Source organism: Balaenoptera ricei, chromosome 13, assembly GCF_028023285.1.
Source record: "Balaenoptera ricei isolate mBalRic1 chromosome 13, mBalRic1.hap2, whole genome shotgun sequence".
NCBI classification, from domain to species: Eukaryota; Metazoa; Chordata; class Mammalia; order Artiodactyla; family Balaenopteridae; genus Balaenoptera; species Balaenoptera ricei.
In genome coordinates, this window is record NC_082651.1 from 63,201,281 (window position 1) to 63,323,176 (window position 121,896).

The 121,896-nt window shown below is 48.8% G+C and overlaps 1 protein-coding gene across 1 annotated transcript; it reads left to right on the forward strand.

Moving 5' to 3' along the window:
* Window positions 1-50,350: 50,350 nt before the first annotated feature.
* On the forward strand, window positions 50,351-105,081 carry KCNK12 (potassium two pore domain channel subfamily K member 12). The gene is made up of 2 exons (XM_059943390.1): window positions 50,351-50,741; window positions 104,071-105,081. Exons 1-2 carry the CDS (start codon window positions 50,351-50,353, stop codon window positions 104,970-104,972), a joined length of 1,293 nt encoding a protein of 430 aa, XP_059799373.1. The 3' UTR covers window positions 104,973-105,081.
* Window positions 105,082-121,896: the final 16,815 nt, after the last annotated feature.

The following is a 121,896-nucleotide window of genomic DNA, read 5'->3' on the forward strand; positions in this document are numbered from 1 at the left end:
AAAAAAATATTTACTTTATTTTATTATTTATTTTCTTTCTTTCTTTCTTTCTTTTTTTTGGCTGCGTAGGGTCTTAGTCGTGGCACGTGGGATCTTCGTTGCGGCATGCGGGATCTTTCACGGTGGTACTCTTCGTTGTGGCATGCGGACTTCTCTCTAGTTGTGGCGCACTGGCTCTCGAGCGCACGGGCTCAGTAGTTGTGGCGCGGGCTTAGCTGTCCTGTGGTAATGTGGGATCTTAGTTCCCCAACCAGGGATCGAACCTGCGTCCCCTGCATTGGAAGGCGGATTCTTAACCACTGGACCACCAGGGAAGTCCCTGTTTTGTTTTGTTTTAATTTTTTCTTCTTCTTTTCTTTTTTTTATTTTTTGGCTGCACCATGCAGCATGTGGGATCATAGTTCCCTGACCAGAGATTGAACCCGCAACCCCTGCATTGGGAGCACAGAGTCTTAATAAACTGGACCGCCAAGGAAGTTCCTGGACATTGTTTTAAGAAGTAGATTATCCTACCTTGTTTCTGAGGAAAACTGAGGCTTACCAGAAACTTGACTGAGCATCACTGACCCCTCTTAGGGTCCCCAACTGCCTCCCACTGATTTCCTTTTCTGGCCATGCACCCCATTCTCAGGGGGCCCCAGAAGGGCCCCCTTGTCTGTACCATGTAACTGTCCTCTGGCCTTAGCTGATTGATTGACCAGGAATGTGATACTGAAACCAAACTGGGTCAAACAGAATCTTGAGAGACATGAGACTTGAAATTAAAGAATAAGAGACACAAAGATAAGGAATCACTGAGGTCGAGACAGGTTAGTAGCTGCACTCTGGAGAAAGGCCACTGACTTCTACAGTTGAGTTGTGGTTGTCAGCCCTGCCATGTGATCCTTCCAACAAATTCCCCTTTTGGCTTAAGCTAGCCACAATCCGTTTCTATTGCTGCAACCAAAAGAGCCTTAATTAATAAGCAAGAATCAGAGGTGGGATTTGAATTTTAGACTCCAAAGTCCTGCTCTTTTCTACTATATGACACCATGACTCCTGGGAACCATTTAGTCACACTAACAAATATACATATCCACCACTCTCTATTCTACAAAGGCTTTTAGTGGGATCATTCCAGGCCCAAATTACTCTGGCCATTCCCCTGGAAAGACCATGTGGAGAGGGCAAACCCCTGGGATGATACAGAGAGGCCCAGCCATCCCAGTGTGCCCGCTGAGATGTTCCTGCCAAGGTGCCAGACATGTGAATGAAACCATGTTGAATGTTTCAGCCCCAGCTGCCGTGTGACTGTGGCCACTTTAAAAAAAAAAAAACAAAAAAACAGTCTTTTCCCACTTAGCCTTATTCTGAATTAACATATGTGAACAACCTAGAGTGTGTCATCTGTATTTTTCTCCACTTACACGTAATCATATACCAGCATGTATAAATGCATCTATATGTATATATGCGGACACATTGGCACATAAATGTGTTATGACTTTACCAAAAAAAAAAAAAAAAGAGATTGCATCATGCAAAAAAAAAAAAGAGAGAGAGAGAGAGAGAGCCCCAAGCAAGACCAGCACAGGGGCCACCCCACTAAGCCTGAGACACCTCACCACACAGTGAGAAATAAGAAGATGGTTGTTTCAAGCTACTAGGTTTGAGGATGATTTGTTACACAGCGATGGATAACTAAAATAGATGGCTTCTTTGGAAAGGTGGTGTGTAAGATGAGAACTAAAAGATTGAGGGGAGTGGAGCGGGGGACCCTGGGGGAAGGCCAGCCAAAGCAGAGGGATCAGGAAAGAGCCTGGTGCATTTGAGGAGCTATAAGAGGTCAGCGTGGCTCAAGTGCCTGGTGATGGAGAGGGTGGTACCAGATGAGGTGAGACGGGGAGGTGGGCCCTGATCACGCAGGGCCCTGCAGGTCTTAGAAGGAGCCTGGGCTTTATTCTAACTGCCTCGGACGCCACTGAAGTGTTTTAAGCTGGGGGACGACATGATCTGATGTGGAGTTTTCAGATGTCTCCCTGGGTGTTGTGTGGGAGGGTGGATTGATTAGAGGCAGGCAATGGGAAAGCAGGAAAGACCAGTTGGAATGCCTGTAGCAGTCCCTATGAGAGGCAGTGGAGGCCTGACTGAGGGTGGTAGAAATGAAGGTGGGAGAAGTAGAGGAGCTCAGTGCACATTTTGGAGGGAGAATAAACAGAACTCAGTGATGGATTGGATGTGGCGTATGAATGAGAAGGAAGTGCCAAAAATGACTCCCAGATCCCTGACTTGACAACTAGGCGGAGGCTGGTGCCATTTACCGAGATGGGGAAAACTGTGGGAGGACGAGATTTGGGTTAGGGGTGCCGATCAAGAGTTCGCTTTTGCACACTTTACGTTGGAAATGTCAGGGAGATATCAAGTGGAGATGTGTGTCAGCAGTTGAATATATAAGTTTACATTTTCGAAAAGTGATCTGGGCCAGGGATATACTTTTGGGAGTCATCAGCCTACAGATGACATTTAAAGCTCTAAGAAGAAGTGAGATTTCCTAGAGAGGGAGGGGGAGAGAGAGAAAAGCTCCAAGGGACAGGAAAACCCAGCAAAGAGCCTGACTGACAACTTAGGACTTCCCTTTGGAGTGCAGGAAGCAAGATCAAGATGTTTCTGCCTTGTAGCTGCTTGGATATTTGAAGACGGGGTGGTGTCCCCCGAGGACCCTCCTCTAGATGACATCCTCCAAGTTCCCTGTGTCTTTCCTGGGAAGGCATGCATGTAAGTCCATCACCAACTGTGCCATCCTCCTCTCAAAGTTCCTTTAACTGAGTGTAAATGTCCAGGTGAGACTGAGCAGCCCAGAGGGGAAAGAGACCAGCTGATCAAATGTGAGAGACACTAAACAAAGAGCGACTAGGGGACAGCTGAGGACAGATGGGCCACTCAGGGTTGTTGCTGAGGGATTTTCCATTGATTTTCCCATCTGTGGGAAAGGGCTGGAGATTCAGAGAAAGCCCCATAAACAACGGAGTGAGCTCAGGCACTCTTACTGCCTGACAGCCTCAGTGGCAGAGAACTAGGTTGTTTCCCTGGGCAAAAAATAAATAGTGGAAAACTTCTATCAAGACCATCAGCGGGCTGCTTGCCTGCTTGATAGCAAGACCTCAAGATGGATTGTTTGGGAAAAGCCAAAACCTATAAACACAGAGCAGAAAAGTTCTCCATCTTTTCCTCATTTACTCCACAAACTTTTTCATTGCTGAGATGCCAAGGCCCAAATAAATACACAAGCAGAGCAATTGTTCCAAGTCCTGGCTGGAACAGGAGGCCTGTATTCTCCACCAATGCTGTTCAGATTCACCATGTGAGTTTTCTGCTATGCTTACGACAATTTATAGATAAGGAACAATAAACATGTGTGTGCACACGTGTGTACACACATGCATGCGTGCACGCACACACACACAAACACACACCACACACCATACCACACACCCCCCAGACTCCTGGATGTGGTGTTTGGAAACCTGTGCTCAGTATAACTTTGGCAAGAAAGTGTTCTTCATTCCTCATTCCCTTTCCTTTCTTCACAGCTACCCCATGTGGATGGAGTCTCTGCAGGGACAGAGACCTGGTCTAATAACACTGCAAAGATTCCCCGGGAGAGGCCATCAGCGCTATTGAGACCAGGGTTGATTTGTCTTTTAGATACTCCAATCTGAAGATGGAGGGAGACCAGAGAAAGACCAGACCATATGATGATCTTAGTGTTTTAAAGAAAGGCTTGGCCTTTCCTTGGGCTCAAGGGAGGGAGTATAAGGATAGTCTTTCTAGAGCGGCGCTTCTCATAGTGTGGTTCCACCACCCAGCAGCAGTATCACCTGGAAACTTGTTAGCAATGCAAATTCTTGGGCACCACCCCAGACCTCCTGAATCAGAGCCTCTGGGGGCAGGGACTGGCGATGGGTTTAACAAGCCCCGCAGGGATTCTGGAGCACGCTCATGCTAGAAAAACTGCTCTAGCGGTGTGACTTTCTTACCAGTAATGAACTATATCTTCATGCTCTGTTAGGTGTTATGTGCATATAATTTTGTGTTTGGGAAGCAAGGGGGAAACCTTATTTTTATAACACAAACTACAGGATATTTTGGAGGGACAAGAAGAGGGGACACAATGGCACATTAGAATCCCAGAGGTAGAGTTTTATGTTCACCAAAGTGGGGCAGGGCTAAGGTCATGAAACCCTGATTTAGAGAAAAGGAAGAAGGTCTCTCCACGGCAGGTTCTGAAGGCTCAGTTCCTGGGGGGTCCATGCAGTAGGGCCTGTGAGAGAAGGCCCAGAACTCCTTCCTGCCTCACAGGAAGGGCCTGGAACAGGATTTTCTTAAGGTCTGTTAGTTACCCAGCAGACCTTATGGGCGAGTAGTGTGCATGTGCATGTGCATACTCACCTGTGTGTGTGCACCTGTGTGTGTGCATGGGGGATGGGCAGGGGGAGAAACAAGAGGGCGTGGGAAACATCGGTCATCCCACTACCACCAGCAGCTCCCAACATCCAGCTTTCAGCCCCCGGGGTGGTGTGGTCTGCAATATACCAGAAACCCCAGAATACAACGGGGGTTGATTTCTAGTTTCCAGGGACTCCAAGGATGGTTCCTGAGCTACTTCCTCACTGGCAGTGGTTCCCAGATTTAGTACCAACGCCCCCTCCCTGCAGAGATCCTGATTCCATTGGCTTGGTGCAGGGCCAAGAAATCTGCATTTTAAACAAGCCCCTCCCACCAAGTAATTCTAATACAGGGGTTTGGCAGGCTGTACCTAGGATATTAACAGACATTTTTATTTGGGGAGACGGTAACGCTTGGGGGAAGGGAGGGGTGACACCGAGGAGCCAGGAAGGTAATATCCTGGGACATGGGATTATCTGATGGGTTTCATCATCCATTCAGTTACTAACTAGCAGTGAGACAGAAGGACAGCCTAGTGAGAACTGTCACTGCCAGACACAGAGTGGTATTCGTTTGGGCAGTACATGTCAGGTCGTTAGTTGATCCTGGGAATGCCTGGGGGTTGCCTAGCCAGCCTGTATCAGAGGCATGCTACCTGTTCTTTCTAGAAGGGAGGCCTCACAAGGCCAGGACAGCCAGATCTCTGGGTTGAGAAAGAAGCTTGGGGGAGTCAACAGTGGGAATGAAGCCTCTGAATGTCCACCAAAAGGTCAAAGAAGCATGTATGCAACATCGATGGAATGGACAGGTCCATGTAAAGGGGATTTGATCAATTGTGTCAAGCGTCTCTCCCAGACACCTGCGGGGCTCTCCAAGAGAGCCTTCTGTGATGACGGAAATGTTCTGTATCCGTGCTGTGCAATGAGGTGGCCACTAGCTACGTGTGGCTATGGAGAACTTGAAATGTGGCTAGTGCAACAGGAACTGATTTTTAAACTTTAATTTATGTAAATGTAGGTTTAAATACCTTCATATGACTGCCATATTGCATAGCGAGAATCTCCAACCAACCCTAGTAAAAATCTCAAATTATCATCTCAAGGCTGGGATGGAGGCAGCTCACCAAGGGGCCCCCCCTCAGTGAAACGGCGGCTTTTTCCTAACCCAGGGGAGATCTGGGTGTTTAGTACGCCAGGAGCTGTGGATGTGAAGCATCCTGTCTCCTTCCAGCTCTTCTCTGCTCTGAGAAGGAGGGCGGTCCCTGCTCTGAGATGTCTCCGTGTTATTTCACAGTGGCCACACCTGTTCCAGGGCTGTCAGCCTTGCCTGGCTCAAGGTATTCCATCTGCGGCTGGAATACGAGCTCTGCTCTGGAGCTGTGGAAGGAACGTGCAGGGGCAAACTGGGGGAAGGGATCTCGTGTCCCTTGCTTGGAGCAAGGCTCTCAATTGCTCCCTCACATGCTCTCCATTTCCCACTTAAAAGATAAAAAGGAAGACCGGACATAAAATAAAATAAAACTCGTCTAGATGATGACATTTTTAAAAGGCAAGTACATAGACACTGTGAACATCCAGTTGTGAAAAAAAAGATGAACTTTCAGCTTGCCTAACAAGGCCGCCCTAGTGGTCCATCAGGATCCCTGGGAATAAAAATCCCTCACACGGGCAGAATACTGGCCTTCAGCTACTTCAGATTCAGCCCTTCTCTGCCGAGGTTGCCAAAAGACTCCCAACTTCAGCTCCCACCCAGGCTGCCCACAGCAAGGCTAAAGCCTGTGACACTGGCCCTAAGCTCCAGACCCACCTGAGGCCAGGCATATAGCAGAGGGTGGGCACAGACCTAAGTGAGGGAGAGGGGGCTGGGCTGGGCGGGGGTGAGGTTGTGACCTAGGAGGCCGCAGAACACAGAGTGGAGATAAAAAGGGGCACTAACTCTAGTACTCAGTACCAGGAAGATGGGGAAGGGCAGGAGGAGACTCTGATTCTGGCCTCCGGCTCCTTGAAAGTGGGTCCCGGAGGGAATTGTCTGTCCTCAGCTGGAGCGGTCCTGGCCCTTCTTGCAGGACATGGTGTCTGGAAATCCCACTCAGGAACGAGTAGCTTTTCAGGTGCTACCTTTCCAGGGTGAGGGCCTGGATGTTCTTCTCAGAACATTAGAAGAGACCACCGCTCTGGCCAGAAGACCTCCGGTGTGGGCTAAGGGTCACACAGGGGAAGGGACTGAGAGCAAACTGAAACCTTGGGGAAGAGCCGGCTGCTGTGAAGACAGTGACACAAGTCACTCCTCCCTCCCATCTTCACAGACCAGCCCCCACCGTCGCAAAGAGAGAACAGTCCCAAGGGGCCGCTCCAAAGGTACGAATGCTCCGGTTATGACCAGAACAATGGCTGGCTGGCTCTAGCTCTTCCGGTCAGAAGTAGAGCCTCTGATGGTTTAAGGATAAAGAGCGGCAGAAGAACTGTGAACAGGGGCCAGTCAGTCACGTAGCTTTGCAAAGGTTGCTGATGAGGGATGACAAAGATCTCAAGCCCAAGGCCACAGCAAGAGGGCAAGCCTGGCATTTGGAATCACCAGCGTCTGCTCCCCCCTTCTTCTCCTAGAGAGGCCGGGTGCTGGCAGGTCAGCCTCTCAGGGTGTGACTCATGTCTCCCTGCCTGGGATGCTGGCAGTCACCCTCAACCAACAGCCCGCCCTTGCAGGCCTGTTGGAGACAAGACTGCTCACCGCTTTTATTTATCCCCTCTTCCTCGACCACCTCTCCTCACCCCAACCCGTGACTAATGTGCTCCCACCACCCCAGCAGGGCATGCTGGGAGGGCATCACCACCACTGCAATTATCTGGATCATTCAATCCCAAAAGAGTCTCCCCACTCTCCAGCATCAGTTTTGTTTTGAAACTGTGATTGTTTTGAACCCCAGTGATTCAGATGTGTGGTCTACGCAGTGAGAATGAATCTTCAGTCACTGGTTTCCTCTGGTTGTGAAGGTTAGCTCCGACTGGCCAGGAATTCCTGCATGTTACCTATTTCACCATGGGGAGTAACTCAGAACCCCAGAATTGGTATAAAGATTATTTTCAGCTGTAGACAGTTGAGATTCAACAGATGCAGAAAGAAGCCTTCTCAGAGCTTCCCCTATCTGACTAAAAGCAGAAATTTTGAGAAATCAGGACTGCCATAAATTCCCTCTTTGGGATGGGTCTGCTTCTAAGAGAGACACCAAGAGCAAATATACCATAATTTAACAATCTATTAACTCTCTCTGGGGGAGTTCTGGCCCTGAAGAAGAGGTAAAGTCTACTCGTACCTGTATTGACAAACATTATCACAGATTCTCTTATCTCCCCTTTATTCTCCTAAAAAGCCCATTTGTCTTTCCTAAAGAAGCCCATTTGTTCTCCCCATAAGAGCCTTTTCTCTCCCTTCCATTCTTCTACTAAATTAGGTATATAAACCCCCAATTCTAACCACCCTTTTGAGTTACTCAACACTGAGCACTTCCACACATATGCATGATGCACGTAAATAAAACATTTTCTTCCTGTTAATGTCTGTTGTCATTTTAATTAACAGGCTCTGGAAACTGAACCTATAAGGGTAGAGGAAAAGTTTTTCCTTCACTACATCACCATCCTCTCCTACCTCAGAAACATGGTTATTTTACAGCTAATGGGATTTCAGAAATGAGTTCATCCAGTGATACACATAAGAAGCATCAACATCTTTTAAAACTCAGACGGGTCCAGGCCGCAGAGATACCCACCAGGAAGACTAGTACTAGATGTAAGTGCCCACTCACGTGCCTCACTTCCTCTCCTGCACACAGAAGGGCCTAACTCCCTGGACAGACATTCAAGGCTCTCTGAGTCTGTCCAACACCCTCCAGACCTGCCACCTATGTCCCTGAGCTCTCCTTTCAGCTTTTTGGTCAGACTGTTACTCCAGCCTGACATGCCCTCACCACTCCTCATGTCTCCTCCTCTTGGAAGCATCTCCATTTCCCACCCTGGTTCCCAGACTAGTTTACAGTGAGCCCTTCCTCCACCAAACCTTCTCTGCCTGCACCCAGGGCCAGTCGTGCCTGCCCGAGAGCTCGCACGGCACTGTGACGTTGACTTTGGGATTTAACAGGCTGTGGATTTGTCTATTTATTTTGGAATCTCCAGGAGGGCAGGGGCTCTTGCCCACAGAGGTTGCTGAATAAATGTGAGGCTGTGAGTTGACACTGCACCAGCTCCTCCCTGTGGACCACCCTCACGGGAAACACACTGCACCTTCGGATGTTTGCTTTGGGAACTTTCCCACCTGAGCTCCTTTACAGATTAAACTGACATTTTCCATTTGTGTAAACATTCACAACAAGACAGAAAGGCCAGCCTGCTCTCCAAACAGACCAGAGAGGAACAGGGACTGGGTAAGTGCTGGGGGTCAGGGGAGGGGACCGTCCTGCACCCGGGATGACCAAGAGTATGTAGGAAGCATAGAAGAGGTAGTAAAAAAGGACTACTGGTGTCAGCCAACAGCACAGGAAACATCAAAGTTGTGATTTAAAAAAAACTCAGGGAGCCAATTCGGAGCCCAGCTTCTTCCTTCTGCCAGTTTCATCTGCAAGGACACAGCTGGCTGGAGACAGGTGGGGTTGCCACGTGTGGACACCGGGAGGGCGGACACTGGCCTGCCGGCCCCTGCCATCTCCTGCACACTAGAAAGGGCACTGCCCACCCAGCGAGGCTGCCCAGCTGGGAGGGCAGTCCTTGCCATCTGCCCACTCCCTAGGGGCACACGTACCTCCTTGCTGGTGGAGGGTTCAGCCCAGAGACCAGTCCTGCTGAGGTCTCTCTCACCAGGAGAGTAGGTGAGGCGGTGGCTGGGATCTGTAGCAGCTGCTGGCAACCCGGGGGTATGGGACAGGCAGTTCCCTGTAGGGACCTACAATCCAAAGTAAAGCAGCCATGACCAGGAGTTCAGGCAGCCCCAGGTGAACGATGGGGAGCAGCTGCGTGTTCACAACTACCTGTCTTCCACTCTCCTCACTGCTACAGTCAGCACAACTTACCTCTCTTTAAAACCCTGCCCTTTGCCTCAGGGCAGGCCCCTTTCCTTCTCCCCTGCTCCATCTCCCCACCTCCCCTGACATACTTGTTTCCCCCTCACCCCTTGCACTGAATTTCTTTCAGTCCCCTATACAATCATTTCTGGGGCTCAGTGACTTTGCCCTTATTATTCCCTCTATTAGCAGTACCCTTTCCCTGATGTCTGGCAAACTCCTATGCATGCCTCAAGACTCAGCTTAAATGTTACCTCTTTGGTGAAGCACTTCCCGACTCCACTATGCACTGTCTTGTCACTATTATGGTACTTATTGCATTGTTTGGTAACTGTTTACATCTGTCTTGTTCCCTCTCACATCTAAATAATGAGGTCCTTGAAGCTAGGGGTTATTTCTTTAAATCCACTATGTACCACAGTGTCTAGTACATAGAGGTTGTCAAGAAATACTTGTTGAATGAATGAATAAATGTAAATTCTGCTTTCATCCTTCTATTCCCTGCTTCATGACCTTCAACGATGCCCTCTTATCTGGAGACTAAATTCCTAGCGATTGAACTCACACACTTTCCATACACATCATGAAGTAATTACTCCCATGTTTGGCATTGTACAGAAACACAAAAATGCAAAAGTGTCTCCACCCTGAGTTCCAAGGAGTAAGAAAAGAGCCCAGATGAAACAATGAGGAAGGCAGTGGATGCCACTGGGACATTCCAGATGAAGTGAGCATTGCATCCAGCAGGGATGGATCCAAGACGGTCTCCTGGGGCATCAGGACACATGCGAGTAAGCCTCAAAGGGTAGGTAGATTTTATTTTATTTTAAAAATATTTATTTATTTTTGTCATACCTGGTCTTAGTTGTGGCATGAAGACTCTTAGTTGCAGCATGCAGACTCTTAGTTGCAGCATGCAAACTTAGTTGTGGCATGCATGCAGGATCTAGTTCCCTGACCAGGGATCAAACCCGGGCCCCCTGCACTGGGAGCACGGAGTCTTACCCACTGGACCACCAGGGAAGTCCTGGGTAGGTAGAGTTTAACAGTTAGACATGGGCTGGGGGGCATGAGGGCCTGGGAAAAGGGCATTCCTTGTCCCACAGGCAAAAGTATTTAGGATACATTTGGGGGCTGTCTGGCTGAAGCAAAGGCCACGTGGAGGGAACAGGGCTTGTTCAGGGCATGGCTCTCATCAGCCCATCACGTGGGCTCCAGAAGGACTCATTCAGGGCTAGCTGCCCTCAGGGCTCCTGGGGGGCAGGTATTATCAGCACTCCAGCTGTCGCAGCCCCAGCAGGGGGCGAGGGAAAGGAGCAAGGTGGGAATGTTTTAGAGTTTCCTCACCTCTCCAACATTTCCTAAAGTCCATACCTAGTAGGAGCTTGGACCAAAGGGGCATCTCAATCCACCAGCCTCCAGCAAGGTAACCCACAGAACCTCTCCCACCCTCTCTCTCCTCAGTAGATGGGGACCTCTCTACCACAACACGCACAGATATTTCTTAGGCACTGTCTACTCGAAATGTAGCACGTGAAACACGGTGGGAAATAACCAAGGATAGTAGACACAGACCTCTAGTAATTAACCACATACAGGAGAAAGCACCAACAGAGCCAGGCCAAGCCAGGGAGTGGTGAGTATCAGGTGAAGACAGGAAGCAACCAATCTCAACTTTTCAGGGAGACCATATAAATTATTGTCCAGACCAGGCAAGCAAAAGGGGGAGCTATTAATAAATACGCTACAACATAGGCATGAGCAGGGACCATCCCAGGCCAACCATGATGGTGGTCATCCTACCCATTTGATTCTTAGGATTCCAAAATTTCCATCTCCAGACCTGTCCTTGGTCCTGAGCTCAAGACCTATAGTCAGTTGCCTGCTGGGCAATTCCATCTGGATATCCCACAGGCTACTCAACCACAATGTACCCAAACGGAAGTCAGCAGTTCCCCTCCTCCCCTACCCCTTACCACTGGCTTTTCCCCCTTCTGCGCTCCCCACCTAGAGAAGCAGCACTGATCTCTACTCACATGTTCCAAACCAGACCCTGGAGTTGTCCTGGATTGCTCCCTGCCTCACCAAACCCAGGCAGTCACCTCAAGAGCTATTGGTTCTCCTTCTGCCTGTACCTCTCAAGTCCATGTTCCTCATGGCAGCAGAGAGATCTTTTCTTTCTTTCTTTTTTTTTTTTTTGGCCGCACTGCGCAGCACGCGGGATCTTAATTTCCTGACCAGGGATCGAACCCGTGCGCCTGCAGTGGAAGCACAGAGTCTTAACCACTGGACCACCAGAGAAGTTCCCAGAGAGATCTTTAAAATACACAAAACCTCAGTGGCTGCCCTTACACTTTGATACTTTTGGGTGGTAGGTGAGACCTTTTGGGTCCGTCCCCCCCGCCAGTGCTCATGTGTTCAGCTTTACCTCCACTTGCCATCCCACTCCCTGTCGGTCAGCTCTGTAGAAGCTCCATGCTGCCGCCCTCCAAGCCTTTGTTCATGCTGCTCTCTGCCTGGGGGGCCATTCTGCCTCTGGTTCTCCTCTGCCACCAGCTGGACTTCAGGTAGCACCAGCTGCACAAGCCACCTTGCTCATTAAGGACTGACCTTCCTGCTACTGCAGCCATTCATTCATTCACAGAAAACAGTGTCAGATGTTGGGGCGTTAGAAATGCATATAACAACATACAGAGATAAAGCAAATGTGGCGAAAATGCAATCAATCAATCCATCTAGGTGAAGGACTTGGGGTGCTGATTGTACCATTCTTGCAACTTTTCTGTGGGCTTTAAGTTTTTCAAAATAGAAAACTAGGTAAAAAAATGAATAGAATATGGGCCTGAATAGAAATTCATTCAAACCTAAGTTTACTGTGACCTGATTTGAGAGGGACCAGTATCCACTGAAATTCAGGCACAAGGTTTGCTGTTAAAGTTCTACATATATCAGTAAATTTGTTGTGTTTACATTTAAACATATACATGTTTAACTGGGGTGGGGGGAGATTAGAAGAAAAAACAGATAAGTGGACAAAAGAAAAGAAAATTATCCATAATCTCAGCACCCAGAAATAACAATTATAACTATTTCAGAATATGCCTTCCTGGTAATTTTTGGGTGTAGATATATTTTTAGATACAAAATGGGTTATGCTACACACAGTTTTGTAACTCCTTCTTTTTACTCTGCAATATATTACAAATGACTTTTCATATTGATAAATACATTGGTATTTTAATAGCTACACTGCTTTCCATGGAATAGGTGCCATATAATTTATGTAACCCCATGATCTTTCCCCTACACACATGAGCACGAGCCCCAGCTTCCTGATCCTGACACCTCCCATGACTCTAACCCAAAGAGGGGGTCAAAGTCAATGCTGGCCCTTTGTTTAGGGAGGTGATACGTTGCTATTTGGGCTTCAAAGGAAAAAATGAGTACTGACAGATTAGAATTAACTGGGAAAAGCTCCTCGTCTCAAATGCCACGAGCATTTTAATAAGTAGAGTTCAATCTTCCTGGCAGCCCTGCTCAGGGCGGCCGATAGAACTTCAGGCCACGCCTGGCAAGGGTGAAAGGAGCTAAAAACAGACCCAGAACTAAGCGTTGAGACTTTTCTGGATTCATAGGCATAAAGGCTGCCCCAGAAGGACTTGCTGCACCAACATTTTCCAACTGCTGCGTGTCATGGTGCCTGAAATTCCTAAGGGTTATGGTTTTCTAAAAGGCTCCTGTTGGAAAGTAGGCAGCTGTTCTGTGAGGAGGGTGGAGTGAGTCCCCATCAGGACCCAGTGGAGAAAGTCAGGGCTTTGGAGTCAAACAGAGTGGGGGTCAAGTTCCAGTTTTGCCCATCACCAGCTGTGTGACCTTGGGTCAAGTCCTCAACCTCTCTGAGTCTCTGTGTCCTCATCTACAACAAGGGGATAAAAGGCCACATCTGCCTGTTGTGAAGGTAGAATGGGATGGTACCTGGAACAGAGTTTAGGAGGCAAACAAATGCAGCTTATTGTTATTACTGAAGACTTGAATTTTTTCTCAGATTGGCCAGGTGCCATTTTAGGAGAGCTGAGTTTTCTCAGAGTGAGTGGTGAGCGTGAGAGAAGCGCATTAGAGTTCCCACGCATGATACACGGCCCAGGAGACAGGGCTGCACACCCAGGGCCACTGGGCACCCTTCAAGCAGGCTGGACGCATGCTGGAATGGCACAGGGACCCCTCACTCTTTGCCACACCTACAGCACTCACAAATTTAACATTCAGGACATCGAGTATCCTCCAGTTGATTCTGAAGATTCGTGACCTGTGATAATTTCTGTTTGGCTGAGGCATTCATTTGGACCACATGGACTCAGAGAGCAAACGTGTCTTGTAGATTTCCCAGGAGTGGCCCCTAATGAGGCTTTGCAGCAGACATGACCCCAGCCCCTGACCCCAGGCCTGACCTCTGCCGAGATCCCAGTGGGGCTTGTCACGCAGGACCCACTCACCCTGATTGTGATCGCACCACATCTAGGGACTCTGGGAGTGGAGCAATGAGTGGGACAGACTTGGGGAGGATGACTGATGGATGGGTCATACTGGCACCATTGACTGGCAGGGCACAGACAATGTCACTGCTCTTTAAATGGGTGCTCTGGACTGAGGTGGCTTTCACCTCTGTCTTTGTTTCCTAGGGCTGCTGCAACAAAGCACCACAAACTGGGTGGCAGAAAACAACCAAGATGCACTGTCTCACAGCTGTGGAGGCCAGAAGTCTGAAACCAAGGTATTGACTGGGTCCTGCTCTCTCGGAAACCTGTCGGGGAGAATCCTTCCTTCTTCTTCTAGCTCCTGGCGTTTGCGGGCAGCCCTCGGCATTCCTTGGCTTGCAGATGCATCACTCCAGTCTCTGCCTCCATTGTCACATGAGGGTCTTCTGCCCGAGTGGCTCTGTCCTCTTCTTATAAGGACACAGGTCATATTGGATCAGGGGCCCACCCTACTCCAGTCTGACCTCATCTGAACTCATCACATCAGCAACAACCCTGTTTCCAAATAAGGTCACGTTCTGAGGTACTGGGGGTTAGGCCTTCAACATATCATTTTGGGGGGACACAAGTGAACCCATAATAACCTGTAAACCCATCTTGAGATGAGCATTCTCTCTTCAGTGCCTGAGCCCAGCTCAGAGCAATGTCAAACATCCTGTCCGCAGCCAGGAGGAGAGTGCTCAGGACAGGCCCTGGTGAACTCTGGCCCGTGCCCTGCACCTGTGTCAGAGGCACATCGGAGGCGGGGGATGGAAAACAGACCCACTGAGATGGTGTAGACGGACGCGTCGCCTTCCCTTCTCAGTGATCGTCGTGACTCAAGTCCTCCTTGTGTCCTGTAGTGCACCCAGGGTGCCAGGGGGCCCCAAAGTCCCGGGCTCTGCCTTCTGGACACTTAACAGCCCCTGTAAAACAGGGAGTGAAGAAACAGAACAGAGAGAAGTGTCCCCCCGTCCCCTCCTGCTGGCTCAGATCATTACAGCCCAGGCAGGATATGTGGCCAGAGGAATGGCTTGAAGGGGTCTAAGACCCCACTTCCTGCCCCTGGGACACCCAGCTACCCCTGGGGGCCTGCCAGGGCAAGAGGCAGGCAGGGACTTCCTGATCCAGTCGCTCAGATAAATTTGAAAGGGGAAAGTGATGACAAAGCTCTTTGCACATTTCTTAATACATTTTAAAATCCTTAACAAAACAAACCTCAGGGCCTGAATAAATTTGCTCCCAGACGCTGGCCAAGGAACAAGCTGCTTGGAAAGAGTGGGGAGTTGGAGAGGGGATGGGTCAGTGAAAAGGGTGAACAAATAGCCTGTCCCCGTACCCAGCGCCAGGCAGCTTCCTAATGAGGTGCCTCTGTGGACAGTCTGGGAACCCAGAGCTCCCAGATCCCCCAGGCAGGCAGCGGGGGGCCTCCCTCCTCACCGCTCTGGTCCCCTTCTCCAGAAGCAGCACCGGGACAAAGGCTATCAGCAAATCCCCCCTGACGCCCCCTGAGAGGGAGCAGGACAACGGCTCAAGCCTGGCCTCCCACCTCACCTGCCTAGGAAGAGGCCGGCCTTGAAATCCCCCCAGGGAGGTGGGTCATCTCAGAGGCCACAGGGCAGCCGCTGGCACAGCCTGTTGGGAGCAGAGCTGGAGGAGGCCCTTGCCAAACCTCTCCAGGCTACAGTCTACCCTGTGGCGAATGACACCGGAGGGGTCAGGTCGGAATCTCCCTCCTGGTGGCAACGACCTCTCAAGGCTTTTTCCTCTCACTGATCTTCCCAACTCAGCAATGTCTTCTCTAACAGGCTTGGGGTGAGGGTGAGTCTTCTTTCTCTGAGGGCACCGTCCTCTGTGACTGACCCCAGCAGCGGTCAGACTAGTCTGGCTTTGTGTCTCCTGCTTCAGCCCCTGGTCTGCCCACTGGACACCAGGTGGGGACGCTTGATATGGACCCTGCAGCTCGGGGAGAAGGCAGGGCTGAAGATAGAAATGCCAGAGTTTGGGGGGGTAGGATTTACAGACCAAGAAGTTCCTATCTAAGGTTTGGCCTCAGATAGGAACAGGGACGGGTCTTCCGTTGTGACAGGAGGGAGGGGCAGGTGGGCAATGGAGTGACTGGGAAGAGGTCAGTGAAGGAGTTTCCCCCTAATGGTTTGTTTTCTCCAGGAAGGATGAGGTGGAGAGGGAACATGGGTGTGAGGGCAAGCAGGACAGGGCTCCCCTAGGAAGCCGTGTGACGATGGCTTGCTGGTGTCCAGTGCACACGTGAGGTTTGGCGTCATAAAGAGAAAGAGGCCACGCAGCCCAGATACAAGCTCTTCTACAGCAGCTCTCAGCTTCTCCAGCACAGCGGGGAGGAGCTGGGGTTTAACAGAGGGGGAGGGAGGCAAGGAAGTTGAGGGTAATTGCAACAAAGGCTTGATAAGATGGACCAGGGACTCTAAGCTGGGTAAGGGAGGGTGTGGAGAATGGCAGGGTCAGCATAATGCCACCCTGGGCTCCAGGCCTATTGACAAGACTTCTTGGGACCACTGAGGACAGCGTGCCCCATCCAGGTGCAATAAACCAGTTCCTGGGGCTTCCCTGGTGGTGCAGTGGTTGAGAATCTGCCTGCCAATGCAGGGGATACGGGTTCGAGCCCTGGTCTGGGAAGATCCCACATGCCGCGGAGCAACTAGGCCCGTGAGCCACAACTACTGAGCCTGCGCATCTGGAGCCCGTGCTCCGCAACAAGAGAGGCCGCGATGGTGAGAGGCCCGCGCACCGCGATGAAGAGTGGTCCCCACTTGCCACAACTGGAGAAGGCCCTCGTACAGAGGTGAAGACCCAACACAGCCAAAAATAAATTAATTAATTAATTTTTTTAAAAAATAAATAAATAAACCAGTTCCTCATCTGAGCACAGTCAAGCCCGTCCTCCGTGTTCCCCATCCTGGGATGAGGAGGGGACAGGTGAAAGCAGGCAATCACGTGTGTCATGATCAAAAGGAAGGTATTTTACAAGTTATCTGTGGCTAATAATGACAAAGTGAAGCTTGGGAATGATTTTCTTTTTATTGAGCCTATTGAAGGTTATCTCTATCAGGTCACTTTATCTCACTTACACCAGGTTAACTTTTTCAGAGAAATGCCTAGAGTTACACCAGCATTGTATATAGTGGGCAAAATCAACAGTGTAGCTTTTTATGCTGACCCGTGGTGAGCAGCATCTCAAGCAGCCACAGGGGCTTTCGTCCTTGTGAATGGCAATGCTTTATGGATCTCTGTGCCCAGTAAACGGCTCACGTTTGCTATTCCAGCTGCAGACCTTTGTGGCACATGGAGTTGGGGCCACGCAAATTCATATTCAGAGGTTGCCATGGAGACCCCTGGACGTCCACCATCATCTCTTTTCCTCTTCTTCCAGAGTAGGAGCTACAGCCTGGAGCGGCTGGCCAGCTCACGCTGCTTGCCAGCCTCCCTGCGGGAGTGCACAGCCACGTGACTGAGTTGGAGAAACTTGTGTGCGTGATGTGTGCCACATCCCTGCCAGTGTCATTGGCAAACTGGGCCTCCTCTACATTCTCTTTCCAATTTCCACAAACTGGAGCACAGAGGAACCTGCAGCCTGGCTTCAGCCAAGGGCAAAGCCGAAGGGATGGCAAAGAAATGAGATGAAGAGAACCTGGGCCTCTGAGCACGGCCAAGCCACCCACCAACCAGGAAAGCTCTCTTCAGACTGTGTCTTAGGTCAGCTCACTTGGAACAGACGGTCCCGGAGGTGTACTAGGCTACACCACTCAGGAACGGCACCAGCCAGGTGCAAGAGCAGAAGTTGAATTGCAGTGAAGTTGGACGAGTGTCCTCAGCTGGTCCAGCGGGGAGCTCTGGATCTACGATGGCCCTTCAGAGTTGTCCCAGGTGGAGACAAAGGGGTGGGACCTTCGTTCTCCATATCTACCAGTCTTTTTGGGATGCAGACTGCCTGCGCAAGGGCCATAACTTGGGTGAGGCAGCTCCTTTCGCCAAGGGCAATTCTCAGAGATGGACTCAGCTATGAGCCCTCAACAACTCCCCACCCCAGCCCCCCAGCACTGGGGAGGTGGTACCTCAGTCTTAAAGGCGGGATCTGGGTGCTGCCCTACAATATCCACTGCAGATTGTCACTAAGGGAGAAACTTCTATGTTCCTTAAGCCATGGCTTTATTGTTGGGTCTCTATTACAGCAGTCTCTCCTCACCCCCATCTAATAAAGCTCTCTGCTTGTTTACAAGTGCACATCCTGCCCTCAGCCAGAGAGGGACTCCCTGAGACACACACTAGGTCAGTGGTTTGCAAGGTGTGGTTCCCAGACCAGCATCACCCAGAAATTGTTTTAGCTGCAGATGTCATGTTTCATTCCAGACCTACTGAGTCAGGAACTCTGGGGATGGGGCCCAGCCATCTGTGTTTCAACAAGCTCCCTAATGCACATTGCAGATTTGAGAACCACTGCTCTAGGATTTCTTCCTTTAGACTCAGAGCACTAACCACCATGTAGAGCACACGGTGGCCTGGAATAGTCATTCCTTGAAGTCCTGGGGCTGTGCATTAAGGTGTCTGGGTCCCCACCCTTCCCCTCTGAGCTGGGGAAGGAGTGGGGGGCAGAGAGATCCTCACAGCTTTGGGGCCAGACTGATCTGGTTTCCAGTCCCAGCTGTGTCGGCTACTGGCTGACTGACCTTAGACAAATGGCTTGCTGGGCCTCAATTTCCTCATCTATACAATGGGGATAAGACCCATCCTGCCTAATTATTGTGAGACCAACAAGAGAGAACAACCTTAGTGTCTAACAGTGCCTGGCTTCTGGCACTCAGTCCATAACTGTTAGCTCCGGGCCTTCAGTATCCTCCAGGGCCCACCTGCTTTGTTCCAATAAAGATTTCCAAGAGTAGGTCTAGAGCTCATTCACAGGGGAAGGTAAATTACCAGTGACTAAAGTACTGTGACCCTCCCAGGGGAATTTGCATTTTAGCTGCAGTCCAAGGATCAAATTACAACTTTATTTTTATTTTTATTTTTTTTAATAATGGGTGGTGAGGAGGGGAGGCTTCCTTCCCAGCTCCTGAAATCACACTCCCTCGGGGCTCTCCTGGTATCCCTGGACTCATCCCTGATATGTCTGGACTCCTGGTATCCCTCCCTCAAAGGCCTTTGACCTTGAGGAGGCTCCATTCTAAGAAAAGTGCCTGTTTTTACAGACAGCTGAGCAAAACAGCTGGGCTTCAAGTGGTGACGCTTGGAGTTGTCAAAGGAGCCCCAAGCGTCCCATTTGGATCAGAGTGCAGATCCTCTCCAGACCTGCTTCTTTCATTTGAAAGTTGAAAATCATCCCCAAGACATCTCATGGCCCAGATCTCAGGGTTCTCCAAGTTCAGCCTGACCCAAAGAGAAAGTAAGGAATTTCAGGGACACCAGGGAGATCTCCTGCCCCTAAAAACCCTCTCCAACCTGCTAGTCAGGAGCTGATAGCCCTTAACCCAGGGCCAAAACCGCCCACTCTGCAGTAGGAGAGCAGACACCTGAAGAAGGGCCAAGCAGCTGCCATTTGTATCAAAGATGAAGTGACTGACAGCAAGCCTCTCCTGAGAGCTCGTCATGGTAGGTGGAAGCTCTGGGCAGCTGAAGAGGGATTGTGGTCAGCTCAAACCAGCCACAGATTCCAGTTCACTGATCACACTCAACTCAGCATGAGGCTGGCATTTCATCCCAACTCTTGCTTTTCCCTGAGGTCTTCATTAATTCTGCAAGCTAACTTTCTGCATTCTGTGTCAGTGGCCAGTTACAGGAGGAATCCATTCCTGTCACTGTATCCACCATCCGTCCCCCTCCACAGCCCTGCTCTGAGAAGCTGCATGTTTGAGAGGTTCAAAGGGTGCATCGGGGGAGTCAGGCCTTGCAACGTCTGTCTCCAGGGCAACCCAGTGGTCAGGAGGGATCACTCAACTCTATTGTGTCTTCCAGGTCCTGCAGAGATCTTGTGCCACGTCCCGAAACAGGGAACCTTGTGCTGAGTCAGTACCAGTTATGACCGTTGATATTAGGACAGAGAGTTCTGGAACTCCCCAAGCTCTTTCCCACACATCTCATCTGTCCTCCACCTCACCCCTGTGAGGAAGGGAAGGCAGGCTTAGGCAGGAAGCAGGCTCAGAGAGGCTAAGGGATTTGCTCCAGGTACACAGCTAGTGAAGGGTGAGTTGGGGCTAGTTTCTAAGTCCCCAATCTCCAAATCTGGGGCATTTCCCATTGCTGAAGGAAAAGTCCCAGCAGCAAAGCCTAGAGCAGGTCTGCTCATTCCCATGCCATCCACCAAAGAGGAAGAGGAAAGAGGGAGGTCTGGGCAGAACACCACCCTGGAATCCATGGGAAGAGCCTGCTGTATTTATTTCCCCAGAGCTGGTAATTATCCTTCTCCTTCAGTGCTGCCCAGACATGTGTTCTGAGATCTTATAATGGCTTTCTCTTGTGGTTGGGGATAGCACCTTACTTTTCCAAGGAGACAGAGGCCTGGGATTAGATGAGTGAAGACACTTTGTGTATTAAAACTTTCCTCCATTAAAGACTCCAAGATGGATCAGGATGAGAGAGTCTTGATTTAGAAGAGCAAAGTAGACAGAATCTAGCCTCGGAGGTCACAGCCACAGGCCTGGGACCTTAGAGAGCTGGGAACTCATGGTCTCTAGAGATACGACTGAATGTTTACATGAGGTCATGTGCGTGCCACCGCCCTGCTACAGTCCTTCTGGAAGGGAGTGCGGGCATGGCTCGCCTGGTGGACTGCCCAGTGCAAGTGCAGCCGATCCCTAAATGTTCCTGCCAAAATTGGTGTCTCTTCAGACCAGTCTAGTCAGTTGCCTTGAGGCAACGGAGGTAGCTTGGCAGGCTCTTCTCCCCGCAATGTCAGAACTGGAGCCAGGCAGACTCCTTCAGAGACTGCTTTACGGAGCAAAGGATGTCTGCTCTGTCTGGAAATGGGATCTCACATGCCCCATGCTTCCCTGAGACCCCTGGGACCCTCAGTGAACCTTCCTCCTTTACTCTGAGCGTTCTCAGAGATACACTGTGGTGGTGAGAGGGGTCTAAGCACCTGTGATGTTTTGACAGTAAGAGAAAAACTAGGTTTGATGTAACACAAAAAAACCCCTCTTATCTTAGAGAGGAAAAGGCTACTCCGTGACACAGTCCCAACAAATACATTAAACGGTTTTCCTGGCATTAGCAGATGACAAGTATGTCCTGTAGCTATTTCATGCCCACTTCCCATGAACATGTTTGCTCATCCTTAGAGCAAAGATCTTTCTTGTTGTTTTCTCAGAGAAGCTACTTCACCATACCCAAAACACTACAGTCTTAGCGGCCTGATAAAGATCTTTAAATATATTTTGGTAATGAAAAGATGCTCAACATCGCTAACCATTAGAGAAATGCAAATCAAAACTACAGTGAGGTACCACCTCACTCTGGTCAGAATGGCCATCACCAAAAAGTCCACAAATAACAAATGTTAGAGAGGGTGTGGAGAAAAGGGAACCCTCCTACACTGTTGGTGGGAATGTAAATTGGTGCAGCCACTATGGAAAACAGTATGGAGGTTCCCTGAAAAAACTAAAAATAGAGTTACCATATGATCCAGCAATCCCACTCCTGGGCATATTTCTGGACAAAACTATAATTCGAAAAGACACATGTACCCCTATGTTCACAGCAGCACTATTCACAATAGCCAAGACATGGAAGCAACCTAAACGTCCATTGACAGATGAATGGATAAAGAAGATGTGGTATACATACACAATGGAATATTACTCAGCCATAAAAATGATTGAAATAATGCCATTTGCAGCAACATGGATAGACCTAGAGATTATCATACCAAGTGAAGTAAGTCAGAAAGAGAAAGACAAATACCATATGATATCACTTGTATGTGGAATCTAAAATATGACACAAAAGAACTTATTTATGAAAAGAAACAGACAGACATAGAAAACAAACTTATGGTTACCAAACGGGAAAGGGGGTGGGGCAGGGATAAATTAGGAGATTGAGATTAGCAAATACAAATTACTATGTATAAAATAGATAAAACAAGGTCCTGCTGTATAGCACAGGGAACTATATTCAATATTCTGTAATAAATCATAATGGAAAAGAATATGAAAAAGAATATGTACATATACATAAAACTGAATCACTTTGCTGTACACCAGACACTAACACAACATTGTAAAACAACTATACTTCAATAAAATAAAAAACAAACAAACATAAATATATTTTGGTAGCTATTATCCAAACCTTATTTAAGAACATGTTCAGTGGATAAGGGCTTCTTCATTTTGCACGCATACAGGACCATGTGTAAAAGCAAAATGGTTAATTTCCAGTCTCCGTTGGATTGAAACAAGTCATGGATGAATAACAGTGTGATTTAAGGAAGGGCCACTGGTCCATCCCTTGAGTGGTCAGAGACCAAAAGGATTTGAGACATGGACATGCCAGGTCAGGCCAACTCTTGGTTATAAATGAGCCTCTAGCTGATCTTGGCTTCACATTTTTTTTTGTCACCTAATGTTTCCTGAAAAACTGAGATGCCTGTGACTGCATGAGACAAGGAATAGGAATATAATTCACCCTGACTTCTGAGTTATCAGTATTTTATTTTCCTGGAACAGACACTGTTGATATGCTTCCCAGAGCTCCTAGACCTCCCCTTGATCGTTTCTGTGCACCACCTCCCCAACTTCCATGGGCCTACACCAGTGGCTACCTTAGAAGACAGCCCTTTGTTCACTATTATTCCCAGCTGAAAGCACCTGGGAGCTTGTATGCCCTGGGATAGCCCGTAGCCAAGGACAGACTCCTGCAGAAATAGGGCAGACTGTAGTTTCCCAAAATGGCCACAGCAACATCTCTGGTCCTACATGTTCTTCCAGAACCTTACTGCTGCCCCACCAAGAGCTGGAGACTACCCCCCCTCCCTTTGAAATCGGGTGGGCCTTTGTGACTACCTCAACACAGAATGTGGTGAAAGTGACGCTGTATGATTCATGAGGCTAGGCTATGAAAGGCAATATTGCTTCCATCTGCCTCTCCCTCTCTAGACACGTGGCCTTGGAACTCAGCCACCATGCTGTGAGGAGCCCAGGCCACGTGGGGAAGGTATGGATGGATTTGTTGGTCTCAGCCTAACTGCAGCTGGGATGGATCGCCAGACATTTGGGTGAGTAAGCCTCCAGAAGATGCCAGGCCCCAGCCTTCCAGCTGCTTCAGCTGAACGGAATGAAAAAGAGATGAGCTATTCCCACCAAGTCCTGCCCCAAATTGAAGATTCATGAGAAAAATGAGTGTTGTCATTATTTTAAGGTACCACATTTGGGGATGGTTTCCTGTGCAGCAATAGATACCTGATACAGATTGAGGGACCTGGAAGTAGGATGCTACCATAATACAGCCCCCAAATGGGCCATTGGGACTGGGTGCCAGGTGGAGGCTAAAGGGACCTTGAGGAAACGACCACTGAAAACCTAAAGGGCTTCAAAGGGACTGTCCAGACAAGCTGGGTAGCTGTGGAGATCCACAGCAATATTTCTGTTCCCACAGGCCCTTCCAGAATCACACCACTCCCCACGAAGAAGTGGGGCTTTATCTCTCTTCCCTTTGAAATTGGGCAGGCCCCAATTTTGCCTGACTGAAGAGAGCAAAATTATGACTGTCATTGTTTTAATCCACTGTGTGGGAGGGGCAGGGAAAGATGGACTCAAGGGGCTAATCTATCAGTTACTCTAGACAAACACTTTAAAAACCAAATATACATAGATTATTCCTAAATTTAATAATAAAAAAAGTAACAATACCAGGATTTTTATTTACTTTTTCATGTTCATACTTAATTCTAAGCCTTCTCTGGGTGAAAAACTCTAACTTGCTAAGGGAACAATAATTTTATCATTTCAAGGGAATCAGGGTTACCATTCTAAGCAAATTGGGGTGACTTTCTTGCTAGGCCAGAGTTACCCATCCACACACTACATTTTCGGTTGGGGCATGAGATCTGGAGCAATAGACACATAAGGACATTTTTCTCATGACAACAGGGATAATTTGAGCCCAATTATATTGTAGCTCTGCTTAAACTTGGCGATTCCCAGTCCACTCCCTCCAAATGGGGTGGTCTCACAGCCTGCGCCCTGGATGACACCTTCCCTAATTATCAAGGTTGGTCTGAGTTTGCAAACCTCACCTCGCCCTCCTCCCACCCCCATTCCTTCTGCACTCCATTGGAACTTGTCTCTTGACTGCTTAATGCTATTCTGAATTCTTTTCATGCTCTTCCAGTCTGGCAGGGCCACGCCTCTTTTTTTTTTTTTTTTTTTAATATATTTATTTATTTATTTATTTTTAGCTGTGTTGGGTCTTCGTTTCTGTGCGAGGGCTTTCTCTAGTTGAGGCGAGCGGGGGCCACTCTTCATTGCTGTGCGCGGGCCTCTCACTATCGCGGCCTCTCTTGCTGCAGAGCACAGGCTCAGTAGTTGTGGCTCATGGGCCCAGTTGCTCCACGGCATGTGGGACCTTCCCAGACCAGGGCTCGAACCCGTGTCCCCTGCATTGGCAGGCAGATTCTCAACCACTGCGCCACCAGGGAAGCCCAGGGCCACGCCTCTTGAATGTATTTAAGTCCAGCTGGATTCTGAGCATCCCTCCTATCTTTGTCGGTCTCCCTTTGAGGCCATTTCAACGACAGACACAAAGATGATCCTTGGAGCATCATTTCTAACAGCCTAACGACTGGAAACAAATGAAATGCCCAGTAAAGAAACTGTTGAATCTCAGTTAGGTCACACTCGGGGTAAGACAGCAAGAGGGGAAATACACTAGCAGCCCGGCCAGGCCTAGGAAAACCTTTACAACAGGCTGGGGCACGGGAGACCTCAGCCACATACAGCACTTGGGATCCATAACCCACGCACCACCTTAAACCAACACCAGTGCTGACTGCATGAAGCAAAGTTTTACAGCTCCCCAAGAGAGGGGAAAAGCAGTGTGTCTGTTCACTGCATACCTGCTTCCAGGTACACAGAGGCACGTGGGACGTAGGAGAAGAACTTACCTCATACCCGCACCCAGAGCCGGAGATGCAGAAACCCAGCAACTAGAACAGGCCTGCGATCTCTGTCTCCCTCCCAGGGAAAGGCCGAATAAACTCATTCATACCGAGGGTTGGAGGTGGCTCTGGAATGTCTATGTAGGAAGGGCTTAGGGAGGGCAATCTGGTTGAAGAGGAAGCTGGCAGACTTGGGTGGAAGCTGTGTCAGCCTATCAAGTGCGATGTTTTTATTTGTAAATGGAGATTACATCTCGCCACTCTCGCAGCCAGCCGGGGGCAGGCACCGCCTCTATCAGAGACCAGCAGCAGTAAAGACCAGGAGCAGTAAAAAGAGTCTCTGTTAGAGACTCTACTCCATCCCAAAGACCCTCTACTGTGGGATTCAGGTGCCAGAGGTAGGGACAGGAAACTGGACTTGATGAGGGAGGTCCCTTGAGAGCAGAAAATCCCTTGTAACAAAATGTCATCTGGCTTAGTGAGCAGATATATTGGTAAGAGTGGCTGGGAATTGTTTTCCAGGTAGGAAAGCTGAAAGAGAAGATCATGCCTGGGCAGGCAGAGCTCTCCAGAAGGCCCCAGCGTTTATCACCTGCTCCTCCAAGTGCTGAGTCAGCAGAAGACCTCGGCGGTCATTTACTTGTGTATCTAGCCATGTCTGTACCAGCGCCAGCCCCAGACTTGGAATTAATCAGTCTTCGCCTCTGTCGTTGGTGCTTGTCGTGTGCGTGTTGAGGAATCACAAGCGAGGAGGAGGAAAATCCAAGCTGCTGGCGAGTGCTGCTTTCAGCTGCACACACAGGGCACACCCCAGTCCAGGGCTGACAACCTCGGAGAGGGTACAAGGACAGGGCATGGGGGAAGGTACTCACGCTTAATGCTGATGGCTTGACCTCAGAAGACTGAGCAGAGACCATGACTGGGGTCGTGGAGGCAGTCCCTGGCCGCGCCTGCTGGGCCCTTTGTGCCAGACGAGGTCAGACGCTCTGCTAGCTGCAGGCAGCTCAGCTAGCGCTGGGTGTCTCAGGCAGCCCAGCTCTGTGGCAGGTGCTGTGTGTTTGCGGTGGGAGTGGGGTCTGGGAGAAAAGCAAGAAGGCGGGGCTTCCTGAATTAGAGGAAGTGAGAGGCTGTGGGTCAGACTCAAAGCACTAGGGCAGGCAGGGGTGTGCATCTTCCTGGCCACTCGGGATCAGAAAACCTGGGCTCCAGGCTGTGTACCACCAGTCAGGGCTCATACCATTTTGATACAACTGTTCGACACATGATTTTAAACTACAACACAGATAATATGTCTCAAATGGCAGCATTTAAAGGAAAGGGCCCAGCAACAGGAAGCTAGGTGTGAAAGGCTGCAAATCATATGATTCCACTTTTATATAATGTTCAAAATAGACAGAAAGCAGATTAGCAGTTACGAAGGGCTGGGGGCAGGAGGTAAGAGAGAGTAACTGTTCAACAGGTACGGGATTTCCTTCAGGGTGATGAAATGTGTTGGAACTAAAGGGTGATGTGGGCTGCACAACTTTGGAAGTGTACTCAATGCCACTGAATTACCCACTGTCAAATGGTTAAAATAGTAAATTTTATGTTATGTGTACTTCATCACAATTTTTTAAAATATGGAAGGCCCCACTGATTTCCTACATGGCTTGAAGGGAAAAAACTCTTGGCCTTCAATCCCCTTCCTCTGTAACATGAGGCTCTCAGACCTGCCAGTCCTCCAGGGCTATAGGAGTCTGTGCGCAAGAGTAGAAAGGACACAGGCCGGGGCTCCAATCTCACCCACAACCCTCACTTGCTGTGGAACTTGGGCAAGTTACTTAGGCTCTCTCAATCTCCATGTCACCATCTGTAACTAGGGTTGTTGGGAGTCCAGACTTCTGATGTGTGAGTTTGAAAAAAAAAATTTGTTTTTTAAATCTATTTATTTATTTTTGGCTGCGTTGGGTTTTTGCTGCTATGCTCGGGCTTTCTCTAGCTGCGGCGAGCGGGGGCTACTCTGCGTTGCAGTGCGCAGGCTTCTCAACGCGGTGGCTTCTCTTGTTGCAGAGCACAGGCTCTAGGCACGCGGGCTTCAGTAGTTGTGGCACACGGGCTCTAGAGCACAGGCTCAGTAGTTGTGGCACACGAGCTTAGTTGCTCCGCGGCATGTGGGATCTTCCCAGACCAGGGTTCGAACCTGTGTCACCTGCATTGGCAGGCAGATTCTTAACCACTGCGCCACCAGGGAAGCCAGAAAAAATTTTTATAAGAAAACAAACATTTATAAACCAAGCAAAAAATGTAAAAAAGTGTGTGTGGTGTCTGGCATAGATACCAGGGCTCTCATTAAATGGAAGCTCTTATTATTATTAGTTAATAATTAAGTATTTTAAATAAAACTACTCAAAGTGAAAGCAAGTTGTAAAATAAAACCCCTAATTAAACCTGGAATTGTTAGTAACATTTCATAGAAAAATGGGATTTGAATCAATCCACTTGAGATTTGGACAGGTAAGTGGGGAGGGGAAGGACAGGGCATAAATAAGCAAAGGCTTATAGATGGGAGCATCTGAGGCCAGTGAGAAGACTAGTGTGACTGGAACAAAGTATTTGGGGCATGTGGAGAAAGACCAGATGTTGGGCTTCCTTGAATACTAGGCCAGGAAGTTTGGACCTTATTCTGAAGGCACTGAGGAGTCATGGATAGTTCTTGAGCATCTGAGCAGTATGATGCTCAAGCAGTATGATGACTACAGTGACATAAGAGGATACATCTATCCCACCCCACGCAGAAATAATTTGGAGATGAGCAAGGAGACCAGCCTGGCTTTAACTTAGTACGAGGTTAAATGGATGGGGCATGAGCGAGGGAACTGACCAATCTTAGAAACGCCCAGTGGAAGAATCCACAGAAGTTCTTCTGGGCTCCAGACTCACCTGACACCACTACTTCTTGGCTTCTGGCATCAATAGCACCAACCTGCCTATTTCTCATCTGTGGGTGTTCTCCTTGAAAAACTTAGACAGTAGTAGTGTCCAAGAAAATGATTCAAGGGACATATGCAGATCCGAGATGATGAGCCCAAGTCAGGAAGGATACACACAAAGCTGAGGGTGAGGAAGGAGCTGGCTTTCTTCAAGAGAGGCTCAATCCTGCTTCTGTGGGTTTGGGTGCCAGGTTTGGGTTGGGCATGAAGCTCCAAGGCACTTGGGTTGGTCTTGCAGTTCTGCAAGATGGTAGCCAGAAAGGCTTGTCAATCCCCAAGTGGCAGCCATATGGCACTCCCTGGCAGGGAAAGTGGGCAGTTGCCGATACCATATGTTCATAACCACCTCCATATTCCCAGCAAGTGGCCCCAGGTCTATTGCTACAGACCTGGAGCTCACCTAGTAGGTGACCAATCCATTTTAAGATATGTGGGAACACAGTTAAACAGTTACCCTGCAGAAACCTGGACACTGAATACTACAAAACATTGTTGACAGCAATCAAAGATATGAACAAATGTGCTCACAGCTCATAAGACTTAGTATTGTTAAGATGTCAATTCTCCCCAAATTGTTCCCTAAAGTCAATGAAATCCCAATCAAAATCCTAAAAGGCTCTTCTGTAGAATCAACAACCTGGTTCTAAAATTTACATGGAATAACCAAAACCACTTTGAAAAAGAAGAATAAAGCTGGAGGAACATAAAGATAGACAAATAGATCCATGGCACAGAATAGAAAGTCCAGAAATAGACCCAGGTATAAAGGACAAGTGTTTTTTCAGCAAAGGTGCAAAGGTAATACAGAGGAGAAAGAAAAGTCTTTTCAACAAATTGTGCTGGAACAACTGGAGAGCCAAATGCAAAGGAATGAACTTCATACCTCTCACCATATACAAAGACTAATTCAAAATGAATCATAGACTTAAAGGTAAAGCCTCCAATTATAAAACTTGTAAAAGAAAATGGGAGAAAACCTTTGTGGCCTTGGGTTAGGCAAAGTTTTCTTGATGTAACACTAAAAGTATGAACCAAAAAAGAAAGAAACTGATGCATTGGACTTCACCAAAATTAAGAATTTCTGGGCTTCCCTGGTGGCGCAGTGGTTAAAAATCTGCCTGCCAATGCAGGGAACACGGGTTCGAGCCCTGGTCAGGGAAGATCCCACGTGCCGCGGAGCAACTAAGCCCGTGTGCCCCAACTACTGAGCCTGTGCTCTAGAGCCCGCGAGCCACAACTACTGAAGACCATGGGCCTAGAGCCCGTGCTCAGCAACAAGAGAAGCTACCATAATGAGAAGCCCGTGCACCACAACAAAGAGTAGCCCCCACTCGCCACAACTAGAGAAAGACTACACGCAGCAATGAAGACCCAAAGCAGCCAAAAATAAATAAATTTATTTTAAAAAAAAATTAAGAATTTCTGCTATTTGAAAGATACTGCTAAGAGAATGAAAAGATAAGCTACAGGTTGGGAGAAAATATTTGCGAATCGTATATCTGATAAAGACTTGTATCCAGTATAGATAATGAACTCTCAAAATTCAATAATAAGAGTATAAGCAACCCATTTTTTAAAATTTGGCAAAAAATCTGAACAGACACTTCTCCAAAGAGGATACAGATGGCAAATACATGAAAAGATGCTCAACAACACTAGTCATTTTGAAATGCAAGTCAAAATCACAATGAGATACCAGCACACACCTATTGGAATGGCTAAAATTAAAAAGACTGACCCTACCAAATGTTTGAAAAGATGTGGAGCAACTGGAACTCTCATACACTGCTGGTGGGAATGTAAAATGCTATAATCAACTTAGAAAATGGTTTGCTAGTTTCTTGTAAGTTAAATATTCCACTCGTAGATATTTACTCTGGAGAAACCAAAGCATATGCCCATTCAAAGATTTGTACACAAATGTTCATAGCAGCTTACTTGTAATAGCTCCAAACTGGAAACACCCCAAATGTCCATTAACTGGGGAATGGAGAAACAAATTGTTTTATATTCATATAATGGACTACTACTCAGCAATAAAAAGGAATGAACTACTAATATAAGCAACGATATAGATAAACCTCAAAATAATTGTGCCAAGTGAAAGAAGTCACACTAAAAGAGCACAAGCTGTTTCATTCTAGAAAATGCAGCTAATTTGTAGTTTGATCAGTGGTAGCCTGGGAGTAGGTGGGGAGAGAGGGGCAGGAGGGAGAAATTATAAAGGGGCACAAGGTAACTTTGGGGGATAATGTTCAGTCTTGTGTTGATAGTTTCATGGACATATACACATGTTAGACCTCATGAAATTGTACACTTCATATGTGTGCAGTTTAGTGTTTGTAAATTATACTTCAATAAACCTTTTGGGGGAAAAAACAAACCTTTAAGTTCTTTGCATTCTATTTAAAATAAAAGCCAAAGTCCTTACAGCAGTAAAGCTACATAGCTGGCTGACCTCTATTCATACTGCTGTTTCCCCAACTTTCAGAAGAGTGCTTGGAATATGGAAAGAGCTAAATAAGTATTTGTTGAATGATTGCCTAGGGCCCCAACTAATCAATTAATTGCTTTACAATTGTTGTTAAGAACGAGGTGGGTTTCCTCAAATGATTAAACACAGAGGTACCACATGATCTAACAATTCCACTTCTAGGTATATTCTCAAGAGAAATGAAAACATATATCCACACACAAAAAATGTACTTAGTAGCCAAAAGGTAGAAACAACCCAAATGTCCAACAACTGATGAATTAATAAACAAAAGATAATATATCCATACAATGAAATATTATTTGGCCATAAAAAGGAACCACATACCACAACATGGATGAACCTTGAAAACATTATGCTAGGTAAAAGAAGCCAGTTACAAAATACCACCTATTATATGACTCCATTTATATGAAATGTCCAGGTTAGGCAAATCTATAGAGATAGGAAGGAGAGTTGCTGCTTGGGGTGTTGACAGGGTGATGGGGGGCGATAGTTAAGGGGTACAGGGTTTCTTTTTGGGGTGATGAATATGTTCTAAAATTGTGGTGATGGCTTATCTATCTGTGAATAAACTAAAATCACTGAATTATACACTTAAATGGGTGAGTTGTATGGTGTGTAGATTATATCTCAATAAAACTGCTTAAAAATAAAGAGCAGGGGGGCTTCCCTGGTGGCACAGTGGTTAAGAATCCGCCTGCCAATGCAGGGGACACGGGTTCGAGCCCTGGCCCAGGAACACCCCACGTGCCACGGAGCAACTAAGCCCGTGTGACACAACTACTGAGCCTGTGCTCTAGAACCCGCAAGCCACAACTACTGAAGCCTGTGCACCTAGAACCTGTGCTCCGCAACGAAGAGTAGCCCCTGCTCGCCGCAGCTAGGGAAAGCCCAGCAATGAAGACCCAACGCAGCCAAAAATAAAATTAATTAATTAAAAAAAAAAGAGCACGGGAATTCCCTGGCTGTCCAATGGTTAGGACTCCGCGCTTCTGCTGCAGTGGGTGCTGGTTGGTTCCCTGGCTGGGGAAATAAGATCCCATGTGCCGCGCAGTGCGGCCAAAAATATAAAAATTTAAAAATTAAATAAAATAGAGAGAATCCTGAGGATTAAAAAAAATAAGAGAAATAAAGAGCACGGTGATGTGTGGGGAAAGGCACGACGCTTGCTCAGAGTTTGAGTGGAGAGTGATAATCCCTTGTTATCGTCCGTTCATGGGCATGGTTAGGACCCCATCAAATGCCCCCTGAGAATGGAGGTGGCTCAATGTGCCCAGCAGAGAAGGGGCAAAGGGCTCAGAGAGGGCTCTGGATTTGCTGAGGTCACCCTGAGGGTGAGCTCCGAATGGAGGAAGGGCCCTTTCTCTATGGACAAGCAAATGAGAGCAGGTGGCTGGCAGCCCTGCAGCCCACAGCGGGGGTTCTCACAGCTGCCTTGAGCTGCACTGAGCGACGTGACATCCCCCAGTTGCCTCACAATGATAATACCTTCTATTTATACCAAACACCTCTCCTCCCAGGAGAGCGCTGTGTTTTCCCAACATTGATTCAGTAAGCCAGCCAGACTGAGTTGAATTGAAATTCAATTCAACAGCCACTCACATCAAGCCTCCCCCTTGCCCCTGCCTGTCCGCTCCTTCGGACACTGCTGTGACACTCACAGTAAAATAGGGAAGTTAAGACCATTGGTCTTCTACACACCCACCTGACTTGAGGATCCTCCACCCCCAGCCTGCTCCAGACCTGGTGGGGGAGTGGGATTTGTGTCACCCCAGGGCCCTTCTCTCACAGGAGAAATACAATGCAGAAGAGAGGGGTCTTCAAGTATAACATTCTCCCCTTTCCATAAATAGTTAAACCATTAAAACTCAAAGGTGAGAACTGCTAATGATAGGAGATCAGGCACAAAAGAGAAATGTATTTCAGGCGGCACTGGAGGCTTTTCCACGTCTTAATTCATACCACATAGGAAGCTGTCTATTTCACCCAGGCAAAATGGCGACACAGACTCCTGGTTGGCATGATTGGAGGGCTCTCCAGTGGGCAGAGACCCCTGGCTCGCTGGAGAAATGAGAAGAAAGGGGCTGATGGGCTCTGCCAGCCCTTTCCCCTTAGTACAGATGCAACTGGCCCTGCCAGTCTGTATTATCCATGGCCTGAGGGACAGAGAGCAGGGAGGGGCCCAGGGAAGAGCCTGAACTGATCTGACTGGATTGACGGATGGACGGACGTCCCCAAACATCCCCCCACCATCACCACACACACACAGCCTCACCCTCTCGTGCCTCTATCCCGCTCTGATGTGTGGCAGAGGGCCATGGACCAGAGGGCTAAGGATAAGGGGTCTGCAGCTCACATGTCCACTCCTGGCACTGCTACCCACAGTCAATGAATCAATCAAGAGCGAGTCCATTTTTAAACAGTGTGTGCCTGTCCTGGGCTGCCTGCTGTGGGGAAGAGTACATCGCCTGCCCTGCCTGGGGAGATGCAGATGGCTTGAGAGACAGGAGCCTGAGAGCACCTCCCAGAGCAGGAGGAAGCCACGTGGCACAAAATCCTCAAGGGCTGCAGTTCTAGAGAGCTTTTCTCACAGAGCCTGGGATCTCAGGGTGGGGAACAGCCTAAGGGTCATTTAGTCACCCCCCACCCCCCGGCCAACCCCAGCCTTCACCCATCACCTGCATCCCATTGCCAACATCCGCAGCATTGAGCAGAAGCCCCAGTGCTGGCCATCTCTACCAAGGCCTTGCCCACCTTCCCCCTCCCTTCATTACCAAGGCCCCTTGCTGCTGCCTGTGGTCAAGGACCCTTACCCCATCTACAGCCTCTGTAACCTCTACTCCTTGAGAGGACATCAAGGGATGGGGCAATGAAGCCTCGGGAATCACACGAAACCCATCCTTCAAGCAAACAACTTATTGGCTCTTGAAAAATCAGGGGTTCATGATATGAACAGAACATTCCTCAGACCACACTCCGGCCCCCTTCCCATAGAGAGAGAGGGTGCCCAAGCACTGGCTTCTATCTTGTCATATTTAAAAGACCAGTTTAAGAGCATTAGATTTCCTGTACGGAAACTCAAAAATATTTAGGCATGTAGTTTTCAACATGTAGTTGAAAAGTCTTGCAACTACAGTTAGGAAGCTGTCATTCATATCTATTGGATTTATAAGATTTAGGCAATAATAATAATATTACTATTATTATAGCAATAGAAACAAACAGTTAAGTCTATTATAGCTTTTTTTTTTTTTTTTTTTTTGGTGTGCCAAGTACACTTATCCATGCTGTAAAACAGAGTGAACATTTAACTAGAATAATATTAGAGAGAGGCATTTTCAAGTGGAGACTTGGTATGTGCAGGGCAGGGTCCGTGACAGCTGTTTGTCTATGTGTGGAAGAGAGACAGACAAACAGAGAGACACCCCAGACACTGCTCAGAGAATGGGCAGGGGCACTTAAGAAGCCACTGTTGATGAGGTTGGACTTGGCCTCTCTGGGCTCAGCACTTAAGAAGGGAGCTGCCTTCTCTCGCAGCCCCAGGGAGTTCCGACCTCACTAGGGGCTAGTTATGGGAAGCACACCTCACCAACCATCTGCAGGGGGACTGCTGCTTGCAGAGTAACAGCCACAGGAAAACACTGGCGCTAAGAACAAATGTCCTCCAGGAAACCAATACGCACACATAGAGGGCAGGGACAAGGCACCAGAACAGGAGGTCTGGATTATTGCTGTGACTTTGGCCAGCTGCCTAGCAATAATAATCCTAGACTTTTATGAAGATTCAGAGAGAAAGAGAAAACTTGGGAGCAAGGCGGGGTGGGAGTCACCCAGACCCAAGACAGTCAGTGTGATCATTTAATTGACCCCGCTCATTTGACACTTGAGAGGCTGAGACCCAGAGAGAGAAAAGGACTTGCTTAAGGTCACATAGTGGGCGGGTGGCAGATAAAGCTCAGTGTCCAGGCTCTGTGTTGGTTCACGAACTTGGGAGCTTTCTGGGTGAAATCGAAACTGGGGGCAAGGAGAAACCGAAGAAAAAGGCAGACCACTCCAGATTGGTGGGTGGCAGGTTTAATAAGCAAGGGAACTTACACACGAGGCTTGTCTTGCAATAGACACAAGACGAGTAGATCTCTGCACTTGCCCACCAAAATCTTAAAAGTTTATAAAGAGGCTTTAACTGGGTTCAGTTAGTCTCAATAGCACATTGTTCTCTCAAGGCTGCATCCTTGGAAAAGTTCCCACTGTGGGAACGGTGGGCAGAATGTACATTCCAAGGACAGAGGAGGGAGTGAGGAGCCTCTGACTGCCCGGGTCCAGCTAGCAGTCATGTCCTCTCAATGACCTCCTCTGACACCCTGGGTTCAGTTCTCTCCACGGTCACCCAGGCCAGCATTCCCACCATGATGATGGGTGGGCAGCTGTTATCTCGCCCAACTCAGCCCCAAAGGTCTGGGTCTGTGAAGAGATAGACCATCCTATAGCCTTGACCCAACCTGAAATTCAGCCCAAACCAGCTTGCCACCTCTCAGCACTGCTCTGGGGGAGGCTGCCCAGGCAGAAAGCATGGACAGATGGACTGAGGGACATTGCCCAGATGTGCTTCTCCCAGCAGCGGAAGAGGAAGGCTGTTCTGAGACACGGCTCCTTAGGGGCCTTAGGGGCAATGGGAGGGGGCTCCTTAGCTGTGATCATTCCTGGGTGTTGGATTGCACCATTGCAGTCACCAGCTGAGGAACAATTCCAAACCAGTGAGGAACATCCTGCTGGAGGCCCTGGGGACAGTGAGGGCACAGCCTTGGCATCCAGCTGGTCTCCTTGAGTCATGCAGGACAATAAAAAAGGAATTTGTGTTCAGCTGCTGTGGAGACAGAGTCTGGCCGTTCCTCAAAAAGTTAGACATAGAATACCATATGACCCAGCAATTCCACTCCTAGGCATATACCCAAAAGAATTAAAAACAGGTGTTCAAACAAATACTTGTTCCTGAATGTTTGTAGTGGAGCTACTCACAGCAGCCAAAAGGTGGAAACAGCCCAACTGTCCCTCAACAGGTGAATGGATAAACAAAATGTGGTCCATCCAAACAACAGAACACTATTCAGCCTTACAAAGGAATGAAGCACTGAATCAAGCTATAATGTGGATGAACCTCAAACACACTATTCCAAATGAAAGAAGCCAGTCACAGAAGGCCACACATAGTGTGATTCCTTTTTTTATTGCCATGCTGCACAGGTTGCGGCTTGCGGGATCTTAGTTCCCTGACCAGGGACTGAACCCAGGGCCATGGCAGTGAAAACGCCGTGTCCTAACCACTGGACTGCCAGGGAACTCCCAGTATGATTCCATTTAGATGAGTAGGTAAATCCACAGAAACAGAAAGTAGATTGGTGTTTGCTAGGGTTGAGGGGAGGAGGAATGAGGAGTAACTGCTTAATGAGGATGGGGTTTTATTTGGGGCGTTGGAAGTGAAACTAGACACAGGTGGTGGTCGCACACATTGCAAGCATCCTCAACACCACCGATCTGTTCATTTTAAAGTGGTTAAATAAAAAAGTTTAGGGGCTTCCCTGGTGGCACAGCGGTTGAGGGTCTGCCTGCCGGTGCAGGGGACACAGGTTCGAGCCCTGGTCTGGGAGGATCCCACATGCCGCGGAGCAACTGGGCCCGTGAGCCACAACTGCTGAGCCTGCGCGTCTGGAGCCTGTGCTCCGCAACAAGAGAGGCCGCGATAGTGAGAGGCCCGCGCACCGCGATGAAGAGTGGCCCCCGCTCGCCGCAACTAGAGAAAGCCCTCGCACAGAAACGAAGACCCAACACAGCCAAAAATAAAATAAATAAATAAATTAATTAAAAAAAAAAAAACAGTTTAAAAAAGCAATGTGTGGGCTTGAGCAATCAGAAAATCCAGGCAGGCACTCATAGAACCTCATCTGGACTTAGTCTCTCTTTCTCTCCATCTCTCAGTCGGCTTCCCCCTTGGCAGGCTTGGCCACGTGTTGGCTTCTGGACTCTCCACTCAGACGTGATCCATAGAGCTAAGATTCCCCACTGAATGAGAGCTTTGCTTTCCCCAAAGGATCCACCAAAAGTCCCAGGTCTAAGTCTCATTTGCCTGCTCATTTGTTGTAGCAGGTGGATGGAGTGCGCTGCTTGGCCAGGCTGGGTCTCAGCCCGTCCCTGTGGCAGGGGTGGGGATGAGCTTCACAGGACCTGCCTACCCATCCCCTCCCCCCCAGACCAGAGAACTGTGAAGGGGGAGAAGGTGTTCTCCAAAGGCAGTCTGGGTGGAGTCTGGGTGGGCAGAAACCGCCAATGTCTACTCTAGGACCACAGAGAGCATGGCTTCTCCTGTCTCTCTCATTCCTGATCCCTCTCTCCTCTTGCTGAGACATTTTTGGAGGACACGGCACAAGAGGAATAATTCCTGTGTAAGTGGACCTGACTACGGGCCTCAGGTCCCCTGGCACAGCCCTCATTTTCAGTCATCTGTCCCAATGCCACATTTGGATCAGACCATGTGTCCTGACTCCAGATTAGAAAACATGGCCGGTATCTCTCACAGCCACACTGACCCTGTGGACCTTTCCAGAATCATCTCTTCAACCACCTAACAATCTTAGCCACACCAGAACAAGCTAATAGGAGTTCTCTATCTTTTTCCTGCCCTTTCCCTCCCTGGGGGCTGCCATTTCTCTCACACAGAATCCAAGTCCTCCTTTCACGGACCGCCTTCTGCAACCACTGTGGCCCGTGCCAGGATCTTCCTTTCCAGCACTCGTTTAGCACACACTGTTAGAACCTCCCACTGTAGACTTGGTGATGATTGACCAAGGAATATACCCAGCCACAGGCATTCACTCCAGAAAGCTTCCATCCTCTGGAGCAGGGAATAACCCACCTCAGGGACCCCACTTCCCGTCCGCCCTCAGGTCCTGTGCTTGGATGAAGGAACGCTGTATTTGCTGAGCTTCTCAGGAAGTAAGGAGGGGGCAAGGAGAAGGTGGGTGCCAGGCCCTTTGTCTGGGCCCAAGTCAGGCAAGCATCCAACTTATATTCAGAATTTGCTGAGTTTCTACAGTGTTCTTTTTAAAGAATTAGTGCTGACCCCACGTCAGGGAACTAAGGAAGCCACTGTCTAGTTACTGGAAATTTTAATTAACCATCTCTGCCTTCAGAGTGCCCATCAGGGCACTTCTCTCTAGAGGACAAGGGAGGTGATTTTCAGTCTTTCTGAAATGGGAGGGAATCCAGTGTCCTGGAGGCAAGGACAGGAGTCGCATGAAGAATATAGTCAGGAGAGTGCCCAGTAGGATGGAGGGGCTGGGAGCTGGATAAGGAGGCTGACCTCACCTCGTTCACTGCCCAGTCCACTTAGCTTCACTCCGTTCCCCATCAGCTCCTAAGCCCTTAACCTGGCCCACCTGCCAGTTCATAAACATGAAAATAGTCTAGGTGGATTGTTCCCTCTCTGGGGAAAAAAGCAAACTGCACAACAGAAAGCATTTACGATCACAAATTAATCTCCAGTGAGATCCTATTAAATGCAGATTTACTCCTGTGTGTTGTGTCCTCCACTGAGAATGTTTCAGCCAAAATGTTTTTTTATTGCCTGTCCCACTAACCACGCAGCCCTGTGGACTCCACTTGTTGGATAGACTTTGGAACCAGGCTGCCTGGGTTCAAATTCCAGCTCTGCCATCTGCTAGTTGTGTAACCACGGGCAAATTACCTGACTTCTCTGCGCCTCAATTTCCCCATCTATAAAACAGGGACAACAGGAACACCTATCTTATAGGGTCGTTGTGAGGACTAAACGCATTAATACATCTAAAGCATCTAGAATAGTGCTTGGCATATAGTATGTGCCAAGAAAATGTTAGCTTGTAACAAATTACTCACATATTTTGTCTGCAGTATGGTTGAGATATAAGTGAGGATTTCCTTATTAATCCATGGGAAAATATTTACAAAGGTTTTCATAGATTAACTTGGTCCCCAATCCATTTTTGTAAATCAGGTCTTAAGTTTCTCAGCTGAGAATTCTGTAATCACAAGAGTGTTTGGGACATCTTGGGGTGAAGGAGGTTTGCTGTCATTTCCACTTAATGGTGTGTCTCGGGTCTCTTGGGGCTGGAGACGGGAATTTGAGTCAATTGTTTGCAGTGGAGTCAACATAAGCAACTTCATTAACTGGGGTTTGTTGCTGTCTTTCTCTGCTGGAGTGACTGCAGTGATGTCTTCGATCTTATACCTTCTAGCATTTTCTGATGTTCCCAGGGAGGCTGCTATTACTCAACAGTAACAAGTACAATTTAAATAACAAGTACAAGAGTAACAAGTACAACCCACACAGAGAAAACTGTTCAGCACGTTCTCCCTCTCTCAGCAGCAGAAATGACCAACAGGTCAGAAGAGCTCAGCTCAGCACCTCTGGCCACTCCCGAGCTAGGAAGGACACAGGATTTCTCTCTCCATCAAAAGGACACTCCTCCCCAGAAGATTTGCATGATGAACCAATGAGCTCATGGGCATGAAGGGCTTTGAAAAGTTATTTTGGTTACAGTCTACCTACAAACAATGCTAATGATAGCTTGTTTCACTGATACCAGTCCAAGTTTGGTCTTTAGCAAAGTGGGCAATGGATGTATTGAAGATGACACAGAGCAGGTAGCTTCTCCCCCTTCAAAGTTTCTACGTGAGCAAGAAAAAGACACATCGCAAAAGAGTCAAACCCCATTGATCCAACACTGCCAACTGGTATTTTATTATAATTCAGATACGATTGGTGATTGGATAAATTCTTCATTTCAATTAAAATATTGGCCATTGGGGAAGTGAATAGGGAAAGGATATGAGATAAAAGGAAATTAGAAAATAAGAAAAAGTGTTTCATTACTCATTTATCTTTTCATTTCTTTTCCAAAACTTTTGTTGAGAGAAAATTCAGAGACCATAAAATTCACCATTTAAACCAATTTAAAGTGCATAATTCAGTGTTTTTTTTAGTATACTCACAATATTGTGCAACCATCACCATTATCTAATTCCAGAACATTTCCATTACCCCAAAAAGAAAACCTCATATCTCCCAATTCCCTCCTCCCCCCATCCCCTGGCAATCAGTAATCTGTTCTCTATCTCCTATGGTTTGTCTGTTCTGGACATTTCATATAAATGGAATCATATAATATATGGTCTTTCCTTTCATCATTTCTTGAGCATCCATTGTGGCCAGTACTGTATGAGTGTTTGCCCTCAAGAGAGGTTTGCCCTCCCTAGCCAGGGAGGAAGACCTGTAGCAGTAGAATTTTCCTGCTGGGGTTGGGGACGGTGGTTGATGGTGTCCTGGCAGAGAAGGTGACATGTCTACTGCTGTGTTGACATAGGAAATGGAGTTTCCAGTAAAGAAGAAGGAAGGGCATTCCAGGAAGAGGCAACAGTGTAGAGATGGTATGTGTGTGCTTGAGGAAGGCTAAGAAGTTCCTTGAACTGCAGCTCTAGCATCAGGGGTACAGGGAGGGGAGGAGGACGCTGGAGAGTAAGGAGACAAGGTAGCAGGTTGGTAAGGTCAGAAAGAGCAGAGACTTGAGGGCTGCTCTGAAGAGACTGGGATTGCTCCTCTAGGCTCTGGGAAGCACCAGAGGTGCACAAGCCAGGGAGAGGCCGAGGGTGTGTTTTAGGAAGGAAGCCGCTGGGGAGGGTGGATTGCAGAGGGACGACTCTCAAGTGGAGGACTTGGGAGGACGGCGGCAGTTCATGCGAAGGAACGCTGGAACTCCCACCACAGCAGTGGCAGTGGACTCAGGAAGGATGGTCCACTTGGGAGCAATTTCTAAGGTGGAATGGACAGGAGTTGGGTGTCTGCCTAGATGTGGCAGGTGAGAGGGAGGAAGTCAGGGCTCCAGACCAGGCTCCCCTGACCCACAATGAGACCCTGGGAGAATCAGAGGCCACCTGAGAATCCAGCACCCTCTGCTTAGCACGTGACATCGGCTTCCCCTTCCTCCGAGGCATTCTCCTAGGGCTTCCAGAGCCCTGCAGGGGCGGGGCCCCTGCCGGCCCCACCCACCCCCGCAGCGCCCTTCCTCAGTTCCTCCCAGCTGCCCAGAGGCCTCTGCACATGCTGTTCCCCCTGTGCGGCTGCTCCCTGGCACTCGCACGCCCTCCTCTTGGTCAAGGACCGCACAGCTCTGCCCTGTTTGGTCGAATCTCCCTGTACGCATTTTCGCAGAGCCATGAAGCTTTCACTCACAGTACTGTTATGTTGTTAATTTCTCATTTACTTCTGTGATTTGTGATTCCCCAGTGGCCTGAAGCTGTGTGAAGGCCGGAACAGCGTCAGTTTTGGCTCTTGTAGCTGGCACTTAGCAGCACACCTGACATGTAGTTGATGCCCCATAATACTTACTGGAAAATGGAAAAGAAATGAGCAAATGAGCCTGGGATCTTTCCCATGAACCTGAGGCCCTTTGAGATGTAGTCTCGCTTTGGGGAAGTGGGAAGAGAGGAGAGAGTCACTGGAATCCCAGCATTTTCACGTAGGCCTTCCTGCACCCCCAGCTGGGCTTTTCTCCTCATAAAATCTGCTAAGGAGGAATGCTGAGGGCAGCCATGCCTCCCAGTCTGAATCCAGCCAATGCTTTGCTGGCTTTTTACCCCAGGTTACAGTATACTATGCTTTTTACATGTCACATAATGAGGGCTCATATAATGAGAAAGCACCTCCCAGATTGTAATCCATCTACAACAGTGCTTTTACTCAGCGCTCTCCTCCCAGCTCAGCAAACTGGGGAGACTGGAACTTTTCTGGCAAACTCTTCCGGAGCTGGTCCCTTTTGTCTCCCTCTTCATTCTCCCTCATCTTTCTTCCTGACAATTCTCAACTGTTCTACTACAAGGGCGTGAGCTGCGGAATAGGCTGAACAGAAGGGTCTGCAAACCTGGGGCTTCAGGCCAACATCCTCGGCGGCCCTGGAGATGATACAGACACATTTTCATGACTCTGCTCCTGGGAAAGACTGACTCTGGGTTCCTAGGCTTCCAGGAACCTCCCTGACAACAAGGCAGGAGAGTGTGGGATAGAAATGGAATGTCTTCCAACTCTGAAGAGGTATCTCTTAAGAATTACTCATAAGAAAGGTTTTTAATGACATCACCGCTTTGTGCCTGAGCTGAGCGTCCAGGATACCTGGACACAGTCATGATTCTGCATCAAGGAATGGGATGTTTGTTCCTGGGTCTGGCTCAAATAATTACCCGTAGGCTGAGGGCGACTAGCCAAGGTCACCTAGCCAGTGAGTGGCAAAGCTGGCCCTAGAGCAGGCTTTCCATTTCTTTTACCTTTCCTCGTGACACAGGAATTATGGTCAAGTATATTTCCAGACTCTGACCCTGTAAGGCCCATTTCAGTTGATCCAATGGCCCAAGCCCAACTTCCACAAACTCGAGGGTCCAGGAGGCTCACCTGGGAAGTCTGTGGCCCACGCAAGTTCCCAGACCCAATCCCTAGATATTGGGATTCTGCAGGTCTGGGTTGGACCCTGGGCACTGCATATTCAGTAAGAGCTCCAGGGAACTTGGATGCTGGAGGCTCCAGGACCACACAGAGAGAGAATACACTCCACTTCACACCCAGCCAGTCCAGTGGGCTTTGGGTGGACAGAGATTGCAAATGCACTGCGGGATGTGAGCACCTCTGACTGTCCCTCTGGGCCTTAGCTTTCTTATCTGTGATTCCAACTACCCCCAATGGCACTCCACCCTCCTTCCTACTCCATCCTAAAAAAATCTGTAATGAGTCAGAATCCTTAGTAGCACAGTGCCTGGCACAGAGTAGAGGTTCAGAAATATTTGTTGTATAGGTGGAAGGAAGGAAAGAAAGAAGGGAGGGAAAGAGGGGGTAGGGAGGAATGAAGGCAGGCTGATCACATTCACATGTTTATCTGTAGAGAACACCTTCTATCCACAAGGAGCACTGCTGCCCCTAGAAGCCCTATTGACTTAGGTAATACTGGAAAGGGGTCCCCAAGATTCTTCTTCCCACCCCATCCCCACAGCTACCTCCATCAATCCTCCAGACATCGCTCCCACTCCCACACCGTCCTCCAATATCTCTACCCACCCAGGCTCATCACTGGGCTATTAGCAAGGGAAAGAGCATATTTCCTTCTCAGTTGTTTAAGGTGAGCATGACGCTCTGTGCTTTGATCCATCTTCAGCACAAGAGTTTTAACTGATGTCTAATGAACAAATCTCGTCTTTGCACATGTTTCACAACCACAGCCCAGTTAACAATCTGAACAATGGTTTCGTTATAAGAACAACTGCTTCCAAAAACTGCCCGCTCTCCAATGCTGCCTTCCATTCCTCTCTCTTCTTGGGCTCGACGCTCTTTTTTAAGAGTTGCCCAGCTAAAACAAATGCTCGAATCTCTAAAGATCAGTTCAATATTCTTAGACCTATGACTCATTCAAACAATGAGATATTAGCTATGGTAACTCCAAAGCATCTTTCTCCTTGTGCCCTCTTCCTCTGCTTTGTCTTTGCTTTTGGGTCTGGTAACCTAGTGTTTTCGAATTAGAAAAGTTGCTGATATTTCAGCTCCCCCAATTGCAAGAATATGTAGGAATAAAGTGGAAACACACACACACGCACACACACATAGAGGTAAGTCAATCATCATGAGACCATAACGTATAAGATACCCGAGAGAGGGGAAATTGGGGGATGAGAGGGAAAATTTGAAGCAGAAGAAGGAGTCAGGCCTGTTGATTGTCTCACAGTATTTGAAGGTCTAAAGTCTCATCTCAGACTGATTTCAGTCAGGAACTTTTGAATATTCAGAATATTTGATTAGTGAAGTGGGTTAAATACATAAAGGCTAATTCTCTCCCATGTAAGACTAGAGATAGGCATTTCTCTGTTATGCAAGCTCATTTCATCATCTTGCTCTACTACAATGTGGCTTCCTTCCTCAAGGTCACCTCATGATACAAGATGGCAGCTGGAGTCCCAGCTATCACATCCACATTGTAGGATGCATGACTGAGGAAGGAGAAATAGTGGGAGGATAAAAGGGCACCCTTTCCTATGGAATTATCTTCGTTTATTCAGCCTTCCTGAAAGTCCCATATAATATTTTGCTAGAACTTAAAAACAGTCTCCCCTAACTACAGAGGAGGCTTGAAAATATAGTCTTTTAAGTGGGCACATTGACACCACAAATAAAATGGGTGCTCTGTTGCGGAAAAAGAGGTGGAGAATGGATTTGAGTGGGAACTAGCAGTCTCACTGAGAAGCCAAACCCAAACATCTATTGATATTTTAATAGGAAACTAAAGAATGATGCAAAAAGATAGGGGAAAGGGATGAGGGGGGAACCTTAAAAATCCAGGAATACCTGCCAATGTGAAATTTAGCTACATCTTCATTTGGAAGGGCACTATGCCAACAAATGACTCTCTCTCTCTCTCTCTCTCTCTATATATATATATGTATATGTATATATATATACATTTTTAAAAAACGTGAAAGTAATGTAAGCTCCATGATCATTAATCAATCCAGGTACCTGTAATAGTAGGTGCTCCACAGATATGTTTGAATTGAAATATTTGAAATATTTTTTGAATGACCTATAATGTTAAATTAAAGAGTAAGTTTAAAGTGGTATGTAACATATCCCATAATTTTAATAAAATTAAATATATATGTGTAGATAGACAGAGCCAGCCAAGCAGGCAGGAGAGTCATTAAAATGACTGATAATAGTAATTCTCTCTGGATAATGGAATGGAATTTGGAGTAATATTTGTTTTTTCCTTTTTTGTTTTTTTGAATCTTCCAATTATTCTAAGTTATTTATACGTTACTTACATAGTCTTTAAAAAGCTATATCAAAATCTATTTGGGACAAAATCAGTACATGTATGGCCTTACCTACAGAACAAAAAATCAGATTTTAAAATAAGAAAGAATTGAAATAGACATTTAAAAATCACTTCTTAATAAAAAGTGATTTGGCATTGTGAGAGAGGACTCATGGAGACATTTAGACAAGAAACCCACAGCTTTCTGGACAAGAAAATTAGGAGGCAAGGAGTGGTCTCCAGTGGCCTCATAGCAACCCCTCATCCTAGGATTCTGGGCTTCATTTCCAAGCTCCTTATAAACAGACAGGCGTCAGCGACTTCATTAATCCTCAAGAATCATGTTGATATAAAGATGACACAGTGCATTCTTTGCAAAGACAGTTGTGGAAACTGGAGCCCAGGGAGGTTTTAACACTAGAGCCCTTGACTGTATACCCAATATGTTCCACATCTGTCCCTCTTTTCCTCTGCAGCCACAGCTAACCCCATGTGGTGGTATATGTGGGGAAACTAAAAGTTTGCCATAAAATTGTCTTCATTAAGCCCAAGTCCATTTATATTAGATACCTGATTCTCACTCTGGAAGGAAAGCATTCATCTTTGAGTTTCACAGTGTCAGTTATTACATGCATTAATGTCATATTGAGAGGCTGAGAGGCCAGAGAATGAGGTCATGGAATATAAAAGAGAGAGACTCTTCCCTCTCTTCTCACCCACATCTACTCTCTGCTTGCCACAGTTCCTTGAACAGAATATGCTCTTTCCTGCTTCACTTTCTTGCACCCAGCTCAGTTCTCCTGGCTGGGATGTTCCCTTTCTTCCAGTACATGTGAACCTTACCCATCCTCAGAACCAGCCCACATACTGCCTGCTACCCAAAACTTTGGACTCTTGCAGCCCTCATCACAGACCCCTTTCTCTGACCTCCCATGATCAGTACCACACAGTCAGCTCCTAACTCGATCTGCTGTAGCATAGTCCTTACTGCTTCCCATATGCATATCTTGTCTCCCCAGCCAGGCTTTAAGCTCTTGCAGGAACAGCAGAGCTCATCACACACACACACACACACACACACACACACACACACACAGTTCATAGCACACTGTTTTGTAGCTGGTAGATCCTCAATAAATATATCTATTCATGGATTATTTGGAAATATATCAGGAGGCAGATGTACAATCATAGGCATTCTTAACGAGTTCAGTTGCAAGACAGAGAGTCTCATGATCCAACTATATTTTGTCTACAAAAGACTCACTTAACATCCAAAGACACAAATACATTGAAAGTGAAGGGATGGGAAAAGATATTCCATGCAAACAGTAACCAAACGAGAGATGGAGTGGCTATACTAATATCAGACAAAATAGACTTTAAATAAAAGTTGGTACAAGAGACAAAAAAAAAAAAAAAAAGACATTACATATTGCTAAACTGTTTCCCATTTTTCCTATTTTTTTATTTTAAAGAAATTATTTTTCTTGGGATAAGTTCCATTTCCATTTTTTTCAATAAAGATTTGCTTGATTAGTTGCATTGTATTTGTTTTTTTACAATTCACACATTTAAAATGTACAATTTGAAGGTTTTTACTATACTCACAGAGCTGTGCAATCATCACAATCAATTTTAGAATATTTTTTATCACTCTCAAAAGAAATCTCATACTCATTAGCAGTCACTCCCATTCCTCTTTAATCCCCCAGCCCTAAGCAACCACTAAGTTACTATGTCTTTATGGATTTTCCTATGCTGGACATTTCATACAAATGAAGTCATACACTATGTCATCTTTTGTGACTGGCCTCTTTCACTTTGGATAATGTTTTCAAGATTCATTCATGTTGTAGCATGAATCAGTACTTCATTTCTTTTTATTGCTGAATATTTCATTGTATGGTTATACCACATTGTAATGAACTGTTCATCAGTTGATGGACATAGGGGTTGTTTCCACTTTTTGGCTTTTATGATTAATGTTGCTATGAATGTACACACACAAGTTTTTGCATGAATGTATGTTTTCATTTATCTTGGGCATATACCTAGGAGTGGAATCATCAATTGATTGCACTTGACCTTACCTAATTTTCCTGATTAACACTCCTGCCATTGTGTTTTCTTTTACAAAATACAGAAAGACAGAGAGAGAGACAGAGACAGGCAGAGACAGAGAGAGAGACAGAGACAGGCAGAGACAGAGAGAGAGACAGAGACAGGCAGAGACAGAGAGAGGCTGTACCTGCTCTGGTGTCTTGTCTGAAGTTCTTGAGGACATTCAGAATCAAATGATCTACAGCTGAAATGATGACAGTCAAAGTGATTGGGTCAAAATATCCTACAAAGAAAAAGTTTTCTGGAAGAAGAAAGGTCTAACCTGAGTTGAGCTGCATGTATGAAGAGCTGAAGAAGAAGAGAAGGAAGAAGACACTCCAGCAGGGCCATAGCATAAGCAAAGTGCTGGTGATTGGGCTGAGTATGGAGTACTTGGGGGATAAGTAGCAAGTAGTAGAAGGTGAGGTTAGAATGATTTGTTGGGAGTCACATCATCAAGGGCTTTGAATAGCAGCCACAAGTGTTTGAGACTAAATTTTTATAGTTTTGAAGGAACCATTGGAGACTGTCGTCTAGGGACATCAGTCACATGATCAGATCAAATGGGCATGATCAGGGCACTGATGGGCAGGTGCAGGCAGGATAGACCGAAGCACCGACACATCTGTGATAGCAAGCCCCCATTCTTTGGAGGCTGTTGCAGCAATTCAGGGCTGAGGTAAAAGCTTTGAGGGTAGCCAGCTGGAAGCCCGTGACTTATATGGATTCAGTGGGCAAAAAAACAGCATTCATCATGGCACTGGTTCCCCAAAGGACCCGAGCCTATGTTCAGGGAACTCATCATTTCCCTATTATATAAATTGATTAGGTCATTCACAGTTGAGATTGATGCCAGGGGTTTGCTATTAATCAAGCTAGAATAACAAGCTGGAGGACAAGGCAGGCCCTTTGCCAGCTGGGCAAGGAGCAGGTCCAGAGGTACAGAACACTGCAGCAAAGCACTCTGTCCCTGACCTGGGAGTCTGGGCAAAGAAAACCACTAAGAGATCTGGCAGTGCCCTTCAGCTGCATCTGGAGACTCCAGGGCCAACTCCTGGAATGACACTTCTAGGACTTCTGTCAGAGCTGACCAGTCAAGTGGAATTCAGCCCTGGAGGCCCATGGCTAGGCTGTCCTCCCTGCCTGCAGAAGCTTGTAGAGATGGGGGTACGGTAGGGATAGGGGAACAGGCTGGGGTGACACCAGTGGTGAGCCCAGGGGAGGCAAAGGCTTGAAGAGAATAGTTGAAGTGCATTTTGCCAATAGTAACAATAGTCTGCAATGGCAAAAATTTGTGTCTACATAAGGCTCCCACTGTGCTCCAGAAAAAGGAGGAGAGGGCTGTATATTCTCAGTGGATGAGATGTTCTCCCCCTCACAAAAAGGTTCCCCCTGCCCCTTTCTGAGAAGACCACTGCGAAGTTAACCACATGCCATCCAGTACCAGTAAGGCTGATTCTGACTATGCTAGGGGTGGATCCTCTCCCATTGGTCCCTCCCCTAACACAAAGGGGAGTATAGTTGGCTCCGTCCATAAACTGGAGGAGAACTTCTAGGAAGATCCATGCCTCGGATGTGCCCTGGTTTGGGAAAAGCAACATCTGAAGTCAGATGCCTTTCAGTTTCTGGACAGCTCTCTTGCCCAAACCCCACCCCTACCCCCTGCCCTCCAGTCTCCATGTCGGGGCGTGAGGTCAGAAGGACCTGGTTTCCAGGCTTTCAGATGCTCAGTGAATGGTGGAGGCTTGCTCAGGAACGACTTTGAGTCCCCTGACGCTTAGGGGACTGACAATGCCAATACTTTGGGTCGGCCTTAGCTTGAGTGTTTTCTGCTGTGGAGACCAGACCGCCCGAGATTTGGGGGTGGGGGGCTAGTTCTGTATTTAGTCACGGTTCACCCACCTAGGGTAGCTAAGCACAGCTTCCATAATTATCTTCATTTTCTGTTATCTGTATCGTCTCATCATCATCAGCCCCCCCCCCCTCCTGTGGAAGCGGGACGGACAGAGAAGGGGCTGGCTGCCAGAAGAGGACGGTTTTCTGTCTGTACCAAGGACGTTGCTCGACACAAAACTTAGAGATCCCGGCAAAGGCGGCCCGCGGAGGGCGGAGAAGCTCCCGAGCTGGGGCCGAGCCCCCCGCCGTGTTTCCCTGTTGCCATGCGACGGAGGGGGCGACGATGTACCCCCACACACACCCTGCTCAGCGCTCAAGAACACAGCCTTCCCGCCGCCGGCCTAGGGGGAGCCGGCTAGTGGGCTCTCCCTGCACCTCCTCTACACACCCTGCCGCAGCCAGGTTCTTATCCGGCGTCCCCCGCCCTGGACCGGAGGGTCAGAGGGTTGGGGTGACGAAGGGAGATCCAGCAGCCGGTGGGCCTGAACGCTTCCTCCTCCCGTGGCCCCTTGGTCCTCTACTCGCTCTTGACTCCACCCCCGTCTCTATTCCGCAGCGTCCCCTCCCTGTCAGCACTCCGCTTCCGCGACCGCACCTGCCTTAGGGGTTGAGGGGACACAAGGGAGGTAGAAAGGGAAACCGAGGGTTTGGGGAAGCACAGCACAGCAGGGTGACCGGCTCGTCCCGCGCCGCGGGTCCCCGCAGCCCCAGCGCCGCCCGCCCGGCGGCTGCGGCACCGATGCGCTGTCCGCGGTGCTGACGCCGGCCGCCCGCTCGGTCGGGAGGGGGAGGAGACGCCCTCATTCTCCGGTCGCCCCGAGTCGAGTGACCCTTTCCCCGCTCCTAAGCGGGATCTTTTCCCCAAAGGAACCCTCCGAGACCTGGCGCTGTGGATGGATGCAGGAAGAAGACACGAGCGACAGGGAACTTAAACTTCGGACTGGAGCTGGAGAGCCCGGTGTCAGGGCATTGGCGTCTTTCGGCCTCCAGCACCTGAGACCGCAGGACAACATCAAGTTGAGCAAAGTTTGGCGGCAGCTTGGACAGAAGGGAGGGATTCCGGGGCCGAAGCGCAGGGAGGGACAGGGACTGGACGGTGTTCCCTGGCGGCGTGGTGGCCAGCACCGCAGTCCGGACACCTGCTTCGGTGCCCCGCATTAATGCAGCCAGAACGGCAGGGAGGCGTCGCAGCAGCCCAGCTCCCCACCCCTTCTCTCCCTTCCTTACTCCCCACCCCCCAACACCCCGCCCCGGGCGCCGGTGACTCCGCCTCTCCGTGCCGGGCGGCTCTCCGGCTGGAGCTGGAAAGGGAGCGCTTACCCGGACTCAGCTCGGTTCCGAGGCTCCGAAGCCGACGCCGCCAGCTCAAGCCCGGGGGCGGGAGCTGGACTGCCCACGGAGCCTGCGCCGGGGAGCCACTGAGCCGGGAACGTCTCATGGGACGCGCCCGGGGTCTCTCTTCGTGCCCTGCTCTCCCGTCCCTGTCCTAGGCGCCCGGGCTCTACAGCCCGCCCCGCCCGCAGCCCGCGGCCTGTCTGGAGAGGAGTATGAGGCCCGGGGCCCCGTGGACGCCGGCCACAAGGCGGCAGGGGCCTACCTTGAGACCCCCGCGCCCGAGGGCGGTGGGTGAGGAGCCGCGGCAGCCGGCCAGGCGTCGGGGCGCAGAGAGGAGCGCCCCAGCTCCGGCGCCCGAAGGGCCGCGGGACCCGTGTGCGGCCTGAGCGCCGAGGAGGAGGCGGAGGCGCCCCGCCGTCCGGGCTCTGGAGGAGGCGGCGAGGGGCTCCGCGGCGGCCCCCGACCCCTGGTCACCATCCTCACGTTTCTGCTCCCGCGGGGGGGATGTCGCGGCCCGGGCCCCGAGCGCCGCCCCGGCCCCGGGGCTGAGCTCCGGACCATGTCCTCCCGCAGCCCCCGGCCCCCGCCCCGCCGCTGCCGCCGCCGCCTGCCGCGCCCCTCCTGCTGCTGCTGCTGCTGCCGCCGCTCGCACCTCAACGAGGACACGGGCCGCTTCGTGCTGCTGGCGGCGCTCATCGGCCTCTACCTGGTGGCGGGCGCCACAGTCTTCTCGGCGCTCGAGAGCCCGGGCGAGGCGGAGGCGCGGGCGCGCTGGGGCGCCACGCTGCGCAACTTCAGCGCGGCGCACGGAGTGGCCGAGCCGGAGCTGCGCGCCTTCCTCCGGCACTACGAGGCCGCGCTGGCAGCCGGCGTCCGAGCCGACGCGCTGCGCCCGCGCTGGGACTTTCCCGGCGCCTTCTACTTCGTGGGCACCGTGGTGTCGACCATAGGTGAGCGGCGCGCCCAGCGGGCGACTTTCCTCTCCGCGTCTTTCACCTGCCGCCCTTTCCACTGCTCGGGGCTCGAGCCGCGTCCCTCGGCTCCCTCTTCCCTTCTGAGGCCCCGTTGCCTACTTTCATTTCGCCCTCTCCTCCCCACCCGTCCCCCTCCTCCTGCTCCGTCTCTCTCTTTACTGGCTTTCGGCGCGGGAGGTGGCCTGAGAGGCCCATCTCTGGCGCGCACCCAGCGGTGACTGCCTGGCAAAGAGGCCAAACGGGGAGAACCCTCACCCGGGCGCTGGGCAGACCGGGGGCCGCCCGCGCTCCAGCACTTGCCAACTGCGTGACCTAACCGCTTGTGCCTCAGTTTTGGCTTCTAAAAAAGGACTTGGGAGAACATGTATCAGGGGCCTGCTGCTTCCTTCTTATTTCTCACGCCCCCTAGTCCTCGGTTTCCTCATCCAGGTGATTTGGAAAGCCCTTCCTCTCTCCACTCACAGCGTTGTTATCTCCTTTCTCTTCTTCTTTCTTCTTTTACACGCGTTTTCCCCCAGAGTCCTCCAGCCCTTTTACCCTGGGGAAGGCGACCATTTCCCCAAACGAATCCCTAGATCTCCTTCGCATCTTTTTTTTTTTTTTTCTTTACAGTCTACACCACCCCATTAGACTTGGAGAATAGGACTTCGGCCGCTCTGGTTCTGGTTTTCTCCTCTTACTCCCCCCCTCCCCACTTCCAACTTCCCCTCCAATTTCTTGACCTCACTTCTTTGTTACCTTGCTATCTTTTCCAACCAATAGTGGCACCAAGGGGGTAGCTTGGGTGCAGGGGGTAGTTTCTCTGTACTTTCCATCATCCCTTCCTCTTATTTTTGGTAAAATAGTTCATGATTGTGCCACTGTACAAAAAATGCTGTGTAACTGTTCCTCGAAGCCCCCCTATTTCTTTCGCCCCTCCTCTGAGCCTCTCTTGTAGAGATTGTGGAGCCATCACTGCTCCCCACTCCACCCTGCCCCTCTCTTTATTCTCCTCTCACCCACTTTCCCCATCCCCCCCCCCCTTTCCCTGGGCCCTGGGTGTCACGTGAAACAGACCTCTTCCCGTTACTGTATAGAGTGCAGAATAAATACAAGATTTTCACTTTGGCAAGACTTTGTGTCTCATCTACTCCTGCTTCCAGTCCCAGGGTGGAAGAAGGCACTTGGCTGGTCATGTCTCTAGTCACCCCAAAGCACTAGCCCCTGGTGGTAGTTTTGGAGGAGGGGACTGGATCCACTGGGCTGAGAGGTGAGGGATTGCACCGGCACGCCTTCTGTGGGTGGGTTCTGGGCTGGATTGGTATGCCAGCTTAGAGACGGGGGACTGGACTAACTGACCAGTGTAAGCCATTGTAGGTGGCTGCTGGGAGGCAGAGAGAAAGACTGCATCCATGTGCAGAATATGAGCAGCTAGAGATGGCTCTCTGAGTGTATATGTATAGTCTACGAAAGGGCTTCCTTTCAATGAATTTTCATGTGTCATGTTTGATCTGATGACTTTAAATAGAAAAGGCAAATGTGGCCCAAGTCCAAAGTACACACAAATTGGATAAAAATACCATTTAAAAGCTATATCATGTTGTTATGGTGATTGAAGATATAAAATGACCCCCTTAAAAAAAATCCCCTTTTAAGAGCTGCATCAAGTTGCTATAGCAACTAGAGTTTTTTTTTTCTGTTTTTTTTTTTCTTTAAAGTGCTTTAGAAGTACTAAAGATGCTTAGTCCTGGAAGATGACATCATGTGTTCATAGCTCATTATTGATTTATGCTCTTCCTCTTGTAAACACACCCTTTTGCTTTCACCTAGAGGCAACCTGTGCACATACTGGGCAGCCACAGCCCTTCTTTCCCAGCGGTGCGCTCTGACCTTGGCTTCCTAATGGAACCCACAGGTTAAGGGAAAGGTGGTAGCAGTGTCCCCTTCCCCTACAGGCCATGAGTCTATCCAAATGGGGCCTCATTCCAGTGACCTGTGGTCTCTGTGCCTTTCTGATGAGCTCCCATCAATGCCTTCATTCACTGCCCAGCCATGGCTTCTACAGCTTCTCTCAGTTCTTTGCACAAAATCAAGTCAGTGTGTTGGTAAATTGTTCCAAGCCCGAGCCTTTAATCTACGAGCAGGATTGGCTGTTCTTTAGTCAAGCAGAAAGAAACTATGTTCTCTTTCTTGATTTGTGTTTTGGGATGTAGGCAAGCATTGTAGGAGGCTATGCTGAAGCTGGTGGCTATGTTACAAATGACCCAGCACATTGTTTCCAAAATCTGCTGCAGGGAGATATTTATCTCTGAGAAGAGCTGCACTCAGGGCCAGAACCAGCCAGTGGACAGCTCAGCATTGAACTAGCCCCTTTGCAGCGGTGCCAAGAGAGCCACACAAGTAGCAGGGTCTCTGGCAGTTATCCACCTGCTGACGTGGTATGGGGCGGTGGTTCAAATTGGTCACTTCTGTCAGATAAGTTCTGCTGAATCCCGAAGTAGCATGATTTTTATTTCAGGCTTCTCTTGGATGAGATTTAAGTAAAGACCTACATACGTCAGTTTCACTTCTGTTTATGTAGTTCCTTTCCCTTAAATGCCCTGAGTCTTCAGAGACAATTATTACTGGTGCTTTTATGGATTCAGCAGCTCAGGGAGCCAAAGCTGAATCCAAAATGGGCAGTCAGTATTCTCTATCTGCCACCTCATCCAGCGAAGAGGAAAATTAGCATGCACTCAGTTTTATTTGACTATCACAGTGTGTATGGTCCATGCAGCAGTGTGGACATTTTCTTGTATTGTAGAGACCCAACTAAATGATTCATCTAGACTTCAGTATAGAAAACCCTTTCTTCATTCATGCCATAAATATGATATATTGTGATATATTGTGTGTATCAGGCCCCAAGTGCTAATATGTTGAAAGGTTAAAGCTTATTCTACAAGACAAAAGTTGAAGCATATTCCAACATGGGCAGTTGGATTGCAGTGTTCATGGGCGCCACATCTTGGCTAGCCTCACTAATGATGATTGGAACAAGGAGGGGTCCTTTGGTCCAATCCCGTGTGGCTCCGAGTGTTAAGGGACGTGTCTCAGGTCACAGTTAATTATGTATTCAGCTGGGTCCAGAATCCAAGTTATGCAGTGTTTATTCTACCAGTTTCATTTATATAATTGGTGGGCACATTCCTGTTTGAGGCTGAAGTATTTAATAACGGGTGTGTGTGTGTGTGTGTGTGTGTATCTGTGTGTGTGTCTGACAGACACCACAGCAGGGCTGAGCAAAAGGACTGGTCTGTTGGTGAGGCCAACAGCTGATTAAGTCCAGAGAAAACTTGAAGGATCAGACACATCTTAGAGGTCAGATAGACTAGAAGCATCTGGTAAGTCTTAGACAGCTGGGAAGGCAAGAGCCAGTACCAAGAAAGTTAGAGACAGAAATGCTAACAAGTAGGAGACATTCAGGTAAATTCTGGTCCAAGGACAGCAACCACTTTCTCTCTGCCTTCTTTTGCACGTGTGTGTGTGTGTGTGTGTGTGTGTGTGTGTAGGGGAGGGGAAGAAGGGGCAGGAATGGGCCTTCAGCTAGAGGGAGACACAGAAGAAAAATTCAGGTGTGGTTGTGTGTACTCATGTTAGATGAAACACCATGATGAGGTAGAATATTTGTCCTGACTTTTGGCTTGAACAAGGCCCATATCTGGAGCTAGGTAATTTGCAGCTGTCCACACAACATAGACCCAGTGGGAAGATTTGCCAGTGATTGTTCAGTGGTAGTTGAGGCTGAATAGAAAGTCAGTCTGAATAGCTTAAGCAAAATGAAAATCCACTTTGTGGTCTAAATTATTCATATTGATTGCTTACACTGAACTGAAATCCTGGGCAATTATTATTTCTGCCATTTATGCTATATGACATATCCCCAGGGGGTTGAAATCAAGTATGTTTTAATGTAAATACATCTATTTATTCATTCCTCCATTTAACAAAATCCAAGACAAGCAGAACTCATAACCATGCATGTGTCGCCTTTGGCATGTTGTTATCTGCATCTCGCATGATTACGTGAACCCCTAAAGAGAAAGACACTGGCTGGTGTTCTTTTAGTACTAAATAGTATTCTTGGAGTCAGGCCCTAGCTCAAAGATATTCAAACAATCCAAAGAGTATTAATCCATCATTTCACATCCTAAAGGATGTTTTATTGGTTTACTTTGAAAAGATTAAAAGGAAACTCTCCACTGGGGTTTTAATTATGCAACTGCTGTCAGATTTTACACATAGGGAAGAACATATTTAAAAGTCTCTCTCAAATGGCAGCTTGATATAAACAGAAATATTTTTGCTTCCTTTTATTAGGTTTTCTGGCAGCATATTTTAGCTATAAAGCTAAAACCATGCCGCTGTAGCCGGGATGGTGTAGGTATAAGAGATTTCACTTTTGGCACTGCATAATTTAGCTTGCTACTTTCAGAATTAGGCATACTTAATTATTCAACTGCAAGATTAGTAACAAGTCCTAACTTTTTACTTCTTTTTTAACATGGAGTTTTTAAAATGTTTTTGCTTCAAAGGAAACTAAGACATTATGAGTCCGAAATGTCACTACCACATTTACATTCGGTTTTCTTCTGACATGTATGTAATCCAGCTGGAGGCGGCTCTGATGCTGGGAATGAAATACATTACCCAGAAGGAGAGGAGTACCTTTCCTCGCTTATTTCTCTCATCAGCTATTTTTTATTGGAAGATGATGCTATGACAACTTTGAAGGACATTTAGGGGAAAAAATCCATCATTAGATTTGAAGCTGTAGATGGAGAGCAAGGAAATACATTCTAATTCACTGCTCCGTCCTCAGCACCCAGCACTGAACCCAGCACATTGTAAATAGTCAATAATTATAATAACTCATAATACTCTGCCCTAACATAACTGTTTTCATTTTTGCAAGTTCCCCTGCAGTTCTTTGTCACCTTTTGTAGGAAAAAGAAAGGGAACTACTTGACAAGTGCTGAGCTGCTTTTGGTAACATTTTTTTATCAGTGTTGTTTCCATGTTTCCGCATACTAATTTTAATGGGTGCATAATACTCTATCTAACTGATGTTCTGTAATTTACTACCCCTATTGCTGTGTAGCTGGGTGTGGTTCCCAATTTGGGGGCTGTTGTGAGTAATGCCACAGTGATTATCTTTATGATGGCCTTTTCTTTACGCAATATCTCCTTCAGTTGAATTCCCAGCAGTGAAATTGATAGTTAGGGCACACTACCATCTTCATGGCTCTTGGGGCCAGTCCCTTTGGAGTGAAGGACTGTCTCATCTCTCCTGAGCTGAGCCTACAGCCTCTACAAAGCCTAGAAGAGACTGGACAGTTACCCAGCAAATTGCCCCATGGAAACAGGCCACAGATTCACTTGGTTTTCTCCAGGATTGCACTCACTCCCAGGGGCTGAGCTGACCACTGAACAAGTCAGTGACTAAAGCATCTTCAGCCTCCCTTGCTTTAATGAGAGCCATTTCCTCTTTAATGACAGCCCATCCTGTGGATGGGTGGAGAAGGGCAGGAAGGAAAACAGGAGCAGCTGCCCGGCCATCAAAGACAGAGAAGGGGTACCTGGACCTTCTTCCTTCCTGTCCCCTGCTTTCCCAGGGATGTCTGCCACCACTCCTGGGCCTAGCCAGTTGAGGGAGAGGGTTCTTCCCTTTGGTCCTGACTGTGCCCAAGGACCCCAGCCTGGACTGGCCCAGAATTGTGCCACATGGAGCAGACACCTACCTCTAGAGTATTCCAGCTGGAAAGCACCATAAAAATCTTCCAGAACTTTCCCCAGGCATTTATACCATTTTGTCAACAAAAGCCAACAAGCAGCCTATTACAGAAAACAGGGGAGCTGGAGCCACACCCATCAGACCTCCCCTTAGACGCCATGTACTCCCTGAAAGCTTCTCTGAGGAGCCCTGGTGCTCCTCCAAGACCAACCTGAAGAGGGTTAAGTTAGCCTTTTTCCTCATTTTACATAGGTTCAGAGAAGGAGAGAGGTTGTTCAAGGTTGCACAGCAAGTCAGAGGGGCATTTGCTGAGAGCTGGTGCTGACCCAGGACCTGCCTATGTGGACTCTGAGGTCCTTGAGCTCTCATGCCGCCTTGGAAAAGTTTCCTGAATACTGCTGAAGAGCTCTCTGTCTGTCTGTCTGTCTGTCTCTCTCTCTCACACACCCACACACACCCACACACACACACACCCCAAATGATGGGACAAGTACAGAACCAGATCCCGCCATGGCTCTTCTGAGCAGATACCAGTCTTCCCAGAAGGGGTGAAAGTTAAACAGTACATCAGAGACAAAGGGGAAGAGCTTGGAGGGAGGGGGGTAGGGCATCTGAGGCGCAGCAAAGTAAGTCGAGTGCCTTGGAGGGGTCCTCCAGGGAGAAGCTCCTGCTCCATCTGCAGGTTGTGGTGGAGCCTCAGGTCTGTGTTAGAAGGTGGAGCTCAGTGCCGCCACCCCCGTCAGCTACAGAGGGACTCTCCGTGCCCTTGCGTGGTGACCTCAGATTCAGAGGAGGTGAGATGGAGCAAAAAGCCATTGTGTTCCTGTGCGCAGCCCCAGCCCGGGGTCTTCCCTAGTCTCCTAGCCCTCCCCTTGCTTCTGCCCAGCTCCACTGACCTTCCCAGGATCCAGGGCTTGGCCAGGGGCTGCCAGCCAGCCAACCAGAATGTGGGGCTGAGGTGGGCGCGCTGGGCAGTCTCAGGCTCTGATCTCACCTGGGGTCAGTGGCAGGGTTTCTACGAGGTGAAGTTTGGGGAGGCATAGGGTCTTGAGGCTCTGAGGACAAAGGACTTTCCATGGGACTGAGACAGTACAGGAGAGGTGCTGGTAGAGAGTGAGAGAGAACCGAAGCCCCTTGGCTCACCCCAAGCCAGCTCTTGGCTGCCACCATGGCTGTCAGGCTCTGGCCCCAGGAAGTTCTGTCCTAAACCAGGCCATTCCCTAGCCAACCGCCAGCTCTAATTCTTGGGGGACCGTAGCAGCCAGTGGCTCTGGTAAGGATGCTCTGGACCATCTGTGAGTGTCACCTCCTCCCTGGGCTTGGGCAAGCCCAGCTCAGGACTAAGCTCACTAGCAGGACGGGTGTGCAGGACCCTGTGAAGGATTAAGCTCTGGGGGACCCACTCTGTCACTTCCCCCAGATCCCAGGTGACTCCAGGATGGAGCTTCCAGTATCTTGTAATTTGAAGTCTTACAGTGTCTGGATACAATGTCATTATTCTCACAGTAACAGATATTGCCGACCAGGAAGGCAGGGTAGCACAGAGCAGTGCTTCTCCATCAGTAAAGTGCATGCAAATCACCAGGCTCTTGTCAAAGTGCAAGAGCACTTTCTGTTCAGTAGGTCTGGGTGGGACCTGAGACTGCATTCCTCATTAGCTCCCAGTGACGCCCATATTCTGGGTTCCCAGACTGCACTGGGCATAGCACGGGAAGAGAGAAGCAGCAGTGAGTCAGGAACTGGCAGCTTGGACCCACTCTGCCCCTCGCTGGCCGCACGGCTGTGGACAGGACACGTCACCATGCAGGGCCTCAGGGTCTTCATTCCTAAAAGCAGGGAGTGCCGGGGTCACTTGGGTCCCTTCCAGCTCTGATGTTCTCATATCTGGGAAGGCTATTCGCTCACATCCTCTGGTGCAGTTTAGTGCAGGCTAAAGGCACCAACTCTGCAGACTGGGTCCCAGTCCCAATTCCGCCACTGCCAAGCCATGTGCTCCCAGTGAGAGGATGTGCCTCTTCTTACCTCAGTTCCCTCCTCTGTAAAGTGAGGACAACCATCCTCCCTCCCCCACGGGCACCTACGAGGGCTGAATGAGCTAATCCACGTGTGCGGCATCAGCTCCTCAACTGGGCAAGGCTCGTGGGTGAGCCCTGGGCTGCCAGCCTGCACGGGGGGAAACCGAGGCCCAGTTCATCGCCGACCCACCACTCTGCGTACAGCCCTCTGGGTCTCAGCCGCCCCTGCACTGTGGCATCTGCCACCGTCTCATCGGCCGCTGTCTCTGGGGCATGTTGCTGTCCTACGCTGTTACATAACTGGCCTGGGAGGGTGCTTTGTAAAATGCATTTTCTTTGGTTCCTCAACTAGAATGTCTTTTTTTTTTAATATTTTTTAAATTAAATTTATTTATTCATTTATTTTTGGCTGCATTAGGTCTTCGTTGCTGCACGCGGGCTTTCTCTAGCTGTGGTGAGTGGGGGCTACTCTTTGTTGCGGTGCGTGGGCTTCTCACTGAGGTGGCTTCTCTTGTTGTGGAGCACGGGCTCTAGGCACGCAGGCTTAAGTAGTTGTGGCACGTGGGCTCAGTAGTTGTGGCGCACGGGCTTAGTTGCTCTGCAGCATGTGGGATCTTCCTGGACCAGGGATCGAACCCGTGTCCCCTGCATTGGCAGGCGGATTCTTAACCGCTGCACCACCAGGGAAGCCCTAGGATGTCTTAATAATTCCTCATGTGTGTGCTCTTTGATCTCTTTAAAGAAGCTGTTTGGTGAATAACTGAACAAGTGACTGAGCGGTGGTTTAGACCATTGTCCCCCGGTACGTCTCTGCTTCTCGCCCCCAGAGCAGAGCCCTGGGGAGCCACACCCCTGCCCACCATCCTGGTTTAGTGGGCTGAGGCCTCTTGGCAGTGCTTGGGCTTAGGGGGAGGTCGTGGAGCTGAGACCAGCAGAGAGGCCAGATGGGGCTGAGGCCAGGCCTCGCTACGCTTCTCTGAGGCGACTCTGGTGTTGGGATTGCGGGTGGAGGAGGCTGCAGGATGGCACTGAGGTGAACAGCCCCATTTTGGGTGGGAGCCAGGGTGCTGCTCCAGGTCCCCAGGCCCAAACCTTACTCTGTACCCTTCACCCTGGGGCTACTCAGCTCCCCTGATGGGTAGAAAAAGCATCCCCTGTCCTAGGGCAGGACAGGGGAGGCTGCAGGGCCTGCCAGCATGTTCCCTCTCCAGACTCCACCGTGGCAGCAGCCAGGGCCTTTGTTCCGGGGAGCAAGAGGGTAACCGAAACATCGCTGGTCTCATTGATTGTCACCCCCCCACACACATACACACACACACACACGTCGTGCTTGCCCGTCTACTGTGTTTTTACCCATGTTTACTCAGGAACCTCCCCCAAACCCTAGGACAGCAAAGAGGATGCTATTATCCCATTTCACAGACGAAGAGACAGGCTCAGAGAGGTTAAGCGATTTGCCTGGGTTCACACAGCAAGGAGGCAATGGCAGGATAGAGGATTCAGGGCTCCTGACTGTATAGCATCCTTTCTGTTGCCCCTGAGCCATGCACGACCACAGAGGGAGAAGAGTCACAGCCCAGTCTGGGGTCTGCTGGGGGGTGGGGGCAGAAGAGGTGAATATGAGGTGGTGTCAGCAAGGGCTCAAGCACAGTTTAGGGATTTGGATTTGGCTGTGCTGTGCTCCTTGTAGCCCCAATGGCTACACTGAGCTTTCCATCCTACACAACCCTGCTCCCTTTTTGAGGGAGGCTGCAGGCAGGCAAAGCATGGTGCTTCACGCAGAGCTCACTACAACTCTGGGAGCCGTTGATGGGAACTTTGGGGGCCAATTGCACCAAGCTCTTGCCCAGAGAAAGGACCTCATGAGCCGAGGGCCCTCAGCCTTGCACTTGGGATAGCAGCAGTGGCCACAGAGCGGCGGGACCAGAAAAGCAAATAACCAGAAGGTCCGCACTTGAGCACATCAGCCAGGAAAGTCTGGGCACACGGCCAGCTCAGGACTGTCCAAGGTCATGTCCTGGAGGCAAACCCACCCAGACATTGAGGGAAGGCATGAAACCAAGCACCAGCCGGTGCACCCCTAGCTCTAGCCACTCTTAACTTCTGGCCATCCCTCCTGCACCCCACCCCTGAACCCCAGGCGCATTCAGCCTCCAGGCCATTGCTCAGGCTGTTTTCTCCACCTGGAATGTTCTTCCCTTTCTCTCCATTTTCCACCAAGTGAACTTGGACTTCAAGGTGCAGCTTAAACGAGGCCACTAGAGCGAGACCTTCTTGGAGCCCCTCTTACTGCCCCCAGACACGTGGTCATTACCTGTTTCTATGCCAGTTTCCCTGGCAATAATACCAGCCTCTGTTCGGTGGGGTAAGGTATGGTAAAGGCTGGCACCGGACCCAGAACAGAGTAGGTATCCTTTCTCCTTCCTCCAGGTCAGGAGCTCTGTCTTAGTAGTGCTTGTCACTGCTACAGTTAATGACAATAATAGCCATATGGCAGCAGCCATGCATTGAATGACTACTGTAAAGTGGGCACCGTGTCTGGAGATGGGGATAATTGAAAAGCAAAGAGGTAGTTTCTGCAAATCATGGAGCAGAATGCTTGGCACAAAGTAGGCGATTAATCAATGTTGAATGGACGGAATGAATAAATGAGTGTGAGTAACTGAAAACCTTGGACTGCTGGAAATAATAAAAAGAGAGTGGAAAAAACTGGGCCCAGGCTGGGCTCCAGGAACCTCCCAGCACCTCCCTCTCCCTCCCGCCCTGTGGAGCTGGAGGGGCTGGCTGTGCACTGGCCCTTCTGCTGGGCCGTCGCTTTAACCATCTCTCAGTGGCTGGCAGGTGTGCAGTAGACAGCTAGCTCATTCTGGCTGGGGCTCCCCTGGCGGACAGTGCTGTCTCCGTGGCTCTCTGAGTCAGCTGGGTCCTTGTCCTACCCTGCCTGGGGCCCGGCAGAATCATTGGATTGATACCAAACCAGACGATTCTGAGCCTCAGCCCCCAGAGCCCCAGGAGTGGTGGGAAAAGTTCAGTTCTGAACAATGAGGCCAGGCTTCTGGCCCCAGCTCTCCCACCGACCCAGATGCCCCATCTGGCCCTGGCCTTGGCCGCAGCTTCCAGCCACAAGGAAGCCCCGCTGAATTCTGCCTCTCGGCTCAATAGTTCTACCTTTTCCATCACCAGCCCATGGCACACCCCTTAGAAACCAGATGTTGGCTCACAAATTGGACAGAAGTTTTATCAGTAACTAAATGCAATTCCACAAATCCAGAAAACCACCCCTATCCACACAGCCCAGCACCATCACAATGCCTCTAAAAATACTTGGGGAAGCTTTTATTGGAATGGGGTGTCCCAGCTTTCTGGAAAGTTACAGTTGAGATAAACACAAGCCCCAAATCACACTCCGCGTGACTTTTCCCTAATCCTTTCCAAATGGCCACGACCTCATTCCCTTGCTGCCAAGTGTTCTGAATTCTGAGCACCTCGTGGTGAGCTGCTCACACCAGGACCTGCCAGAAAAGCTTCAGGGACAGCCCAGGCCGGCGAGGGAAAGGAAAACACAAAACTCTGCCCATGTTGAGTGAAACTGCCAGGGTCTGATCCTCCCAGCGCCCAGGAGCCTGTCTCTCCTGTTCTCTGCTCCATCCCCCAGTGCCTGGCACCAGGCTTGGCACATGGGAGGGGCTCCACGAATATTTGTGGAAAGAACATAAATGTGAATAATTGGCCGTTTCCAAGATTTTCAACTCTGCCTAGGCACCAGTTTAAAAAAAAGTAAAATACGAAAATCTCCACTTACAAATCAGATGATGATTCACTTTGTAAAAGAAAGCTTCAATTTGCAAAGGTGTTCACTCCGGGGCTTCTGTATGTAGCCAAGCACACCAGTGCATTTGAAGTGAGATACAGGGCTTCCCTGGTGGCGCAGTGGTTGAGAATCTGCCTGCCAATGCAGGGGACACGGGTTCGAGCCCTGGTCTGGGAAGATCCCACATGCCGCGGAGCAACTCGGCCCGTGAGCCACAATTGCTGAGCCTGCACGTCTGGAGCCTGTGCTCCGCAACAAGAGAGGCCGCGATAGTGAGAGGCCTGCGCACCGCGATGAAGAGTGGCCCCCGCTTGCCGCAACTAGAGAAAGCCCTCGCACAGAAACGAAGACCCAACACAGCCAAAAATAAATTAATTAATTAATTTTAAAATAAATAAATAAATAAAGTGAGATGCAACGTGCAGCCAGTATGTCAGGAACCCAACCCGTCAGCCACATCAAGTCCCCTTTACTGCCATTGCCACCTTCACACAAACCCCAAATCCCTGAAGCAGCCCAGTGCCTAAAGTCAAGGGCTTCTGGTCGAATTAGTGAGCAATACACATGACCCAGTGGGCAATTCAGAAGTGTGTATTTCAAGAGCTAATGTGGGTGGTGTGTCTTGTAGTGACGAGCTGCCCAGGTCCACTGGAGCAGTCCAGCCGACGGAGCATATGCCCAATGTACGGAAAGTGCCTCATAAAGCTCCTCGATGTGCATTGTTCAGCCAGGCGGGTGGGTATTGTCTGTGTCTCCATTTTAAGAAGGAAGAAATCTGCAACACCAAGAGACAGTTTGCAGTGCAGTGTAGTGGTTAGGAGCAGGTGCTGAGGGCCCTGGCCTGGGTTAGAATTTCAGCTCTGTCATTCACTGGTGGGGTTGCCAGGGAACATCTCCTGCTCATTCACTGAAGAAGTCTGGCTCACTGCCTTCCTCTTCACCCCTCTCCAGTCTCCCAGGCGTGATCCATCCAAGACCCGGGCCTCACATTCCTTGACCATCTCACCTACAGCAATGTTTTTCTCTATCCCACTCTGGCAGGTACTCTGTTCTACCCATGTCCTTGCTATGACCAGTGAACTGCACTACCTTCAAAGCTCACCTTCTGATCACCCCCTCCCATCCTTCCAGCTCTCATCCTCTGTTGACCCAATAGAGTATTCCTTGGACCCCAAACGGGTAATCTCCTACTATGTTTCCATCATCTATTTTGGGCCCTCATTTCTTTTCTAATCCAGCTTAGATTCACTCCCTCTGCAAGGACCCTTAACTTCCTTGCCTCTCTCTCTCTCTCCCTGCATTGTGTCCCTGTCCCCAACTTGGTACCATCAAAATGCCAGCTTTCCACCTATTCCTTACCTGTACCCAAGCTGCTACACATGGCTGGAGAAAACCATGCAAACATGCTGACTGGTCCAACTTTAAATTAGTGACCCTGGGGACCAGCTGGACACTCCATGCTGGCAGACCCTCCTACTACCTTCCTATTGTGTCAGTTCACCGCTTATCCCTCTTCTTCCCACCTCCAGCCTCCCATAGCCCTCACTCTCTGCTCACACTTCACTGAGAAAATAAAAGTCATCAGACAGGGACTCTCATCTTTACAACCGCAAATCCATTCATCATGTGGAGCTGCTTCTTCCTTATGATAGCAGACAGATTGTCCACTTTCAAATGCCTGCTTCACTGGGTCTCATCCCCTCCAACTTTCTCAAAGACTGTTTCTGCCATGACCCTTCCCATACATTGTCAGTCTGTCCTCCATTGGCATGCAAACATGCTCTCTTTTCTTCCTTCTTAATAGACCCCTCCCTTGACCCCTGCATCACCTTCCAGCTACCTCCCCATTTCTCTGCTCCTCTTTACGGGAAAACTTCTCCAAAGAGTAGTCAACATCTCCCTTCCTCCCCTGGATCCACATCGATCCAGAATCTACCCCATATTTCCACTGAGTCTGCTCTTATAAGATCCCCCATGGCCTCCTTTCTGCTAATCCAGTGATGACTTCCCTGTCTTCGTCTTACTCAGCAACTCAGCAATATTTGACACCACTGGCCATTCCTCCTTGAAATCCTCTTTTCTCTTGGCTTCTGAGACATCATGCTCTCCTTGACCCTCACTGGCTGCTATCCTGTCTCCTTCACTGAATCCCCTCCTTTGTGTGATCTCTCATTATTAGAGGGCCCCACATTCAGTCCTTAGGCCTTTCTCCCTGGATTCTCTCTCCAGACAATGTCACTTAACCTGTAGGGGAAGAAAACATTTTTCCTCTATGCCCTTAGGTTTTATACCTGGAGTACTGCAAATTAAACTGACAAAAGACAGATTAACATGAGAAAAGTCTTATTATGTGTGCATATGGAGGGCTTCATAGAAAAGAACTGACATCCAAAGAAGCAGTTAAGCCTGAGGCTTATATACCATTTTAACAAAGAGCGGTAAATTGTGGAGAAGTGATAAGGCAAAGGCAAAAGGGTTTGGGCTTCTAGGAGTGGTAAATTGTGAGAAGGTAAATATATGGAGGAAAGGAAGGTAAGGGTTATTTTAGTAAGGTTTGTTGTGCAGACTCCAATTTGTACAGTCTTGGGGTGAGAAGTGTCTCTGGTTATTAAGAGTTGTTCTTTCCTGGTATAGTTGAGGAGAGGGGGGACACCTTCACAAAGGAAAATTTATACCCTACCTTTGGGCAGATAGGGGAAGGGTAGAGAGCTTTTCCTGAGTCTGCTGTTTCTCTATTGCCTCCAGCTCAAAATAATCCTTATGCCAAAGTTGCATATTTTGGGGTCACATCCTCTGATCCCCTTCACACCCCATGGCTTTAAAGCCCACCTATCTGCTGATGACTTCCAGAAGAATAACTCCAATCTTCCACACTATGCTTCAAGACCATAGGTCCAAGGGCCAAAATAGAACTGTTGATTTCTGCTTTGTTCCAGTCTTCCTCATCTCAATAAATGGCACCATCATGAAGAGCTGCCCTGATTCCTCTTTCTCTCTAATTTTCCATATTCATCATCAAATCCTGTCAGCTCAATCTGTAAAATACATTCCTATTTCATCCCCTGTCTCTGTGCCCATCACTACTGGTCTACTCTGATCACAACCACTGTATGTTGCTGGGGCAACTAAATCAGTCTCCTAACCAATCCTCCAGCTTCCTTTCTGCTTCTTGACAACCTCTTCTCCACACAGCAGCCAAAGAGGTCTTTAAAAGTATACATCAGTCAAACTCTTCCCTTATTTGAAACCCGCCAGTGATTCCCCATTGCAGGAAATCTGACTCCTCACCATGACATGCAAGGCCCTGTGTGACCCTGGCCCTGCCTCTTCTCAGCCTCACTGGTACTGCTCTCCCCTTTGCTCAACTCACTATGGTGTCCAGACTGGACTTATTAGACCTCAGGGCATTTGCATTTGCTGTTCCTGCTCCTGGGAGTCCAGCTCCCTGGGTCTTGGCATGGCTGACTTCTCAACCACATTCAAGCCTCAATATCTAAAACTAAAATGTCACCCCTTGAGGAGCCTTCTTTAACTACCTGACTATAATCGTGTCCCCCATTCACCCCCAGCTGCTGTCCATCACACTACGGTCTTATTAGAGTATGTACCACTTTCCTAAATCATCCAGTTCCTGTATTTACTTGTTTGTTGCCTAACCTCTAGCCACTCCCTGCTCCATGAGAACAGGGGTCTCGTCTCCGCACCCACTGTTATATTCCCAGCGCACAGCACAGCACTTGGTGTTTGTTGAACAAATGAACAAACTTCCAAAACTTCTGTTTTAACATCTATAAAATGGGAACAAAACAGTGCCTATCTCACACAGTTGTTGGCAGAATTGTATGAGACCATGAATGTAGGTGCTTCATCTGGCCATGGCATTTAATAAGCACTCTAATATGAGCTAGTGTTTTTATTAATAATTTGGCTGAGATCACACAGTGAGTGGTAAAGCTGGACCCCAAATCCTTTGCTCATTCCAGCGTGTCTGATGCCACCTCTCAGGTTGCAGGGTAGGCCTGTGGGAGCAGCGCGAGTGAGGTCAGGACCAGCCTGCCTTAGGCATGTTGAGAACCAACAACAGGTAAAACTGCCTTTATAGGTTTAGGTCATATCAGAGGGTCTTGAAAGCTGGGCAGAAACATCTTAGACTTGGCATGGGGAGCAATAAGGAGCCATTACATGTTCTTGAGCAAGAGTGTAAAGTGATGATGAGTGTTTGAGAAGAGGATTCTGGCTGATTAGTCACTATATAGTTATGCCATTAAATCAGGCAATCTAGTTAGTGTAAATTGCCGGTCTCTAGACTGCCTGGAAACAACCAGATGATTTGAAGTCCCTTGTTTTGGCTGTTCACTTTGAACATTTAAATCAGCCCACTACGAGCTGTCCCCTTCATTTTATGGGGAGCTTATGTATCTCTATAGGTGGCAAATCCTTGAGTTTGTAATATCATCTCTGAACTGCTGTGTGATTCCAAACTCATTCAAAAGATTGCCAATGCGTATTGTTTCTTCATGAGCTCTAAGTGGCTCATGATATTTGATAGTTCTAATTTTATAGCCAGTGGTGTACACACTTTCAACAAAGAGCAGAATTTGGCACATTTGACTTAGCAGCTGTGTACAAATCTTTCTCACAATGATGTCTGCCTCATGGGGTTGTGGGGAGGACGCCACATAATAGGCCAAGGGTCAATAAATGTTTGTTGTTTTGTTTATGTGTGTTTATGCTGAATATTTGTGTGCAGAGTGATTTGGGTGGAGAGGGCTAGGGATAGGGGCCGGGGATCCTGTGGCCTTTGGAAAGGAGAAGAGAAGGTGCGAGAGATGTTCTCAGGAGCCAAATGGCAGGATCTAGTGCAGCACTCAACATGACTCAATATGACCCCCACTAATCTTGGTTCTCACTCTCTGTTCCTCCCCCATTTCTTGACATCAAGATCACACATGAAGATCCAGGGAAAGGGGCTGACCATGGGCCTGGGGATCTCTGTGATGCATTCAGAGATTTGTGTGCACGTCTAATAATGGGGGAAGGGGGATGAGGGTGCTGCAGGTGCACAGGAGGTGGGAAGTGAAGTCAGGCTGAGGCTGGGGGAGAAAGCCCCTCCTCCGAAGCTGGGTTCAGCAGGGCAGCCCTCCCCTCCCTGCTCGGAGGTTGCTGAGGGCAGCCTCCTGTGCCCTGCAGGTGAGAAAGGCGCTGGGGGAGGATGGCCTGAATGCAATGGAGGTTGGGGTGTAGCAATGACCTTAATTCACGTCGTCTTTGTCCCTAGAAATCACCTTCACCTTCTTCTAAATCCCTGGTTTACATCTTTTTTAACGTTTTTCCATAAAATTTTTTCTTCTTTTATAGCTGTTTATGGCTGAAGGACACTCTAGCTTCAACTTGGTGCTGAGTACTCTGATTAATTCTATCCCAGCTTCTGACCCTCCCCTCTCCCCAGGGCTGAGCAGAGAGGAAAGAGCTGATGCAGACCCAGCAGAGAGAGGCCCAATTCTCTGTGTGAATGAATGAGCCAGCATCTGCAAGGCCCTGGCTGTTCTCCCTTGTAATTTTTCCAGGGTTTCCAGCCACAGAGTGGTGCCACTGAAGTGACACACATGTCATTTAGAGCTCCTCCCAGCCCCTTTGAGCTATGTGCAGGGCAGCCTGTGGTTAGAGTTGAACTTTCAACCAATGGCTTGCCTTCCCCTGAACTGGCACCAAAATGTTTTTATGCATCAAGGAGTTAGAACAAACTTGAGGTATGGATGCAGTGTGTGTGTGTATATGTGTGTGTCACTGATTTCACATTTTGTGTACAAAAGTGAATAAGCAGACAAAGTCCCTGCTATATGGAGCTAACATTCTAGTTGGGGGAGGCAGTCAGTCAACAAATAAGTAAGTGTCAGACAGTGATAAATGCTACTGAAAGAAAAAGGTAACAGAATGAAGAGTGATGGAAGAGGGGGTGCTTTTTTTGATAGGGTAATCTAAAAGGGTCTCTGATGACATGACTCGAGCAAAGACATGGAGTGAAGCAAGGGAGCAAGCCATGTGGCTACCTGGAGGAAGAGTATTCCAGCAAGTGCAAGGCCCTTAAGTAGGAGCTTGCATGGTTTACTGGAGGAGCAGCAAGGAGGCCAGTGTGGCTGGAGTAGTGTTTGAAGGAAGGTCAAGTGGGAGAGTGTTAGAATGTGAAGTCAGAACAATAGCCAAGGACTACATCATGTAGGGTCTGTGGTCCATGGCCAGGCCTTCAGATTTTACTCTGAGTAAAATGGGAGCCATTAGAAGGTTGTGAGAAGAGGAATGAGATGACCTTATATGTGTAAGGGAGCAAGTGTAGAAGCATGCAAACAAGTTAGGAGGCTTTTGAAATATTTCAGGTAGGACATGATGGTGACTTGGACAAGAGTGTGATGAGCAGTATCAGAGAAAAGTGATTAGATCTTTCAGAATATCTTTCAGAAAACATATTCACTGGGTATAGAAATCTAGGTTGAACGGCTGTTTTGCTTTTTGTTTTGTTTTGGGTTTTTTTGGGCCATGCTGCATGGCATGCGGGATCTTAGTTCCCCGACCAGGGATCAAACCATGCCCCCTGCAGTGAAAGCGCGGCATCTTAACCACTGGACCGCCAGGGATGTCCCTTGTTTTTTTGTTTTAATTTCAGCATTTAGAAGGTTGTTTCCTGGCTTGCACAGTTTCTGACAAGAAGTCTGTGATTTTTATCTTTGTTTATGTGTAAGTAACACGCCTTTTTTTCTCTGGCTGGTTTTAAGATTTTCTCTTCATTCCCTGATTTTCAGCAATTTGGTTTTTTTTTTTTTTTTTTTTTTTTTTTGCTTTTTAAAAAATTTATTTATTTATTTATTTAGCCATGCAGCATGGCTTGTGGGATCTTAGTTCCCCAACCAGGGATCAAACCTGCACCCCCCTGCAGTGAAAGAGTGGAGTCCTAACCACTGGACCTCCAGGTAGTTCCCTCGGCAATTTGATTTTTTTTTAATTAATTAATTTATTTATTTATCTTTGGCTGTGTTGGGTCTTCGTTTCTGTGCGAGGGCTTTCTCTAGTTGTGGCGAGCGGGGGACACTCTTCATCGCGGTGCGCGGGCCTCTCGCTATCACGGCCTCTCTTGTTGCGGAGCACAGGCTCCAGATGCGCAGGCTCAGTAGTTGTGACTCACGGGCCCAGTTGCTCCGTGGCATGTGGGATATTCCCAGACCAGGGCTCGAACCCGTGTCCCCTGCATTGACAGGCAGATTCTCAACCACTGCGCCACCAGGGAAGCCCGGCAATTTGATTTTGATGTGCCTCAGTATAGTTTTCGTGCGTGTGTTCATCCTACTTGGGGCTTATTGAACTTCTTGGAGCTGTGTGTTTATAAATTTTATTAACTTTGAAAAAATTTTGACCATTATTTCTTCAAATTTTTTTTTTTTTTTTTTTTTTTACCCCTCACCATCTCTTGTTCGGACTCCAATTACACATATGTTAGACCACCGATATTGTTTCACAGGTAACTGAGGCTCTTATCTTTGCTTTCTTTTTTGTTTTTCAGTCTTTTTTCTCCTCACTGTGCTTCATTTTGAATAGTTTTTATTGCTAGGTCTTCAAGTTCAATCTTTTCAATCTTTTTCAATCTTTTTTTTTCGGCAGTGTCTAATCTACTGTAAATCCTATCCAGTGAAATTTTTATTTCACATATTATATTCTTTATCTCTAGAAGTTCCACTTAGTTCTTTTAAACTTTTTTTCCATTTCTCTCCTCGTTACGTTCATCTTTTTCTTCAAATCCTTGAGCGTAGTTAATATATTTATAACAGCTGTTTAAATGTCTTTGCTCATTCCCTAATCTCTGCTATTCCTGGTTCTGTTTCTGTTGACAGATTTTTCTCTTGTTTGTGGATTACATGTTCCTTCTTCTTTGCATGTCTGATACTTTTTTATTAGAGACCAGAACACTGTGAGTTTTACGTTTTTGATGCTTGATTATGTTGTCTTCCTTTAAACAGGGCTGGACTCTGTTATGGCTGACAGTTAAGCTTCTTATAGATAAGTGTGATCTTTTCCAGACTTGTTTTTAAGCTTTTTTTTTTTTTTTTGACTGTATTCCAATAAAACTTTACTTATGGACACACAAATTTAAACTTCATATAATTTTCACGTGCTGTGAAATATTCTTCTTTTGCTTTTCTTCAATCATTTAAAAGTAAAACAACCATTCTTGGCCCACAGGCTGTACAAAGCAGGCATCTAACCATAGTTTTCTGAGACCCTGGTCTCCTAAACATCAGGCATTGGAGAGACCACAGTGAGGAAGATACTTTTGTAAAGGTGGTGATGATGGGACTAAGGTATCCACCAAATCCTGTTTACTCGACCAAGGATTAACTTTAGGTAGACCAGTCAGATGTAATCTTGAAAATTTTGCATTATGTTCATTCAAGTTTAGCATGAAGTCGTGACAATCTTGATAAGCAACAACGAGAAGTGAAGAATAATCATTTCAGCATATTCAAAGGCTTGTTAAGGGGGAAACAGCTTTATAAAGGAATACCTTTTAAGAAAGCAATGACATAGAATGAAGCAAAAGCAAGTCTCCAGCAGTTCAACTTATGACTGAAACATCCCACCATCTATTCAATTCTTTTGGCTCTAGAATCATATTCATTAGGAAACTTTCCGATTTCCAACTCAGTTTCCCAGGTACTCTGATATTGCAAAGGTAATGCCCTGGGTAGCAGATATAATTATTTCTACCACTGGAAATGAAGTGCCTCACTATGAATGAATAAACTGGTAAGCTTGGATAGTTTCAATCAAGTCCCCAGAGTCTTCTATATAAAAATAACTTCCTGAACATGGAATGCTGAGAACCAGATCCTGACCCCTTGCTGAGCCCAAGGTAGTGGTTTCCCTTGAGGCTCTGCCTACGCAGCAGGCACATAGCTCTTAACTGCTAAGTTCTCAGTCAAGCATTATGTTTCTCTCCTGCAAAACTTTCTCTTAAACACTTTTTTTTTTTTTGTACTTGTCAGAGTCTTTTCCATGAATTTCTTAAAGATGAAACCCTTTTATCGGAACATATTTGCAAAAGCATCAGAGTACACACAGAACTGTCTGTAAATGACAAAAGACTTAAAAATGACCACAGTTAAAAATTTGATGAAAGTTCATAACAAGGCAGTTGACAAGAAAATTAGTTATTTCTGAGATATACATTTTAAGGTAATAACTAGGATTATGACTTATATGTTTTTAAGCTTTTTAAAGTCAGGTCTAAAAGAGCATTTTCTCTGGGACTAATTTAGCCACAGTATTAGGCATAACCTTCCTGGGGCTCTCAGGAATGCTTTGTGTATTCACTGAAACCTCTCCACCCTGGCTGATGGGAACTCAGGTGATTCCTGGCTCTATGAGAATTCTGGGAATTATTTGGCTTACAGCTCTTTGGCAATTGTTCTTTCCTGGAAGTTGTTTTTTTTTTCTCCCTTGGTTTCACCCTATACGTGCACAGACTGTTATTCAGCCAAATACTCAGGGGAACCCCTGCACAGATTTCTGGAACTCTTTCTCTTGGTAGTTCCTTCCGCTCCCGTATGCTACCCTGCAAGTCTGCCTTTTTTTGAAGCTGCCTTGTCCTCCTTGAACTCAAATTTCTGTTTCCTCAATTGCATGAGACTGCTGGGTTCTGGATCTCCCCTCCCTCTACTGTTGTCTGAAAATTGCCTCCAGGCAGAAAAGCAGGGCAATCAAAGGTCTCACCTTGTTTGTTTCCCTCTCTCAGGAACCACAACCTTGTACTACCTCTTTTCCAGCGTCTGAAAATAATTATGTCATAAATTTTGTCCAGTTTCCTAGTTGTTTATGTTGGGAAAGAAATCTGGATCCAGTTATTCCCTCATGACCTGAAGCAAAATCCAGTGGTTAGATTCTGGGTATATTCTGAAGGTAGAGCAGCAGGATTTGCTAATGGATCAGATGTAGAGTATGAGATAAAGAATCAAAAAGGACTCTAAGATTTTTGACCTTAACAACTGGCAGGATGGACTTGTCATTTACTGAGATAAGGGAAGCTTTAATAGAACTAAGGAGGGGGTGGTTGGGAGGGAGATGAGAAGAGCTCAGTTTTAAAAATATTTATTTTGAGATGTCTCTCAGACTTCAAATTGGACGTCAGTTAGGCAGTTGGGACTGAGGTGCAGATTTAGGATTTGTGAGTCTGTGGACCACTGGTTCTTAACGCTGGCTGCAGCCATATTAAAGTCACTTAAGAAACTAAAAAAAAAAAAAAAAAATCAATGTTCAGACCTGACCTTTAGGCCAATTCAATCAGAATCTCTGGGGTCAGGCCTGGGAATTGATATTTTAAAAGTTCTCCAGGTGATTCTAATGTACAGGCAGGGATGAGAACCACTCTTGTAAGTGTTATTTAAAGCCCTACCAAATATCAGCTAGGACAGTGTTCTCAACCCTGGCTGCACATTAAAATTACCTGGGGAGCTTTTAAAAGGCTTGATCACCCCACACACCCACCTCGCCAACTCAACTGCATCATACTCTCCAGGGGTGGGGCTTAGGAATTCATATTTTGTTAAACTCCTCAGGGAACTCCAATATACAGCCAGGGTCGGAACCACGGAGTCCTAGGGCATGCTCGTGGGACCCAGAAGAGAAGATGGAGGCTTACTGGTCTTGAAGATGAAGGAAGGACTGAGCTAGAGGGAGACGTCCCAGGCTTTCCTCAGATGTCAGAACTGTGGCTGTCCACCCACATTTAAGAATTAGAATCGAAACTCTGACTGGAAACTCAGTGTGCACAGGTGGGGCTTGTGGACTCCAGCCTCCCTCTCGGTCAGTGGGTGAGCAGCCAGCCATTATCTGGATGGTGTTGCCCAGACCCAAGTCTCCCCAGGGCTCTTTGGGACAGTTCATCTCCCTCCCCTCCTTGGCTATCGTCCTCTCTGAGCTGCACTCACCTTCACCAGTCACCACTCTCACGTGCCGTGCACCTTCCCGAACGAAGTCTGTTTAAATTCCTCATCCACTGGAAATCTCCCTCCCCCTTCTCAGTGTTTGAGCCTTTACATCCCTTTACCATCATAGGGATGGTATAGATTCATTTCATAGAATTTCATAGAAGAATCATTTCATAGATTCTTGGGAGGGAGAGTAGATACGATCAGGTGATTAGATGATCATTTTAAATCAGAAGTCTCCTGGCCTTTTTAAGTGTGAGGATCACTTTAAAAGCTAGAGATATTTTTACAGAACCTGTCTGACAGGAGTCACATATACTTCCGGTATCCATTCATTAATAGGGAAAATATATATTGACACACAAATTCCTCTGAACTAATTCAATACCACTTTTAAATGCATCTTTTCGTCATCGTAAAACCATTTACATATGTTTGGACACCAATAGCACAAGGATGTAGGAGAAAGTTATGACAGCTGAGAACAAGACTCACTTGAACAAATCAATCCAGACGCCTTTGCCATAATTGCAGAGTCATAGGCATCTAAGTCAGATGACTGGGACCCATGGCTCTAGGCCCTGGGAAGCCATTGGAAGTTTTGGAATGGGGGAGGGGCTGTTCCGGGGCCCCTTAAGTGCTACTTCCTTTACAGCTTTCCCCCATCTGGTCTGGACTGTAGTTGTCTCTTTCTCTGGGAGATTAACGTGGGGGTGGATTCTTCCCCAAAAAGCACCTAGGTAATGCCAGCTGGCCTCCTAAACAAATTAATTCCCCAAAGAGAACAAAAGGAGCTTAGTGAAATTCAGTCTGGGGTTGTACTCATTTCCCCACCTTCCTCTTCTCTATTCTGCCTTACACCCTATCTTTAGAAACTCTGTTCCTTGTTCTGTAACAGCACAAATGGTCAACATTTCTAAGCCCCATGCTAAGTGCTTTTCACACTTTATCTCCTGCAATCCTCATCACCTCCTGTGGAAGTAGGTACCATTCATACCCACACTTTACAGATGAGGAAACCGAGGCAAAGAGAAGTCAAATGGCTTTCTCAGATCAAAGAGCTAGCAAGTGACCAAACTGAGATTCTAACCCAGGTGGCCCTACCGTCTCTGCCATCCCACCCACCTCCCACTCTGCCCTGGGCGGCAAAGTTGGTGCTGCTTGAATGATGAGGAATTAAGAGACATGAAAGGTACTTAATAAATGACTGAGGGACTTCCCTGATGGTCCAGTGGTTAGGACTTGACGTTTTCACTACTGGAACCCGGGTTCAATCCCTGGTGGGGGAACTAAGGTCCTGCAAGCTGTGCGGCGTGGCAAAAAAAAAAAAAAAAAAAAAGGACTGAATTGGGGGAAGACATTGGCCTGTATCCAGACCTCCCAAAGGGTCCATCCTCTGGCAGCAGCCTCCCTGGTTTCCTCCAGGGAAACCTCCTTTACAGTTCAGGGTTCTACAAACTGGCCCAACCCCTCCAAGCCCAAGGGAGTTAATGTTCCCCTTGCTGCCCTAGCTGTAGCCAAGCTAGACCAGGTACCGCATACCTCTGGGTCCTCATTACAACGTTACCTCTGCCCAGAATACCCTCTCCCATCCATCCCCCTGCACTTCCCCCAAGTCCACGCGCTATTCGAGGGCCACTTCCTCTGCAGAGCCCACCCTGATAATGCAGGCTTCACCAACCCTCTTTCTTAACTTCACTTCTGCTTATGATCATCTGACGACCCACCCCAACCCCTCACTGCCTTATCTTCTCACAGGTGTGTGACTTCCCGCCCCACCATGCTGTCAGACCCTGACTGTAAAAAATAATGACAAAATGAGCTGTCTGTAATTCATTAAAATAATACATGCTCATTAGAATTCTTGAAAAAGAAGTGAAAGGGGGAAAAAAATCCCCACATTTTCACTGCTAAAATAGAATCACTACAAGCCTTTTTTTCTAGACAAAAATTTGGGGTCCTGCTTTTTATATACTGATATATGATGTAGAAATAAACTTTTCAAGCATCCCTGTTGTTGGATACGTAGTGTTTCTTGGAGAGGATGTGCTGTAGTTTGTCAGAAGCATGACTGCATCCACCCACCCCCGCCCAGGACCTAGCCAGGGACCCCCAGGAGGGCCCTGCTGAAGACTCTGTGAGTAATTGGGTCATCTGGGGCGGGGTGGAAAGCGGGTGAGTTATGTTCGGTGCGTGGTACATGTTAGCTACAGGGGGGCCATTTAGGAGGCTGGAAAATTACAGAGAACTCCTGCTGAGCCCACATCTGCCAGCAAAGGGCATTTAAAACAGATCCCAGGAAATTACAGTTTTTGCAACCTATGAGTTACTCAGACAGGAAAGCACACAGGGGTGATGTATTTTGGTAAGAACGTGGAGAACAATGGTGCTAGCCATCTTGAAGGCCTGGGAAAGTAGGGTTTGAAAGAGACAGGCTTTCCTAGGTGCTGCTGTCAGTAAGCAAGCCCTGTCCTTTGGAGCTGACGTGGCGAGCATTCCACACAGAGAGATGCGGGGTTCCCCTGAGCTATGAGGCCTCGAGGGACAGGCTGAGACTGCGCTAAGAACTGATATGATGAGAATTCCTTTGGTCTGTTTTATCCCTGAGACACCATGTGTATGTCAAGGGGGAGGCAGGGGATGGGGCAGCAAAGGGGGGGTTCGGGCATGTCCGTGCCTCCAGCATCAGGGTCAAGGTTGGTTTCCTCTGAGATAGTGGAGTCAGTCTGAAAAAAAGAGGTGAAATTGGGGGTTTCAAGAATGTTACTTGGGGACTTCCCTGGTGGTGCAGTGGTTAAGAATCCGCCTGCCAATGCAGGAGACACGGGTTCGAGCCCTGGTCCGGGAAGATCCCACATGCCGCGGAGCAACTAAGCCCGTGCGCCACAGCTACTGAGCCTGCGCTCTAGAGCCCGCGAGCCACAATTATTGAGCCCGCCTGCTGCAACTACTGAAGCCTGTGCACCTAGAGCCTGTACTCCACAACAAGAGAAGCCACCGCAATGAGAAGCCCACGCACCGCAAGGAAGAGTAGCCCCCGCTCGCCGCAACTAGAGAAAGCCCACTCGCGGCAACGAAGACCAACGCAGCCAAAAATAAATAAATAAATAAAATTAAAAAAAAAAAAAAAAAAAAAGAATGTTACTTGGCCTTTTGCTGCCACCAAGAGCCGAGGGAGGGCAGGCCCTGGGGACTCAGCACCACATCTGTGGGAGCCTGCTCCCAGAAGAAGTGATGGGGCATTCTCCTGGCTCCTTGGTGGAAAGAGTCTCTGCCCTCCTCCCATCAGTGGCAGAATAGCTATGAGAACTGAAGCCGGTGGACCATGCCTCACTCCCTGGCAGAGGGATGGGAAACAGAGACTTGAAAAATGTGGAACATCCTTCTCCAGATCTCCAGAATCACAGCAGCAGCGGGAGAGGAGGGACGAGCCATTCCCCACCCCAGCTTGCTGGCCCAGCTCCCAGAAGACCAGTCCGGGAGCAGCGTCCAGGACCTCCCGACCATCCTTTCTCCCAAAGAGCCAACAGGGCACACGCCTGGGGGAATGCCCCCTATTGCCTTCTGGGGTATCTGTCCAGCCAGGGGGGCAGGAGTACCCAGCGGGACAGCTGAGCTTCCCACGGGTTTCTGCTCTGAAAGCCCCAGACAGTGTTGTCACAGACCCTCAAGGGGAGGGCCAGCCACCGTGGGGTCACTGACCCGATTTCTGACACCACCTCCACCACTTACTTGCCTTAGACCATGCCTTTCTGAGCCTCAGATTGTGCATCTGAAAACAGGAGAGTGTTATAGATGCTTGTATATGCCATGTATAGATGATGTATATGCCACATCATAGATGCTTGAGGGAAAGGTACATAGACTGTGGGAAAATGACCTCTAAAACCATAAACCCCGCAGAAGCCTCGTAAGGAAAGTGATGCAGTGCAGTGATCAGAGCTAAAAAAAAAGAGTGGTTGTCATGCATGCTGTTGTAGTGGGGTTGTAGCTATTTGTGGTGGTGACAGGGTCTGCTGCGTAAGGCCCTGGCGGATCTTTCTTTCATAGTTCCATGGACACCCCTGCTCAAGTAAATTAAAGTTCCCACCTCAAACAATTCCTTTAAAGAGCACACATTCACATGTCGGCACATAGACTGACCCATGTATTTATCCACCAGGAGTAGAAAGTGTTTCCATAGCCAGCACTGAAAACCCGTAAGCTTCTCCCTGTCTTTTCTTGCCTGTCCCTGCGGCGTCCTGGCTTCCTGAAGGCTCGGGCTCTCCACAGCAGCAGCAGCCTGGGCGCCTCCTCCTGGCTTTGGTACTCTCACCTCACGCTATCCCTGAGGACCTCAAGGGTCCCCGTGCAGCAGCGATTTCTCTGATAAAACAACAACCTATGCAATGTGGCCAGGGTCCAGCTGAAACCTCCCGTAGGCTCCTGGCTGGCTGCAGGAGCCCAAAACAGCCCAGGGTTGCTGGGACCCACTCCCAGGAGACCATCCCCTCAGAGCTCCCAGGAGGACAGGTGGCAGAAGCGCTTTACAGTTTATGATGGTATGAATCTAGACTGAATTTCTTAAACAAAACAAAACCCCACTTTTTATTCTGGTTTTTGAGCACCTACTAAGTACCTGGTATTGTGCTGAATCTAAGTGAGATTAGCATCTTCGGAGGGGCCAGTGGTGCAACGGATAGAACCTTCTGATCTGTAGTCAAATGGGTTAAGTGAGATTAGCATCAGGGCTTGTTTGCAAAAGCACCAGTCCTTGGTCTGGGCACGTTCTGGAGAGGTTGTGAGAGCAGTCATCCTCCTCACAATCCGTGTGTGCCAGGTAGACTAGACTCTGGCCTGGGAGCCCGAGCCCCATGTAGGGCTTAGGAGAGCCAGGCATCAAAGAGAGCTTGAAGGGAGGAGGAAGCTGAGAAGCGTGGGGCCTGAGAGTGTGGGCCCTGCTAGAGGAACCCAGCCGGCCGACAGAGGCAGCTGTTTCCTTGGATGCCCCCATCTCCCCCGGGAGGTTATTGCTCTGGGTAGAAACAGTCCCCTGCAGTTAGCAGGATAAATATAAACACAGCCTCCTTCCCCATCAGGGCTTAGAAACTGAGCTTTGCATCTGAGCTCCCTGCAGCCTTGGCTGCTGCAGAAACAGAACGAGCAAGGGCGCAGCAATGCAGGGCTTCTGCAGCCCAGCAAACAGGGGCTTGGGCTGCGGAAACAAAGTATCACAGGCTGGGTGTCTTAACCAGCAGAAATTACTGTTCTCACAATTCTGGAGGCCAGAGGTCCAAGATCAAGGTCATCAGAAGGGTTGGTTTCTTTTGAGACCTCTCTCCTTGGCATGTAGATGGCTGCCTTTTCACTGTGCCCTCACATGGTCTTCCCTTGGTGTGTGTCTGGGTCCTAATCTCTTATAAGGACATCAGTCATATTGGATTAGGGCCTACTTATATGACCTCATTTTACCTTAATTACCTCTCTAAAGACCCTATCTACAAATACAGTCACATCCCGAGATACTAGAGGCTTCAATATATGAATTTTGGGGAGACAAGAGGTCATTGAGGCCATTCCCCTGCCTTCAAACTGAAACATGTCAGGACCCCCCTGGGTGACAGAGAGTCAGTCTGCATTTTAAAGACCACCTTAGAGAAAGAGGGTCCATGTATTTGGTGGGACTACTATGACTTGGAGATTTCTGGAAATTGCTGTTGCTTATTATACATGACTAAAAGCCAGCTTACTTCCACAAAGGATTTGAACAAATTTAGGTGATAAAACTAAAATAAGCTGAACTGTACGTTCTAAGAGGGCAGGACTGTATCCTAGCACGGGGCTTGCCCCTAGCAGGCGCTCAACAGATATTGTGGACAGAAGGAAGAGGACGAGGGAGGGAGGGAGGGAGCTGAAAATAATTAAGAATTGATGAGAGATGTGCCACGTGCTAGACGCCGTCCTACAGCAACTGATCACTGCACTGGCTCTGAGCCTCTACTGAGCCGGCAGATGGGCGCTCAGCGTTCACTAAAAGGGAGCTAGTGAACGAGTGCCCCTAGGAAACCAGCACTTTGGATCCTGAATTCAAGGAGAAACAAATCTCACAAGTCTTAAATAAGGGGCATGGGCAGTGATAGTTTTTTCTTTGGTTTTGCAAAAGATACAGACGTGGCCTTCAAATGGATGTTTCTACCACCCCTTCCTAAAGGCATGAGGTAAAACATTAAATCACAGTGAAGGCATTTCTGTGGGGAGCAGGTAATATGGTCCATGGTTGCTATTTTCTGATGAGCTGACCTAATACTGAGATGGCATTTGGAGTTCCCACAAGAGGGGACTTACTGCTTAGGGTCTCTGGGCTCGTTCAAGCCCCTAATGGGGTGAGCCTATGCCCTCCAACTTCCCAGGCCAGACACTAAGCCCCTTGGTACAGCAGACACACCTCATGGCTGGCACACGGTAGGGACTTCATGATGCTACAAAAGTGAGTGAACAGGTGAGTGCACATGTGAGGGAATGCTATGGTCTAAATATTTGCATCCCCCCAAAATTCATATGTTGAAACCTAACCCCCACGGTGTTGTTATTAGGAGGTGGGGACTCTGGTAAGTGAGTAGGTCATGAGGGCAGGGCCCTTATGACTCGGATTAGTGCCTTTATAAAAGAAACCCAAGTTGGTACATATATACAATGGAATATTACTCAGCCATAAAAAGGAACAAAATTGGGTCATTTTTAGAGACGTGGATGGACCTAGAGACTGTCATACAGAGTGAAGTAAGTCAGAAAGAGAAAAACAAATATTGTATATTAACGCATATATGTGGAACCTAGAAAAATGGTACAGATGAACCGGTTTGCAGGGCAGAAATAGAGACACAGATGTAGAGAACAAACATATGGACACCAAGGGGGGGAAAGCGTCGGTGGGGTGGGGGTGGTGGTGTGATGAATTGGGAGATTGGGATTGACATGTATACACTAATATGTATAAAATAGATAACTAATAAGAACCTGCTGTATAAAAAAAATAAATAAAATACAATTCAAAAATTCAAATAAAAATAATTTAAAAAAAGAGAACCTGAGAGAGCTCCCTTGCCCCTTCCTCCAGGACTCAGTGAGGACTCAGTGAAAATGTGCTGTCAGTGAACTAGGAAGAGGGCTCTCACAAACGTTGAATCTGCCGGTGATTGGATCTTGGACTTCCAGCCTCCACAACTGTCAGATATAAATTTCTGTGTTTATAAGCTATCTAGTCTGTGGAATTGTGTTACAGCAGCCCAAATGGACTAAGACAGGAAGTGAATGCCTTCAAAGCAAGATCTGACACTTGACATGCAGTTATGAAATGTTAGGTATTTTCTCCAAGACAGAGGTCTGCCCAGCTAAGCATTCTCCCTTCTCTGACCTCTGCAAGGTGTGTAACCTGAGTGAGGAGCATGTTTACTGAGTGTCCACTCTGTGCCGAGCACAGGAGCCGCCCCAGGTAACCCTTGCAGCCATACTGGGAGGTAATACTGTCTCCATTTGACAGATGAGGACATGAAGCCTTGGCCAGTAGCTCTGAGTGAGTGCTGGGGGCTGAATGCAACCCAAATCTCTGAATCCAGGGCCAGGGATTTTAACCACTGTACTCTGATACTCCAGCAATTGACTCAACCTTCCTGTGTTAGTCTGTTCAGGCTGCTATGACAAATATGCCACAGACTAAGTGGTTTAAACATTATTTCTTTCTCACAGTTCTGTAAGCTGAAAAGTCCAAGATCAAGGCGCTAGCAGATTTGGTGTCTGGTGAGGGCCCGCTTCCTGGTTTCCAGATGGCCGCCTTCTCGCGGTGTCCTCACATAGTGGAAAGAGAGAAAGGGAGCTCTCTGGGCCCCTTTTACGAGGGCACTAATCCCATGCATGAGGGCTCCACCCTCATCTAATCACCTCTCAAAGGTGATAGAATTTCGACCTCTGAATTTTGGGGGGACACATTCAGTCCATAATACTCCCTGAGGTAAAGTAAGTGAAGTGCCTGTCTTGGCTCTGGCCTTCCCAGGTGTGGGTGTCCCAGCTTTCCCCATAAGCTGCTTCAAAGGCAGTCCCCCACATGCATTCATTTCTTCCCCTTTCGGCACCTCTGCAGCCCCCTTCAGTCTGGCATCCACGAGGCTGTACTCCCTCCCCTCACGTCTACAGCCAGCTTCCTCCCCAAATCCCAGGGGAACAGTTAGGGTCCCATCTTACTAGACCCTTCTAGAAGTTTCTGATCCCTGCCCCCTCCCCTCATTCCTGCTTCCTCCTCTAGCTTCAGTGACTTCATTCTCTCCTGTGTCTGTGCCCTCCCTTTGGTGTCCCTTCCTCAGTCCCCTTCTAGCTAACGCCCTGCTCTGGGCAACCCCACCTCTTTGATGCCGCAGCCTCTGAATTGGACTCCCTGACCCACCCCTCAGGTGTCCTTAGCACAGCAATCAGAGGGACTGGCCTTTTTTTTGTATTACTGTCATGTAAAATTTTTAGTAGATACACATTGATTGAGTGTATATTAACACTGTATACAAAATACAAACTGATATGCCCTCAAATATTTCCCTTGTTATCACTGAAAGACTATAGGCTTGAGAGATGAGGTTGAGAGAGAGCAGAGGGGCTCAGACTCGAGGAAGTCAGATGCCACATATGTCACATTATCTCCCATGGATTCAATTTTTTCATCTATAAAATGGGACAATGATGACATTCTTTTTCCTTGGTTATGGTGATGATCAAATGAGATAAGATGTAAAAGTTTGCTCTATTCATTGTCCAGAGATATTAAAAACTGTTGATGGCTATTCTTATCATCTTAATACCTTCTAAACTGGCACAAGATTCTGCTCATAGAGGAAAAAAACAGTTATATTCAGCATCTTAGCTGTCCTTGGAAATCTACTTGAATATTTATTATATTTCTTCCTCTTTTTATAAAACTACTTGTTTATCTGTTTGTCCCTCATGTTAAAATCAAACGAGTGTTAGGTTTTCTTCTTTTCTATTTTTTATTATTATTATTTTTTCTTTTTTTCTTTTTTTCTTATTAGTCATCCATTTTATACACATCAGTGTATACATATCAATCCCAATCTCCCAATTCATCCCACCACAACCCCCACCCCCCACTGCTTTCCCCCCTTGGTGTCCATATGTTTTTTCTCTACTTCTGTGTCTCAATTTCTGCTCTGCAAACCGGTTCATCTGTACCATTTTCTAGGTTCCACATATATGCGTTAATATACAATATTTGTTTTTCTCTTTCTGACTTACTTCACTCTGTATGACAGTCTCTAGATCCATCCACGTCTCTACAAATGACCCAATTTTGTTCCTTTTTATGGCTGAGTAATATTCCATTGTATATATGTACCACATCTTCTTTATGTATTCGTCTGTCGATGAGCATTTAGGTAGCTTCCATGACCTGGCTATTGTAAATAGTGCTGCAATGAACATTGGGGTGCATGTGTCTTTTTGAATTATGGTTTTCTTTGGGTATATGCCCAGTAGTGGGATTGCTGGGTCATATGGTAATTCTACTTTTAGTTCTTTAAGGAACCTCCATACTGTTCTCCATAGTGGCTGTAGCAATTTACATTCCCACCAACAGTGCAAGAGGGTTCCCTTTTCTCCACACCCTCTCCAGCATTTGTTTGTAGATTTTCTGATGGTGCCCATTCTAACTGGTGTGAGGTGATACCTCATTGTAGATTTGATTTGCATTTCTCTAATAATTAGTGATGTTGAGCAGCATTTCATGTGCTTCGTGGCCATCTGTATATCTTCTTTGGAGAAATGTCTATTTAGGTCTTCTGCACATTTTTGGATTGGGTTGTTTGTTTTTTTAATATTGAGCTGCATGAGCTGTTTATATATTTTGGAGAATAATCCTTTGTCCGTTGATTCATTTGCAAATGTTTTCTCCCATTCTGAGGGTTGTCTTTTCGTCTTGTTTATGGTTTCCTTTGCTGTGCAAAAGCTTTTAAGTTTCATTAGGTCCCATTTGTTTATTTTTGTTTTTATTTCCATTACTCTAGGAGGTGGATCAAAAAAGATCTTGCTGTGATTTATGTCAAAGAGTGTTCTTCCTATGTTTTCCTCTAAGAGTTTTATAGTGTCCGGTCTTACATTTAGGTCTCTAATCCATTTTGAGTTTATTTTTGTGTATGGTGTTAGGGAGTGTTCTAATTTCATTCTTTTACATGTAGCTGTCCAGTTTTCCCAGCACCACTTATTGAAGAGACTGTCTTTTCTCCATTGTATATCCTTGCCTCCTTTGTCATAGATTAGTTGACCATAGGTGCGTGGGTTTATCTCTGGGCTTTCTATCCTGTTCCATTGATCTATATTTCTGTTTTTGTGCCAGTACCATATTGTCTTGATTACTGTAGCTTTGTAGTATAGTCTGAAGTCAGGGAGTCTGATTCCTCCATCTCCGTTTTTTTCCCTCAAGACTGCTTTGGCTATTCGGGGTCTTTTGTGTCTCCATACAAATTTTAAGATTTTTTGTTCTAGTTCTGTAAAAAATGCCATTGGTAATTTGATGGGGATTGCATTGAATCTGTAGATTGCTTTGGGTAGTATAGTCATTTTCACAATATTGATTCTTCTAATCCAAGAACATGGTATATCTCTCTGTCTGTTGGTATCATCTCTAATTTCTTTCATCATTGTCTTATAGTTTTCTGCATACAGGTCTTTTGTCTCCCTAGGTAGGTTTATTCCTAGGTATTTTATTCTTTTTCTTGCTATGGTAAATGGGAGTGTTTCCTTAATTTCTCTTTCAGATTTTTCATCATTAGTGTATAGGAATGCAAGAGATTTCTGTGTATTAATTTTGTATCATGCAACTTTGCCAAATTCATTGATTACCTCTAGTAGTTTTCTGGTGGCATCTTCAGGATTCTCTATGTATAGTATCATGTCATCTGCAAAGAGTGACAGTTTTACTTCTTCTTTTCCAATTTGGATTCCTTTTATTTTTTTTTCTTCTCTGATTGCTGTGGCTAGGACTTCCAAAACTATGTTGAGTAATAGTGGCGAGAGTGGACACCCTTGTCTTGTTCCTGATCTTAGAGGAAATGCTTTCAGTTTTTCACCATTGAGGACGATGTTTGCTGTGGGTTTGTCATATATGGCCTTTATTATGTTGAGGTAGGTTCCCTCTATGCCCACTTTCTGGAGAGTGTTTATCATAAATGGGTGTTGAATTTTGTCAAAAGCTTTTTCTGCATCTATTGAGATGATCATATGGTTTTATTCTTCAATTTGTTAATATGGTGTATCACATTGATTGATTTGCATATATTGAAGAATCCTTGTATCTCTGGGATAAATCCCACTTGATCATGGTGTATGATTCTTTTAATGTGTTGTTGGATTCTGTTGGCTAGTATTTTGTTGAGGATTTTTGCATCTATATTCAGCAGTGATATTGGTCTGTAATTTTCTTTTTTTGTAGTATCTTTGTCTGGTTTTGGTATCAGGGTGATGGTGGCCTCATAGAATTAGTTTGGGAGTGTTCCTTCCTCTGCAATTTTTTGGAAGAGTTTGAGAAGGATGGGTGTTAGCTCTTCTCTAAATGTTTGATAGAATTCACCTGTGAAGCCATCTGGTCCTGGACTTTTGTTTGTTGGAAGATTTTTAAATCACAGTTTCAATTTCATGACTTGTGATTGGTCAGTTCATACTTTCTATTTCTTCCTGGTTCAGTCTTGGAAGGTTATACCTTTCTAAGAATTTGTCCATTTCTTCCAGGTTGCCCACTTTATTGGCATAGAGTTGCTTGTAGTAGTCTCTTAGGATGCTTTGTATTTCTGCAGTGTCTGTTGCAACTTCTCCTTTTTCATTTCTAATTTTATTGATTTGAGTCCTCTCCCTCTTTTTCTTGATGAGTCTGGCTAATGGTTTATCAATTTTGTTTATCTTCTCAGAGAACCAGCTTTTAGTTTTATTGATCTTTGCTATTGTTTTCTTTGTTTCTAGTTCATTTATTTCTGCTCTGATCTTTATGATTTCTTTCCTTCTGCTAATTTTGGGTTTTGTTTGTTCTTCTTTCTCTAGTTCCTTTAGGTGTAACGTTAGATTGTTTATTTGAGATTTTTCTTGTTTCTTGAGGTAGGCTTGTATTGCTATAAACTTCCCTCTGAGATCTGCTTTTGCTGCATGCCATAGGTTTTGGGTTGTCATGTTTTCATTGTCATTTGTCTCTAGGTATTTTTTGATTTCCTCTTTGATTTCTTCAGTGATCTCTTGGTTATTTAGTAACATATTGTTTAGCCTCCATGTGTTTGTGTTTTTTACGTTTTTTTCCCTGTAGTTGATTTCTAATCTCATAGCATTGTGCTCAGAAAAGATGCTTGATATGATTTCAATTTTCTTAAATTTACTGAGGCTTGATTTGTGACCCAAGATGTGATCTATCCTGGAGAATGTTCTGTGCGCACTTGAAAGAAACTGTAATCTGCTGTTTTTGGATGGAATGTCCTATATATATCAATTAAATCTACCTGGTCTATTGTGTCATTTAAAGCTTGTGTTTCCTTATTAATTTTCTGTTTGGATAATCTGTCCATTGGTGTAAGTGAGGTGTTAAAGTCCCCCACTATTATTGTGTTACTGTCAGTTTCCTCTTTTAGAGCTGTTAGCAGTTGCCTTATGTATTGAGGTGGCCCTATGTTGGGTGCATATACATTTATAATTGTTATATCTTCTTCTTGGATTGATCCCTTGATCATTACGTAGTGTCCTTCCTTGTTTCTTGTAACATTCTTTATTTTAAAGTATTTTATCTGATATGAGTATTGCTACTCCAGCTTTCTTTTGATTTCCATTTGCATGGAATATCTTTTTCCATCCCCTCACTTTCAGTCTGTATGTGTCCCTAGGTCTGAAGTCTCTTGTAGACAGCATATATATGGGTCTTGTTTTTGTATCCATTCAGCAAGCCTGTGTCTTTTGGTTGGAGCATTTAATCCATTCACGTTTAAGGTAATTATCTATATGTATGTTCCTGTGACCATTTTCTTAATTGTTTTGGGTTTGTTTTTGTAGGTCCTTTTCTTCTCGTGTTTCCCACTTAGAGAAGTTCCTTTAGCATTTGTTATAGAGCTGGTTTGGTGGTGCTGAATTCTCTTAGCTTTTGCTTGTCTGTAAAGCTTTCAATTTCTCCATCGAATTTGAAAGAGATTCTTGCCAGGTAGAGTAATCTTGGTTGTAGCCTCTTCCCTTTCATCACTTTAAGTATATCATGCCACTCCCTTCTGGCTTGTAGAGTTTCTGCTGAGAAATCAGCTGTTAACCTTATGGGAGTTCCCTTGTATGTTATTTGTCATTTTTCCCTTGCTGCTTTCAATAATATTTCTTTGTCTTTAATTTTTGCCAACTTGATTACTATGTGTCTTGGCATGCTTCTCCTTGGGTTTATTCTGTATGGGACTCCCTGCACTTCTTGGACTTGGGTGGCTATTTCCTTTCCCATGTTAGGGAAGTTTTCAACTATAATCTCTTCAAATATTTTCTCGGGTCCTTTCTCTCTCTCTTCTCCTTCTGGGACCGCTATAATGTGAATGTTGTTGCGTTTAATGTTGTCCCAGAGGTCTCTTAGGCTGTCTTCATTTCTTTTCATTCTTTTTTCTTTATTCTGTTCCGCAGCAATGAATTCCACCATTCTGTCTTCCAGGTCACTTATCCGTTTTTCTGCCTCAGTTATTCTGCTATTGATTCCTTCTAGTGTAGTTTTCATTTCACTTATTTTATTGTTCATCTCTGTTTGTTTGTTCTTTAATTCTTCTGGGTCTTTGTGAAACATTTCTTGCATCTTCTCGATCTTTGCCTCCATTCTTTTTCCGAGGTCCTGGATCATCTTCACTATCATTATTCTGAATTCTTTTTCTGGAAAATTGTCTATCTCCATTTCATTTAGTTGTTTTTCTGGAGCTTTATCTTGTTCCTTCATCTGGTACATAACCCTCTGCCTTTTCATCTTGTCTATCTTTCTGTGAATGTGGTTTTTGTTCCACAGGCTGCAGAACTGTAGTTCTTCTTGCTTCTGCTCTCTGGCTTCTGGTGATGAGGCTATCTAAGAGGCTTGTGGAAGTTTCCTTGGTTTTTTTCATATTCTGGGGCATTTGTGTAACTTAAACTTTGCCCTGAGAGTGTCCATAAGAGATCTGCTGACCAACTCTTTGTCCAGTGTTTCCTTTATTTTTCCCTCTTCTCTTCTCCCCCACCTCCATCTCCCTGCCTCAGGGCCTCTGCTCTGGCTGTTGATTGGCCTGGAACACCCTTCCCCTAGATGTCACCTCCTTCCAGTCCTTCATCAGATGTTACTTCCTCAACGAGGCCTGCCCTGACCCACCCACTTAATGCTGCAACCTGCCTCCTCCCTTCCCCAGGCTCTCCCCACCCCCTCAGCCAACTCTTTTTTCTTCTTCTTCTTTTAAAATTTTTATTTATTTATTTATTTTTGGCTGCACTGGGTCTTTGTTGCTGTGCGCAGGCTTTCTCTAGTTGCGGCGAGCAGGGGCTACTCTTCGTTGCTGTACATGGGCTTCTCATTGCAGTGGCTTCTCTTGTTGCAGAGCATGGGCTCTAGGTGCCTGGGCTTCAGAAGGTGTGGCTCGGGCTTCCCTGGTGGTGCAGTGGTTGAGAACCTGCCTGCCAATGCAGGGGACACGGGTTCGAGCCCTGGTCTGGGAAGATCCCACATGCCGTGGAGCAGCTAGGCCCGTGAGCCACAACTATTGAGGCTGCACGTCTGGAGCCTGTGCTCCGCAACGAGAGAGGCCGCGATAGTGAGAGGCCCGTGCACCGCGATGAAGAGTGGCCCCCCGCTTGCCGCAACTGGAGAAAGCCCTCGCACAGAAACGAAGACCCAACACAGCCAAAGATAAATTAATTAATTAATTAAAAAAAAAAAAAAGAAGAAGTTGTGGCTCACGGGCTCAGTAGTTGTGGCTCGTGGGCTCTAGAGCGCAAGCTCAGTAGTTGTAGCACACGGGCTTAGCTGCTCTGCGGCATGTGGGATCTTCCTGGACCAGGGCTCAACCCCGTGTCCCCTGCCCTGGCAGGCGGACTCTTAACAACTACGCCACCAGAGAAGCCTCCTCCTCCTCCCCTCCCCATCCCCTCCTTCCTTTTCCTTCTCCTTCTTCCTCTTCCTCCTCTTCCTCTTCTTCTTCTCCTTCCTCTTCCTCTCGTTCTTCCCCTTCTTTTCCTTCTTCTTCTTCCATAACACTTGCCACTTTCCAATATGCCACGTAGTTTACTTGAACATTATGTGTGTAGTTTATTATCCATCTCCCATGTTGAAATGTAAGCCTCGTGAGAGAACTTTGTCTTGATCACTCATGACTCCCAAGGGCCTGGTAGATAGTGGACCCTCAGTAACTATTTGTTGAGTGAATGAAAGCCTCCTTCACAGGCTCCTCTTCTGCTCTTTAAATGCTGGGGTTCCCCAGGGGCCCCCATTCTCATACTGTACATGCTTCCTGGGATGTCTTATCCACATGACCCTTGAACCCAAGTTCCAGCCCAGACCTCCAAGACTCTCTCCCACTGCCTCCACCTGCTTGGGTAAGGCATCTTTACTATTCAGCCAGCAGCACCTCCTCTAGGAAGCCCACCCAGACCTCTTCTCTTGTTTCCTGGCATTCTATGATGTCTCCCATATATATAGCCAAATAAACTGGAAGACTTGGAAGGAATTTCTTTAAAAAGAAATAGTGAATAGCATCTTATGGAACGCTAGGTGCAGAACTGTCTTGAGAAAGACAAAAGCAACCTCTGAGAGCCAGGAGCCGGCCCGGCACTCACAGCTAGGCAACAGGGAGTGTGGGGGTGGGGTTCTGACCTTGAACATAAGCAATTTCCCAGGACATCTACATCACATGAGGCCACCTTGGGACCAGGGGGTAGTGAGAGTAAAAACCAAACCACTCACCGGTAATCATGTCTGAACGGAGACCAAATAAGAACATAATCCAAACCACAAAAATGACCAAACACCCCCATCTGGTTAACATGAGCAACTACTGCTTCTTTACCAATCCCAGCTTTGGCCTTGCTCCATCATTGCCCCTTCTAGGTAAGAATTATTAAAATACCCAATCCTGGAATTACCCCTGCTCCCTGCTTTGGTAGCATCCAATCCAGAGCAAAGCCCTGCTTTCTTGAGCCCTCCCCCAAGTCACCTAACTCAAGCCCAAATCCTGAATGAGTCCTTTCTGATACCTGCTGACAGCGATGCCCCCCATGGTGGACAGTCTCCCTTGTTAAAGTGAGTCAGTAGACTCAATTTTGTTCAACTGCAGGTGTGCACCTGGTGGCCTTTGGCAGCAGGGTATGGACAATATTGTACATCTGAGTATTCCTCCCCTCCCCCATGCCTGGCACACATCAGGTCTCAAAAACATGTTAGATAAATTAACTGAAACTAAGACGGAAACCATATTTCTGGTACGGAACCTGCTGGTGGTCACTAGACAAACCGCTGGTTCTGCCAGGAAGTTAGCAGCTGTTCCTTGAGCTCCTGCATTATAAAGTGTGAGAGGAAACCTAAGACACGGGTCATGTCCTCATTGGCAAGGCACACAGAAACACACAAGGTTAAATAATCCTGTGGGACCACAGTCAGTAGTACAGGGGCCATTGTGAGCAGCACATAATTAAACGCCTGATGAACTCTAAGTGCTGTCAGGTGACAAATGCAATTCAGGTAGGTGAACAGAAAAGGAAAGAAGTTGTTGCAGACTTTGAGAGATGGGGAATGGCGGGTGCAAAGGCACGGAGGAGGGAATATTCATGGTATGTTTGCTGGACACTAGGTTCTTTCAGGCTGGGATTCTGCCTGTCCTGCTCACCTCATATCCCCACAGTGCCTGACACAGAGCAGGCTTTCAGTAACTACCTGGCGGATGAATATGTGTGTGTATGTGTCAGTGAGGGGACTCGTGGCCCTGAAGAAGAAGGTTCAAAGAGAGGAGGTGATGCTAGAAAAGTTGGGGCCTTGAATCCCAGTCTAAGAAATTCCGGATCTTCCTGTCACTCGGGAGCTCATTGTGGAGTGAGCAGGAGAGAGATCTGGGCAGGGCCGTGCTTCAATGCAATCGATCTGGGACAATGTGCAGAATGGACCAGAAGGAGAAAGAATGTTTTCAGAAAACCAGAAATCTGGGTCCCAAGTCATCAGGGCCTCTCTGTGCAAATGGGGGGAGGGGATTAAAGGCAAGGTCATCACCATGAGGTGGAAGGAATGTGGGATTTGGAGTCGGCAGACCTGAGTTGGAATTTCTGGGACGTTGGACAAGGTCCTTAACACCTCTGAGCCCTAGCCTCCGTCTCCTGTTGCTTGGGATCTGGTACGGACTCACGCCATAGGCCCAGGGCAGGCATTTTGGCCACAGCAAGTCCTCCTGCATGGTACAGTTGTTTGCATGTTTCAAAACAAAATCACAGGGTCTTCCCTGGTGGCGCAGTGGTTGAGAATCCACCTGCCAGTGCAGGGGACATGGCTTCAAGCCCCGGTCTGGGAAGATCCCACATGCCACGGAGCATCTAAGCCCGTGCGCCACAACTACTGAGCCTGCGCTCTAGAGCCCACGAGCCACAACTACTGAGCCTGTGTGCCACAACTACTGAAGCCCACGCGCCTAGAGCCTGTGCTCCGCAACAAGAGAAGCCACTGCAATGAGAAGCCCACGCGCCACAAAAAAGAGTAGCCCCCACTTGCCACAACTAGAGAAAGCCTGCGCACAGCAACGAAGACCCAACACCGCCATAAATAAATTAATTAATTTTAAAAAACAACAAAACCCACAAAATCACAGCCACGATCTCTGAACCAAAGGCTGAGTCAGGCCTTAAGACGTGGAATGGAAAGAGTCGTGAATGTGGGGCTTGGGACCTGAATGCTGGTGGTGTTCTCTCACTGGTCATTTTACTTCTCTGAGCCTCGGTTTCCATTCCTCAATAGTGACCAGAAGCCACACACTGCCGCAGCCTCCGGGAGCAGCTCTGGGGATTCCTCTGTGAACGCGCCAGCGGAGTGCGGCGCATAGCCTAAGGCTGTAGCCGTCCAGCCCCTCCGCCCCTCCCTCCCCGTAAGCCAGTGACCAACCTCCCTTCCCCGCAGGGGGGCTGGGAGCAGAACGTGCGGTAGGAACAGCCGCCGCCCCCTCTGCAGAAGGAGGCGCCCTCAGCCTCAGTCCAGGGGCACAAGTCTAGGCCGTCCTGACCCAGCCAGGCCCTAACGGAGCCCTTCGTGCTGGCTTACCAGCCTCTCGGGCTAGGAGCCACGTCAGCAGGCCACGCCCAGGGTTCCCCGGGACCCTCCAGAGCGCTCCCCTGGCCGCAGCTTAAAGTGCGGTTTGTTTTCATCGTGCCTCCTTGGCTTGCTTGCTCCTCTGGAGCAGCCCGCCAGACCGCCCTCTGTGAGAAGAGGTATGGCGAGGCGGCCCGGCACCAAGGCCAAGTCAGCGGGATGGACTCGGAGCCCTGAGGAGCGGCCCCGAGGCACGAGCCTCTAGGGCACTGGCCCCTTTCTTCGCGTCTCCCCTCAGCCTGGGCGCAGAGGCCCTCCTTCAAATGTGGTTCACAGCTGCGTGGGCAGCGATGAGCCCGAGCTTCGCCAGGTGGATAAAAACTGAATTAACTGAGAGGAGTTGGAACTGTGCACGTGAGAGCAGGGGCCTTTGCTTGACAGGAACCACCGCAGATTCCCTTTTAAAAATCTTCTCCTGGGCTTCCCTGGTGGCGCAGTGGTTGAGAATCTGCCTGCCAATGCAGGGGGCACGGGTTCGAGCCCTGGTCTGGGAAGATCCCACGTGCCGCGGAGCAACTCGGCCCGTGAGCCACAACTACTGAGCCTGCGCGTCTGGAGCCTGTGCTCCGCAACAAGAGAGGCCGCGATAGTGAGAGGCCCGCTCACCGCGATGAAGAGTGGCCCCCGCTTGTCGCAACTAGAGAAAAGCCCTCGCACAGAAACGAAGACCCAACACAGCCAAAAATAAATAAATTAATTAATTATTTTTTAAAAATCTGCTCCTCTCTGATCTAGGATTTGAGATGAAATGTGATTCAGCTGACATCGTATTGACACTTCCGGGTTGGTGGTCCTGCTTTCTCCCCACGGCAGGTGTGTCTGCCCTTCTGAGAGGTGGCCTCAGCCTCACCACAGCCCTGTGTGTGTGTGGGACCCTAAGGTGGAGGGAGCAAGGCCAGGGCTGGGCGGGCTTCAGGGCTTTCCTCATCTCACTGCCCCAGCGCGGGCTCTTGATGGCCAGACTTTTGTCCCATCAGGGACCGTCCCTGCCTTCCCTGGCCTTGGAGCCAGTCTTCTCCCCAAATTCTGGGCTGAGGCTAAGGCTCTGCTCCTTTCGTGGTGGGCAGGAGGGGCGGTGAGCTCATCCCTGGAAAGGATTAGTCATCAGAGAGACAGGGACAGATCTGGAGGGCAGGACGGAGGAAGGGCTCTATGTAAATGAGTCATCTTCCCTCCACCTCCGAGGGCCCGAGCTTCACAGCTGCTCCAGCTCGGGCCCCGGGAGAGATTGGTAAGCGGGAGCTTGCTGGAGGCAGGAGTAGTTAACTGGCTTTTAATAACTCATTTTGCTGAATGATTTCTGGTGAGGAGAGAAAACCTTAATCCCACAGATGAAGCGCACAGAGGGGGCAGGTTCAATCAGCCCCACTGGCGAGGAAAACAGCGCCAAGGTTCGAAGCTGATTCTTGGGGTCACTTGCCCATCACTCCTAAATTACCGACACTTTCCTAATGTTAAAAATCCCCGACCTGCAGCCTGCGGGGTTCAGCCTTCTTTTCCTAGCCCCTCTGCCCTCTCAGCCATCCCCACACGCCCCCTGCTCTCAGCAAACAAATATCATCCCAAAGGCCCCCAGAGAACAAGCAAAATTGAACAGGAGAATGGAAGGGTCCGCTTTCTCCATGTGACTTGTGTTTTTCTGTGTTGCCTCTTTGTCCTGAGTCAGGGAGCATCCAGCACAAGCCCAGCCCTGCGCCCGGCTGCGGTGGGAAGGAGCCCAGGGCTGCGCCCTCAGGGAGCTGCCCATCTCGGTTACAATTTAGACAAACCCTCCAGCGGCAGCAAACATCGCAGCCCACAGTCTCAGCTTTCCCACCACAGGCCCACTCTCTGGCGTCCCCCTCCCCCATTGCCACCCTTGATTTCAGGATTGGAAAAGGTGGTGCCTCCCCCCCGCCCCCCCGACCCTGGCGCAGGGACCAGAGCCTGAAGCCAGCCCAGAGGGGACGCTGCCACTCACCGGGGACCGCCGAGGACACAGAGGCCTGGTGAGACTCAGGGACAGCAAGTTAGCGGTAGCGTCGTCTTAGGTGTGTGTACAGGGGGCTTGTCCTTTCCGCCGAAACTCCTAGTCCGTGGTTCGTGGTTCGCCTGTTCCTTGCTCCACCTTCGGCTCTCCAGCTGCAGTGTGAGGGCTGGGGCCTCGCCCGGGCGTTTCCCAGTTAAGCTTGCTGCTTCTTGAGCTCACCAGGGAGCCTCCTCCTCGTTTACTCCTCACAGAAACCTTACGAAGTAGGCGGTCATCAGGCCACTTTTAGGGGGAGAAATAACGTGTCCCCATTGGCCCATCAGCAAGTGGAGGCGCCAGAGCCTGACGCCACAGCCTCTGCTCTCAACTCTCCAAGAAAGCTGATGCTGGCCCTTCCCAAGCCTGCAGGAAGGGAGACTCCCTGAGTTTATCTTCTGCAGCTTGATGTTTCCAGGGTTTGTAAGTCTCTACAAGGCCAGACATGCTGCTGGATGCCAGGCCCAGATGATGGAGAAGCTTCTTGCGGTGTTGGGTGACACCCTCACAGCCACAGTGCTCCTGCAAGTTCAGCCTGAGTACAATGTGGATGGGAGGGTCTCCCAGCGCTGTCCTTCTCCTTCTGCCACAGGTTCATCCACTCCATCGGCAAGAGTTACTAAACGTTGTCTGTGGGCTAGACGCCAAGCTGCACGTGGGAAACAGCCAGGCTGAACCCAGCCCTTTACCCTGGCCCTGTACACAGCGCTCTCCCAGCAGGGCACACCTTTCTCAAGCCCAGCCCTCTACTTCCTCCCTCTCGAAATCCCATCCACCCTACAAGACTGAACACAGATACCTCTTCCTCCATAAGACTCTCCCAGTCTCTGCACCAGGAGAACATCAGCCCTGCTTCTGACCTAAGCTGGTCTGGGGACTAATTTAAATTTCCCAGGTGATTCCATTATGGAGCCAGAGTTAAGAACTGCTGCTCCAACCAAAAGCAACCTATGTCTCTTTCTTCTGAACTCCTGTGCGTTTAACTTTCTCCCTTATCACATCGCAAGCTCCCTCCTCTAGTTTCACACCTGGGCTCTGCCACTTGCTTGCCCTGTGATCTGGGCAAGTTATTTAACCTAAGTGTCTTTATTAAGTGTGACTCAGTTTACTAATCTCACAAATGGGAATGATAATAATTCCCATTGTAGTTCATCAAATCTAAGACACCATCAATTATAAATGCACCAATAACGTGTACCATTAAGAATTTAGAATGCTGCCAAATAAACCATGTCAAGTCATTGATCGTAAGATGCATCCTGATTTCAGGGCTGTTAAAATTTGAGGAAAAAGGCTGTGACTTAGAATGAATGCTACCCAGTGCCTCACAGAGCTGTGAGGATGGAATATGCATTGATACACATGAAGCTTTGGCACAGTGCCTGGAAATAGTGAGGGCTCAACACGTTTCAGCTATTATTATCCCCTCCACGTTTCCATTCGTCACTAAAGTTCTTCCAGCCTTCCTTTCATTCCCAGCCCTCCCAAAAGGTTTGGCCAGGCTGGTCAGTTGTCCTCCTCAGGGGAGGGATTTGGAGAAGGATGACATGGGCAGCCTTGAGGTTCCAGGCCTGGGGCTCCAGTCCCAGGGAAGTGTCTCCTCTCAAGCGTCCAGCCCTCCTCCACAGAACGTGGCCTGGGGCTTCCCTTCTCCCCAAGAGTCCGTGTCTCAGCTCCAACCACAGAGCAGCCCGATGGCAGCCCCACCCTCTGCCCACAGCCCACTCCACATCTCCCACTGTTCCCTGTTTGGAGAGGAAGAGGCGCTGGAAGACTAGGCTGCTGGCCTGGCCTTGGGTGGGCAAGGCCCACTTCTGTGTGACCTTTAGGCTCCTTGATTGCTAAAGTGAGCCTGTTATCCCTCCTCCAGCCAGTCAGGAAGGATCCCGGGAGAGGGCGATGTTAGGAGACGCTCCTCAAAGTAGTGTGCCCAGCAGACAAGTAGGGCCATGGGTAGGGCTGCCAGATTTAGCAGATAAAAATACAGGACTCCCAGTCAAATATGAATTTCAGAAAAACAACGAAGCATCTTTTAGTGTAAATATGGCCCGTGCAATGTTTGGGATGTACTTACATTAAAAATTGATTTGTTTATCTGAAATTCATATTTATTTGGGAGTCCTGTATTTTATCTGATGAGTCTTAATGGGTCCTTTCCCCTCCTCTGCCCACCAACCCCACACCTCAGCCTTCTCACTGTCCCTGATATTTAACTCTCACCCTTGAGATGTTCTTGAAACTTTTATTTTCAGTTATTCAGTCAACAAATAACTATCAGTGCCTAATTTATACATGATTCCCTTGCTCACTGTGGAGAACAGAAAGAAGAAGAAGACTTTATTAAGGGCTTATTAATGTGCTAGGCACTATTCTAAGTGTTTTGCACATATTGACTCAGTTGAGTACAAAAATACAAATATTATCATCTCTACTTTACAGATAAGAAAAATGAGGCACAGAAAGGTCAATTAATTTGCTCAAAGACACACAGCTAGGGAGTAGTGGAGCTAGGATTCAAACCTGAGCAGCCCATATAACCTATGCTTCCAAATAGCCAATATAATTTGGTCCCTACTCCCAAGGGGTCCCCAATCTCATTGTGGAGACAGGCCCCTGAAGGTAATTAATACTATAAGTCATCTGTGCTTGGTATTTAAAATAAGGTTCACTGGCCAACTGCAGTGGCCTCACCTGGGACCAGGTTAGAAATTTGGAATTGTGAGCCCCACCCCAGAAGCTAACAAGATCCCCAGGTGGGTCCTAGATAATCGAGTTTGAGAATCACTGCTGCAAACAAGTAGAGTCACAGTCTATTCATTCACTCAGCAGACGTGGCCCAACACCTTCTACATGCCAGGCACTGAAAAGGCATTGCAGTGTTGCAGTGACTTTAAAGCGTGGGAAATCCTCGAGAATGTTTTTAAATGCCTCATCCTTAATTCTTCATGAGGATAGAGTATGGCATTTCCCAAATATTACTCCTTGAAATACTCAAGTCACCTGAGGTGACTACATTCGATGGTCAAATTAGTTTGGGGAACGCTGGATAGTGTTAGCATAGCCCTGGTGGTTTCATAAATCACATTAACATGGTGAGTGCTCTAAAAAGTCCCGCAGTAAATAAACGTGTTTCACTTTACTTAAAATTTCTTTTTCTTAATCATGGGCATTCTCTCTACGTCGCATTAAGTCTACTGTCTCATCTTGAGGAACACCCATTGGCAGGTTATATTACAGTTCACAGAGAGGGCTCGCGTCAGGAGTTCGACGTTCTACAGATGAAGAAATAGAGGCTCAGAGGAGTTAGAGTGACTTGCTTCGATCACTTGGCTGATAGAGGCTACAACAGCAGTCAAAGTTTTGAGTTCAAGTCTGATACCATTTCCTTGACCCTGGGATGTTTAACCAGGCCCTTAACCATCGGCACCAGCTGGAGTGTGTTTGGTTGCCTGTCACAGAAGGCTTAGGCAGGAAAAGAGATTTATGGGCTCATGTAACTGGAAGTCCAAGGGTAGGTCAGGCAGCCTGGCCAGTTTGATTGGACAGCTCATTAGGGTTTTCAGGATACTTTGACAGCCTTCTGCAGTGTCAGCTTCATCTAAGGCTGGCTCCTCACGGCCACAGGTGGCCACCAACCACTCCTGGGGCCACCTCCTGCTCCCTCCACACCCAAGGCAGCTCTTAAAAGTGAGAAGCATTTAGGGACTTCCCTCGTGGTCCAGTGGTAAAGAATCTGCCTTCCGGGCTTCCCTGGTGGCGCAGTGGTTGAGAATCTGCCTGCCAATGCAGGGGACACGGGTTCGAGCCCTGGTTTGGGAAGATCCCACATGCCGCAGAGCAACTGGGCCCGTGAGCCACAACTACTGAGCCTGCGCGTCTGGAGCCTGCGCTCCGCAACAAGAGAGGCCGCGACGGTGAGAGGCCCGCGCACCGCGATGAAGAGTGGCCCCCGCTTGCCGCAACTAGAGAAAGCCCTAGCACAGAAACGAAGACCCAACACAGCCAAAAATAAATTAAAAAAAAAAAAAAAAAGAATCTGCCTTCCAATGCAGGGGACATGGGTTCTATCCCTGGTCGGGGAACTAAGATCCCACACACCACAGGGCAACTAAGCCCACGGGCCTCAACTAGAGAGAGAAAAAAAAAAAAACCCTGCACGCCACAACTAGAGAGGGAGAAGCCCACACGGCGCAACGAAAGATCCCTCATGCCTCAATGAACATCCCATGTGCCGCAACTAAGACCCAATGCAGCCAAAAATAAATAAAATAAAATGAATAAATAAAATAAATAAGTATTTTTTAAAAAGTGAGACGCATTTAACCCAGAAACTATCAGAGAAACTCTCCTCTCATCTGATTGGCCTGAATGGGGTCACATACCCATTCCTGAGCAAGTCTCTGTAGCCATGAAAATGGCCTTCACTGATTGGCTTAGGCCTATCCATCCTTGAGCCAGTCGTGGTAAGGGACTGGATTTTCCTGATTGGCCTAGACTAACGGAGCCCACCCCCGGCAGTTGGGTCAGTTCTCCAAGGGGCCCGGCTGCTACACTTTAGGTTGAGGGGTGGGGTGATGGTTGTTAAGGAGACAGCTGCAATGTCCACAACAAGGGTTTTAGGTCACTTGAAATTTAAACCAACAAATCATCATGATGTATATTTTAAATATCTTACAGTTTTATATGTCAACTGTAACTCAATAAAGCTGAAAATTTTTTTTAAAAAAGAAATTTAAATCAAAATATTTGAAATTGGGCAGATTCCAACCAGTAGGGTCATCAGGGATACAGCATAATACTGTTTCTTAAAGGAAGGGCTTTAGCCCATTCACATTAGAATCATCAGGGGACATTTGTTAAAATGTAGATTCCTGGGTCCCTCTAAATAAGCCTCTGGGGTGGGACCTGCCTTGGAATCTGCATTTTAATCACGCATCCCAGTTGCTTGGATCAGCTCTGGTTTACACCTGCTGTCCTGGGGTAATTATTTGTGCTCAAAAGTATCCCAGATTGGATTATAAATTATATTTCCCCTCCGCCAAGTCGATACTTCAGAGCCAGTGGGAAAAAGTCCCCGAGGTGATGAGCTCAGGCTTCCCGTCTGGCGCAGTGGAAAGGGCTTCAGGGGCAGCTCAGCCACTTACAAACGGTAACTCGGCCGAGTATCTTCAGTTGCCTTGGCCCACGTCCTTGCCTGCATTGTTGGGGTTGATGATGCGTCCCTCTGAGGGTGGTTGGAGGGACTGGATGAGGGGACATGCGTCCAGTGTCCAGCACAGAGGCTGCCACCCAGGGCCCGATTCAGACCAGTGCTGGTCTCCCCATCTCACTTCCAGGCTCTCGGAGCTGAACTCCGGAGGCCCTGTCACCAGGGCCCCATTTGCGAAGGCGGCACCAGACAGGCTGTGGGAATGAGCTTCACAGCTTTTGTCAAAGTGGCATAATAAAGCCCCCAAGTGTCTGCTCTTTGCAAACTGGGATGGCAGATCAATTGTGGCATAAACAAAACAGAGGTTTGGTGCGAACCCGGGGACAGATTACGCCTGCCTCTGCAGGGTGTGAGTGGGGGAAAGGGGGATTTTCGGGGTGGCTGGGTTTGCCTTTTCTCTGGCTGAAGCTTCAGGGCCCCTCTCCAGAGCCAGCCTGGCCCCCCAGAGCCTGGGGGACTGTTCTTCCACCCTGGGAAGCATCCGGCTAGGCAGCAGCACTGGGCACGGACCCTACTGCCCTCAGCAAGAGGCCTGGCCCAGGGGTCTCAGCAGCCCAGAGCTCTGAGCCTCTTGGCGTTGATGGGGCAGGAGGGTAGACTGTGCCCCCTCCGCCCTGCCTCTGGAGCTGAGCCGACATGGGTCTGTAGGAAAGCAAAGGGAGGTGAAGTGGGCACAGGAGCCAGACCTCAGGAATCGGGGCAGTGAGAGGGACACTCGTGTTGGGTGCCCTCTGTGCTGGACAGAGAACCTCCTGACCTGCCTGTCCCCTTCATTCTGGGCAGAGAGTGCCACAGCCAGTCAAGCACTTGGCATCATTTTGGGCCTGGAGTCACAGCCATGAGGAGACCTCAGGACAGGTCTGGCCCAGCCTCTGCATAGGGGCAGCAGGGTAAAGCTGTGCCCTGGCCCAGGGCTGAGCCACTGGCAGCAGAGGGGTGGGGAGCTGTGCAAAACCTCTAAGAAGGCAGCCCGGATCCTCTGTGCGGGTGTCTGGTTTTCCACCAGAGCCCTGAGAGCAGCCCGAGGCCTGCCAAACCAGGTCCTCAGGAAGTGTTTGCCGGAAAAAGGAATGAGCAGGTGGATGACGGTGCTCCAGGTGCATATCTGGTGGTGCTGTTGTGCAGAGGCCCTGGCAAAGGCCACAGCCCTGTGGGGAAGGAGAAGCGTGGGTGGAAAAATAAGGCTCATTCTGGGTTCTGTCATCCAGGGAAGAGGCAGATCCTCAGCTAGAAACCCAGACTCTAAAGGGGGTGCTGGGGCAGAAGCCAGGAGTCCAATCATGGAGGAGTTTGGAGGAATCCGAAGATGCTCCCCGAGAGTGGAGATGGCTTTTGACTTGGGGGTAGGTCAGGCAGGGGCAGTCCTGTGAGGAGACCAGCAGGCAGATGAGTCCCCTGCCTGGGGGCAACCGGCTGGACTGGGGGCCAGAAGCAGTGGTCCCTTCTGTGCCTCCTCCTGCTGTCCCCAAGCCCTGGGTTGAGTCTGGTTTGAATTGCCCTGCTGTCTTAGCTGTGCCACGGGAAGTGGGATGAGTCCACCTTGGTGAAGACCTTAAGGGAGGAGCAGTGGCCCCTCTCCCCAGCAACAGTCAGTGGAGAGAGAGCCACAAGAGGAGAGTGGACCCTTGGGGACAGGAGTTGTGACTGAGGGTCAGCCATCCCCCCCCCACATGAAAGTGCTCTCCCAGCTGCCAGCCCCTTTGGTTTTCTAAGAGGCATGGAGGCCCTGCGGTGCCCTGGGAAGACAGTCTAGGGTGGCAGAGAGAAGGTGGATGTTAGACACCAGCCAACCTGGGTTTCAGGCTCAGCCCCACCATTTCTGGGCTGTGCGGCTATGGCAACTACTTAGCCCCTAGACCCGAGGTCTCCTCATCTGTTAAACAGGGGTGTGCCTCCCTCACAGGTTGTACAGATGGAGCGAAACGAGACCTGCGGGGCTGGCACTGTGAGTGGTGGGCCTTTGGAACCAGTTTATTAAATGGGCTGGCACGGGAAATGGCTTTGTCTTCATCTATGGTTTTGAAGAATTCTCCTTTGGATTCCTTAACAACATCTTGGATAGATGCTAGAGTTTTCCAAATAATATTTTTTTAAGTACCACCAGTTTTAAAATTGAGACCCATTCTCAGATGTCCAACCCAATCTAAATCCCATCCTCAAATTCACTTCTAATCAAAGCTCAGCCTCTCCCTCCAGCTCTGACCTGGTCCCCGGCTCAGGGACCTGCAGTGTGGGAGGGGTCATCTCTTTGTTTCCTCTTGGTCTTACATCACTGGTGCCACTATCATCCTTTCTTAGCTTTTGCTGGTGGCATCACAATGCCCACTGCTAGGACAGACATACCCTTTCGTGGAGCTCATATGGGTCTTTGGAGATTTCCCCCAATACAGGGACCACTGCCCTGCACCTTTCCCTGAGCGGGTGGTGCTTCCTGTGACTACGTCGCATGCTGTCCCCTGCCCTCCGCCCCTCAGGCACCCTTGATCCAGCAGGCAGCCCTCCCGGGCAGAGTCTCTTCAGATGTGGCTGCCGTCTGCAGAGTCTGCTTGACCCATGTCACTCTCCCCCATCCTTGGTGCAAGGTGCCCTGGGAGTATAGACTGCTCCCACTGGTGCCCTCTTCCTGTCCCTGCCTGTGTGGGCTGCTCCGGTCAGCCTCTGACCCAGAGGACTATCCAGCACAGCGTCAGACTCCAGGAGACACCTCTGGCTCTCCCGAAACCCTCACCATGCTCCACTCCAGTGCTCCTGGGTAAGCTTTCAAGTGTCTGCAGCTCAGCCAGCATCCACTGGGAGATGAACTGCCAGGCTGCCCTTGCTGCAGCCTGACGTTCTCTTCACCATCACCACCACCACCATCTCTAGACCTGTGGGTGCCACAGCACCCCTCCTACTTCAGGACCGTCTCCCATTATCCCTGGATAATTTCTAACCTTTCTGTACAGCCTGGAAGTGGGTAGTAGGGGTTACTAGTCACCAGACCCATTTTGCTATTTTAATCGATATGACAGATGTATCTAAAACTTCTCTTTAGAATGAGGGCTAACATATTACATGTCACTCTTAGCTTTAAGACTTTAGCTGAAAATTCTCAAAAATAGGAAAATCCCATTCAATATCCTCTTAGGCATAGTATTAATATTCCAGGCTCAGGATTTTTCATTTCTTTAGGAATTTAGCCAAGTGATCCCCCTACGAGAGGTGTTGTTTTCCCCTCATGGGTAGCAGCAGTGCTGTGTATGATGGTCTAAGCACCGAGCTAGAAGCCAGGACACATGCATGGCATCTGTCCCCCACAAGCTGTAGGTCATGTCCCCTCTGCCCCTGCTCCCTCACCTATACAGCGAGGGGCAGACCAGAATTAAGGTCCCTCACAGTTCTAATAGTCTAGGCATTTTGAAGTTTTTCTTATCATGACAGTACAAAAAAATCATAAAACACACAATTTGAAAGTTATTATACAACAAACACCCATGTAACCACCACCCAGATCAACAGAAGATTTCCAGCAACCCAGAGTCCCCTGGGTCCCATTCCAGTCACCACACCCTGCCATCCCCAGAGGAAACCCCAATTCTGACTTTTATCAAAATTACTTCCTTGATTTCCCTTATAATTTTGCCAGCCAAGTATGCATCCCTAAAAAGATACTGTAGCTTGGTTTTGCCTGGCTTTGAATTTTATACAAATGGGATACTTCTTTTGTGTCCAGTTTCTTTTGTTTAACATTCTTTTTGTGAGATTCATTCATGTTGTTGCAAGTAGCAGTGGTTTGTGCTTTTTCTTTGCTGTATAGTATTTCCTTGTATGAACAGACTATGAATTAGGCTGTTGGACACTTGGGTTATCAACCTAGGACTTTTTATAAATATACACACATACAAATACAAACACTCCCACTCCACGTATAGTCATATCGATTCAGAGCTGATTTCTTCATGAATTCAAGAACTTAAGTTTGGCCTTAAAGTGTAGCAAAATCCCTGTATTGAGTTCCTGGTTACACTGCTAGTTTGGCTTTTTTCACACTCTTACGGCCAAATTCTGAATCTAGGGACATACTCCATCTTCCTCGACAGAGGTATCATTATAAGATTTTCTCCTAACTTGAGTCATTAAGCATAAGATGAAGACAATGTCGGGCAATTGGGCATTTCCTCCAAGGAATCTAGAAAATGATTAGCATACAAGTTTAAGGGATCATTCTGAAAAAAACTTTCCCTGGTCTTTTTAGGGAAATGGTAAGCCACCCCTTTCCCAGAGCTGGCGCCACCCCACTGGTCGGGCATGCATTAAACAGAGATGCCCCTGAACCTCTGCTACAGAGGTGCTGATAGGTGCTACTGTGCCACTCAGACAGATGATGCATTTTCTGCTCAGACTCCAGGCAGCAGTAGATCTTCATGCTAAGGGATTACATCCCCTCCCATAACCAGAGGCAGGCAGCATGGGTCCCACAAGGACATCACAACCAGCAGCTGGCTGAGAGCTCAGGCTGGAGGAGCAGAGCTGCCACTCTGCACTGCCCTGGATGACATGGGCCGAGCATCCTGGCGGGAAGCCAAGCCTTCTGCAGAAATCAGTTGATAGAGAAGCTCCCTTAAAGACTGTGCTTTGAACGAATGGGTAAATTAAGACTTAATTACAAGAGTCAAAGCACTGAGCAGCTGCCCTGGCACAGAGCAGACCTCTCAGGATAAAAGCCACTCCAGACACACGGCAGCACAGAACCCAGCGGGGCCAAAACCTTTCCCTTGGCTACAAGTGTGAGCAAGGGTGATGGTGGTCCTTGGGTGAGAAGGAGCTGATGTCCAGTGGCAGAGCCACGCTTACTCGCTGAAGGTTGTGGACTCACTCTCAAACAATCCATTTGTCCGTTTCATAAACCCCTTTTCAGAGACCATCAAATGTAGCTACCTGGACTGAACACACCCTACCTGGTCCCCAGCAATCCTATGACCATCTTGCCTCACCCATGTTGATTTATAGATCCCCCCCCCCCAAAACGAGGGGCCATGTCTCCTCCATCAGTTTAGGGGTTGCCCAGATTAGGAACCATATCTAGTGCCACCAAGGGAGAGAAATGTCTAAATACCACTTGGGCGATGCCACTCAGCATAGGAGCCATGTCAGCACCTGCAGATGCCTGCCCCGCGCAGGGTGGGGACCACCTGCTCAGCCAGGACCTCGCTGACCCCTGCTCTGGTCTCCACAGGTTTCGGCATGACCACCCCCGCGACGGTGGGCGGGAAGGCCTTCCTCATCGCCTATGGGCTGTTCGGCTGTGCCGGCACCATCCTGTTCTTCAACCTCTTCCTGGAGCGCATCATCTCGCTGCTGGCCTTCATCATGCGCGCCTGCCGGGAGCGCCAGCTGCGCCGCAGCGGCCTGCTGCCCGCCACCTTCCGCCGCGGCTCGGCGCTCTCGGAAGCCGACTGCCTGGCGGGCTGGAAGCCCTCGGTGTACCACGTGCTGCTGATCCTGGGTCTGTTCGCCGTGCTGCTGTCGTGCTGCGCCTCGGCCATGTACACCAGCGTGGAGGGCTGGGACTACGTGGACTCGCTCTACTTCTGCTTCGTCACCTTCAGTACCATCGGCTTCGGGGACCTGGTGAGCAGCCAGCACGCCGCCTACCGGAACCAGGGGCTCTACCGCCTGGGCAACTTCCTCTTCATCCTGCTCGGCGTGTGCTGCATCTACTCGCTCTTCAACGTCATCTCCATCCTCATCAAGCAGGTGCTCAACTGGATGCTGCGCAAGCTGAGCTGCCGCTGCTGCGCGCGCTGCTGCCCGGCGCCCGGCGCGCCCCTGGCCCGGCGCAACGCCATCACCCCGGGCTCCCGGCTGCGCCGCCGCCTGGCCGCGCTCGGCGCCGACCCCGCGGCCCGCGACAGCGACGCCGAGGGCCGCCGCCTGTCGGGCGAGCTCATCTCCATGCGCGACCTCACGGCCTCCAACAAGGTGTCGCTGGCGCTGCTGCAGAAGCAGCTGTCCGAGACGGCCAACGGCTACCCGCGCAGCGTGTGCGTCAACACGCGCCAGAACGGCTTCTCGGGCGGCGTGGGCGCGCTGGGCATCATGAACAACCGCCTGGCCGAGACCAGCGCCTCCAGGTAGACGCGTGCCTCGCCGCGCCACGGACCCTCACCAGGCTGGGGTGCAGCCGGGCGGCGTTTGCTTTCCTTCTCTCAGACGCTGGCGCTTTCTTAACCTTTATCCAATAAAATGAAACCAAAAAAAAAAAATTTTTTTTTTAAAGAAATACTATTTGGCCAGGCCTGATGTTATCAAGGGCAGGTTTTGGGGGAGCCTGTTTTCCTTATGGGCTCCCTCTCGGAGAACTGTGGTCCCCAGCAGATTCTCCTCCAGGGAGAGAAAAAGTGGCACCCCAGACCCTCGCCCGGTGCACACGGCAGTGAGAAGAGTGCCACCCCTGGGTTTTGCAGACTGGCACTAAAGCCCGTCTCGATGCACGTAAGCAGCTGGCAACCCCAAAGCATATGGTGCAACTTTTCATGGCTCTGAATTACCTCCGCAGCATTTAGAATCCTGGCCCAGCCCAGCAGCTTCCTTCTGGTCGTCAGAAGTGATATAGTCACAGTTATGACAGGTGGGGATGGGGAGAGCCATATGTTGCCTCCTGATGTATATATATAGTACAGCCGCTACACACAGAGAATGGCGTAGTATTATGCAATGGGATGAAACATAGCACCAACTTGCGGACTGTGGCATTTCCCAGAGATTTGGGGATTGCAGTGGTAAGGGGCTTGGCAGGCCTTTCTCAGCCTGGAGTTAGTCCACTTAGCACAGCACACAGGGCAACTCCTTTTAAAGAGGGAAAGCCTGGAATGGCCTGCAGGGCCAGGAGCACTCAGGCTGCAGGAGCCCAGCTCCGCTTCAGCTGGCTGATCTCTGAGGCTCAGGGCACATCTCTGAATCCCCTCAGCGCTCCTTCCTTTCACCAGCATCATCCACGGGAATGCTTTTCGTTATTAACCAGGAATGTCTGAGTCTTCTCAGACAAGATTTTTCTTTGTTGGTGTGGATTTTTCTTATCTTTTTTTCCCTTTTAGACAGCCTGAGGGTACAGAGCGTGGTACCCCCTCCAGCTGCCCCTCCTCTGCATCAGGGCTCTGCCAGCTACACTGGTGGGCACCAGGGCCTGCAGCACCAGGAACCAAAGCAGTCATCCTGCAAGTGTCAGAGAATTTGACTCCAGAGCCCATGATGTATTTGGGACACATCCCATTCTACACCCTGTTTGGCCCCCACTAATATTCAAGTGAATGTGTTTTTTCTACCCACACAGTCTGTATTGGAGGTGGAGGAAGGCAGGAGGGAGAGAGCTGGTGGATGGAAGCAATTTTAGGATTAAAGTTTTGCTCTGGATGATCCTCAAGGTGAAGGACAGTTTCTCCCAGACTCACCCTCTACCTCATAGGAGGTCACTGACCTGGAGGAAGGCCAGATACCCAGCCTTCATTGAAGAGATGGGGGTCTTGGACTGTAAAGGAACAATACTCTTTTGGCCCATTTTTTCTCATCCAAAAAGATGACGATCCCAAGGACAAATACCAGAGTCTAGTCAGACATGGTGTGACCCACCAATATATATAGAGCTTCTGACAGGAAGTCTTAGGAAAGCACCAGGACACCTCACACCGTCTGCCTGAGAAGCATCAAAAGCCGTAAAATCTCCCTCCCTGGCAGTGAAGGAAGCATATGTGCCTAGAACACTCAGACACACACACACACACACACACACACACACACACACACAGCATTAAGAGTCATACTTGAATGTCAGCCTCCCCTCGCCCCTTCCAGTTCATGGCAGGAAGGAAAAAACAAGTTAAGATCTGAGTAACTCTCCAGCTACTTTGGGTAACTTCTTTTTTGGGGGGTGAGGGATAATTTCTAATTTGGATTGGGATTGGTTTTTAAACACAGACTGTAAGCTGGGGTGAAGCCAGTGAGGAGGAGCTGGCCAGGACAGAAGTCAGTCTTGCCAGTTCCTGAAGGGTAGGCTTCCAGAGAGCCACGCTTCCAGGATGCACTGTGACGTCAGCCAGGCCAGCTCCATGAGCCTCCCCAACACTGCCACCCTTCCCCCATCTGAGCAACGGCTGCGGTCACACTGTGCTCAGAGAGGCACGCATTGTTTAGGGCAGAGTCCTCTAACAGGACCTAGAAATAAAGTATCAGGTTTATCCCTTTAAAAGAAGGAAAGATTAAAAGGCATCCAGTTAGAGGTGTCGCCTAGGCAACAGGAAATAATCTGGGGATCTGAGCTATCCAGAGGGGAAAGTAGACATTCCCATGACAGAGCCATCTAGACCATGAGGACTTAACAGCAGGCAAAATAGCAGCCAACCCAGAGAAAGTGAGCCCCAGGAAGAGAACAGGAGGCTTAAGACACAGTCATCATGGCTCCTTGAGCTAGACGGGCCAAAAAGGCATCCGGGCAATCTGCTGACCGGCGCGCAGGACTGCAAAGAATCCCATCCCCACAGGCGGGAACAGGACCTGCCTCCAGAGTAGGAAAGCTCATAACCTTCCTTGGCAGTCTTCTCTGTCACCACTGCTTCCTAAAGTCTATTCTGAGTTGCTCATGCTGCAGCCTTAGCTGTTTTCACTTCTTTTCCTATGCTTTGGCTTTGGAAGGAGGCAATTGCAGGCAGCTTGAGCACGCTGCTGAAGGAATCGAAAGCATGGTTCAAGGGAGCTAGGAAAGGGACTCTTCCTGCTCAGCAACCTCCCAGAGAAACACCAGTCCTCTAGTGTACAATGGTAGCTCAGGACTCAGTGGTATGCACGTATTTTTGTCCATGTTCCCCTGGTTCCCCCCACTGCCGCCCTTTTCAATCATCATTGTCCTTTACCTCACACCAAAGGGCTCAGTGCCCCAGATGCCAGGGGCTGCTGGGAAAAGCCGGGCTCCCAAGGTCAGGGGGTTTGTTGGAGCCTAGACCCATGCCTAAAGGGCTTGTTTGACATCCTGCCTGACAGGATGGCGAGCATAGAGAACCAGACCTGCTTGACAAGCTGGGATGGGATCCTCCCATCGTTTCAGGATTATAGACATTGATAGGGACCCCTTTCTTTGGTGCAGATTCTTCTGAACCTCAGGCTAAGAAAGGGCTCCTTCCTCTTAGATGCTGTGGCCTCTCCCACCATGCAGGGGTCTCCAGTATGACCCACAGCTGGTAGCTCACTGTAATCACAACGTCCCCAGGCTCCATGAGTTGCTTCCTAACCTGAGGCCCACACTCACCCCTCTTGTGCTGGGGCTCTGGGGCTCCCGTAAAGGTAGCATGGGCTCTCAGACAGCATGGGCTCTTGTCACTCGGCTGTGGCCACACAGAGGCCAGGACCTTAGACTGCAGCTGGGCCTTCTCAGAGCTGAGCAGGCAGGGAAGGAGCTGCCCTTGGTGCCCTTGCTCTCTAAGAAGGCCAGGTGGTCAGGGCCCTGTGTCCTCTGACTGAAGCCAGCACCTCCGGGCCTGGCAAAGGAGTCGGAAGGCTCAGGCAGCCTCAGGCCTTCAGCTTGTGGAAAATGCCACGAAGTCCTGGGCTTTGCCAGGAGTGTCACACATCACAGCATCATGCACACACATGCGTGTACACACAACACACACACACACACACACACACACGTGTCAGCCTTATAAAGAGCTACTAGCCCCTTTCCCCACGGAAAAATAATCCTGGTCTGGGCCACTTTAAGGAGAAGGATTTTGCATTTTTAACTCCCTGGAGATCTGCAGGGGCCTGGAAAATTCCTCCCTGTCTTGGGGGAGTTTCATGGACACTTTGCATATATGTGTTTTACACAGACGCCAGCGACCAAACCCAAGCCAAACCCTGGAAAACAGCTGCTGAATGTACACAGGCTCCGCCTCTCAGACAGGCCTCCTAGCAGATCCCTCTGCCTGCGCCCTGGGTGAGGGGCGCCCGAGCCCTCCTGGCCATGGCAGCCCACAGAGGCGGAGACCACAGGAGCCGTGGGCCAGGCGGCTCCACCTTACTGTAACTTTTTACATTCTTCACAAACAAAAAGCACAACTCCACACGCACACTGTCTGGAAAGCACATTCAGACAGACTGCTTGAGGCACTTCTGAGTCCAGAAGAGGCGCTGGCTGGGGCCCGTTTTTTTGTTGGAATGGTTGTTATAAAATGTGCTGGTTGGTGCCACCAAAGGCTCCACTCTGGGGCGGGGAGGGCTGCTGACACCACTCCTGACCCCCAGGACGGGCTCATCGGCATGGACTCAGGGCCCGGACTCTCGCCCCTGGAGCAGCTCTGACACCTGCAGGTACCACGCCGGCCAGTCTCATCACTGAAGCGGTGAGATTTCTGCACCGACCTGGCCCAAGACCCCCTTCCCCTTTCTGTCAGCCTCCCCCCACCTCCTCCCTAGGGAAGCTCCCCCCCTTGCTTTATAAATCATTTTCTATGCTACCCATTCTCTCAGGAGGGGGTTAGAGCATGCGGGGCAAGCCTGCAGGGTTTCTTAGACAATACATTAATTTTTCCAAGCAACACTCCAAGAGAGGGCTTGAGGGGTGTTTAAATTAACGATGAATAAAATGCAGCCTGCCACCCCTTTGAGCTGTTTGCTTTTCGTCTGTCAAATCCGCCTGCCTCCCCATCTCCCTAATCACACCTCCTCTCGGGGGGGCCCCAAGAGATGTCAGCTCCGAGGTTGAGGATCGGGCCAGGGTGGCAGCGTCCCAGGGGAGTTACTTTACAAAACAACAGTGAAATCCATCTGAGCTAAGGGCACCAGTGGACCTTGCAGGCAGCCTGGCCAGACTGGGCCAAGGCAGATTCTGATGGCCAGGGCTGGAAAGAAGGTAGGTGCATGAGGAACCCAGCACTGGGGGAAATGACCCCAACTGTGGCCGTGGTTTCCAAGCCTGGCTGTGAACTAGATTCTCTGAAGGGAGCTTTGAAAGATATTGATGCCCTGGCCCCACTACCACTCCCCGATTCTGATTTCAATTTGAATGAGGAGGGGAGCAGGCAGGCAATGGAATTTTTTGGCAGCTGCCCCGGTGATTCTAAAGGGCAACCAGGGGGACTTCCCTGGCGGTCCAGTGGTTAAGACTCCGCATTTCCACTGCAGGAGACATGGGTTTGATCCCTGGTCAGGGAACTAAGATCCCACATGCCTCGCGGGCACAGCCAAAAAAAAAATAATAATAATAAATTAATTAATTAAAGGGCAACCAGGGTCTGAAACGTACACTCTAAACACAGAGCACTCACACTGTGGTGTGGAAAGGGCACGCATTCAGAAGCTAGGAGGTCTGGATTCTAGCTCCGCATCTGGCAGTCGGCTTCATCAGATCCTCAGTTTCCCCATCTCTAAAATGGGAGAATGATCTCATCCCCCCCACCACCACCCCCCACCTCACCATCACCTCGCAGGAGGCTGGGAATGACAAAAAGTGTAAATGCTCCACAAATACAGTATCACTGTTATAGAGGCATTTCATGATAAGAGACCAGGCAGCCCCTATTGCTTCTGCAGGGGGTCCTTTCTGTGGTGCCAGCTGGGGTAGAAGGCTGCAGCCAGATGATTGCTTCTGCCCACGATGCCTTTGCAACCCTCTCCTTTTTGGCACCTCTTTAATCACCATCGCCAAACTCCACTGAGACTTCCTCTCTCCTCCACAGCCCCCTCCCCAGATCATCTTTTTCCTTCAGTTTGCCCTAGAGATGAGAAGTAATTGACAGGTCACTCAAGTGCAGGCCCTGCCTGCCTCAATCTGCAAAATCACTCTCTGGCTCCCCCCAGCCCCAAAGATTTCATACAGCTGCAGTGATACACAGTGTACTATTTTCCATTCTGGTTTTTTGGTTTTGTTTTGTTTCAGTGCTGGTCAAAGCTATCAAATCGATTTCCTGATCTGCCTAGGAATTATACCCAGCAGTTTGAAAAACTCCAGCCTGTGGTGTTTCTGGAAAGAGGCCTTTCTCTTACCCTGCTTCCAGCTGAGACCCACAGGCTAGCTGTGGCATTGGACAGGCCTGGGCTCTGCTCACCCATCAGTCTTCCTCTCTCTTTGGGTCTCATGCCCCAGCTATGTAATCAATTCAGGTGGGTGTTTTAGCTCCATGAAGTGGTCCTTACCTTCCTTTCAAGCTCTAAGGCCTATGATTCCTATGACATTTTAGATCCCCAGCCAGCCATCCTGGATGGATTGCCAACCCTCTCCCTTTTATGGTCAGTTGGTCAGTTACCTTTCTGTTCTCCTGATGAGAAGATAAGAAAAAAAAAAAACTTATATTTACTTGGACAAGAGATTTGCATATTTTTCTCACTTAATCTCCTACCAACCTTGGGAATTTGGTACTTTCCCTTCATTTTGTCCTGGGTCAGAGGGGATAAGTAATTTGTTTAGTTTGGGGCCAGGACCCCCCCTGCCATGTTAGGAGCTGGAGAGACAAAGCGAGAAAGACAGCACAGCCCTTACTCCAGGCTTGTGGGAAGCTGACAGCGGACAGGGCCCCGCAGTTCTGCAGGATGAGCGCTCCTCGTCCGCGGGCAGGCTGGGCTGCCAGAAGCACCCACAGAGAGGCGGCCAGCCCGCCAGACAGTCAGGGGAGGCTCTCAGAGGCAGGCTGTCCAAGCTGAGCCCGAGAGGGGCCACGGTGAGCCGGCTGCAGAAGGAGCCCTTTGTGAGAAGACAGAGAGGAGAGCTGTGTGCAGTCCTGTGGGCCTGGAGCCTGCACAGTGCTTTCTTGACTGTAAGAAGTGGAGTCCCTGCAAAGAAAATTACTTTCAAGCCCCCTTCCTACTCCATTCTGAGAGAAATGTTCACAGAAGGGATGTTGGTGGAATCGCTCAAGAAAGGTTTAACCATAAGGCAACAAACGCCCGGTGATGAGCGCTCACTTCTGCCTCTCTGGCTTCTGCCTATCTGGCCAACTGTGAGCAGATCTCCTCCCCTCCCTAAGGTTCCTTTTCCATGTCAGCAAAGTGAGGGGCTGGCCTCTCAGCTCTGTAACTCTGAGGTTTGGGAGGAGAAATGTGAGAGTGCCACAGGGATTCTTATCAAGAACCACCGTTAGCTAACCTCAGCCATATGCCCAACCCAGCTTCAACAATTTGTCCCTGTTCTTCTTTGACCATGGACTGGGCTGAGGAGCACCAGCCATCTGGATGCAGGAGGGAAGGAACTGTGCCCCCTGAGGAATGGCCAGCTTCCTGCTGAAAGCTGCGGCTCCAGCACACCCACAACCCTGTAAGAACCTCCGCCAGCGCCGGGTCCTGGTTTTCATTTGTACCATTCTCTACAGCTGTGCTGTCCGATGCAGTAGCCGCCAGCCACGCACAGCTCGTTAATTTTAAATGAATTTAAATTAAGTGGAATTAAACATTCAGCTCTGCGGCTGCATTAACCACACTTCAAGTGCTCAGGAGCCACATGTGGCTAACGGCTACCATATTGGCCAGCACAGACGCAGACTATTTCTTCCACTGCTGCGAGGTCAGTGCTGCTCTAGAGGAGCTCTGCAATCAGAAAGCTTGAACCCCATGGGGGCTCTGCGGCCGGGGCTGGCGGAAGTTGAAGTGGAAGCTCTTCCCCAACCACCAGGCCCCACTGTGGTCTCCTCCACCTCCAAGTGGCCTCTTCTCCGTTGTCCCTATGGAAAGCCCTCCTGCTGCTGTTCACCAAGGGGCACCCACCCCTCCCCCATGCCTTGGTTACCCCTTGAGGCCTCCTTTAGGACTTTATACCACTGTGGGTGACATCCACATTGGTAACATGGGAGCCTCTCCCACCACAGCCCCCATAGATGTTGGGGCCATGGGTAGATTTCTTCGGGATGCATGTCCTCACACATGAGAGCCCCTGGTCCAAATACATATGTGCATGCACGGGCACACAAACATTTCTATTAAAAGCCTAGTTCCAGGAATTGCTGCAAGTAAGACATGAAGCAAAACTTCATAGAGCTGTTCCCTTTGATCTGAACATTCACTGAGGAATGTTCTGGCAGAGAGGGAACAAAAAAGGAGCATTTGCTTGATTCTGCAGATGGAGGAAAATGAGGCCTAGCAAGGAGAAGGTCACACAGCAATTCACTAGCCAATCTCCAGCAGAAGCCAGATGGCCTTCCTGCTTGGCCCACAGCTCTGTCCAGCCCATTTGCCTGGTCTTGTGTTCATTCATTCAACAAACACATATGAGCACCTATTGCGTGTATGCTTTGCGCTTAGCCCTATAGCACTTATAGTCAATAAGACATGAAGCCCTCCCACTGTGGTCGAGGAGCTATGACGTGGTGGTGGGTGACCACAGAAGGAGGCACAGCCAGGGCTTGGGGTTGAGCCCCATGCCCAGCACTGGGTGGCTCTGTACTTCACCCCAGCTCTAGTCCTGTGGCTCCCCATCCCTCATCTACTTTCCACCTGGCACAAAATAAGATACATCCTTCATTTATCAAAACTTCAGCAGCCAGTTAACACCAGAGTTTAGAGACCTCTTCTACTCACACCCCACCCTTTTTGCTCCTCCACCTAAAATTGCTCCAGATCAGGTTCTTAAAGACCCTCTCACACCCGGGTCGCAGTACTGCTGAGTTGCACTCAGTAGGCACAAACCATGATTGTGGGGCATGTTCATAGTTGGAATCATAGCTGTCTGCAGGTGAAACTTTAGGTGTGTTGAGAAGGCCTGTCAAAGTAGATCCTAGAGCCTTTGTCTTTGTCTGCCCAGGATGCTCTCCTGTTTCCTTCTTATGGGAACAGTATCCCTGTCACTCTATCCTTTGCGAAAAACTCCAGCCCATCTCCCTGTAGTCTAGCGGGCCTGTGGATCACAGGGTGCCTCCTGTGTTAGTTACCAATGCATTCAGCTGCAATTAACAGACAACTCAACAGAGAGTAGATTAAAGAAGCAGAAACAGGGTTTTTTTTTTTTTTTGGCTGTGTTGGGTCTTCATTGCTGCGCGCGGGCTTTCTCTAGTTGCGGTGAGCGGGGGCTACTCTTTGTTGCGGTGCGTGGGCTTCTCATTGCAGTGGCTTCTCTTGTTGCGGAGCACGGGCTCTAGGCACGTGGGCTGCAGTAGTTGTGGCACACGGGCTCAGTAGTTGTGGCTCACAGGCTCTAGAGCGCAGGCTCAGTAGTTGTGGTGCATGGGCTTAGTTGCTCCGCGGCATGTGGGATCTTCCCGGACCAGGGCTCGAACCCGTGTCCCCTGCATTGGCAGGTGGATTCTTAACCACTGCGCCACCAGGGAAGCCCAACAGGGGTTTATCTGATGAAGATAACCAGAAGTCTGGAGGCAGGTGGTGTGGGTGGTGCGTGTCTCGCTGATGCCCGCCGTACAGCCAGCTCCCCCTCTCTTCTGCCCTGGGGTCCTTAGCATGCTGGCTTTGGTCCTCATGCTTGTGACTTCAGTAGCTACACCTCCAAGTCTCACATCCATGTTACCAGCAGCAAGAAGTAGGAAGGGAGAATTCCCAGCGAGCCTTTTCCCAGGCTTCCCTAGGGACTTTCTGCTGGCATCTTATTAACCAGAAGAATGTCCCATGGTCACCACTACCTACAGGGGAGGCCAGGAAATGGTGCATTTTGCTTTCAATCCTCTATACAGGAGAACAGCAAGGGCAAGGGGACTGGGATGGTGTGGAGTAAGACCACCTACGGTCCCTGCCACCCTCCCCTCTAGGCTGGATCAATCATGGTCCCACATCCTTAAAGACACAATCATTGCTCTAAGGAAGGGCACATGCCCCTGGCCAGGCAAGCAGCTCCCTGGCCTTACAAGGACTGGAGGTGATAGAGTGGCCCTTTCTTCTCTTGGAATACAAGTTAGGCTAGTACACCAGTCAGGGTAAAGCTAATACAACAGAATTCAGTTCAGCTGGTTTAAGCAGAAATAATTTATTGTAGGTGATAAACTCTGACCTGGTCACTCAGCCCACTGACACTGACAACCTGACAGAGTTACATACTACGACTCAGGCATGTCACAGGGCACTGATGCCATAGTCCCCGGGCAGGGTCTTATGTGCTTAGGAGAGACATCTGGACACCATAATCCTGAGACAGGCACCACTCGTACACAACAGGCCACCACCATTCCCCAAATGCTTACACAGCCAACAAATCCAGCCAATATCACTCAGAGATTTTGCTTTCCTACTATGGGACAGAGAGGGAATTTGCAGCCTTTTTTTTTAAACTGAGGTATAATTGACATATAACATTATATTAATTTCAGGTGTATAACATAATAATTTGATATTTGTATATACTGCAAAATGATCACCATGATAATTCTCATTACCAGCTGTCACCATACAAAGTTACAAGATTTTTGTTCTTGTGATGAGAACTTTTAAGATCTACTCTCTCAGCAACTTTCCGCTATGAAATATAGTATTATTAACTGTAGTCACCATGCTGTGCATTACAGCAGTCTTCTGGTTTTAAAAGACCTTCACCAATTCTCCTCCTCAAGAACCTCATCCAGGGAATTCCCCGGTGGTCCAGTGGTTAAGACTCGGTGCTTTCACTGCTGTGGGCCCAGGTTCGATCCCTGGTTGGGGAACTAAGATCCCACAAGCTGCAGGGCACATCCAGGAAAAAAAAAAAAAGATTCTCATCGAAACGGCCTTAACGGCCTTCCTAGACCCTGTCCTGGATCAGGTTTCCTTCTTGGCAGAAAACTTTTTCACTCAGCACTCTACTTTTGGTCTCTGATGGGCTTCATTTTTTAATTTAACCTGGGCTGTTAAATGGCCCATCACTGGGAAAGCTGAAAAGACTCTAGGTTGGGCTCTCAGGACCAACTCTCAGGAGAGACACACCCACAGGGTGGTGCTATCTCTCTTATGACCAGGAAGCAGCCCTTTTCATGAAGGCCACCATGATCAAGAAGCCACTCCCCAAAAACCAGATACACCCGCTTGCCAACAGAAAGCAGCAGAAGCATGGGCTCTACCTCCAATCTTGTGCAGGTGCATCTAACATTTGGAATCTCATCCAGAATGGTAGCTGCAAGAGAGTCTGGGAAGTGTAGTTTTCAGCCTTCTAGCCTCTGCAGTACAGGACAGCCTGCTACGAGGAGGGTGGAATAGATGCTGAATGCCTGTCTGCCACATTCTGCCGGCAGGGGCTGTCAGCCAGCGATCAACCCCCTCCTCTGCCACATGGAGGGTCTGCCTACAGGAGGGGAGAGGGAAGCCACCGTGCAGAGGAAGCAGAGGAAGCAGAGGCTGGCCTAGCCGCCTGCCTGAGCCCAGCTGTGCTCCCTGAGGCCTAGTGCCTGCAGTTCTTCCTCCAAATCTGGGAGCTTCCTCAGCCTTTCTTTACCGGTGTTAACCTGTAATTTCCCCCTTTGCCTGTGGGCTGAGTTAGGTTATCCTGCAACCGAAAAGGTTTGGGCTAACACTGTCTCTTTACCTTTGCCTGTGGGCTGAGTTAGGTTATCCTGCAACCAAAAAGATTTGGGCTAACACTGTCTCTTTACCCCAAATTAACTTGTTCCCTGTTCTTTGAGGGTTGAAATGCCTTTTACAGCAATAGCCACTTTCATAGGGAAGTTCAGTCTTGGAATGCAGACTCGATAGCCACTTTCATAGGAAAGTTCAGTCTTGGAATGCAGACTCGCTCCAGGAGAGTGAGTACAATAACATTTCACACTAAAGTGTAAATGACTGACAATGGAGCCTCTCCTGAGACCAGGTTCTGATGGAGCAGAGGGAGGGAAAAGCCCTGGCTCCTGGCATATGGAGATGGGAGCTCTACTGATCCGACAAAGGCCACAGAAAAGGCCATTTGATGGCATCATGGATCAACCTTGCTGACTCAGGCTTCAGAGAACTGAAACTGAATAGAAGCCCTAACACTCCTTCCCTTAAAAAACAAATTTCCAGCCATCCCCTGTAACATTTCTAACAAATGCTCAGTCTCCTGTGTTGACTTAGTGTTTATGTGACAGGGTCTCTGCCAGCCCGGCTTCTAATTCTATTAACCAAACACCCCAACATTCGCAGGAAATCTCTCAATCTGTCTCTCTCTTCCATGTTCCAACTTCCCCAGATTCTCTTCTGAGCATCCAGAGCTTGGGGCAAGAGGGTGGCGGGAGGGAGATTCCTCCTGGCTAGAAAGCCAGGGGCATCTCTGTTCCAGAAACTTGGAAGGTCTGCCCCTCCCCAGCCCTCCAATTCTCACCCCACTCTCCCTAACAAGGAATTTTCTTTTTCATTGGTTAAAAATCGAAATAATAGAAAGCGGAAAAAGTATTACTATTGCAATTTTATTCATCCTAAACCAGTTAATGAAAATGATGCAAAAATGCTGGAGGCAGAGTCAAGCTTTCTGGCCCGGAGATGTCTTAGGGTGCAGCCTTCTCCTGGATGTTACAGTCCCCCTCAACCCCTTTTCCTGAAGGCAGCAAGACCCCCTCACTCCTCCCACAGCCTCACGCAGTGAGCGCCCCATCCTCTCTGCACCGTGACTGTGGGGCCCGCACGCGGACTCCAGGCTGGGCTCACACCCGCTGCTCCATCATTGATGCAATGGAGGAGTTTCACTCCTGCTGCAGAAACTCCAGAGAGATTTGCCACCAATTTCAGTGCCCCCTTGGAGGCAGTGGTGAAATAAGCCATCTGACCACAGAAGGAGCAAGACGAGTATCACTGCCATCTTATTGCCTGCTCCAGCTCACCCACTGCACACTGGGGAAACTGCTTAGAGCCACACAGGCAAGCAGCTTGTGGATGAGGCCAGATTCCAGCCTGAGTTGGCCACCTCTCTTCTGGATGGGAGATCCAAGAAATCCTCCCAAACTACAGATGCCTGCATAGCCCACCATGGTTTAGTCTGACCCTCCTGTGTTACAGATGAGGAGCCTAGGTGGAGAGAAGTGACTTGGCCAGAGTCTCTTGGCTGTATGTGGGAAAAGCCTGGACCAGAAGCACATCTGCTGGCACCTCTGGCAGAGAGCCTCTGCTTTTTCCATAGCCAGGGAGAACATGGCCTTGATCCATACCCCCAAGGGGATGCTCTCCTCCGCTGCTTACAGGTTCCCTCTCTTCTAACATTTCTCACTTCAAGGCCTTCAAGGTCTAACCCCAGGTGACCCCAGCCCGCCTGGAGAGTCCCCCAGACAGTTGCCCGGAGAGTCATCCAGATCCACAGTAGACTTTGTATGAACAAGAAATACACCTCTGGGGCTTCCCTGGTGGCGCAGTGGTTGAGAATCTGCCTGCTAATGCAGGGGACACGGGTTCGCGCCCTGGTCTGGGAAGATCCCACATGCCGCGGAGCAACTAGACCCGTGAGCCACAACTACTGAGCCTGCGCGTCTGGAGCCTGTGCTCCGCAACAAGAGAGGCCACGATAGTGAGAGGCCCACGCACCGTGATGAAGAGTGGCCCCCGCTTGCCGCAACTAGAGAAAGCCCTAGCACAGAAACGAAGACCCAACATAGCAGTCAAGCAATCAATCAATCAATAAATTAAAACTTTAAAAAAAAAAAAAAAAAGAAATACACCTCTGAAATGTCAAGCCACTGAAATGTGGGGACTGTTTGTTACTGCAGCTTCACATTGCTTATCCTGACCGGTACACACTGTTCATCTATAGTTGTTCTCATCATGGTTGAGTGTATGTCCCCACCTGCTCCAGAAGCTCATGATCTCCCCCAAGAACAAGGCCAAATTGTCCCCCCTTTTACTGTTTACTTGGACAAGTCACAGCCTTGTTGGGGATTGCTTTTCTCAACCATAAAGTGGAGTTTAAAATGTTAGCCCATATCTCTTAGGGATTTTGTGAAAATAAAAAGAGACATAGCTTGGAAACAGCACAATTGTTAAGTATAAAATCTCTTTACTCCCCATTTCTCCATCATCAACCCCCGACCCCATGTGCCCCAGTGTCCGTGTCAGGGCCCAGTCCCCACCAGTGCTTACTTGCTGCTCACTGAAAATGAAGTGACCAGCACACCACCTGAGACATTCAAGAAAAGGTGCAACCCCCAGGCAAGTCAGCAGCTGCCTCTGGGTTGAGATTTCAGGCATCTCTTCCCCAGCTTCACCAATGGTACCACTTGAAGAAAAAACAATGCTCCTCCACCAGCATCTTGGTGCTGAAAATTGGCAAGACCACCTGCTGTAGGACTTTGGAAACAAACATGAGGCTCAGACCTCAGCTCCTTTTCTCAGGGGTCCCCAAGACCACCCTCAGGTCCAATGATTCACTAGAAGGACTCACAGAACTCAGACAAGCTACTCTACTCACAGTTGTGGGTTATTACAGTGAAAGGATACAGATTAAAATCAGCAAGAATCCAGGAGCAACCAGGTGCAAGCACCCAGGCGTCGTCTCCCAGCAGAACCACATGAACAGCACTTAATTCTCCCAGTAATGATGTGTGACAACATGTACGAAGTATTTGCCGACAAGGGCCGCTCACCTGAGACTTGGTGTCCAGGGTTTTCATGAGGGTCAGTCACGCAGGCAGGGAGCACCCACGGACTGACCTTAGCTACTCAGCCTTCAGCCCCTCCAGAGAGCAAACCAACACAGCACTGCCCAGGGCCCAGGTGATCACCATGAATCACACTGTTAGTGTAAACTATGTAGCGTGGCTCGAGTTTCCAGGTGTGCAAAGACACTGCTATCAGGCAGGATCTTCCAAGGGCTCAGAGGTTATCTCCCCGGAGCAGCTCAAGGGCCAGGCCTTGGAGAACGTGCAGATGTGAGCACCCCCAGCCTGCTGGTAGACCCTTTCCCGCACACACCTGCACCCGGGCCCAGTTCTTCATTGGAAGGTGGACTCTGCCTCCCTGGGTCATGCCAGCAGAGGCCAGTGGCCAAAATGGGCAAGAAGAGCACCGGAAGCACAGCTGGGCTCGGCTCCATGGCCCCTCCCAGCAGAGTCAGCACCAGATCCCAGCCCCACAGACCCTCTCTTCCCCAAACAGGGACCTAAGGGGCTGATGTGTTCTCTTTGGTGGTCATAAAAATTGTCCTGCTGCGGCCATCAGAGGTGACCCTTATCCCTTCTACCTCCTGCCTCTCCATGTGAGTGGGAAGGACCCTGACATGCTCCTTTTACACACCCACTGGTGACGTCACTCTGCTGTATCATTTTCACACACATCCCATTTTCAGCTCTTCTGGAAGGTAGAAGTTCTCTCTCTACCAGTGTCACAGCCCCTAGTAATGTCCCCAAGAGCAGGCCCGGCTGTCTCTTTTTCCCATAGCTCTCTCACTCAAGGAACCAGGGACAATGCATATCAAAGGGTACTCACATGGCACTACACAGTGTCATATCCAAAAGTACCTCTCCCCACAGAATTCCAAGGTCCAGTGCAAGTGCCTTAAGTCTTTGCAACCTCATAAGGAGTTTCTTCTCTACCTTGTCAACATCCTGGTGGATGGAGGGGGCGATCTCATTCCTCCATCTTGGGGCTGTTTTCCCCCTGCCAACTCCAAAAGCCACAGGGACCCCTGATCCCTGTACAAAGATATGCCAATACTGCCTGGGCCTGCCAGAGCTGCCACGTAAGCAAATGAGCCCTCCACAGGGATGCAAGTAAAACAGGGTTATAATACTCCATGCCCAAAAGATGACATATGAGAAAAATTATGTCTACCATTGGAGGCCTGATGAATAGAAATGAGGAGGATTACTATTCTTTTGCTGACAGAAACTTTTTCTGCACAATATGACTTGAAGTGTAAATAACCAGGGAGAAAGGAGATACCGTGATTTCCACTTATACTACCACACAGATAGATGACTGACAATAGAACCCTTGCATGGGGCTGTTTATGGCAAAGCTAAAGGCAGAAATAGCAGGCCTCACTGGTACCACAAGGGGCTGGGGGTGGGGAGGGGGTGGGAGGGCACAAAGGTCCAGCAGCTTTGTGGTTTGTCAGAAGCTCAGAAGCCCAGCCTCAAAGAGACAGAGCAGTCCTGGCAGACGGTTCCATCAAGGGTGGGCCTGCTGATGGAGCCTCACCCCACAAGTCACCTAGACAGGGCTTCTGGGAGGGACGGGCCCACAGCCAGGGTGGCGGTAGGCTTTGGGGTCAAACCACAATCATGCTGGGCTGTCACACCAAGGATTCAGTCTCCAGAACCGAATCCACAGGCTGGGCTCCCAAACCGCTCTGCCCACTGGCTCCCAGCCGGCTGCATCTCCTCTGAGAGTGACACCAGGCCCGGCAAACATTGTTCCTGGGCAGCCCCCAGCTCCCGCAATGAGACCTCATCTCACTCCTCCTCTGAGGCCTGTCCATCAGGTGACACCTGCTCTCAGCTTTTACACTCTGGAATAAGCACTGAGAAAGGGGTGATCTGCTGCCTGGGGGAAGGCAGGGCTGGGGGACATGGGAGGGGAGAAGGACCAAGATAGGCAGGGCCAGCTGGCCTTGGCCTGGGCCCCACCGGTTCCAGCACACAGCATTCCAGGACAGGTCTGTTGAGGCCACACCTGTCCTCAGACTCCTCTCAAACCAAGGAGGAGAAGAGTCTTCTGAGGCTGACACTTGAGTCACCCAGGCCTGGTGGAGGGCAGCTCTTCCCTCAGCCCCTACTGCAGACCCTCGGTCAAGCCCGAGCGTACTCCACTTTAATCCACTTTAATCCAGCACCCACATGCTTTCTGAGTCAATGCTCTGAGTAAACAACATCATAAAAATCAACTTTTGGTGTCTACTTGGTGCTGGGTTGACTTCTAGAGTGTGGTGTGATTTTCTATTCAGACTGACCTGGATGAGGGTCCCATTAAGCAAACTCCTTAACCTCTCTTAGCATCAGTTTCAACATCTTGAAATGGAAAAACAAACCTACCTTACTGCATTGGTGTGAAATGATATTATAAAGTGCCAGACACAGTGTTGAGCACAGACATTCAGTTCCCTTCTTATCTCCCTTTATCAATCCACAAATTCTACTTTTCCTGTGCCAACCTGACTATAAGGGGCTACCCAACCAACCATTCATCCATTGATCCAGCCATTCACTGTTCCACCCATCTACCCATCCATCTATTCATC

Coding starts and splice junctions, on each gene's coding strand:
- KCNK12 (XM_059943390.1), top strand. CDS start 50,351: ATGTCCTCCCGCAGCCCCCGGCCCCCGCCCCGCCGCTGCCGCCGCCGC. Junction 50,742..104,070: donor CACCGTGGTGTCGACCATAG/GTGAGCGGCGCG, acceptor TGGTCTCCACAG/GTTTCGGCATGACCACCCCC.